This window comes from Hyperoodon ampullatus (assembly GCF_949752795.1).
Source record: "Hyperoodon ampullatus genome assembly, chromosome: 4".
NCBI lineage: Eukaryota > Metazoa > Chordata > Mammalia > Artiodactyla > Ziphiidae > Hyperoodon > Hyperoodon ampullatus.
In genome coordinates, this window is record NC_136917.1 from 85,676,133 (window position 1) to 85,820,311 (window position 144,179).

The following is a 144,179-nucleotide window of genomic DNA, read 5'->3' on the forward strand; positions in this document are numbered from 1 at the left end:
CCAATGTGTTTTCTAGCTACAAAGTCCAGATTTCAAGTCACATGACCATCTACAGATTCTCACTAAATTAAAGGTCTTCTGGGTTAACAAAGTGTGCCTCCTGGGGCTGATTCTACAGTCTGGCATTAACCTCAGTACTGACTGAGACAACCTGACCATCTCCAGATGAGTGATGCTTCAGAGGTTCCTGGGGAGGCTGGAGTGGGGTCTGAATCTGTAAAACAACATCCATAGCTCTCCAAACTTCCGTAAGTGCCTCAGAAACATCACTGATCTGGAGACAACTTAGAATCACCAAAATATAGAATTTGGTGCTTGGATTTCTGAGCACCAAAATGAACAGTTACTGAGCACCCAGAAGTATCTGGCACTAGTAGACACACATTTCTGGGAACAGACCAGAAATTTTCAGTGGTGAGACACAAAAAGGTCCAATTCTCCTCATTTTTTTCTTTCTCTCAGTTCTCAGCTTTTCATCTGGACACTAAGAGGGTTAGGATTTTGTGCAGAATTATATCAGTAGCTCAACTGAGACCCCCCTGAAGTGAGGAAGGACAGAGATAATGGGCAGGAGTTTGGAGATGGAAAGCCATACATGCTAAGAATCTGGCTGAAAACACCTCCAGGCCCTGAAGGAGCTGTTGCAGGGACAATGATCTGTCACCCACAATGGGCCAGCCTAATCTACTCTCATTGTGTGTAGCTGCTACCTCCTGTGACTATGCCCCTCCAAATCAAACTGAAAAAGACCTCATTTGGCTTCATCAAGGTGAGGAACTGGGAGAAATGCTGGCCCTCCTGACATTTTGGCTCCCAGTTCCTGTATCATTGGTCCTGAGTGAACTGAGCTGAGCAAAGAGATCTTTATCTTTGCTCAGTGAGCTGCTCTTTTCATGCTTGGGCAGGAAACAAACAACCTTTTTAAGGAAGAGTATACCGTTGGGCAGACCCAAAACAATGAACTATGCTTTGTTTAGAAATTCTAAGGATATACCCGTCACATAGAATTACGACCAGATGAACACTGATCTACTCTAATATTCAACAGAATCACAGTGTGTTATTTTCTCAGATAAGCAATGAACATATTTGAGCTATGCTTTTTGCTCTTGCCTTGAAACTTACACCCACAGAATTTGAAATATACTCTACACTTACTTCTTTTTTATTCTTTGGGCATGTATGTTTGTGTGTAAAAGTCTGCATGTATGTGATTGTTCTGATAAAAAAAATAATTATAGAAAATACAGAAAAGATTAAAGAAAAACTAATAAAAGTTACCCATGCTTTCTCCGTTTAGAGATAACCATTCTTAATGTTTTGTTATATCCATCACATCATTGAGATATTTCATATGTATCATGCATGCTGTTTGGTAGACTGATTTTTTTTTAATGTAAAAATATATCATGCATGAGATTGACAGACAGCAGGGACCATAACTCCCAAAACCTCAAAGCAGCTACTCTTGTTATTACTATTAGGCTTTAGCTTTATGCTTCTTTGTAGAATCCCATCTTCAGGTAATTTGTCATATCTGATAGGCAACAAGGGACTATGTCAGTCCCTCTGGTTTAGGATTAGACTAACAGTCTTGTTGTTCCCTTTCTCCTGGACCCCTACACTCACCATGTACTTTTTTTTTTTTCCTACCATGTACTTTTAAGAGAGAGAATCTAGAGAGACAAGAGTTCCAAGAGCAAGTGTGAAAATTCAAAGAAGCCTTCTATGTAGACACTAGAATTACTGCCTCTTTCTTTGGCCATACCCAAAACTTCAGCCTCCAGCAGAATGGTCAGTGGGCTAGTAGCGGCCTTGTCCTATGGTTAGAGAAGAATCTTTGTACACATACCCCCTTTCACCTCAAGAGCTGACACATGCCATTTTAGGTGAGCATTTTCTCAATTAATGAATGTTTGAAGGCTTGCTTTTTCATGGTACAGTGTCCCACTGTTTCGATGTACCACAATTTAATATATTGTGTTGGAGTATTCATTGTTTCCATTTTTTTTCTTTATATATAAGGCTATGATAAATGTCTATGTACATTAGTCCTTAAAAATGTTTCCCCCATCATTTCAGAAGACGATCTAACAATTTTGTTGCATTCTGACAACTGACAACAATTTTTTTTTTCTTATGTAAACTGTTAAAAATACAATGCATTGTTCTAAATGACCTAAAAAGAATTGTTTCTGGTGTTAAGAGTAGAGAAAATTTAAAATGGAAAGAGTACATAGAGAACTAATGTTTGGGAACCTCTTGGTACCAATCATAAACAAGCCTTTTACAGAGAAGATATTAACTACTAACTATTCAAAGTTGTTGGAAAAAAAGAAGCTTTTATGCTTTGGGCTTAAATATATATATATATACTCAAACCAGTAAATTGATTATCAGTTAAAATGAACATAAATAATGGATACCAAATGAGAATAGGTCAGTGACATTAGTAGGTCAGTAAGATACACTTTATTATCCATTCAAACTTTTTGTAATCATTAAATAATTTTAAGTACCTAGTTGCTTTGACTCCCTAAAAAGTACCAATGGTTAAAATAGAGAAACCTGTACTTTTCTCTTTTTGGTGATCTCCCTTTGCTCCTTTTCAGAGCTCAGCATCATTCTTCAGTGTCCTAAGGAAAGAGTTTAGAAACTCAAAGTCTTCACCCCTTTCCAAGTGGAAATAGATACTGATTACACCTGAGGGAAGGGGGAAGGAGACTATGTACCAATGATGAAACAGGAGTAAGAAAAGGCATATATAGCCTCAGAAGAATGTTCCAACCAATCAAAAGCTAGATTTATATACTTAATAATGTAGTAGGAATCCTAAGTTTTCTGTCTATCTATGGTTCATCTGTTTATCTATCCACCTGTCCATTCACCTACCCATCCAAGCATATATCCCTTGCCTATATCCCAAAGAATTTGAAGTGGTTCACTTGCCGGCTGTTACAGAAACTGTCTTGGTGAGAATTCATGAATACCAATCTTTCTACTAGAGCACTGATCCTGACCAATATTTTTGAATCAAGTTCGAGAATAACAATGACAGTTTCATGTAATCCTTCTATTTTTAAAATAAGTTATCTTTAAAAATACTGTTTGAAGAGAAGAGGGAGAAAGATAGTGAAGAATACCTACTACTTCCTCTCACACGATGAACATTTACTTTTGACTCCCATATCTCAGATTTTCTTTTTTTCAGCAGACGAGATGCTGAGTATTTTACTCCTCTCTAGTTCATCTTAAGGATCATGCATTAAGAAGTACTGGAAGGGTAGGGTCTAGTGTAAAGCACTGAATCATCAGCATTATTGCTTAAGGGCTTAAGGTGTTTGAGTCGTCGGACACATCACTCATTTCTTGTGCCTGTATTTTCCCATCTTTAGAATAAGATGAATATGTCTTACCTTCCTTTAGAGTGTACCCATCCTGAGTCACTTGCTAGCATCAGTAAACTGCCTCTCAAGAAAGGGGTGTTTAGAAGACTTATCCTAATTTTTAAAGGCCAAATGAAAAATGGATTGGATGAACTAAAATAAATTTTTATGGCATCAGGAATAGCAAAAGGGCAGCACAGGGGCAGAGAGTTTGGGGAGGATTCTAGAAAGTAGAAATGGTAGAACCTTGGAGAAGAAAGTTCTGGCTCTGAGACTTCTCCAAGGCAGCCTTTTCTCTGGACTCTTCTCCCCATCAGGGCAAGGCACACTACAGCTAGCCCCTCTTCTGATTTCGCTCCTCAGGCCTAGTTTCTACAGGAAACCAGTCAAAATATATTCAAGCTACAGTGTGAATGTCACCCTAAGGAGAAACGTTGGAAATAGACTTGCTTATTTCTTAAACAGGTGGGTAAATTACACTCTCAAGAGCATGTCAAACAACCTCTCAGGGTTATTGGGAGTGGGAGAGCAGAGCAGGAGGTGTTTTCATATATAGGTATATCTATAGTCAAACACTGGAAATAGAAAATACATATCCAAGTGGTTATTAGTATGGTTAAACCTCATCATAACAGACTCCACAGACATGAAATTTCCTTAAAATAAGCATTCCTTGCTAGCTCTTCCTTTCCTGCAGCTTTTCAATATTACACCCACAGTGCTATAGGGTCCTGTCTAAAAATACTGCAGCATATGTTTATGTAAAAATACTGCACCATGAAGATAATAAGGGAGGACTCCCTTGAAAAGCACCATGGGATAGTGAAAAGAGAGCTGGGCTCAAAACTGAGAGATTTTGGCTTCTACTTTTGATTCTACTTGTGAGTAAGTCTGAAGATGTGACCAAGTCAAATGACTTTCTAAGCCTTGATTTTTTTGTCAATAAGAATTTTTTGAACAGCATGCTATCTAAAGCTCTTCTAGCTCTACTGTCATATGAGTCTATGATATGTGATAGTGAAGGTTCTTTCTGGCACTATGATACATGAAGTCTTGCTTATATTTTCTATTTTATAAATTCCTTTCTTAAAATTATTAAATTAGAAAGTCACTTATTGGGGACATCCAAAAATAGCACTGGAGCAAATGCATAAAAATAAGCAAATACATCCATTTATATTTCTTGAAATATCAATTTAAATTTTAAATTGAAGAAAGCTTTTTTTCATTTAAATGGAAGACAAATCTCGGGCATGAAGATACATCCAACTATGAAAGGGCAGATAGAAGAACACTATTGAGACAAAGAAAGTTGCCTTAGGGAAATTTTTTTCTAAGTATCAAGTTATTAAAACCCAGTGGTCTCAAAAAGGTGCAATTTTATCCCAGGGAACATTTGGCAATGTTTGGAGACATTTTTGGTTGTCACAACTGGTGAGAACTATTGGCATCTAGTGGGTAGAGGCCAGGGATGATGCTAATCATCCTACAAGGCACAGAACAGCCCCCTATAACATAAAATTATCCAGGCTAAAATGTCAATACTGCCAAGGCTGACAAACCCTGATAGGATGCTCTCAAGACTACTAACCGTATTATATTGAGCTTGAAATACTCAAGCTGACATTGAGAGCAGTAGCTTCACCACAAAATGTTTATTTTAGTTTTGCCTAGAGAGAAACCACCCTCTCAGATGAAATTCTTTAAAGGAATTAGGCAAAAATATTACTTTTGTGAATACAGGCATTTATTCCTGTATTCTGAGTTATAATCCAGCAAACTCAGCTATTTTGAGTTTCCTGTATCACTATTTCATATCTTGATTTCTAAATATTCATCTTCAATCTCTAGCAAAAAAAGCACCAAATATTAGTTATAGTCATACTGAAAAATATTACAATCCAGGAACCTAGTCAGATTTTCAGGCACTCCTGAGCCCTATCAAATCAGAAGGTATTAATGGAGAGACAGGCTGTGGTTTCAAGTAACCCATCTTCAAACTAGTTGTGTTCTCTGTGTCTGATAGACTTGTGTGATGGACATCAGTCTTCTCTATCTTTCAAATAAACACTGGTAGCTGACATTTACAAAGGAGAAAATGACTAGTCAACAATTAAAAAGGGAGTTTCTAAAATCTCCTGAAATAAAGACAGGGGACTATTTAACCAGAAATCAAATGTCTGATGTTACTCATTCCTCCTTTCAAACCTATTGTCCTCTATTAATTACAGTGTGAGGGCTTGTATGCAAAGATGGTCACTATCAATTTATTAGTTTCTTATACATGCACACCACTTTCTTAACAGATGCTGTCTATTCCTTCACCCTCTTGAAATTTAGCTGGCCTGGGATTTCTTTGACTGGTAAAATACAGCAGAAATGATGCTGTGCCAGGCTGAGGCTGAATCTTTAGGAAGACTAGTGGTTTCTGCTTTCTCCCTCTTAGAACCCAGCCCCCATGCTCAGAGGATGCCCAAGCAGCTACACAGAGAAATTCATGTGAACAAGAATCAAGGCTTCTAACCAACAGCCCTAGCTGACCTACCAGCTGACAGCAAACAATTTGTTCACCATGTGAGTAGCCAGCTTATAAATGAACCTATCAGCCTCATTTGGGCCAACTGATATAGCACAGAATAGAAGCAAACTGACCACACCTAATCCTGTCCAGTTTTACTTTTTTTGAGCATTATTGAGGTAAAATTTCCAAAAATTACATATATTAAAGGATATTTTAATATAGGTATACATTGTGAAATAATTACCACAACCAAGATAATTAACATATCATCACCTTATATAGTTATCTGTTTCCCCCCTGCCCCTTTGGTGAAAACATTTAAGATCTACTCTCTTAGAGAAACTTAAAAAAAAAATCCCATTTAAAATTATATCAAAAAAAAAAAAAAATCCTAGGAATAAACTTAACCAAGGAGGTGAAAGACCTATATGCTGAAAACTATAAAACATTGATAAAGGAAAGTGAAGAGGATTTAAAGAGGTGGAAAGATATCCCATGCTCTTGGATGGGAAAAATTAATATTGTTAAAATGTTCATACTACCCAAAGCAATCTACAGATTTAATGCGATCCCTATCAAAATACCCATGACATTTTTCACAGAACTAGAACAAATAATCCTAAAATTTATATGGAACCACAAAAGACCTAGAACTGCCAAAGCAATCCTGAGGAAAAAGAACAAAGTTGGAGGAGTAACCCTTCCAGATTTCAAAGTATACTACAAAGCTACAGTAATCAAAACAGCATGGTATTGGCATAAAAACAGACATACAGATCAATGGAACAGAATACAGAGCCCAGATATAAACCCACACACCTACAGTAAATTAATCTATGACAAAGGAGGCAAGAATATACAGTGAGGAAAAACAGTCTCTTTAGCAAGTGGTGTTGAGAAAGCTTGGCAGCTACATGTAAATCAATTAAATTAGAACAGTCACTCACACCATATACAAAAATAAACTCAAAGTGGCTTAAAGACTTAAATGTAAGACATGACACCATAAAACTTCTAGAAGAGAATATAAGCAAAACATCGTCGGATGTAAATCATAGCAATATTTTCTTAGATCTATCTTCTGAAGCAAAAGAAATAAAAGCAAAAAATAAACAAATGGTATCTAATCACACTTAAAAGCTTCTACACAGCAAAGGAAACCATCAACAAAACGAAGAAACAACCTATGGAATGGGAGAAAATATTTGCAAATGATGCAACCAACAAGGGGTTAATATCCAAAATATACAAACAGTTCCTACAACTCAATATCCAAAAAACAAACAACATAATCAAAAAAAAAAAATGGGCAGAAGACCTAAATAGGCATTCCTCCAAAGAAGATATCCAGATGGCCAACAGGCACATGAAAGATACTCAACATTGCTAACTATTAGAGAAATGCAAATCAAAACCACAATGAGGTACCATCTCATACCAGTCAGAATGGCCATCATCAAAAAGTCTACAAATATTGATAATAAATACTGGAGAGGGTGTGGAGAAAAGGAAACCATCCTACACTGTTGGTGGGAATGTAAAGGTGCAGCCACTAGGGAAAACAGTATGGAGGTTCCTTAAAAAACTAAAAGTAGAGCTACCATATGATCCAGCAATACCACTCCAACTTTTTCATCTGAAAAAGATGAAAACACTAATTCAAATAGATACATGCACCCCCACGTTCATAGCAGCACTATTTACAATAGCCAAGACATAGAAACACCCAAATGTTCAACAACAGACGATTGGCTTAAGAAGAAGTTCATATACATATACAATGGTATATTACTCAGCCATAAAAAAGAACGAAAAACTGCCATTTGCAGCAACATGGATGGACCTAGACAATATTTGTTTTCTTGCTATTGAGTTACTTGAGAACCTTATATAGTTTGGATATTAACCCCTCATCAGCTACATGGTTAGCAAATATTTCCTCTTATCTGTTTTTCATTCTACATAACTAAGTTTTGGAATAGGTTTTATGCAGCAATCAAGTACCAAAACATACATCAAAGTCTGAATTTAAAAGAAAGATTCCTATTAATAGCCCTTGTTAACATCATGTAAAGTATAATTTTATTTCTATGAATAGCAGCTGTCCTATGATTTATTATCTTTCTTATAAACTGGGCTCTTTGGGAGCTTCGAGATGTTCAAATATATAAACAATGCCAATTTCATAATCTACTCATGAGATAAGTACATGGCTTCTGCTAGGAAGCACGTACATGTAGTTTTTGGTAGTATTCCAGGACCAAAATATTTCACACTCAGTTTTAGGTCCTTTCTGTGGTGGCATAGGCAAAACAAGGGCATGGCACTATGTGAATTTGGAAGGAATCCTTTACTTTAACAAAGGAATAAAGCTGAATGCACATCCTGTTGAAACACACAACTAGAAAAAAGTTGGTGTCGGGATGTAATGTAAAGCCACTTAAATTTCTCTTGGTAGTAGGTAGTCATCATTGCTATTTTCTGCTACTTTTAATTTCATGCTCACCACCCCTATGCCAGTAAGCATTTAATCAGATGTCTCCAAATATCAGTCAATGCTTTATATTTTAAATTTATTTATTTTATTTATTTATTTTTGGCTGCACTGGGCCTTTGCTGCTGCGGGCGGGTTCCCCCTAGTTGTAGCGAGTGGGGGCCACTCCCTGCCGCAGTGCTTGGGCTTCTCATTGTGGTGACTCCTCCCGTTGCGGAGCACAAGCTCTAAGCACAACTTCAGTAGTTGTGGCTCGTGGTCCCTAGAGCACAGGCTCAGCAGCCGTGGCGCACGCACTCAGCTGCTCCGTGGCATGTGGGATCTTCCCAGACCAGGGCTCAAACCCGTGTACCCTGCTTTGCCAGGCAGGTTCCCAACCACTGCGCCACCAGGGAAGCCCCAATGCTTTATATTTTAAACACAACTTAAGGAGCCTTTGTTAGAGTGAAAGCACCAAGAAATTTGGAAAGTGTTTCTTTTTTTTGCCTTGTAAGAACATTCAGAATATTAATAATTTTTACAAATTCGAGTTGGTTGTCCTGATGTCCTTTAAAGTAGGATTTAAACTGGTAAAGTCTTACTTTATCAGGAACTAGAGTCAAATCTGACTGCTACAGATCTTACTGCTCTAATTTTTATCAAATGCAAACCAAGTCTAGAGACCAGAGGTCTTAGACTATAGCAGCAGTCCCCAACCTTTCTGGCACCAGGGACCAGTTTAGTGGAAGACAATTTTTCCACGGCGAAGGAGGGGATGGTTCAGGCAGTAATGTGAGCGATGGGGAGCGGCAGATGAAGCTTTGCTTGCTCACTTGCCGCTCACCTCCTGCTCTACGGACCGGTTCCTAACAGGCTGCGGACCAGTACTGGTCCAAGGCCTGGTCCACGGCCCGGGGGTTGGGGACCCCTGGCCTAGAGTCCTCTTTATCTACATCTGAAACTCCTACACTTCAGAAAAGATAAAATATTCAATGAAAATATCTGGAGTAGACTTTTAATATAAACATGGAAATTGCATTTGTTTTTTGAATCACAGCTTCTTGAATATGGAAGGCACAGGGAAAATTACAAAGTAGGTGGCTTATGTCAGGGAAATGCATTCTACTTTCTAATGGCAATGGCTGGAGCCACTGAAGTGTTGAGCAGCAACTATTTCTGTTGATTCCTTTGTGGCCTCTGTGTGTGACCTGGTAGTTATTTGAACAGATGAAAACAGATAAGTTTCAATTCCACCCAGCTGAAGGAAGGCATTAGCAAGGAATGTAACCAGACTTTTATTTCAGGGACAAGAACTTGGTGTTACATAAAGCTTTGTGAAGTGTGGTTGCTACAATAGTTGGAGTTGTTTGAAGGGAAATGTAGTGACTTCCAAAGGCAACTGAGAAAGAAGTCAGCAGAATGGATCACTGGCGTAGTTTGGACAAGCGACAATTTCTGCTAAACCAGTCAGCTTGGAAGGGGGATTGCAATGAAATGGGTCATTTGAATGTATCTCATTCTACATGGACTAATCTCATTTTACATGCCTTCCATAGATTCGTTACGTGTACATCACTGGAATGTAATTAAACCACAAATAAGGTGGCCACTCAATGTCATTTTGGAAATAAAAATCATATACATTATAAATAACTGGAATAAATATTGTGCCTATTTGGTACTTAACAGAGCAGTTAGCCTATGACAATATGCACGTGTGCATTTGCATATCTGTGTATATTTTGTGAGAAAGCCAATTTCTCTTGTTTTTTGTTTTTATTGTAGTAAGAACATTTTATCATAGCAAGTAACATGAGATCTACTCTTTTACCAATTTTCTCAGTAACTATAAATACAGTATTGTTAACTATAAGCTGATTGCTCTTTTTTTGAACATTAACTGGATATTTAATATTAAGGAATAACTTCAAGTATCATGGAGTCATGATTATATTAAAATATATAGTACAGTATATATAACAATATTATATTATTGTTAAAGGGTCCTTATCTTTTAGAGATACTGAAATATTTATAGATAAAAAATGATATCTTGGATCTACTTGAAAATAATTAAGGGTAGGAAGGAAGTGGGCAATGTTATACAGCAGGGCCAGAAATGATGGCCCAGACCAAATCTGGCATACTACGTGGTTTTTTGGGTTTTTTAAAAAATATTTATTTGGCTGCATTGGGGTTTTTTTTTTTAACATCTTTATTGGAGTGTAATTGCTTTACATCATTGTGTTAGTTGCTGCTGTATAACAAAGTGAATCTATGCTGATTGTTCTTTTAATTGGTTTTTTCACATCATCATAACCAGCAGAATACAAAAGTTCCATAAAATCAGGAAAACCACCTCTTCTATGGCTAAATTTGGCATATTACCATCTGGGATGAGGCCATGAACACAACTGGTACTAACCAGGTATAGGAGGATCACGATGTTGGTGAGGAAAAGAGTTCAGTTCCCCACCTAGTGAGTGAGCGAATACTGCTGGGGACAGTGGAGTGTGAACTCTAGGAGCACGGACTCTATCCCGAGTTTAAGCCCCAGCCCTGCCACCTTAGGAGTTGTGTGCCCTTGTGCAACTTCACTTCTCTGAGCCATTGTCTCCTTCTCTATCAAACAGATATATGATTAAATGAGAAGACGCATGTGTGAAGAATATTAACATATAAATAATTAAAGCCCCTTCCCCTCCTTTACCCATCAAAGACAGTGTATGAGTCAAGACAGGTTAGGTTTTCTATGATACAAAACAACCTCCAACTCTCACGCAGCTCTTTCATAAGTTCTCTGCAGACATCTGCTCTGCAGACAAGTTCCTGAGGAGCTGTCCCCAAGGTGTTAGCCCAACATCAGCTCCTTTGATCTTATGACACCTTGATATCAACACATGCTTCCACGATACCCAGCAGCAGAACACAAGGCTAGAGAGTCAAGCACCAGTGGTGATGTGAGGACAGAGGCAGAGATTGGAGGGACATGTGTGCTACCCAAGCAATGCTGAAGATTGCCCAGAGCCACCAGGAGCTGAAATGGCAAGGAAGGATACCCCTTAAAACCTTTAGTGGCAACATGGCTCTGCTGACACATTAATTTCAGACTTGTGCCCTTTAGAACTGTGAGAGAATACATGTCTGCTGTTACAAGTCACACAGCTTGTGGTAAATGTGTTGCAGCAGCTTTAAGAAACTAATAGAGATTTGAAGGCCAGTATCTCTGGCTACCTCCCAATACTTCTCTCTTTCTGTCAAGATGGGTGTCACATCTCCAGATATCATGTCTATGTGCAAGAAAAAATAATAAAGAATGTCACAAATACCCTTTGTCCCTTTAATTAGGAAAGTTAAAATTCTCCATTAAGTGAATCTCTCTAGCAGGCTTCCCTTATTTCTTCCTTAGCTGGGTCAGTAATAATGAGATGTTCCGAGTTCAAACAAACTCTGAGAAAGTGAAGGAAACGATCCTTATGATTGGCTTAGATCTATCAGGCCTCATTGCTTGGGAAAAGCATATTGCTGTCCAAAACAACATCTGTCTTCTACGAAGCAGGAGAGAAGAGGATAATGAATAATGGATAGGAATAAAGTGTCATCCAAATCAGTGTTAGCTATTATTACGGATCTAAAAATGGTGGGTCTTAAGTAAGATATTAGAAGAAGAATTTGGGGTTCAGGACTTCCCAAGTAGCATATCAGAGTACATTAGTTTGCCACACATGGGGTATAGGCTGTCACTGCTCCCCCAGAGACCAGGGTTGGTTATCTCTAGCATCAAACACTTCATCTAATTACCCTAGTGGTACATTTAAATATAATCACGTTTTGTGTGTTGCATTGTGTAGAAAGGCTTGGGATCATTTTTAATTGCTAGAGGGTGGCAGGGACTTCATCTAAACTCTTGGGAAAATCATAACACAGTCTAGAGCATAAAGAAAGAAAAAAAAGGAATAGAAATACAAGAAGGAATAAAGTTCCCTGACCCTCCATGCCTTCTGTGGTATATTTTCATACTCATAACTCCAATGAATTACGCCTCCAAGTATCCTAAGCCCTGCACATCCTCTTTTCACCTTGACTCTATGCCTGATAATGTGATTTGCTTTGGTCTTTGGGGCATCAAGAAACAAAGGCTTGGAAAGTGCTTGGGAATTGGGGTTTATATTCTTGGAATACTGTCCTACCATGTTAAGAAACTTTGGCTGGGGACATATAACTCAGCCAAGGGCCAGCACCAACCTTCAGATATGTGAGTGAGACCATCTCAGACCAGCAGTCGCTGTTGAGTCACCAGGTGACTGTAGCCTAGACACAGGTAGCAGAAGAACCCCTCAGCTAAACCAGCCCAACTGCACAACTGTGATCAAACATTTGGCTGCTGTTTTAGGAGACTAAGTGTGTGTAATAGATAGTACGAGGTCATTGATATTTCTCTCCAAACTTATCTCCTTCCATTTTCCCTTCCCTCATTCCATGTCTGCCTAAGGTCTTCTTGCTCTTCCCTGAACATGACAGGCTTATTTCTGCCTCAGGTCCTTTGACTGGGTGTTGCCTCCACCTGGGAAGCTTCAATTCCTTCACGGTTCACTTCCTCATGGCATTCAAGACTCTGATCCACTACTATCTCCTCAGGGAGGCCCTTGTTCACCACCATTTCTGATATATAACATACCAGTCCCTGTATGTTCCCTCTCCATTTCCTTTTTCTACTTTTTTTTTTCTTGAGATCTTATTTTGAAAACATATGATGTATTTCTTGGATTACGAGGTTATTTTCTGTCTCCTCAACAAGAATGTAAACTCCAGGAAGACAAAACCATGTCTACCTTGTTAATAGTTCTATCAGCTGCAGCTAGACTAGTTCTGGTATATGGTGGACACCTTAATAACGTCTTTTGAATGAATTAATAAATTAATTAAATGAAATTTATTAAGTGTGAATTTGGGCACGACCAGAGGGAATGAGAAGGTGATATTCAGAGCAAGGACTCATAGATTCCTTAATTGGAAATGTATTCCTAATAATTTTCATATAAGTGCAATTTTTACCCTTTGATTTTTTCAATTGACATATTGAATTTTAACCTCTTGCTTAGTGCAGAGCTCTTACAGTATATTTATAATACTTTTATTTAATTCTAATTAAATATTTAGTTACATGTTTGCTATAATTTATACATAAAATTCTAAATAAAGGCTACTATTTTAAATGTACTTTTTTCTTCATGTGGTTATATATATTTCTTCATGTGGTTATAAAATTCTAAATAAAGGCTACTATTTTAAATGTACTTTTTTCTTCATGTGGTTATATATATTCTTCCTAACAAAATATCTCATTACCATTATTTTACAACTTCTTGAATGTAAAATTTCCAAGTAATTATGAAATTATACTTTACTTGTGTTGTAAAAGCTTCACAATTCTCCGCAGTCCTCTCAGGCTTGTTCAACAAACATATTTAATAATTATATATAATAATTCACTATTTCCATATATGAAAGTCACATACCTGAAAATCCTTACTATCCTGAAAGAACATGAAATGACAACCTGTGAGAACTCACTGTACATATCAAACCATCTGTGGGTCAAATCGCATGCACTTCTACAAACATAATCTCATTCACAGCTGTTTTATCTTTAATGTGAACAGCAGTCTAACAATTTTATTATCTAGGTCTCTAATCCCTAGCAGACTCTAAACAGAAAACTGTAGTTGAAGAGAATTTGGGGGGTCTTCTGGAAAAAGGCAGATTGGCAAATGCACCCTGCTCTGTCCTAGGTCCTTTAAATTGTTTGTGTCCATTCACACAAACTTATCTTTTGTTCTTAAATGACCAGCCAATGTCATCAACAGTCACTTACATTTAACCAGGCTGCCTCAGTTCACTGACTCTTGTATCTTTATTGGTTCTGTCCATCTCCAACAGGAGATGGGTCTCCTGTTGCCCTGGTGCCTCTAACAGTCTTATGGATTGACCATTACATCTCCCTCTCTCTCTCTCTCTCTCTCTCTTTCTCTTTCTCTCTCTCTGTCTTTTTCTCAAACACACACACCTACACACACACCATTTTGGTGCTTCCTTTCCTTGTACAGTCACTAGGACTGCAGATAAGAGAAAGCCCCATCTCTGGTTTTAGTTTCTGAGGACCCACTGCAGTCAGCATACTTTTTCCCTCCCTTTCCAGTAGGGGACAACAGATTACAACAGAGGGAAAGAGTTGATGGGCAAATAGGGAGAAAGGAGTTCATGAACACTTAAAAAACAACAACAGAAAAAAGTGAAGAAAACGTGTGTGATACACACACATATATATTTTTATATCTATCATGTATATGTGTATATACATACATAGATCCATATATAGTACATAAACAAACATGAGCTGGGTTTTATTTTACAGTTTTTTGTGTCTGCTCTCACCACCGACCTTGTCATACCTCACAGCAACCTGGAACCACTCAGTGTAGGGACAAACGAATCGGTATAACATTCATATTGACCAGCACTAATGGTGTGCATGTGTCACAGCAAGCATGTGGCTTTTTAAAAAAAAAACAAACAAACCAGAGCAATTGTTACAGGTCAACTCAAGTTAGTGTCATCCTTTACTGACTTAACTTGTCAAAGACAACATTCACTGAGTGGTTTGGTCCATATGAGACCTCCTCTGAAGACATGAAATGTTATTGTCCAACTTACCAGCATGCTCTGCAAGGGCAGAGACTAACTTATACCTGGCATCCAGCATAACATACAAATACTAGAAAGCATACCAGGGGAAAGACCACATGACATGAGCGCAGCCCAATTATTGGTTCGTGAACACTGTTCGCAAGTTGTAGCCTGTCATTCCACAAAAGTGAGATGGTTCCAAGCATCCGCTTGAGCAAATAAGAATGTTATGCTTTCACAGTACAATTTAAGGGTGTGACAGAATTGCTACGAGATCCATGTTTAAGGACACGGATCTTAAATTCAACAGGAAAAAAAGGGAACAGTTGCGGGAAGAAATAAGAAGAAACATTTGACATGTTATCAAGGTATGAAGTCACATTTCTCTCCTAAAGTATAAGTCAGTGAAAAGAATAAAAGAAGGTAATGAAATATGTAATCTCCATTAGAAAGGTTTCTACCATAAGCAGTCAAACATGAAAAATGTTTTGATGTTCAAAAATTCAATTATCTTAAGCTGACTAAATTAAACATCATTGTGACTTGTCATGGTTTTTTAAATGGGAAAAGGACAAAACGAAGCACACTATGGACCCTTCATTATAAGACGACAAATTTGGCTAAAAATCAGTTCAGGCACCTTTACACATTTAATTCACTTTCCTCCCTATGTTACCACCTATTCCCCTTACCCCTAATCCCAACATACACTCAGCTCTTTTCTGTTTTCCTAACTTTGTCTCATTTATTCCCTTCTTTCACCTTCCTCCAAGGCTCTGCACTTTGCAAACTCACTTTTCTTCTTCTTCTGAATTTCACCTCTTTTTTACAAATAATAATAACAATCATTTATTGAACACTTACTAGTTACTCAGATTTTTGCATTCAATGGCCCATTTGATGTTCATAACAACACCAAGAAGTGGACACTTTATTGTGTACATTTCACAGATGAGAAAATTAAGGCTTAGAAGGACAAAATAGTTCACTTAAAATAATACAGCTACTAAGCAGCAGAACCAAGATTTGAACCCAACACCATCAAATTCCAAAGCTCCTGGTCTTCACCACTCTGTTTTAAAGGCAAATTTCTTGCCATATTATGGCAGCGAATTAAATCAAACCAAGGCAAAACTACTGAGCATGTAAGTGCAAGACACCATTCTAAACAAGAAGGGCAAAGGTAGAGGATGCAGGAGAAATTCCCTTGTGCTTGTCAGTCTTCTGTCAGGAGACAGAAACCACATGGGTTACTTTATCAGAGAGAATATCATATAAGCAGTGTATAGAATAGTTAACTAGCTCTTGAAGAACCAATAAATCATAATAAAATAAATGTCTGAGTATCACAAATGTAGTAGTAAGACACATATTCTGCCCCTAGAACTGAAGGATCAGAGGAAAAAGTTTAGAATTTTTAAAACTTAGAATTTTGAAGATGGGGACCCACAGATTTGCCACTCAGACCTTGGAGGAGGGGTCAGCCAGCAGGTGCTAGTGTCTCAACTCAGAGAAAGGCTGTGTGAGGCTGGTGACCAGACTTCTGCAGAGGGAAGCTTGGCTGATGGGAGCTGGATCTCTGTGAGGACACAATGTCACTGGTTCTGGGAAAGTGCAAATGTCAATCAAGTGCTCCTGCTAGAATGACCCACCACAGCTAAGATGCAGAAGTGTTCCTGGGGTGACACTGACAAGAACATGAAGGAAGCAGTAAGGTAAGTGTGCCTTCGTCCTTTTCCAGCCTTCCATCTCCCTCCAGTTTCCTTACTGGCAGAGCCTAACAGAGAGGCGGTAGGGCAAAGCAGATCTTTGACTGTAGAGTCTCAGCACAAAGTAGAACATGAAAGGGTACATTTGAAGCTGAGATAGAGGCTTACTAATTAGTACACCCTTGCAGCTTACACTCTAGCAGAATGACTTAAGCAAACTATTATGTAAGATATCACATAATTGCTAGGACACATAAAAGATAAGAGGGTATGAATCTTATCCCATAACCTAGGGTGTAGGAGATATTAAATGTATGCTTTACGAGTACATTTAAATCCAATTCTGAGTTCCACTGCAGTCCTTATTGCAGCTCTCCCTTCCCCTAGGGTTTTGCAAGCGTCATCTGCCCTGCCACAGCACACACAAGGTTTGCACTGGTTTCTCCTGAGAGGCCCATTTTCTCCTTCTTCCCTCTGAGGCATAACCATCATTCCTTCAAAGAAATTATGCTGTTACAAAAGGGACGGAAACAACCTTTAGGTGGCTTCTGCTTTGGGATCTACAAAAACATCCTGAAGTGGGAAAATACTAAGAGGCTGCCTACCTGCTTGGAAAAAACTTCAGAAAATCAAACAAAAATTATTATTTAGCACACAGTCCTGTCACACAAATACAATGCCTATGGGTATAGAACAATTTAATAATATTCAAAGAAACGGAAGTGGAAAATGGCAAATGTGCCTGTTTTAAAGCACGTCCCACTTCGTACCTACTGTGAGCTGTCCTGAGTATATCAGTTCCTGAGAAATAGGCACTGAACCTAGAATATTCCTCCTGCTGTGCCAGGAAAAAAGAGCATATGAGAAAACTTCCTTCATGATCTAAGTTCCACTGACATGATTTACCTGTCCAGTTGTAAATATTACTGAAAAAAGAGTAACAGTTCATAAAAAGAAACAAAATTGAGTTATTTGTAGTGAGATGGATGGACCTAGAGTCTGTTATACAGAGTGAAGTAAGTCAGAAAGAGAAAAACAAATACTGTATGCTAACCCATATATATGGAATCTAAAAAACAACCAAAAAAAAATGGTCATGAAGAACCTAGGGGCAAGACGGGAATAAAGACGCAGACCTACTAGAGCATGGACTTGAGGATATGGGGAGGGGGAAGGGTAAGCTGTGACAAAGTGAGAGAGTGGCATGGACTTATATACACTACCAAACGTAAAATAGATAGCTAGTGGGAAGCAGCCGCATAACACAAGGAGATCAGCTCGGTGTTTTGTGACCACCTAGAGAGTGGGATAGGGAGGGTGGGAGGGAGGGAAACACAAGAGGGAGGAGATATGGGGATATATGTATATGTATAACTGATTCACTTTGTTATAAATCAGAAACTAACACACCATTGTAAAGCAATTATACTCCAATAAAGATGTTAAAAAGAAAACAGTAACAGTTTTTTTTTTTTTTTTGAGGTACGTGGGCCTCTCACTGTTGTGGCCTCTCCCGTTGCGGAGCACAGGCTCTGGATGCGCAGGCTCACTGGCCATGGCTCACGGGCCCAGCCGCTCCGCGGCATGTGGGATCTTCCCGGACCGGGGCACGAACCTGTGTCCCCTGCATCGGCAGGCGGAGCCCCCAACCACTGCGCCACCAGGGAAGCCCTATTTTTTGTTGTAATCATTATTATGATTTTTAAGATGTATAAATCACTAGTTTCACTAGGGTGAACATTCCCAAATGACAGTATTATTGGTGTCCATGAAAATATTTCCAATTCCCTGCTGTTTTCCTCAAAGCAGAACAGAGGCAGCCTGAAACTCAACTTAATTTCCAGTGCTAATTTCAAGGTCCTTGGAGATAATGAACATGTTATTTGATTTATATATTAAACGTTATTTGCCAACATGATTTGTGCTCTGAGATGCTGGGTGCATTCTAGAGTACACCAGTGTTAGAGTGTTACCTCAAGAGCCTCTCTTTAGGAAGGGCCTGTGAAAGCAGGCTTATGATCTGCAAAACAGTTCCAGCGACACCTATTAAGGGCAGGTGTGAGGACTTGTAGCAGTGCTGTGAACACTGAGAAATCACTTTCCAAGGAACTTCCTGTGGCTTCGAATGTCTGACGGTGCCGTCTCAAGTGCTGAATGAGATGTTAAAATGTCTGTGCTTTGGGTTTGGTCTCTGCCAGAGATGACTTACGTTGCACCCCATAGAAAACCGGACCTAATAATAATAAAATGGCTCTACCACAGTGCTAGGAAATGGGACCATACAGCACTATCAGAAATAAAACCACAGTCCATATGCCTCAGGACTTTTTTAGCACATAGCAAACGAGGGTGAGACCATAGTCTAAAGAGGTGGTATTTTCTACCTAGTTTTCAAATTTTGAAACATCTCCTCCCAGAATCATGACAAACCCCCAAGTAAAAAGGAGGGTACGTGACACATCTCTGCTTATTGTGTTGCTCACTAGATTCTCAAACCCATTTCATCTATTACACATATTACTTCAAGAAACTTCACAACAGCGGGTGCTTATAAAACAGTATACCCATGAAAATAATTTTCTTCAGTTTATCCTGACATAATAGAGAACTTAACCATTCAAAACACCAGCCTATTTCTTTGGTGTATTTGTGCAATCCAGAAGAAAATGAATGATGCTGCAAGACTTCTCAAACAATTATGCACAAAGATTTTATTTAGTCTTCTTGATAACAAGCAAATGCATGATGATAGCAACCTTTGAATCTTCTCTTCATTCATTTTTTTTTCTAATAGAGGAACAGTGCTCCTTGTAATAAGGTTTCTCCTTCCTACCATCCCTCAGTGGCACCCAGGAAAAATAGTAAATTAAAGTTTGTGCCCATGAATCACTATGATTTCTCCAACCTCACTGAGGCAGAGAGATTTATGTGATGGAAGCAATAGCTTTTTGCAACCTGTCTTACACTGTGCACTGTCTGCTCAATAAGATATGTCTTTCTTTCATCCTCCATGTTAGGTAGCCTCTAAAGGTCACAAAAGCTAAATCCAAATATAATGACATCCAGTAACATTTCTATTGCCAAGAGACTACTAGCTGACTTTAATGCAATGCATTCATTAATGCAGAGTAGCATTTCTCTTAGCATTTATGATACTCCTGTGCATAGACTCAAATCAGTTTATGTTTGCTCTAAAGAATAAGCTATTCTGAACTGAAAGAAAAATGAAGGTGTTAATGATCATCATCATCAACACAAGGCTGGGCTGGATTTTGCTGCTGTTTTAGTTTGGGCAAGAAATTTCAGAAGAAATTACTCAATAGATGACTTTATTTTAATCCTAAGAGCTAAACCCTATGTGTAGATAAAAAATATTTATTCCCATGGAAGTGGATATTACCTTACATAAAACTCTAAATTAAATTCTCAACAGAGCTATTAGTCTAGGTGGTCATTAACCTGTAGGAGCTCAGAAATCCCAAGAACTGAAAGTCTGTTTCAGTCATCCCACTGGCACTAGGAATAACTTAAGAACGGTGTTGGAATCCTCTCCCAAAGCATTAAGAAAAAAAAGGGAGAACTTGTCTTCCTTGATGTTGCTACTTTCCCGCCATTCTGAACCCAGTAATTTCTCTTGTTCTCTGTGTAATCCAACCTCTTTAGAGAGACTGGCCCTGGTAGCTGAGTTCTCACAAAGACTAAAATTAACTGTAATCACCTTTGTATAGTATATTATTTGAAATCTCGTAATGGCACATGGTAAATGGAAAACCTTCTTCTCTCCTTTCTTCATAAGGCCACAGACCAAATAAAAACTAAAAACAACCCATTTCCTTTTCCAACTCGTTTCCTTTTCTTTAATAGTAAAATGAAAAGATTCCAGCCTTCCTTTGCTGCAGCAGCTCCCACGCCTACCTAATTAATGACACTGTAAAGCTCTGGTAGTTGCACTCTGCAGATAACACATTAAAGTGTAGCTCTGGGTGAGAAATAAATTGACATCAAAGCCTCTCAAGAAAAACACATTCATTAGACATGAACACAACAAGAGAGGAAAGCTCAAGTTTGCCCTCGAAAGAAACATCAAGTGTCAAGATTCTGAGGTCACACTGAATCCTAGAAAGCCAAGGCAAACCTTCTATATTTGATAATGCTGCTTTGGTGTGAAGAGGCTGAGTATTTATGGAATTATGTCACATTTAACCTGAATCACAGGGTATGGTCCCTACTGAATACTCATGCTTAAGTTCCAACCCATCAAGTCCCCTGAGGAAAAATGAAAATGGTGATATCTGCTAATGATGCAACTTTTAGTCCTGCCAGGAAGGAAATAGGTAATCCAACAAACATTTCTCTGAGAAGAAAAAGAAGCCATATAAATAATTTTGAGCTTCTCAGGGATCTGTGAAATAAGACACAGTGAGATGAATGAATTTGCTATTTCCTCAACTTGGTATAAAAGAGGGAGGGGGACTCAGAGCCAAGAATCCTAGCTGTCATTTCTATTTATACCTCCTGGCTCATTAAAACATCCAACTCATTTTCCTTGTCTTGGTTTCCATTGATTAAATTCTAAAATGTGTCTTTTTGTGGTAGTTCCCAAGTCACTCAGTCCTTCCAAGAGGCCCATGTAGCCCTATTCTGACCACCATTAAGCCCCTAAATAGTAAGTAGAGAACTGAAATATAAAACAGGTGTTTTAGCTTAAGTAAGACCTATTGGGGTTGGTCAAATAGTTCATTTGGGTTTTTCAGTAACAGCTTATGGAAAAACCCAGATGAACTTTTTGGCCAACCCAATATGTTTCTCAGGTCTCCCTTCCTTGCATGGTTCATGTTAGTGTTGCCACAGAAGAATTTGCACGCGATGTGGAGGTGGGGTGTAGTAGCAGCCATTAAGCTCAAGCGAAGTCTCTAAAACTCATGCCTTCTGCTGCTGATTTGATGGTTCACCTCACTGCATCAGACAGCAGCAACTTAGGACTGTAGCCCTTCAACTGCTACATAACCTTTCATTTTTCTTCCAGGTACCTGTGCAACTCTGCAGCAAAGGGCCCTAGATCTTTCTGCAGATCATCCCCATCATCGAGGTTAGATATAGGGAGAGACTCATGTGAGTTCCAGTTTGTCTTTATGGATTCCATTCGTCCTGCAGATTCCAGTCTGTCCCTGCTTTACATCTAGCTTTTCCTTCCCACTGCTTGTCCTGGGGACCAACAGTGATTATACTCCCTCCCAGTTGCAGAAGCAAGAACCTTCCTTAGTGCTGTGGTTTCAATGTTTATGTCCCCCAACCCCACATCGATATGTTGAAATCCTAATGGCCAAAGTTGTTGGTATTAGGAGGCCAGGTCTTTGGGAAGTGATGAGGTCATGAGGGCTCCCATTAGGTCATTTAGTGCCATTGTAAAAGAAGCCCAGAGAGAAGCCTTGCCATATGAGGGCACAGTGAAAAGGCACTGGCTATGAACCAGGAAGAGGGCCCTCAGCAGAATAAAATCATGCTGGTGCCTTGATCTCAGACTTCCCAGCCTCCAGAACTATGAGAAATAAATATCTGTTTTTGTAAGCACCCATTCTGTGGGATTTTGTTATAGCAGTGTGAACAAACTAAGACTCTGACTTCTTTCCCTTCGTGCCCTCTAGTGACTTCTCTGATCCTTTAACCATCCCTGCCAGACTTACTTCCCCAACTTTTCTCACAGTATTGTAATGTCTAACTCTATAATAAATCACTTATTTTAGGTCTTTCATTCCCCGATCAAACCCATCTCACAATTGTGTGAGTCAGGAACTTGGGCAGAGCTCAGCTAGATGATTCTTATGTCCTCAAGTGCTGACTGGGTCACTGGGTGGTGTTCAGCTGATAGTTGGACTAGTCTTCAGGGTCCAAAACAGCTTCAATCACATGAATGGCACCTTGGCAGGGGCATCTGAAAAGCTGAACTACACTCACCCCCCTTACATCACCATGTAGTCTCTTCCACAGAATGTATGAACTTCTTACAAGGATGCTCAGGGCCTCAAGGGAGCAGGAAGCTGCCAGTCCTCTTAAAGCCTAACCTGAAGCTGGCATAACATCATATCCACTGTACCTCATTGGTCAAAGCAGTCACAAACCAGATGGTTGAAGGGGAAAAGAAAGAGACCTAATCTCTTGACAGGAGGGATGCCAAAGAGTTTTCAGTCATCTTAAATCCACCACAAGACCAAACTGGCCTTGTTTAAGCATTACATCTAGTTTGATTAGAATCAGGCCCTTCCCTCATATTTCTTCCTCACCCCTTTTTCTTCCTTCTCCCACATTTATTTACCTACCTACTCATTTATAGTTATTTCATGTGGTATTTTGAGATTGCCAAATCCTTTCAGGTGGCCATCTTCTTCTTCCCAAACAAGATGATAAGTTTGGGAACAGGATTGGTTTCTCTCCTATACCTATCTCCCATCCCCAAGTGTCCCCAAATCTGTGGCCTCTGGGAAGTTCAGAGATAGGAAACCTAGTCTATGGGAGGCCTGGCGGTCAAACATGGTAGAGTCTCAGTGGCCAAGGAACTGGAAGCAAAGTGTAGTGTTAGACAAGAAGTGAATGTCCTACCATGATAATCGACTGACACCGAGACAGTCAATGGCACCCTCTCACACATCAACCTACACCTCCTTTTATGTAGCTAAGAGTGTGGAAAAAGACTTCTCTCACTCTCGTTAAAAGCTCTGGATAATTTTTAAATTAATATTTACCATGAGTCTGAGTTTAAAGCAATAAGAAAAGAAGCTTTCTAAAAAAATCTTTTGATTCTGATATCATTTTAAACTTACATAGAATTTCCAAAAATAGTACAGAGCTCCTGTGTACCCTTTAACCCTTTAACCAGCTTCCTCAAATAACATTTTACATAACCATAATAAAATGATCAAAATCAGCAAGCTGTCTTTGGTGCAAATCTATTAACTAAACTACAGACCTTATTCGGATTTCACTTGTTTTTATATGTTCTTTTATGAAATAAAATAAAGGTTAGATTTATGAAACATCATCACATGTATAGATTCATGTAACTACGACCATAATCAGGATACAGGACTGTTTCATTTACCCAAAGAAACTTCCCCATGATACCCTTCTATGGTCACACTCTCCTTCACCCCTGTGGAAGACAAGCCACTCTACAGTGGAGCAGTGGGAAAAGGATAACAGCCAAATAAAGTTCCATTCAGAAAAGGGAAGCATGAGAAACACCACAGACACTAATCCATGAAGTAACTCTACAGGGTGAGTTTTCTGAGGTCCCTCCACCTAGCGGTGAAATAACTTCTTCAATTAGACCCTGATTCTGCTTTTGGAGAATGTCACAGAATGTTTTCTGCAGGAAGCGGACTCTAACAGAGATTGCACCAGGAGGTTTACTAGAACATGCTCTTGGGAACACCATCTGTGGAGAAAAGCTAAGGAATAGGACTGAGATGATGAAGAAGACCTCCATCTACAGTCTTATTGAAAGCTTCAGCCTCCCAGTGGGGGATCCAAAAGATGGGATGTTTCTTTAGCACTGAGATGGGTTGAGAGAACTGGGCCTTTTATTCCCACATAGAACTGTCACTAGACCTCAGAAGGTGTCATGACCTTGGGTAAGGCAACTGAGGGCTGTCATCCAATAGCACTCCCAACATCAGGGGTAACGAGTTTTATAATTTGGAATGGAGGGCAAAATGGATCATCCCTGCAATCCCCATATGAGAGAAATTGTCTTTTAGACCTGGGGTTGCTGGACCATGAGGACCCTGAAAATCTTATAAAGAGCACAGTGCACTCTCCAGGTAATTCTGGGCTTTGAGCAGGATGGGGTAACTATTTCAGACTTATGGAAAGGAAAGAGGATTATGTCCACATAGAAAAAGATTTAATAAAGTAAAGATGTCACTTTTCTTACAGTTCTACTAAAGATTAAATGAAAGTCCTAACAGTTGTCAGTGAGGTACTTCATGAAATTTGACAAGCTTCTTATAAATGGATATAGAATAAAAAATGGCCCCAAATAACCAAGACAATCCTGAATAAGACCAAGATAAAACAGCTCTCCTTTCTAAATATAATGATTTTTTAAAACTTATTAGGATTATAACATAGCATTAGTGCAGGGGCAGATAAAGACTAATGAACCAGAATATATAGCCGTGAATCAGACCCATGAATATACTGAAACATAATATATGATGGATCAGGGTGGAAAGAATAAACCCTTTGATAAATGGAACTGGGGAAAGAATTAGTCATCTAAAATTAGATTAGACTTAAAAGAGAAAAGCATAGCTTTAAGGACTTTCAGAAGAAATATAAAATAATATCTTTATAAACTAAGAGTCAAAAGAATTTCCTAAAGTATATAACCCGTAAAATAAATGACTGATTGAATACACTAAAATTATGAACTTCTGGTTATAAAAATATAAAATAATATCTTTATAAACTAAGAGTCAAAAGAATTTCCTAAAGTATATAACCCGTAAAATAAATGACTGATTGAATACACTAAAATTATGAACTTCTGGTTATCAAAATATACCACAAAGAAAATGAAAATGGAAGCTCAATAAAAACAATAAGAAAAAGAAAACCTGGTAGAAAAATGGTCAAAGCAAATGAGTGAGTGTGGATCAATAAGAATGCACATAGACTGCTGGTAGAAGTATTAATTAATAAAACAATATAAAAGATTATTTGGTATCATCTTACAAAGTTTAATTTTTGCTTCACTTGCATGAAAACTATAGAAAACTCATGTCATAATGTTCAAGTTTCTGATAGGCAAATGTTTTTAATAGTGACAAATTGGAAAAAAATCTACATGTGTGTAGGCAGAGGATGGATAAATTGAAGTGGACTCATACAATGGAATGTCACTCAGGAGTGAAAATAAGTGTGTTATAGCTACAGGCTTCAATTTGGATATACATCAGACCCAAAATGTTGAATTAAAAAAAGCAAGATTTAGAAGAATCCACATATATAATTTACATAAATTTTAAAACAATATATTCCTTAGATATATATTTAAATGAGTTACAACTATAACAAAAAGTGAGACAATGCTAAACATGAAAATCATAATAGCAGTTAGTCCATAAGGCATTTGTGGGAATATAAAGAAGGGATACCTGAACTCACTGTGGTAGGGTAAGGTGAAAACTCATCCAGGAAAGAATCCCTGAAGACAAAAACACTTGAGGTGATTTTTGAAGAAATAAGATGTGTAAATGATGGGTAAAGGGAGAAGAAAGGAAGGAACTAGGGGAAACAGCAAGGAAGTGAGAGGGAGATCAGGTAATAGTGGAAAAGTGCTGAGAATTTCAACCACTGTGATGGGAGGTGGGTGCAGTTATGCTGGTAAGTATCTAACAACAGGTCTCTAGGGGGAAAAATGTGTATATACACAATATATGGATATCTATATATACATATATTATATACATATATACATATGTAAGTTTATTGTAAAGTTTAATATGAATGATGTGTAGCCCACAATTTACAAATAACAATAATATTAAATACTCTTTATTGCTAATTGCTTACAGCCAAGAGATTCTCAAAAATTTTGCTGGGGGAAGGGGATCAAGATGGCTGAGTAGGAGGATGTGGAGCTCACCGCCCCCCCCAACAAACACATCAAAATATATTTATGTGTGGAACAATTCTCACAGAAAACCAACTGGAAATTGGCAGAAGATATCCTATGCAACCAACGCTGCAAGAACGATCTCCACATAAATGGGTAGGGCAGGAAAAGAAAGTGGGGGGGGCACCAGGACAGGACCGATGCCCCTGGGAGGAATCTGTAAGGGAGTGAGACCCTCACCCTGGGGAACCCCCTTGCCTGTGGGAAATCTTCTGGGACAGAGGGGCTGGAGAAGCCTAGAATCTCCTCAAGAGGAGTGCACGTGTGCTGGCTTGCTAACAATTAGGGCAGAAAGAGACCTTTGCTGGTGGCTGCAGCCTCATCACACTTCCCAACCCAGATGTTTGGTCTAGCTGTGCAGAGACAGACCAGGGCACCTGGGGTGTGATCCAGGCTAAACTATGATGACCATTGTCAGCACATGCACAGGGACGATGGGTCTAGCCAGGCAGATATTGTCAGCGCATGTACTGGGTGGCACCACAAGAGTGTGTAACAGTGAAGCACTTTATTTCAGGCAGACAGGCCCTGGAAGAGGACTTGATATAGCTAAGTATTAATATTTTTAAAATGTTAAAATTAAAGGAACAAATAATCCTAAATTTTATATGGAACCACAAAAGGCCCAAAATTGCCAAAACAGTCCTGAGGGAAAAGAACAAAGCTGGAGGCATAACCTTTCCAGACTCCAGACTATACTACAAGCCTACAGTAATCAAAACAGCATGGTATTGGCACAAAAACAGACATATAGATCAGTGGAATGGAATAGAGAGCCCAGATATAAACCCACACACCTAGAGTAAATTAATCTATGACAAAGGAGGCAAAAATATACAGTGGGGAAAGAGTCTCTTCAAGTGCTGCTGGGAAAGCTGGACAGCTACATGTAAATCAATGAAATTAGAACACTCACTCACACCATATCCAAAATTAACTCAACTTGGTTTAAAGACCTAAATATAAGGTCTTTTATGACCTTATAAAACTTCTAGAAGAGAACAGAGACAAAACATTCTTGGACATAAATTGTAGCAATATTTTCTTAGATTAGTCTCCCAAGTAGAAAGAAATAAAAGCAAATATAAATAAATGGGACTTAATCAAACTTAACAGCTTTTGGACAGCAAAGGAAACCATCAATAAAATGAACAAACAACCTATGGAATGGGAGAGAATATTTGCAAACAATGTGACTGACAAGGGGTTAAATATCCAAAATATACAAACAGCTCATGCAACTCAATATCAAAAAATCAAACAATTAAATCAAAAAATGGGCAGAAGATTTAAAAAGACATTTCTCCAAAGAAGACATACAGATGGCCAACATACACATGAAAAGATGCTCAACATTGCTGATTATTAGAGAAATGCAAATCAAAACCACAATGAGGTATGTCACACAGGCTAGAATGGCTACCAGCAAAAAGTCTACAAATAATAAAAGCTGGAGAGGGTGTGGAGAAAAGGGTACCTTCCTTCACTCTTGGTGGGACTGAAAATTGGAAGAGTCACTATGGAAAAGAGTATGGAGGTTCCATAAAAAACTAAAACTAGATCCAGCAATCCCACTCCTAGGCATATATCCAGAAAAGACAAAAACTCTAATTTGAATAGATATGTGCACCCCAATATTCATAGCGGCACTATTTACAATAGCCAAGACATGGGAACAATGCAAGTGCCCATCAACAGATGATTGGCTTAAGAAGATGTGTCATATACATATATATATATATATATATATATATACACACACACACACATACACACACATACATACACGTATATAGAACTATATTCAATATCTTATAATAACCTATAATGGTAATAATCTGCAAAAAATATGTATAACTGAATCAGTTTTTTGTACCCTGAAAATAATACAGTATTGTAAATCAACTATTTCAATAAAAAACCTTTTGCTGAATTCTTATATGCTCGAGCAACCTATAGTTTCAGTTTAACCATGATTTGACAATGAGAGTAGCATCCCAATCCACTAACTTTACCTAATATATTTATTGCCACTAAATTTGACGTGTGACTTACTTTTAAACTATTTTTCGTCCTTATACAAATTTGATTTATTAAATAGAAAACTCTTTTGGCTTCAGCACTACCATATCAAACTTCACTCTTTCATCAGTGAGGCAAACAACTTCTTTGCTGAATTAGATGATCGTGTTTAATACTGGAAGAATATTTCCTCAAATTAAGTTGCTATCCTATCCACTATGTAAAGGCTGTAAGCATAAGATACTTTTAAATTTAATCTGAATTATTAACATTTTCTTAAGTCCAGACAATCAACTGAACAATAAATCATCCCCTGATTTGTAGCATTGCCTATTGCCAGACTGAACATACTCCCATATTGGCTGATTTCAAGCTACCAATGTAAAGTCAATGAATGTGAATTTGGGGAAAGATACACAGTAGCACTCTGTTCTATGGTGCTTCCACCATGCAGATACTTTAGAGATTACTCACCTCAAGAATTGAGTTAAGAAACAAAGTGGTAGCATAATTTTAAAACGGATGGGTTTTCAGTATTTACCTTTAATCTTAAAGTAGTAGTTAACCTTTAAATAGTAGGTTTAAACATTTTAAAATAGTAGGTTTGTATAATTTAGTTTTTAATAATGGCTGTGTTTAACAACCAGCTTTCAAAATTCCTGAAAATTTGGCAATTGGTTCTTCTGGTCTAGAACTAGTCCTCTCCAGCCCACCAGTTGGAGGATAGTCTGAGTGACAGTGAACAGGTGGGAGCAGAAGCAGCCCAGCACCCTGTGGTAGAGCTTGCTGGTACCCCCGGGGAAAACAATGGTACTACAATTTTCTTGCAGCTTGGATACGGTCATGTGCACTGAGTTCTGGCTAATAGAATATGAGTGGGAGTGCACTGCATCACCTTCAGGCCTAACTGATGGCCCTCCCCACCCACCTCTCTCCCCAAATGAGATGTTAGCTCTCTTTTCTCATCTGCTCGCTTAATGGAGAAGACTCAGTGGTCCCAAAAGACAGAGACACAAGAAGCAAGGAACCTGGTTCCCTAATAGTCCTGTAGAACAGAATCACCTCTCACTTGATTCCTCCACCTACCCACTCATTCACGTGCTGACCAGAATAGCCCCGAGATGAGCAAGAAAAACATTTTACTTTGTTAAATTACAGAGATTTCAGGACTTGGCTGTCACAGCAACTAGTGTTTCTTACCTCAACAAACACAAAACCAACGCAGAGTTTCCTGTTGTTTCCTTTGTTTTGTTCTGCATTGAGTCTCAGCTGTGTTTTGTATCTATCTTCATTGCTTCTCTATCACATCTTTAGGCTTAGGCTCCAATTTGGAGACTGTATTGAAGATTGGGGGCCAGAGCAATGGATCTTACTAAACAGGCCCCCACAGAGTGAAAATTATATTGAAAAACAAATTATATGTCAAACCCACCTGAAGTTTGACAGCCTTTTTTAGGATAAACAGCTTCCAAGCCTGGGGATATGAAATTCCTTAGGGCCATGAGAGAGGAAGTGGGAAATCTTAATACCTCAGGAAGGAAAGCATGTCCTTCAACAATAACATGTCAAGTTTTTATACTTGAATAGTGACACTAAAGGAAGTAGCAAATAACACCAGGATAAAGAAATTAATTTTTAGAAAATCAGGCTTCCACAAAAAAACATTGACCAGTCTTCCAGGGGAGAGCTGTCCCTGCAGGAAAGCCTATGGGCACTAGTCCAAATTGAAATAATTTCTTCTCCTTCCTCTTTCACCTCTCCAAGTAGATGTAGCACAGCCATATGACCTTTGAGTTATGTGTGTGACATTATTCCTCTCTGCTTGGGGTGTCTTTATTTCTTGTTTTTTTTTTTTTCTTTTACTGGGACTGCTTCCACATACCTTGAACAATATTATCTTTCACAGTCTGGGGTCTCCCTTTTTTTATCTTTTAGTAGGATCCTTTTAAATGTTTCCTGGCTTGAGTTCTTTCTCTGTGTTTGCTGACCCTCTGCTTCATGGAAAGATAGGCACATCTCTCCCAAGCCTTACCTTGTTAGTGATCGCCAAACACAAACACACAGATGTGTCACTCTTTTATCTTCAATTATGATGTCAGGCCCTCCAGTATCAGAACTTTTCCTGTGTCCTCTGAGCTCGCATTTTTTTTCTTTTTTTTTTTTGAGAATAAGAGGTAGGTTCTTTGAAAATAATCTGAAATTGAAATTAGTTCAAAGATTATTTTATGATATATTTAGATCCCAATTATCGGAGAGATAAGAAATATTTAAAGTGCTTCTTTCAAAACATAAGCCTCCTTTCACAGATGCATAAAATACTAAATAAATATCCTTCCCTATAACAGATTGCTCAGCAAAAATTACTGTAATAATGTCATCTAATCAAGTCCTGCAGAGTATCTTCTTAAAACTTGCTATCAGGTTTCCTATTTTCAACATTTTTCTACCATCGATGCTGTGTATCTGTGCTTTTTCACCTGTATTATTTAAATACAATAAAAATCAAAAGCCCACCACTCCATATCATAGAAGAATAATATAAAGAAATTCCAATATATAAGACCCAGATGCCATTATTTTGGGACCCAACCTTCTATGGATTTTAAGGAAGAGGAACTATGAAGATGATCCATTATTTATAGCATCTATTACCTATTCATCACTTTTCTGGTAATTGTGCCTCAGTTCCTCTCTGAGCCATCACCCTTCCCCCACAGTTAGCTCCCACGCTTGGGAAAGGTTTGGCTGTTGACTCCAGAGTTATTATGTGCCTTAGGTCACATTCAATCAGAGGATTTCCCTGAGTGATTGCTACAGAGAACCGGCAAGTAACCTAATCAGAGGTGGTGAGAAATGAGATGGCTATTTCTGGAACTTGTATTAGTTTCTACATAGCTATTTCTTTAACTTAGGTCTCTCACTCAGGCTCCCTGGGATCATCTTCTATATACACTACATGCACATTCTTGCCTTAGTCCTTACTTTGGGGAGCATGGGGGAGCCTGGGGGCAGCAGGCTAACATACCTATCATAGTCCATCTTCCTCAGGGCAGCCACATTTAGCTTTTGAAGTCAATTCATCCCTGGCTAAAAACATTCCAGTGGCTTTATTTTACTACAAAATAAAAATTAAAACTCCTTTTTTTTTTTTTTTTTTTTTTTGCGGTACGCGGGCCTCTCACTGTTTTGGCCTCTCCCGTTGTGGAGCACAGGCTCCGGATGCGCAGGCTCAGCGGCCATGGCTCACAGGCCCAGCCGCTCCACGGCATGTGGGATCTTCCCGGACCGGGGCACGAACCCGTGTCCCCTGAATCGGCAGGCAGACTCTCAACCACTGCGCCACCAGGGAAGCCCTAAAACTCCTTTTTGTGATGGTCTGCAGGAATCCACAAAATGTGACCCTGCCACCTCTGACCTTATCTTCTTCCAAACCTCCTCATTTACAGTTAAAGCCACACCAGCTTTCTTTTTGCCCCTAGAATAGTTCAAGCCCATTTTTGTCTCAGGATGTTTGCGCGTGCTGTTTATTCTGCTTTGAACAATCTTTCTCAGGATGTTTTCATGGCTGTTTTCTCATTTAGGTCTGAATTCAAAAAACATCTTCCAAAAGTCCCTACCCCACCACCTTGCCTAGCTCACTTTATCACCAATTCTCTATCACACTTCTGTGCTTAATGCTGTTTGTAAATATCTAAACTTGTTTCACTAAGATTCTCTCTTTCCCTCTGGACTGCCAGCTGAGAATAAAGTGCAGAACTGTTGTAGTATCTTATGGAAATGAAGAGAGAACCTGGAGGAGAATGGCACCAACAGGAAGAGTATAGAGAATTGACACAGAGGAGAAACCAATCCTGGTGCTGTTGGTGGCTTAAACAGGACCCGAAGGCACCCTAGGTCTGCTCTTCTCAGTTAAATTATATATTAAATCTCTTAGTAGGTTTGAATTGTGTTTTCTATCACTTGAATTTAACAGATAGTATGAACTCCATGGAAAAATCAGTGGGGATATCATTTAAAGACCAAAAAAGCACAGGATGCTCCTTGGAGAAATTGTTTTAAGTGTCTTAAAAGAATCATACTAGAGCAAAGAGGAGCAAAGCTAATAAGACTTGAAGATATTTGTCAAACAAAAATTTTATTTGGTATTTTGACATAAATTACAAAGGGTGTTGTGCAGTGCCCTTCCCTGGAGGTACTCTAAAAGAGTGTCTTACCTGTTTGAGGTGACTGAATTGGCATCAGTCTGATGGTAGGGAGGATCTAAATGACCTCAGACTCCTTTTGACCCTGTGATACAAACAAAACAGGGAAAATGAAAGTTGTTGATAAAAAAGTAGGCATTTTTAGGGTAACACAATGTAATTAGCCTAAGCAAGGACATATACTTGGAGCATGAAGTAAAAAAAAAAAAAAAAAAAAAAAGAGTAATAAAGCAATACTATTAATTAGAGGGCAAACTAATGTCACATGATGGTGACTTGTCCAAGATGCCAGCAGGATATGCCATGAGGGCCTCAGTATCACTTAGGTATATTCAGAAAGTCCTATTCTGTCATAAATGATCTCAACATTTTTAACATCTGATATTTGGAACCAAATGTCATTTCAATAACAGATCTAATAATTATTACAACAATAATAATAACAATGTTTTGGAGCAGTCTCCATATGTCAAGCACTGTTCTAAATACTGAACATTTAGTATCTGTTTTAATCTATCAACAACCCAATGAAGTAAGTACTATTAATTTCTTCAGTTTATAAATGAAGTCACTTAAACAGAGAGGGCATTTATTCTTTTTTTTTTTTTTTTTTTTTTTTTTTTTTTTTGTGGTATGCGGGCCTCTCACTGTTGTGGCCTCTCCCGTTGCGGAGCACAGGCTCCGGATGCGCAGGCCCAGCAGCCACGGCTCACGGGCCCAGCCGCTCCGCGGCATATGGGATCCTCCCAGACCGGGGCACGAACCCGTATCCCCTGCATCGGCAGGCGGACTCTCAACCACTGCGCCACCAGGGAGGCCCAGGGCATTTATTCTTTTGCTGGATGGAATGTCAGAGACCCAAGAAAGGATAACTAAGATAAGATGCATAAACTACAAAATATAAAATCAACTGAAGAATTTAATAGCCAGCAAATTTGGTCTTTACCAGATTTAGCTCTGATCATTTTTTTGGACCTCAGCTGTTGAGAGTATGTTCTTGAAGTTTAATATTATGAGTAAATCAGATAAAATCTGAAACTCTCTAGTTTTTCATAGAACTGGAATGTGGTAATTTATATTCAGCATAAGACAAAAACTCTTAAAGTCAGAGAAGAGGCTGATGAAGCTGGGCTACTTGAGGAGACCAAATGGCAAGGAATACAATAAGGCCAGATTGTGTATGATGGAGGAAATGACAATATGCCAGTTAGGAAATAAAAATAGGGAAGTCCAAAGAACTTAATGCATGCAAAGGTTTTTTTCCCCTGCAAAAGAAGTCAATTTGAAAAGCTTCAGGGAAAATACAAGTTCTGTGTTGAGATGAGGTTTTAGATGAATGAAGAGCTTAAACTACTTTCAACTTGACATGGCTTGGCTTCAAGGTCTAGCAGTTCATTATGAAGTATAGAAGATGTAACTAAAAGCACAACTCTTACCATGAACCAAGAGAGACCTAAAATGGTGAGGAAAAAGGTTTGATTGCAAACGTGAATGCCATGCTTGCTAGCTTCCTCTGTTTTAAAGGGAAAACCCTTTTCCTCTTAAACTTTTACACTCCCTCATGCACATGACATCTTTTGTAACAATCGCATAATTCTTCAGGGATAACTCTGTACCCAAGGGAGCAGATCTCAAGGACAATACAGAAGAGGAACCCCAGGTGTGCACACCAGTGAGGCTCTGGCTGGAACGGTAACTCAGGGACACTCATTCCATCTACTTCTCTTAGCTTTTAGCCTATGTTGTCCTACATATGTCCCAGTGTTCAACAAGAGGTAGTGGGAAATAAGGTTTGACTAAAAAAAAATCTAATTTCCAAGAAACATTTTCAGAATAAAACAGTAAATAACTGTCTTTCTGGTTGGCTGGTTGCAACAGTGGTCTGGAAAAAAATGGTGTGAGACCACTTGAGATGTTCCTTACTTCTATTACTGAGATTCAAAACAGTGTGAACTTCCAGATCTCTCCGCTGAGTCATTCACTCATAGGCCTAAGGCTCTGGAAACTTGGGTTGGGTTCTTTCCTTCTTTAAGACAGATAAGGGTGTAGAGGTCTGCAGAAACTAGGGGACCTTACAAAAGCCTCAGTGGGAAGGACAGCCAGAAGCAGAGACCGTTAGAATCTTGAACTCGCCAGTTCTCAGCTTGGGGATCCCAGGAACACATGATCCATCATTTTCACTAGTGCCTTTTTATTCCTCTCTTCCTATATTTTCAGTTTATTGTGATGAACACTAATAACCACCTATGAAATACCATAGTACAAATACAGTAAATCCATTTGAAATACTGTGATATGATTCCAATCTGTCTGACGCCTTTTCTCGCAGTCTTCTGCTAACACACCTGGTGAAACTCTGAAGGTGCAGCTGGAGTCGTGCTTTTAGTCTTTTTTAAACATCAATTGGAAGCTGCAACTCAAAGCAATGCGACCCGAGGCTCTTCTGTGAATTAAATGGCCAGGTTTCAAAAACACGCACATGGCATTTGAATGAAGTTCAGGGCAGCTGGTCAGAAAAAGGAATTGAACAAAAGAAGGGCAAACTTAAACTCACTAAACAAGCAGGCATACCAACACAAAAGCAGGCAGACAATGGCACCGAGGTCAGGCAGAGCTTCCCAGGCCTCTGACAGAGCTAGGGCTCCCAAGAGTTTGGCAACAGTGTAACTAATTAGGGAGCTCAGGATACCAAGTGTCAAAGCACTATTTGGTCTCCCAGACATGACTTGGACAGTTTCATAGCTGTCGCCTTTTCTGGGGACACCTTGAAACTTTCTGGGTCAACTCGAAGCCAATCTCCTTCAGCAATTCAGTGGCACTTCTAGGGATGGCTCATGTGACCCTTTTCTTGAAAGGTGCCCTAGGGTTAGAACAGAAATTCTGCCCCACCGACCATTCCTTTCAATTAGTAATAAAGCAGCCTGGACCAACTTCTGTAGGGCTCCATGACATTGAAACCACCATTTTTTTTTCCCATGAGGGTCTATTTTGTACCCAGGACTGCACAAGTTGCTGTCACGAAAAATTTAGAAGTATTTCACAGCATCCCTGTAATTTACAATCGTTTTTTTGGACACAAGATTTACAAACCTGAAACAATGCTATAACAATACAATATTGTCCTGAAAACCAACTTAGCCTTAATTATACTCTGTGTTAAATAGAGTTGGTCTCATATATCCTCTTGGGATATGAAATCCTAGAGTGCAGGTCCATGTCATCTGTATCCCCTAGAGCATGTAGCATTGAAGCTGAGCACTGCAGGTCTGCAATGAATAATGGATGGTTTGTAGGATTAGTCAATTGGGAACCTAAAATGCCTGTGTTTCTTCGTGGGTTAGGTCCCCTGGTAGCCCTAGAGGTAGCACTAGGTGGAAAATGGCAGTAGCTTATACAAAGAACTTCATTCTGGGTTGCAAAAGGAAGTTTATCTTATTTTTGCCTTCCTGTTTTGAAATCTGCAGGATGGCTTCCCCTCATGCCTGGGTGCTATCTGGGAAGGAAGTGTTCCAGTAGGGAGTTGCTTGGCAATATTCCTGGCCTACTGTTATCAGCATCTGGCCCATGTCACAAGCATTCTCCTGCTGGATTCATCTGTCAGGAGGACAGATAGGAAAGCACCTTGTAGCACACAGAGTATGTTCAATGGCACCACACCTGTGTGTGCATGCATGGACACACACACACACATGGCACAGGAAAGTACAAGACAATTGTATCAAACAGAGCAATTAGCTCAAAAAGAGTTTATCATTTTTCCTCTGGCAGAATGGGGGGCAAGGGTGGAGGGAGTGCAATAGCCCCTCTCTCAGAACTCTTAGAAGAAAGTTGGTTGGCCACACGATATAACACACGTATTGGTCAGTTGGAGGAAAGAATCTCCCCACTTTCTGACCTTTACTGTAAAGGGAAATGCATACTAAAACTATGCCCACGTTTTGTCTAGTTGCATTTTACAGACTGTTTTTGCTAGTCCTATCCAAAGAAAATAATGGGACTCAATCATTCATCCATCTAACCAATAGTTAGTACCTACCCTCTGTATGCCAGGCACTAATTCTAGAAGCTGAGGATATAGTGTTGAACAAAAGACCCCAGTCCTCAAGGAGACTATAACTAGTTATAGTTTTAGTCATTAGTTATATACCATTAGTCATATCATTATAGCTAGTGGTGTAACTAGTATATGTCATTATAACTAGTGATTTCAGAGAACAAAAGCACTTTCTCTGAAGGAAATTAATACTGTGGGATGATATTGGAGGGAGATATTTAAGGAGGTTAAATCCTGGATGAGGAGGTAACGTTTGCACTGAGAGCTGAATTATAAGAATGGGAGAACATTCCTGGCAGAGAGAAGAGCAAACACAAAGGCCGTCACTTTTCTTTATTTACTTGTGAGTACGAGCAGCCTGATCCCTGACCCAGACAGTCTTCCACAGCGATAAAACTGTGTGTTAGCATGGCCTCCATTCAGAGGGGTTATCCTTTCAGCTGGCCCAAAGGCATGAGGGCCGAGGACAGGGACCCAGCAGAGAGACTATTTCTCAGCTTCCAAGGAAAAGGGAAAACATCAGAAGAGGAAGAATCACAACAGGCCAGGGCATATCTCTTACTCATCCTTGTAGTAATGGTCCCTGCAGTCCTGGGGTAATGAAAATTACCTTCAAGCATCCAGGAGGCAAAGGCCAATCAGTGACAGAGTATTAGATGCTTTTATTGGTCATAGAACACAGTCCACCATGGGAATCACAGCATGGCCTGGGCCAAGTTCAACACAAAGAGATGGCCTCTCATGTTCCAAGTTGAAATGAACTTTTCTTCCAGTTTTCTCCCTCACTGTAACCTCCCATATAGGTGTGACAGAAAGAAGAAGACAGAGAGGCAGCTTGCCCCTGGGGCTCTAACTCTCTGACCTGACAAGTTTCTGATCCTTCCACATACTTGTGAGCTCATATAAACTTCAGTGTCATGGCTAAAAACAAAGAATTCTGGGGCTTCCCTGGTGGCGCAGTGGTTGAGAGTCCACCTGCCGATGCAGGGGACATGGGTTCGTGCCGGGAGGATCCCACATGCCATGGAGCGGATGGACCCGTGAGCCATGGCCGCTGAGCCTGCACGTCCAGAGCCTGTGCTCCGCAACGGGAGAGGCCACAACAGTGAGAGGCCCACGTATCACAAAAAAAAACAAAAAAACCCAAAGAGTTCTGGAGTCAGGCTGCCTGGATCCAAACCCTGGCTACACTTCTGGCTGAGTGACCTAGAATAGGTTACATCATCTCTCCAAGCTTGGCTTTCCTCATCTGTAAAATAGTGGTTATATAACCTCATAGAGTGGCTGAGAGGATTAAAAGAGATCATTCATGTAAAGTCAGAACACATGTACTACCTAGCACACAATATGCACTTGATCAAAGCCAGCAGCCATAGCAGTAAGGAGAAGAGAAAGAGGGACAAGTCAGTATCATAGTAATACTCACAGGCTCGGTACTCAGTACCCATTCATAAGCATCAAGAACACCTGGCTTCAGACATGGAAGCAACTTAAGCATCCATTGACAGATAAGTAGATAAAGAAGGTGTGGTATATACATACAATGGGATATTAGTCAGCCATAAAATGAATGAAATAATGCCATTTGCAGCAACATGGATGGACCTAAAGTTTATCATAATGAGTGAAGTGAGTCAGACAGAGAAAGACAAATATTATGTGCTATCGCTTATGTGGAATCTAAAAAATAATAGAAACGAATCTATATACAAAACAGAAACAAACTCACAGACATAGAAAACAAACTTATGGTTACCAAAGGGGAAATGGACAGGGAGAGGGATAAATTAGGAGTATGGGATTAACAAATACACACCACTATGTAAAAAATAGATAAACAACAAGGATTTACTGTATAGCATGGGGAACTATATTCAATATCTTATAATAACCTATAATGGAAAATAATCTGAAAAAATATATATGTATAACTGAATGACTTTGCTGTACACCTGAAACTAACACAATATTGTAATAAACTATACTTCAATTATAAAAAAAAAGAATGCTTGTGTTTACTGGACATATTGGCCCCTAAAACCAATCTCAAAAACCCTAAATTAGAGAAAGTGAGAAAAAAGTGTAATTTTCCCTTTTTATACTTTCAGCCATATTTTTAGAATACTCTAATAGGGCTCAAGGACTGAAAGTACATTTGTTTCAAATAAATATTAAAACAATTACAAGAATTAGAGAAAAGAAAAGCTGTTTTGCAGATGTCTGGCCATTCATCGTCATCCTGCTTTTGGATTGTACCCAGCCAGTGAAGGGAAGATGGAGCCCAATCTGAAAGATGGGTTCCCTATGAGGTCACTGATGATTCTATTGCAATAGTAGACCTCCAAGAGATTATTAATTTTTCAACAATAAGCCTGAAAGGAAAAGAAGCACTAATCTAGCTCTCCCTGGCTGCTTGTAAACATTCATTATTTTATGCCCTTCTGTTCTCCCTTTCTATTAGGCTAAATTTTTTTCCAAAGCCAGAGACCAGGCCTACTCTTTTTATGATGCCAAAAGCAAGGCTGATTTGTATGGTAGTGATATTCATCTGATGTCACTCACCTGTACTTCTTTAGAATGGGGGATCTGGTGAATGTCTCACACCCATGAAATATTACATTGCTAATCTTTGTTTTCCAGCAGTCTGGCATAGTTTCTGGAACATTGGTTTCCACTGAAGTTTGTTTAAGGGAAAATTTAAAATAGAAGAAGATATGTAATGATGTTAGGAGCTACCATAGAAATTTAATAACAATAGGAGAAACCTGATAACAATAGGAGAAAAGTAAACCCAGTATGTTAGCACATGCTGACATACCGTAGTTAATATAAGATTAAAAATAACATTCCAACTGGAGGTGAAAGGGCTAATAAGAGTTTATTTCTCATACACATAAGAAAAAAAGCATGGAAGTTGCCAGGCCTGGGCTGAAATGATAGCTCCATGGTCACCAGAGACTCAGGCTCTTTTTGCTATTATTAGGATCCAGCCCTCATCATCATAGTCCAAAAAGGTTGCTGGAGTTCCAGCTATCACAGCCACATTTTTGCATCAGTATAAGAGTAGAAGGGGAGAAAGAGACTTCCCAGGATTTCTACACAACACATTTGCTTACCTTTCATTAGCAAGAACTTAATCACCTGAATCAGCTAAATGCAAAGAAGACTATTGCCCATTGCCCATTTACTGGCTTCATAACAGTAGGCACCAGTATGTTTGGCAATAGGATCATAAGGATAATAATTCTAAATATAAAAATGTTTAGGGCTTCCCTGGTGGCGCAGTGGTTGAGAGTCCGCCTGCCTATGCAGGGGACACGGGTTCGTGCCCCGGTCTGGGAGGATCCCACATGCCGCGGAGCGGCTGGGCCCGTGAGCCACGGCCACTGAGCCTGCGCATCCGGAGCCTGTGCTCCACAACGGGAGAGGCCACGGCAGTGAGAGGCCCGTGTACCGCAAAAAAAAAAAAAAAAAAAGTGTTTAGAAGCTTCCAGAGGATTTCACATGTGCCAGTGTTTTGAGAAGGGAGGAAGGAGGGCAGAAGAGGGAGCTGGCTCTTGGAAACCTACAGCTTAAAGTAGCAAGAGGAGCACCTAGCTCATCTGGGGCCTGTCCTGATGAAAACAGATGCACTTATGGACATAGTGAGGTAGACTTTATTAAAGGTAAATAGACAATCTTTAAATGGTCACTGTTGGTGTTTTCTAGTACAGTTTATCACAGAGAAACAGAAAGAGAATCAAGCAGAAAGCTCAGGTCCAAGTGAAGATTCAGTCGTTAGCCTGTGTTCTGAATCTCTTTGAACTTGAGTATGACTAAAAGGGTGAAAAGGCGAAGGACCCTAACCCTGGTGCAATGCCAAAGGGGGCAGGGAGAGCCCAGTGCTGCCTCTCTCCCTGCCTATATTTGGGGTCTGTCATGGATTGTCTTGGGCCCCTCATTCTGGATCAGTCCCTTCCCAGACCTTCTGTAGCCCTGAATATTGTGACACTGTCATTTTTACAATGATAATTTTCAGCCGATGCTTGCTGCTGAATGACTAAGAAATGGCCATCACTGTAAATACACTACCACCTGCCCCCATACTCCCACACGCTTCTTATCTCAGAGCAAACAGGTTTCTGGGAATTAATCTGTCAAATATTTTGAAAGAAGACTCCAAAGCCTGGTAACAAGACTTCTCTTTCCCCAGTGAATATTCATTCCACTGGCAGCTATAACTGGGAGACAAGTATCACCTAGATCCTCCTAATTTCTGGCAAGGAGAGGAGGGGAGTCTAAGACAACCAACAGCTGTGGAAGATGGCACCAGACTGAGGCTGTCCTAGAAATCTCTGTCCTTAGGGAAAATAACCCTGAGGCAGAGAGCAGCAGTGCTATTGTGAGGAAAATCATTTACTGAACGGCTGGACCCAGCTACAGGCCCAAATTAAGAATAGATGAAAATGGGAATGGCTGAGTTGGGGGGTATGTGTTTGGGTTTGTTTGGTTGGTTTGGGTATGACTATAGATTTTATCTCTAACCTCTCCTTTTCTACTCTAAAAACTGGGAATTATCCAAGGTATAAAGGGGTGTGGACCAATAGCCTTAAAGGAATTCTATAAAGCTGATCTATTCTCAGTGATTAAAAAAACCCTAGCCTGCATTCCCCCTGCCCTTCAGCAGGTTTCTGAGGGCTCTGCCCTCAGCAGGCACTTTGGCTCAGGAAGGGGGTAATTTTGGTGCTTTTAGTTTACTGCCCATCTCATGACTTATAATACATTGCCTGAGTTTTGGATAACTCAAAGTTTTGGATAAGACCCATCCCTTCTCTAACCCCCAGCTTTTCCTTTTGACAAAAATCAAGAATTCTCTGAACATTTTCTGTTCTAGGTATTGCTGGAAGGATTATAACAGTCATAGCAGGGATTCATGGCATGGCGGTATTTTCATGATTTTTTTAGAACTCAGTCTGAACTTATCTCCAATGAATCAAAGGGTGGGAGAGTTTTTAAGAGGTGGAATGGTGGGAAATCATAGGTTATCTGGATTCTATAAGGACCTGGGTGAGAGGGAGGTCAGGGGCCAAGGGGCAGAAAGAAGCCTGTCTAAACATGAGTCAAGCCGAGAAAAACATTAAGGTCATCTTGGTCAATCCTTACCATAACCTCATGGAGTCATGTATCAAGATGCCCATTTTAGGGCAGAAGACCTAAATAGAGGTTTTTCCAAAGAAGACATACAGATGGCCAACTCGGACATGAAAAGATGCTCAACATCGGTAATTATTAGAGAAATACAAATCAAAACCACAATGAGGTGTCACCTCACACAGGTTAGAATGGCCATCACCAAAAAGCCTACAAATAATTAACACTGGAGAGAGTGTAGAGAAAAGGGAACCCTCACTACACTATTGGTGGGAATGTAAATTGGTGCAGCCACTATGTAAAACAGTATGGAGATTCTTTGAAGAAACTAGAAATTGAGTTACCATATGATCCAGCAATACCACTCCTGGATATATATATATATATATGGAAAAGACAAAAACTCTAATTGGAAAAGATACATGCACCCCAATGTTCATAACAGCACTATTTATAATAGCCAAGATATGGAAGCAACCTAAATGTCCATCAACAGATGAATGGATAGAGAAGATGTGGTGTATATATATACAATGGAATATTATTCAGCCATAAAAAGAATGAAATATTGCCACTTTCAGCAAAATGGATGGACCTATAGAATATTAAATAAGTGAAGTAAGTCCAACAAAGACAAATATTATATGATATCATTTATACATATACATGGAATCTAAAAAATAATACAAATAAATCTGTATACAAAACAGAAAAAGACTGACAAACATAGAAAACAAACTACGGTTACCAAAGGGGAAAGGGAAGGTAAGTAGGGATAAATTAGAAGTATGGGATTAATGTATACAAAATACTATATATAAAATAAACAACAAGGATTTACTATAACACAGGGAACTATATTCAATATCTTATAATAACCTATCATGGAAAATAATCTGAAAAATATGTGTGTGTATATATACATATAATTGAATCACTTTGCTGTACACCTAAAACTAACACGATATCATAAATCAACCATACTTCAACTTAAAAAAAATTCTTTAAAAATGCCCATTTTACAGATTAGGAAACTGAGGCACAGAAAGGTTGAGACTTGCCCTATTTCACAAAGCCTCACAAGTCCCAAGCCATCCCCAAGTTCACCTCCCTCCCAATTTTTCACATATGTAAATTAATTTTTTCTTACTGTGGTTTGGAACCAGGTCAGCTGCATTATGTCCAAGTGCTGCCCTGATGAGAGCACCTTTGAAGGCTCAGCCCAAAGACAGTTTTGGGAAAATAGGGAGGAAAAAGGATGGGCAGAGTATAGGAAAGGGTAAGGGTAGTCAGCCATCATCCCCCCAACCTCATTTCACACATGTACACAGTCTTCAACACCATCTTCAGAACTGCGTTGGCAGTAATCTAGGCAAAAAGGAGTAAAATCCTGGATGAAGTCAGTGGGAATAGGAATAAAATGGATGGGACAAATTTAAAGGATACATCAAAAGAGTGGCAGGAACAGAAAACAGAGAGGCTAAAAGGGATATAAGGCAGGGACCTGTCTAACATGACCTTAGTCCTAGAAAGACGGGAACTAAAATAGTTGGGAGAGGGAACAAAATTTAAGGGGAAAGATGTGAATTAAGAATTATAACATGTTGTCTTTAAGGTAAACTGACGTTTATTACTTTGGAAATATTAGACCTATACTATAGCATAAAATTTATGCTGCTAATGTCCAATTTTGAAGTGCTCATCTTCACAGTGATGCTGCAGATACAAAATAAATGACCTTAATCAAAGAGGAACTTTCAAAGAGAGAAAAGCAAAGAGCAAGATCAGGAACCTTAAAGAGCCACCATCTTTGAGGATCAGGGAAGGAGAGGCAAGAAAGCCAAAACAATAAGGGGGAATAAGGAACAGAAGAAAAATAAGAGAAATAGAAGAGTTCAGAAAGTATCATGTCATAGGAACCAAGGAAACAAGAAGTTTATAGAAGAAACAGATTTCAAAGAGTCAAATAGTGCAGTTAAGGAGAATTGTATTTTATAAGACAGAGGTCTATACTGGTGACTTTCAAGAGAGAAGTCTCAATATAGTTAAGAGGATGAAAATCAGACTCCAGAGGTTAAAGTAAGTGGTAGATGGATAAGAAGCAAAGCACTGGGTCACAGCTAAGTAGTGAAAAGAAGAAAGTTTGGATGCTAGTTGGAAAAACAAAGATTTTTTTTTTTTTTTTTTTTTTTTTGTGGTACGCGGGCCTCTCACTGTTGTGGCCTCTCCCGTTGCAGAGCACAGGCTCTGGACGCGCAGGCTCAGTGGCCATGGCTCACAGGCCCAGCTGCTCTGTGGCATGTGGGATCTTTCTGGACCGGGGCATGAACCCGCGTCCCCTGCATCAGCAGGTGGACTCTCAACCACTGCACCACCAGGGAAGCCCCAAAGATCTTTTTGTTTTCCAATAATAAGGGAAAATATGTTGAGAACCTGACGCATTAACCCTCGAGCCAGTATATACAGGGGCTCCTATACAGATTACTAATGTGTACATAAAAAGTGTATGGTTCCGTAAGAATATTCTGTTTCTCTACCATACTTTGGTCCCATCTCTGATACACAGCATTCATAATGGGGGAGCTCTAGCCCAGGGATTTCCAGCCTTTTAATTAGTAGAGAAGGGTGTTGCTCTCAGCCTGCTTGCCAGTCCAAGGCCCTGTAGCTTGTTACTATCTGAAGAGATTTTATTGTGGGCCTAGAGACAACTATAGATGACTAGTTAATCTTGGTGTCTTAATCATTTCAGGCTGTTATAACAAGTTATCACAGACTGGGTGGCTTAAACAGCAATTTATTTCTCACAGTTCTGGAGGCTGGGAAGTCGAACGTCAAGGGGCCAGTAAATCTGGTGCCCTGACTGAAGACAGCCATCTTCTCACTGTATCCTCACTTGGCAGAGAGAGCAGAAAGGAAAGAAGCTTTCTTGCATCTCTTCTTATAAAAGCGCTAATCCCATTCATGAGGACCTACCCTCCTGACTTCACTACCTTTCAAAGGCCCTACTTCCTAATACCACCACACTGGAAGTTAGGATTTCAACATATCAGTTTTGGGGATGAGACAAACATTCAGTCCATAGCACTTAGCAAGATGAGTCAGAGTTTCTGGGGATTCAAGGAAGGATGCTGATGCTCTTAAAACGGTTCAGGATGTGGCAGTAGTTGTCACACTTGCAGGTGATGCAGAACATTATGTAAGAGATTTGTTGCTTTGTCTAATGGGTTTCCCTGTGATAGGTAGCCGTTTCCAAATGGTGATCATTTGCTAGCTCTTGACAACCCCCAGCTATTTGCTCTGAGGCTATCGGGCATATATCTTTGTCTTAATTAACCTTTTTGTGTACATACATCTTTTCTCCAGCTATGGCCAACAAATGCACTTGGAGGAAGGTAACATATCTTTCTATCCCTGCATTTCTGCACCCCTTAAAGCTATCTGCTTCTTTAAAGCAGGTCCACACCTGATCAACAGCTTAGTAGATTTATTCCAGTTCCTGCCTCTGATCATTTCCTGTTCTTAACTTCTGTGTCCATCTCTCCTCTGTAGTTGTCCTGAGAGCAGACTCCTCTCACCTCCACATCTCTCACCTGGCAACTGAACTCTTGGTTCTTCCATTTTATGTTTTCACTTCATCTCTCCCAGTAACCATCCTAAATCTGCTCTCCCTGGAAAAACTCTCAATGATATCTCTGTCTTCCAGGGCCCAGAGTAGTCTGAGGGGCAAGGAACAATTAAAAGCAGAGATCAAGTGTTTTCAATTACATGTTTGCTTTTGGCTATAATGGAAACAGCCAGCATATCAGTTCTGTGTGTGCATGTGCACATGGAGAATCTTTTAACCAAATGAGCAAAAACAGCAACTACACTCAAAACGCTATAAATTGGTATCAGAAATAAGTGAAAATAACTAAGTATAAAAAGTATTTCTGATCCAGTGTTAGATAAAACTCCACCTGAACCATGTGATCTCTTTAAACATGTTATATTTAATTTCACATCAGAGAGCAGATCGAGGAACCTATGGTATCAGTAGCAGAGATGATCTGCTAAATGTTCTGAGGATATTCAAAAAGTTAAAAGCTATTCAGATTCCTATTTCAAGTCGTGGCTTAGAACTGGGTAAGCTATGTTACTGCCCACTCTCAAACATTGCTTAGGATGTTAATTATCTCCCCAAATTGTCAATGTCATATAATGATGTGAGGCCCCAGTTTGTCTTGGGAGGGCAATGGGAAGTGGGGGGACTGCCCAGGACACTGCTGCCCTGACCACATGGCATTAGGGAAAGGCTGATACCCTTGGTGTGGCCAAAGAGAGAAATGCAGTTTTCATAGTTTTTTGTCTCTTTCACACATATACATTCTCAAAAGATCCGTTACTGTGCATGTGCTTCTCCTCTCCTTTTGAAAAGCTACATAATGAAAAGAGATTTATACATTTTAAAATGTCTGTGCACAGAGTGAGCCCTGTGTGCATCCTCTGGCTTTTGACGTTGCTCTTTCTCTGAAACTTGAAAAGCCTGCATGAGCCAAACCGCTTGCCGTTTGCCCTTAGACGCTCAGGCCCTGGCTGGTAGAGGCAGCTAGTGTGTGCAATTGGTTAATAGCTATTGCACAGCCCAATGAGGCTGAAGAATAAAGGTGTTCCATGTGAACTTTCTTCCCCACATCTGAGGCTCTGAGGAAGTGCTTTTCAGAGTCTAGGCAGTCCAAGGAGAGTGCTGTGTAGGCCTGCCATGTTCCTCTGGCTGCAGGAGTGACCTGAATGAAGTGATTCTGCCAAACGCTTGGCATCCCCTTGGACCAGTATGTAAGGTCTGTGCTTATCCCCAAGGCCAGACTCACCACAGCCAAAGTGACCTCTCCCAAAGCTTAATTCAGTCCATTATGGGGTGGGCCCTGTGAGCTGATACCCACTGAGAAAGAGAGACAAAGAGAAAGTGTGGTCTGAGAGAGGGGATACTTAAAGGAAAGGAGCCAGGGAGCAAGACAGACATGCCACTAAGGGTTGCTCTCCAGGACCTTCAAAGAAAGGGTTAGAACTAAGCTTGAAGATTCGTAGAGCTGTGCTGTGGGCAGCTGAGGTCTGAATGTGTGCAGACCAGCTAATGCAAAAGCAAAGGGTACAGCTGGACCTGGGAGCAGCACCCCATGGCTGTTACTGAAAAATCTGCAGGGAAATGTCAGCTGCACCTGCAAGCATAATTGAAAGGGTGGGCATGATAGTGGCATCTTATTTTTACTAACATAAATGAACACTAGGCTTTCAAATAGGGTGGAAATAGCAAGTATTAATCATATCTCTAATATGGTGGCTTGTGGCACTGGCGTGTGTGTGTGTTTTCCTGGGTGCAGCAAATAACAGTTGCTGCATTCTTTACGGAAGCATTAATAAATTAAAAGTTTGGAACAGAAAAATATTATCAGTGGGCAGGGAGTCCGGAAAAAATATTAAAATGAGGAAGGAGCTGGCGGCTGCATTGAGCCATGCTGGGAGCTATAAATATGGAGAGCAGAGGCAACCTCCTAAATGGCATCCTTCCCAAGCAGGCAGGCAGGCAGGCAGGCAGGCAGAGTGTGAACACGTGTCTGCTCCCAGCAGGCCTGCACAGTAACCTCTCTCTCCATGGCTGTGCACACTATCATAGAGCTGATCTCTCTAAGATGGAGATGTTCAAATTTGAGTGTTCAAAAGATCACATGGGAACTTACACAAATTCAGACTCTGAGTCCTGCCCACCCCCATCAGAGAACTGATTCAGTACCTGTGCGATGGGGCTCAGAAATGTGAATTTTTAAAGCTCCTCTAAACTTTAAGAAACACTCTTCTAGCCAATATCGAGGCCGATGCTGGATGAAATTAAATGATAAATGTTTCCTTCAGAGATCTTACTATCTTCTCTCTCGAGGGCAATCTATTTACTGTCAGCTCCCATGGACCAACATCCACATATAAAAAGTGGTTCAGGAAATTAGCAGCTGATAGACATTTACATCTTGGATTAAATTTAAGTCAACATACTATCTTAGGATCAATGTTGGGCATATAAATCACAATAAATGTTGATGCATAAAGTGAAATTGTTTAGAGAAAATAAACATACACCAAGGGATCCATAAAAGAAGATCAGATTCCTCTATATGGAATCATTAGTACATTTGCCTCCTTATTGGGCTGGGGACTGTCTTGGCCCATGGAGAAACTGGCCTCCATAAAACCCTACCACAGTGATTTTCCACCTACTCAGCTCTAGGCCACATTCGAAGCCTGCTTTTTTTCCAAATTAAAGCAGGTTTTTATGCCTGTAGCCACCAAAGGAAAACAATAAATATTAATTAACACCCTTTCCATTCTGTCTTCTTTTGTTAGAAATCTAACTAAATTTAAGTAGAAGGGGAGCCTTGCTATTGTGGTCAATGTCACTGTGCTTTAGAAGAGCCTGGTGGTTGGACTAGGTAAGGAGGCCAGCAAGATGAAATGACCTTTATCTAATTGAAAAAAAGAAAATATTTGTTGAGAAAGTAGTGCTTACTGGAGCCAAATAAAAATGTCCTCAATACTCCTAAGATGGCTTCTTTTGTTGTTTTCAAGAAAGTAAATGGGAATAATGATTATTATATAAGTTAATATTTACTGAGCACATAATATGTATGCACTGGCCACTGCATTAAAAAGTTATGTAAATTTTCTCTTTTAATTTTCATAATTATTCAATGAGTATGTTACTTTTAGTATTCTAACTTTACAGATGAGAAAGATAATTGGGTTTTTCTTTGGAGAGTGTCATTCCACTGATTTGTAGCAAGTTGTACGTAACAGAGTTCACCAGGGCCCAAATCTCCCTTATAAAATAAGCAAGGCAAAAAAAGTTTGAGAATCAGATAGCTTAGATTACAACTAATGCAAAGCAGAGCAAGGACTCAAACACTGGTATGGTGATGCCAAAACTCATGTTCTTAAGGAGTGCCCTATAACGTCTCTTATGTTGTTTCACTGTTTGGATAAATCAACAGTGGGGGATATTATAGTTCATATGTTAAGCACATACATGGATCATTTTTTTAAAAGTCTCTTACTGTATATTTGGGGCAACTACCATCAGATAAATAGATAATTGCTGTATTTCTTTGAAGTGGAAATCTTCTTAAAGTTGGGGCATATAAGGGAGTCAATAAACTATAGTTTGATTTGTCTTTAAAATCGTGAATCATGGGCTTAGGGAGTTAGAAGCCACATTAGCCATCTTCTTGTAGGACCCTGGATCCAACCAGGAGTTCCATCTGTAACATCCCCAGTGGAAAATCCTAGTAGCTCAGGCAACAGACACTCCTTTTCTTAGTAATGCTTCAAGATCCAAATCAAGAGGTAGTTCCTGCACGAGGATCTCCCTGATGGATGAGTCAGAATTTCTTTTAATGATTTTAATCAGACTGTAGCTTACCTGAGATGATCATATAATTTTTTTCTCTCTCTTATTTTCTTTCTAGGTTCACTGAGCTATAACTGACATATAACATTGTATAAGTTTAGGTGTACATTATGATGATTTGACAAGTGTATATTTTGTGGTGAGCACTTTTAAGATCTAATCTCTTAGCAACTTTCAAGTAAACAATACAGTATTGTTAGCTGTAGTCACCATCCTGCACATTAGATCCCCAGTTGGCTGGGCTCCACGTTCACGTGGGAACACTGGGTGGGCTCCCTGCTCAGGCAGGGTTGCTGACTATGTTCTGCTGTTAGGTGAGGCTAGCAGCTCACCTAACTGGGCTCTGTAATCACCTCTAGCCTGGTGGGGTTGCAGGCTATGTTCCGTAGCAGGGTGGTGGTTGTATTCCACGATTGGACAGGGCTGTAGGCTGTGCTCCACAATTGCTCCTGGTCTGGGAGGACCTCAGACTGTGCTCCCAGGTGATGGTGCTGCCAGCTATACTCTGCATTTAAGTGGGACCACAGGCTGTGGCTAAAGTTGGGGAGGGGGGAACAGCCTGGGCTTCACTCTCAGGAAGGCTGTTGGCTGTGCTCCACTTTTGGGCAAGGTCACCAGCCAGGCTCTCTGTTTGGATGGGGCCCCCAGCTGTGTCCCACATTTGAGTGGGGCTGAAGACTGTTACACAGTCATTCAGGGTCTCTGTCTGAGCTCTGTGGTCTGATGGGGCTGCAGGCTGTACTCTGTAATTGGGTGGCAAGGCTGCAAACGTTTTTCAGCATTAAAGAAAGGCTATATGCCTGACTTCACTGTTGTGTGGGCTTGAGTGAACAGAAGAATTCACTGGTGAAGCCATATGCATCATTGAAAAGTAATTTTTTTAAAATACCAGATTTCCATTCCATTAACAGAATAAGGTTATTCAGATTTTCTATTTCTATTTCTGTTAGCACTGTGATTGGAAATTTTTCACAGGTATTGTCCATTTTATTCAAATTTTTGAATATTTTGCCTAAAGTTTATAACATTTCCTTTGTAAAATAAAATCTGTAGCTCATTTTCTCTCTCTCTTTCTCTCTTTCCCATCCCTCCTTCCATCCTTAATCATGCTTGATGATTAAAAGTTTATCAATTTCAGTAATCTTGAAAACAAATTTGTCTTTGTTGATTTTCCCCTGTGTATTTTTTTCTCTATCAGTTATTTCTGCTCTTACTGTATTCTTTATTCTACTTTCCATAGTTTTGATTTGCTCTTCTTTCTCTCATTTCTTGAAAGGAAAAGTGAATATATTTATTTTTATCTTTCCTATTTTCTTTAAATATATTTAAGCTAAGAATTTTCCTGCAAACACTGATTTAGATTTATTCCAAAAGTTTTGATACTCTAATATACTTTGTCATTCCATATAAAATATTTTCTGATTTCCACTTTGATTGCTTTTTACCCATAGATGATTTAAAATTTTGTTAAGTTCAGTGAACATAGGGTTTCCCTCATTAGTTTTTGTTTTTGGTCCCTGGCTAAATCTCAATGTAGTCATAGAAGAAACTGAATAATTTTAATTTTTTTAAAGATTTTTTTTTATGTGGACCATTTTTAAAGTCTTTATTGAATTTGTTACAATATTGCTTCTGTTTTGTGTTTTTGGTTTTTTTGGCCCCGAGGCATGTGGGATCTTAGGTCTCCCACCAGGGACTGAACCCATACCCCCTGCTTTGGAAGGCAAAGTCATAACCCACCAGGGATCGAACACATACCCCCTTCTTTGGAAGGCAAAGTCTTAACCACTGGACTGCCAGGGAAGTCCCCTGAATACTTTTAATTATTTGAACTTTCTGAGGCTTTCTTTTTGGTTCGGAATATAATTAGTTTTGGCATGTGCACATGAAAACGATTTGAATTTTATTAGGGCTGATTTCAGTGTTCTATATATGTTGTTCAGATCTCCCATACCATTACTGAGATTTGTCTGTTTGTTAAATCAACTTTAATTAAATGAATTTTCTGCAGGTCATTTTAGTTCTGCTTTGTGTATTTGTTCACTTTTGCTTTATCTATTTTGTAACTGTGCTATTGAATACATATAAATTTAATATCGGGATATATTTCTGTTAGATTAACCTTCTTATTGTGATAAAATATCCTTGCTTCTTGCTATTTGTTATCTCTCAGTACAGCTATTTTCTTTTGGTTGGTGTCTGTAAGGTAAAATATTTTTCCAATCTTTGACTCTAAAATTTTCTATGTTATTATAAGTAATGTGTGTCTCTCGTCAGCAGCAAAAAGAGTTTTTAATTGTTACTCAGTCTATCTTAGATTTTTATTGGAGTATTTAGTCCATTTATATTTAAAGTAATCTCTAATAATATTTGGGTTCATATCTACCATCTTATTATTCATTTTCCATTTTTCCCATTTGTTCACTTTTCCCCCATTATTGACTTCTTTGGGGTTAGTCATATATATTGAATATAAATATATATCTATATACATATATAAGTATATATAAATATATATATACTTCTACACTTTCTTAACTTTAGTCATATATTCTTATACTCTTCTGTTAGCAGTAACCATAGATGCTACAAAAATACTCTTGAGTTATATCGTTCAATTCAGTTTATTACATTTACCACTTTGTAGTATTGTTATTTCCTCAAGACTTTTAAACACCTAATTTTTATTGTTGTTATACATTTTAGTTCTACATATAAATGCAACTTCACAATCAATATTCATACATAATGAATATGCATATATTAATATATCTATCAATATATTTAACATATATTTATCTTTTATCCTTTCTGCTATTTTTTATTCACTCCTACATTTCTCTGTTTCTGTTTGTGATAATCATTCTGCCTTATAAATTCTAAGTCTTTTTATTTTTAACTGCAGGCTTATTGAAGAAAAGTTCTCTCAGTCTTTGTCTAAAAACATTGTGCTATTCTGAAGTATATTCTTTCAGCATACATAATTCTAGTTTGGCAGTTATTTTCATTTAGAACTTTAAACATATTATTCCACTGCTTTTGGCTTCCATTGTGTTTGTAAAGATGTCAGTTAACAATCTAACTTTATTTTCTTCGAAAGTAATGGGACTTTCTTCTCTGAATGCTTGTAAGATTATTTTCCTTCTTTTTAGTTTTTTGTTTTGTTTTGTTTTACCAGATTAATTGTATATGCACATAGTTATTTTTCCTACTTTGGATTTGCTAAATTCTTGAATATTTGGGTTGATGACTTTAATTCTGAAAATTTTTAATCATTATCCTATTAAATATTACTGCTGTACTATTCTGTGTTCTCCTTTTAGGACTCCTTTTACACATATGGTATATACTATATATTTTAAGTAAATTCCATATGTCTTTTGCCCTCTATTCTGTTCTTTCCATTTCTTTTCCTCTGTGTGTCAATTTGGATGTTTTCTATTGACCTGCTTTAAACTAACTAATTCTGTGTTCTATTGTATCCAAAGAGTTTCAGGTTTGTTTTTGTTGTTTAGTTCTAGGATAATTATTTGATTTTTTAAGATACACTTTATGCATTGGGTCCTTTCCTCTAATTTCTTTAATATATTGTTTGTATTGGGTTGGCCAAAAAGTTCATTTGGGTTTTTCCATAACATCTTCTGGAAAACCCCAAATGAACTTTTTGGCCAAATCAACAGTTATTTAAAATACTTTGTGTGCTAACTCTATTACCTTGATCACCAGAGGACTGACATGTATTTTCTGGCTCTTCTCTTAATCATTGGTCATATTACCTTGCCTCTTCATGGGGCTATTAATTTTTTTTTTTTTTTTTTGCAGTACGCAGGCCTCTCACTGTTGTGGCCTCTCCCATTGCAGAGCACAGGCTCCGGACGCGCAGGCTCAGCAGCCATGGCTCACGGGCCCAGCCGCTCCGCGACATGTGGGATCCCCCCGGACCAGGACACAAACCCATGTCTCCTGCATCGGCAGGCGGACTCTCAACCACTGCGCCACCAGGGAAGCCCCCTGCTATTAATTTTTAATTGTATGCCAGATATAATGAATAGACTTATCATAGATTGTTCAACATACACAAATCAATGAATGTTACATACCACATTAACAAAAGAAAAGATAAAACCATTGGATCATCTCAATAAATGGAAAAAAAGAATTTGATAAAATTGAATATCCATTCATGATAAAAACTCTCACCAAGGACTTCCCTGGCAGTCCAGTGGTTAAGACTCTGCACTTCCAATGCAGGGGGTGCAGGTTTAATCCCTGGTTGGGGAACTAAGATCCCACATGATGTGAAGTGTGGCCAAAAATTTTTTTTAAAAAACTCTCACCAATGTGGGTACAGAGGGAATACACCTCAAAGTAATAAAAGCCATTTATGACAAACCCACAGCCAACATAATACTCAATGGTAAAAAACTGAGAGCCTTCTTGCTAAGTTCAAGAAGAAGACAAGGATGCTCACTTTCATCACTTCTATTCAACATAGTATAGCCACAGCAATCAGACAAGAAAAAGAAATAAAATGTATCCAAATTGGAAGGGAAGAGGTAAAATTATCATCAATTGCAAATGACATGATACTCTCTATAGAGACCTCTAAAGACTCCACACAAAATCTGTTATAACTAATTAGTGAATTCAGCAAGGCAGCAGGATACAAGATTAATATACAGAAATATGTTGCATTTCTTTACACTAACAATGAAATATCAGAAAGTAAAATAAATAAATAAAATAACACTCCCATTTAAAATCACATCAAAAAAAAAATACCTAGGAATAAACTTAACCAAGGAGGTAAAAGACCTATACGAAAACTGTAAAACATTGATAAAGGAAACTGAAGATGAGTCAAAGAAATGGAAAGATATCCCATGCTCTTGGATTAGAAGAATTAATATTGCTAAAATGGCTGTACTACCCACAAGCAATCCACAGATTTAACGTGATCCCTATCAAAATACTTGGATATTTTTCACAGAACTAGAAGAAATAATCCTAAAATTTATATGGAAACACAAAGACCCAGAATTGCCAAAGCAATCTTGAGGGAACAGAGCAAAGCTGGAGGCATAACCCTTCCAGACTTCAGACAATATTACAAAGCTACAGTAATCAAAACAGCATGGTATTGGCACAAAAACAGATATACAGATCAGTGGAACAGAACAGAGAGCCCAGAAATAAACCCACATACCTATGGTCAATTAATTTATGACAAAGGAGACAAGGATATACAATGGAGAAAAGACAATCTCTTCAACAAGTAGTGTTGGGAAAGCTGGACAGCTACATGTAAATTGATGAAATTAGAACACTCCCTCACACCATATACAAAAATAAACTCAGAATGGTTCAAACACCTAAATATAAAACATGATACCATAAAACTCCTAGAAAAGAACATAGGCAAAACATTCTTGGACATAAATCACAGCTATATTTTCTTAGGTCAGACTTTCAAGGCAAAAGAAATAAAAGCAAAAATAAATAAATGGAACCTAATCACACTTAAAAGCTTCTGCACAGCATAGGAAATCATCAATAAAATGAAAAAATAGCCTATGGAATAGAAGAAAATATTTGCAAATACTGTGACTGACAAGGGGTTAATATCCAAAATATACAAACAGCTCATGCAACTCAATATCCAAAAAACAAACAACTCAATTAAAACAATGGGCAGAAGACCTAAATAGACATTTCTCCAAAAAAGATATCCAGATGGCCAACAGGCACATGAAAAGATGATCAACATATCTAAGTATTAGAGAAATGCAAATCAAAACCACAATGAGGTATCATCTCATACTGGTCAGAATGGCCATCATCAAAAAGTTTACAAACAATAAATGCTGGAGAGGGTGTGGAGAAAAGGGAACCCTCTTGCACTGTTGATGGGAATGTAAATTGGTGCCAACCACTATGGAAAATAGTATGGAAGTTCCTTTAAAAACTAAAAATAGAGCTACCATATGAACCAGCAATTCCACTCCTGGGTACATATCTGGAAAAGATGAAAACTCTAATTGGAAAAGATACATGTACCCCAATGTTCATAACAGCACTATTTATGATACCCAAGGCATGGAAACAATCCAACTGCCCATCAACAGATGATTGGTTTAAGAAGTTATATATAAGGGAATATTACTCAGCCATAAAAAAGAATGAAATATTGCCATTTGCAGCAACATGGATGGACTTAGAGAATATCATACTAAGTGAAGTAAGTCAGAGAAAGACAAATATTATATGATATTGCTTATATGTGGAATCTAAATAAAATACAAATGAATCTATATATCAATACAGAAGAGAAATAGACTCACAGATATAGAAAACAAATTTATGGCTACCTAAGGGGAATAGGGAGGAGGGGTAAATTAGGACTAGGGGATTAACAGATACAAATTACTATACATAAAATAGATGAGCAACAAGGATTTACTGTGTAGCACAGGGAACTATATTCAATATCTTGTAATAACTTATAGTGGAAAATAATCTGAATATATATACCTGAATGACTTTGCTGTACACCTGAAACTAAAACAATATTTTAAATCAACTATATTTCAATAAAAAAAGAATCATAGAGGGTCCAGATCATTTTATCTTTTACCGTAGAGTGTTCTCTCCACAATTAAGTAAATATAGTGAAATATGATCATCTTAACCCATTTAGAAATTTATTAGGGACAAAACTAGATTTCAATATTTATAATATTCAGTCCATTTCTGATTTTCACTGCTCCAAGGGCATAAACCGCTCAGATTTTTTAATAGAACCCTGACAGGATTCTGCCTGAGCCCCAGAACAGTAAATGGTTTCCATCTCTGCTCTTTATAAGTTTCAGTCAATATATCCAGTTCCTGACAGATGTTGTTCTTGATGAAAGCTCTCTCACTGGCAGATCTTAGTTCCTAAGCACCAAGAAACTCTAGATACTTTCCTCTGTATTTTAGAAGCTTTTAGCTTAGCTCCCCTTCAGCTCCAGAACTTGTCTGGGAAAAACAAATGTCTGAGTCCTTTCAAGTTTCCAAATTGCCACATCAGCCCCATTAAACTGCTAAAAGCTTAAGTGGTTACTCTTACCCCCAGCAGAGCCCTGCTGCATCAGCAAGACTAGTCCTTGAGTCATGCCCCAAATTGGCAGATGACTCAGGTTGAAAAATGACTGGAGTAGTCAGCTTACTTCTCCCCTCTCAGAAGTTACGGTTTACCTCATCTCTGTTCCTTCTACAGCTCTCTGATGCAATCAGAAATTATGAATTTCACAACTTATCTATTTATTTCAAGTTGTTGCAGTGGGAACATTACCCTGTTAGCATCTACTGTATCTTACTTAGAAGCAGACGTCTACTATACTCTATGTAGAAGCAGAAAAACCCAAGTTAGGAATCTTTTGGTTGCAAGTAGCAAGCAACCCAATGCAAGCTGGTTTAAGAAAAAGGAAATTATTTTTTCACCTAACTGAAAAGTTCATGTATTAGGCTGGCTTCAGCTACCGGCAATCTAGGAATTTTTTTAAAATCTCATTGGCTATAGTCAGTTATGCGCCCATTCCCGTCTCAGTCATCACCCAAACTAAATGGCCTAGACTGGGGGATGCATGATTCCTCAGAGCAAAATCTGCATCGTTGTTAGAAAAAAAAATAAGTAGATTGTGGGCAGTGAGAGCAACTGCCCACTATGCCTGACCAGTCCAGCTGTCATTCATCTGTCTTCTCAATTGCCATAGTTTCTACAAGCTATTTAAGCACTGAAATACATTGTTTTGACGTGTGTATTGCTCAGATTAAGCTAAAACCTTGTTCTCAGTACTCTTTTGATATCCAAAGCACAAAAATTCATACTGGGCTGCTAACAGATGTTTAATAAATACTTGTGCCTTGGTTAGTCCTGGGGTAGGTTACCTGACTGCATCTCATAATGCAGATCAGCAACTGAAGAAGGATTATTTTCTGTTTTCAACTCTAATCATGTGCTAATAAGCACTGTCAGAAGAAAGCACTTTAAACTAAGATGTGTGTTATTGTTTTATATTTTATACACTATCCTTTTGAAGAAAAACTAAATGTGAAAATGGGTTGAGGATGCCTAGCTAATCCCTGAGCCATTTCACTGATGTGGTATATTGGCTTCAGCATGCCCGCATTTGCTGTGACATCACACATTCCAATTTTCCACCTTCCAGGCAGGCAATTATGGGAAAGACTTCAGTGCTGCTCTCTAAGAGACTACACTATGGGCTGAATGGAACTATGTCAGAAAGGCAGCCCCATTTCCTCCCAACTACTTGATGTGTTTCTCCCAACAAAGGACATGGTTTTGAATTCTTCCTTTCACCTGCTTGCTGTCGGAAATCGCATAAAAGAGTCTATGCTTTGAGCCTGAGCTTGAAACGAGAAACTGACTTAGTCAGTGGAGGGTTGGGATTAGCAGCTCATGCTATTTCCAGTATGTGTGCAGATCTCACAGTGGCTGTGTTAACTAAAGCCATCTGAAAGAGGAAAACCTAAGGGAATTAATAAATTAGAGCAAATGCATAGTGTGATGATAAAGAGCATAGTCACCGGAGTCAGAATCTTGGCTCTGCCGCTGGGTGGCCCCGGGCCTCAGACTCCTAATTTGCATCATAGAGCTATTATGATTAATTGGAATAATGCATGTGAAGTGCTTAGCATGATGTCAGACATAAACAATAACAAATAGTCATTACTGGTATTTTTATTGAATTACACAGGAAACTTTATGGATAGCACCACCAACTATCACCATGGTAATGAGCTAGCATGGCAACAGCTACAGATAAGTGCTACAGATAAGCAGAAAAGGCTTAAGGATTAGGCTTTTTGAAATGAGTCCATATTTACTTTTTCTGCACATTAAAATGCCGAAACAAATTATTTTGAATGCCTGCAGACCCAAGGCAGAGGTTAACATTAAAAGTTAACACCATTAAGACAGGGGAAAAATTAGGAGTACATTCCTCTGAGTACCTGTGCTGCTCAGGACTAATACAGATGCCAAAATCTCCTTAAACTGCAGCATACAAACTCTTATATTAAATGCTATTTTTTCCCAAAAAAAAAAAAATAGGAAGAAGCTATGTGGAAGGACTTATATTTTATTTACTTATATACCCTGCATCTATTGTTAATCCATAATTCATCCTAGACTGAAAGCAGTTAGTATCCAAGCTCAATCTATTTTCTCTGTTCCAAGTTTTGACTTCTTTCCTCTTTCCCTGTCATGAATCTCATCCATAAAAGCATTCTGTTCACCTAGTTATCACAGATACATATTCATTTGTGACTGATTTGTGACATATATAGTATATGCCAGGCCCTATGCCACAGACATAAGAATACAGGTCCTGCTCACAATCCACTTGAGGTGAAGGTAAGGAAATAATGCTTTAACACAATGAGAGAAATGTGCACTGACTGTGAGAAACTAATGGATTCTGAGTCTTAAATGATGGATGAGAGTCAGGCAGACAGGTCAAGAAGTGAGGATCTTGGCATGCCCAAATGTACAGAGGCAAGAAAGAGCTCAGCATGGAAAGAAACTAAAAACCATTTGATGTTACTCAAATAGGAAGTTCAAAGTAGTCAGTGGCAAAGGAATTCTGGAGAAGTACACAAAGGCAAAATAGTGAGGCGCCTCTCTTTCGCCTTAATAACTTTGAGCTCTTTTCATTACATAGTGGGGAGTCACTGAAGGTCTTAAAGCAAGAAGTGGTCAGATTTCACATATTAGATAGATTACAGAGTGGAGGAGGTCATCCAAGTCTCTGGCCAGAGGCAACAAGATCAGCTATGAACCTGTTCCAATAATCCAGGCTAGAAACCTGAGGACCTGAATGCAGGCAGTGGTAGTAGACAGAGAGGAGACTAGGCAAAGATATGTTTAGGGAAGATGAAATTTGAAGTCTTTCCAAAAGAATCTTTTTTTGGGGGAAAAAATGAGGAAAATACTTAAAAGCGAAAGAAAGATAAAGTATAAAAATATAGAAACCAATAAGTCTACATACTATGTATCCTAAGGTAGTTAAGTTATGCCAGCCTCATATTTTACCAGATACTTAAGCCTCAGAAAATTTCCTGGCCTCTATCCTATCTCCCTTTGATCCTGGGACAGACTTGGGATGGCACTGCAGCTAGAAATGGAGGCTCCTCCATTTTTCTCCTCTAAGAATCATGGATCAGGTCTTTAGGCCTTAAATCATGAAGCCATTGCTATGCATCTTCCCTGTCTCCTACAACTGACAGTCAGGATCCTAGGCCCTGAGCCCTCAAAAGAGAAAGTTGCTTCCTTATCTGCTTCCCAATACCTTTTCTTGGACTTTAGGCTATCCTTCTTCATTTTTATATTTACTTCCAGCACCTGGCCTGATACCTTTCTTCAAAGTAGAACTTCTTGGAATTCCAGTCAGAGAAGTTCTTCTTTGAACCCTGACCAATCTTTTTACTCAGCACTGTTTAAGAGAAGCACAGTAAATGGTAGGGAGACAAGTTATACTCTTCAGTGGCAAGTGTTTTGTTCACCTATGGTCCTAAACCAAGGTCCCACAGACTATGGCCCACAGCCAAATCTGGTCCACTATCTGTTTTAATAAAGTATTATTGGAACACAGCCACACTCATTCATTCAAGCATTTTCTCAGTTGCATGTGTGCTACTGTGGCAGAGTTAAGTAGTTGTCCCCACGAGTTGAGAACATGTGTCCCAGAACCTTAAAATATTTACCACATCGCACTTTACAGAGAAAGTTGGTTGACCCGTTTTCTAAACCATTATTAAGACTGATTTTTCTCGGTAGTTACATTTATTCTATAGTAAATGCCCATCTGCTTAGAGTCTTTGGAACTCTCCCCAACTCCCTACTACAGCTGCTATGTCCCAACTCAGTGCCTGTTTCCCATGTGAGGACAGTCTTCAGCTTCACCACCTCCTCACCCCATAATCCACCCTAGTGACCATCCAGAATTCAATTAATAAATTCTACAAATTTTCACACAAAATTGTTTTTTATATATGGTATCAATTTTTAAAATTTGCCTGGCAGCAGGACATGGAGGAGTACTGAGAGGTTAGGCCTCTATGAAATGGTGCAATTAGTTTTTCTCCTTTGTTTCCTTTCTTATAAGTCATATCAGCAGAGCAAAAGACATGGGAGAGGAAGCAAAGCTGAAATACTTCAATTATCCATATTCCAGAAAATCAACTCATAGTAACTAAAATTTAGCTGAACCATTTTTCAAGGCATATAAAATGTCCTTGATTTCCTGTAATGTAGTAAGATAATTTACATCTGCTTTTACTTAAAGAAGTATTTTGTTAAGAGACAATATCATTTGATAATTCAGGACAAGGACTCTTTTGTTCTACCTTTGTTAAATCCTACCTTCATCACTCATTTGCTTACATCACTTCTTTGTACTTAAGTCTTTTCACCTGTAAAATAGGAATAATACTACTGTTTATCTAATAGTGTTTTATGAGGTAATATTTGCAAAATATTTAGAACAGTATTGTACGATAAATGCTGTTTGTTATTGTATTTATTTTTCTTTCCTGCATTTTGTTTGTTGCTGTTCTCAAAATGATGAGTATTTCCATTTAGAAGACAGCTTAGCTAGATTCTGGCTGAATTTCTCCTTATTTTCTCCTTGCTAGGCAGGCCTCTCTCACACTGCTTCCCTCTGATTTTGCTTGCTACACCAGCCACAGCAGACCCTCTCCTAACCTCTTCATACTTAGAGATCACAACCAAATTTCGTATTCTTAGCAATTGATCTCACCAAGAGTGGAATCAGAAGAGTGGAGGTGGAGAAGCCAAGACCTCAAAACAGTGGCTACTTGTGCACTTTTCCAATGCCCACTCCCCCCACCCCATGAGGTAGGGAACTGTGTCTTTCTCGTTCTAACCTCTGTACCAAACCCATAGAATGATGTCTCATAGAAGGTGTCCATGAATATTCATGGAAGGATGAAATAAACTGCACAGAGAAGCAGAGGCCAGTGAGGGAGAGAAGGATGAGGACTGAGTGCTGAGCCTTCACCAGTAGCTGTTCTTCTGGCCTCATGGTCAATGATCAATATGGAAAATGACTACACCAGAGGGACATGGATTGCTGAAAGCATCAGCAAAAGTTGAAGGTAGTAATTAAGCAAAAGTCAGGGGAATGCATTCTGGGAAGAATGGCTCAAGGCCAATTTTGGGTACTAACTCCAGATATATACATTTGTATATATGTGTGTGTGTGTGTGTGTGTATATATATATACACACGCACACACACGTATATATGTATATATGTGTGTGTATATATATATATACATATGTATATGTATAAATATGCACACATATATATAAAGTAATTAGAAGTAATTAGATGAGAAACACAGGTATTACCTTTAAGTTTAAGTAAATAAGTACCATTTATTTCTAATTTGTCTGGTAATGTTCCCACTCTTCTAGTGTTTGGTAATCCGTTTGTGTTGCTAACCATTTATTTGCTATTATTAACTCACCATAAGCTTATCAAGTACATATTTGATACCAAACATTCTGCCACAGATGGGGCATATTTTAAAAAATGAGTAGCACATTGTTCTTGCTCCTGTTCTGAAGGAATGCCACTTGAAAGGTAGAGATATTCAAAATGAAAAATAATTCAACATGGTAAGTGCTAATCAGGGCAAGGAAGAAAGGCATTGGAGAACAGAGGAGAGAATAATTCTATTCTCCTGCAAAGAAGACATTTATGACCACTTTAGAAATAGGAGATATTTCAGTTGAACTTTGAAGTTGAAACTTGCCAGGCAGTGAAAGAGTGAAGGAGTATGTCAGATGGATGTGGATAGGGTGGGACAAAACAAATTTTGGAAATGGCACATCATCTGAGTTCCTAGAATAGAGTGTACTGTGTAGTAATAGGGGATGAGACAGAGAAGATGGTTGAAACCAGATTGGTAAAGATTTAGTTGACACATGTATTGGAAGTCATCAGAGAGATTTCTAAGGAAAAGAGTGTTGTGCTGCATCCCAGAAATTTCAGGACTTTGACTTGGGAAGATTCCTTGAGTTCTATCTCTATGAGTTAGTTTCCTCATCTGTAGGCGATCATAACAGTGGCTCTGCTCTCTCTTATGGTTGTTGTGAGGACTAAATGAGTAAATATATGCAAAGTATTTAAAACAGTGCCAGATTCATATTAAGCAGTCTTTTAAAATATCTCCTATTACTGTCTTCAAGAATGAACTTCTCATTTGCGACCAACTGTTAAGGCATTTTGGAAGATCTACCATTGCCCTACTCCTAGGTCACCCAGAGCGGCGCACCAATAGAATATATGCTCTGTCTTGAGTACTGTTCCTGTCAAGATCCAGTGCCAAAGTAAGAGCTGTGTTGGCTGCACATACATCAGTGTGCCCAGAGCCCAACGTGTGAGATGACAAATTATGGGCCGAACCAGCTATTAATCACTCATGCCAAACAAAAGAGAAGGCTGTCTACAAGTTTCTGCAAGGTGAACCCTAACTTCATTACCTAAACCAACATTATTTTATGCTGTGTTTTGCTTCCTTCTGGAACATGTTTTTTTGTTGTTGTTTTTTTGTTTTTCCTTCTGGAACATTTTTTTTAAAGAAATCTTGCTTATCAGATTAGTTGTAACTTTCAAGAAGCTTCTCCCTCTTATGTTTTTCATCACGCAGCTATCTTTCAACATCCTGAGCGCTGAAGTTCTAGGGATTGTCAGCAGAACAAATTGATTTCCTTTATTATATGAAATTTGACCTTTATTTTCTGCCATATTAGATTGGTAGTTGATGTGGTTTTCCATTTTTAAAAGCACCAATATGGTAAAAAGAAACTATCAGTATCTGATATGCTAAATGCCAATTCTGGGAATTGACTGCCCAGAGGCTAACTTGGAAATAGCTATCTTTGTTTACCCACTGCAACTCCCTCAATTGAGAAATTATCTCATTCTATTGCTCATCTAGGTTATAGTCCAGAGAGCAGGCCCCTAAAGTGATTAAGTCGCAAAGTAATTCCATTTTAGCCCAGAACATTTGCATTTGCCCACATCAACACACCATGGTGCTGACCTTCCTGCTTTTCCGGCAGGCAATCTGTTCTACTCAGGCAGACCACAAGGCCCAAGTGCCACCTACTTGTCTTTCTAGGGCCCTCAGTATCTACCCTAGTCTGGATTTCACTGAGCTTAAGTGATTTGTTCTTAAATTAAAATGAGTGGTGAGACAACGTCCTTGACTGGATTCGTTATTTGATAGTGCTAATATGTACTAGACTTTGATCAACTTTTTTGTGCAAGAGAAGCTTCAAAATCAATAGTAGATTCAGGATAGAGTAAAACTAATTGTCTAGGTATAAATGACACATGTTAATATAAAGCACATTTCTAAATACAGCATTCAACTATTTTATTTATGGGCCATACATGAAAGGGATTTGCAACAGGACTGTTTGGCTCATTCATTGAATCATTTATTTATTTACTATTTACTAAATCAATATCTGAGGAAAGCCACCCTACCAAAGAATTCTTTGCTTTCTCCTCTGCACTCTCATAGCTCTCTGCAAGTCACTTATAATACTATTTATTTTTAATAGACATATTTTAATAGATATATTTTAATAGATAACCCCTAAATATCTCTAATCTTAAGGAAATAATATGCTGAGGATTTTTTTGTGATGCTAAGAAGATTTTTGTGCAATTATTTTTACTACAATATTATTTATAGTTAAAAATGTAGAAACATCCTAAATATTCAGCAATAGAGGATTCGTTAAATAAATGATGGCACGTGTACAATAAAGTGCTATAAAACCATCTCAATGCTTATGTGAAGTTTTTTTTTTTTTTTTTTTTTTTTTTGCTGTACGCGGGCCTCTCACTGCTGTGGCCTCTCCCGTTGCGGAGCACAGGCTCCGGACACACAGGCTCCGCGGCCATGGCTCGCGGGCCCAGCCGCCTCACGGCACGTGGGATCTTCCGGGATCGGGGCACGAACCCGTGTCCCCTGCATCGGCAGGCGGACTCTCAACCACTGCGCCACCAGGGAAGCCCCTGTGAAGTTTTTAATAATGGTAAAATATTTGTTTTATGATGTTAGTAGAAAAAAATGAAATACAAAACTTTATTGCTATTCCTAATTCAAGTTATACTTAAATGTTCATGAATAAATTGATTGTTATTAACTGATATGTTAATAGTGATCCTTTCTGAATTAGAAAATTAAGAATATTATCTGTTACTTTCTTATATATGTGTATCATAAGTATATATAACTTTCACGATTAGAAAACAAAACCACAAAGGGTTTTTTTTCTTTTTCTCTTTCTTTTTTTTTAGTATTATAATTACATTATATATGTCATACTGTGTTATCTCTGTAAAGGAATCAAAAGAAAAAAAGTTTTAAATAGACTGGTTCTCTTGGAGCTTACAATTTAAAGAGGGATGCTAAAGAGACAAATGTGATAAAGAAAAAGGAGCAATACAAAAGAGGAATAAAATTGAAACTGAGAAATTGTTCTCTGCAGGCTACTACCACTGGAAGAATTAAGAAATATGGATTTAGTGGGGACTCAGAAGCAGGACATGTTGCATGGAGACAGACTTAGATGGATTTGAATGGGTAGAAAAAAGGGAGAGGCAAGATAGTCCACCGTCATGTGGAGTAAGTCCATGTTTTACCTTTGGTTTTAGACATCTTCATTAAAGGAGGGTTTATATTACATAGTCAGGGTTCAGTTAGAAAAAGAGAAGCCGTTCTATGTATTTAAAACAGAAAAGAATACAGTACTACAGGAAATTAAGAGCTTACAAATTATGGAATGGATTGGACAGAGTCAGAAACTCACATCCAGAGGCTAAGAACCTGCAGAAAACCAGCAGCACTTCATAGTTCCTCCACACGCCTGTGGCAGGTGAATAGCAAACAAAAACAGAGATCATTAAAAAATTCATCTTTGTAAAACCCATAGTCTAGTGTCAAAGTAAGAATAAAATAGCTTCTGCCTCTCTTCTTCTTTCTAAATCTTGCATTGTGTGACTACTAGGCAAAAGGTCACTCTATCTAAAACACAGGCGTCAAAGTGGTCTAGAAAATGTCGTTCCAAGGCTTGTAGCCTCTGCCACACAGGAAAAAGCAGAAAAGGCATAAGAATGAGTGCTGAGTCCCTAACTCCCTCCCCAGACATTTATCATAGATAGTTCCATAAATCATTGAAAGCCAGGGTAAGAGGCTTAGCCTTAAAAACAATAGGGTTCTTTAAGCAGATGAGAAAAAAATACCATGCTGGAAAAGTAAATTGGTTAAGGAAAACTATCTTACTGTGGCAAATATGTTTCAAGTTGCTTCATCAATACAGAGTATCATGAAAAACACAAACAACCTCAAAGAACTAAAGGGAAATCAAAAGTGCGGTCAAAGTTACGTAGGGTCGAGTTAAGGGCCATGTGCCCAAACCTCATTATGGTTCTGGTCTGGAGGTGTTTTCTGTGCATCACGCAACCACCCTGACCCTTTTAACCCATCTATTTGCTTAAAAAATGAACTCAGTTAAAAAAAAAAAAAAGCATCAAATCCAACTAGTTTTTAAACTGTTGTTCTGGTTGCACCATGTAAACCCAATTTAACAGCTTCTACAGTCAACTCTGGTCAAATGAGAAATGTCATACTCATGCACACCAGTCTCCCATGGTGATGCTTTCACTCAAATACTATTTTCTTTTTTTTTTTTTTTTTTTTTTTTTTTTTTTTTTTTTTGTGGTACGCGGGCCTCTCACTGTTGTGGCCTCTCCCGTTGCGGAGCACAGGCTCCGGATGCGCAGGCTCAGCAGCCATGGCTCACGGGCCCAGCCGCTCCGCGGCATATGGGATCCTCCCAGACCGGGGCACGAACCCGTATCCCCTGCATCGGCAGGCGGACTCTCAACCACTGCGCCACCAGGGAGGCCCTCAAATACTATTTTCATACCATCCCATGTCTGGTTTTCAATATTTCTCCCAATGGTTTAGGAAAATTATATTTTAGATTTCTAATGCATTATGAATAGAATGAATTTAATATAAACTCCTACTTGCTGAAAGATAATTTCTGTTTAGAAACAAATTTCAAACAGACAGAAAGAAATGAAACACTTTAACTCTCCTCCCTTTTGGTTATGGGTGGAGTGAGGTAACTTTTTTAAATTTAATTTTATTTATTTTTATTTTATTTTTGGCTGCGTTGGGTCTTCATTGCTGCACATGCACTTTTCTCTGGTTGCAGTGAGCAGGGGCTACTCTTCGTTGCGTTGCATGGGCTTCTCATTGCGGTGGCTTCTCTTGTGCAGAGCAGGGGCTCTAGGCGCGCGGGCTTCAGTAGTTGTGGCACATGGGCTCAGTAGTTATGGTGCACGGACTCTAGAGCACAGGCTCAGTAGTTGTGGCGCATGGGCTTAGTTGCTTCGCGGCATGTGGGATCTTTCCGCATCAGGGCTCGAACCCGTGTCCCCTGCATCGGCAGATGGATTCTTAACAACTGTGCCACCAGGGAAGCCCGAGGTAACTTTATAAGGGAGAAAGTCGTGTAGGATTTTGAACAATGTACCCTACTCTCCTACTATCCTGTCTTTACAACATACTTGCCTGTAAATTCTTTGGATGCAGATGGTGTGCTTTAGGCTTCCCAACACTACTGACCTCAGACACCTGCCTACAAGCTCTAGTCTGATGCATAAATGTACTCTAATAGCCTCCATATCACTGCTGCTATGTCAGCAGTACCTTTTAAAAGGTACTCAACAGCAGCGTTTAAAAGAGTACCTTTTAAAAGGTACTCAACAGCAGCGTTAAATGCAGTGGATGAGGAAAAGGAGGAGTAGGAAGAGATCAAAGAAGGAAAGAAGAAGGATGATGAAAGGAAATTAAGTATGATATAAAACTTTTACCAAGAGCTTGAACAGTATCTTACCCAAAGGAATTATAATAAGAGCTGAGATGAAACATGGAATTGGGCAAAATGAAGTCATACACAGTTCTGACTAGACTCCATTAAAAAAGATCTGTGTTTGGGCTTCCCTGGTGGCACAGTGGTTAAGAATCTGCCTGCCAGTGCAGGGGACACAGGTTCGAGCCCTGGTCCGGGAAGATCCCCCATGCCTTGGAGCAACTAAACCCATGCACCACAACTACTGAGCCTGTGCTTTACAGCCCGCGAGTCACAACTACTGAAGCCTGTGCGCCTAGAGCCCATGCTCCACAACAAGAGAAGCCACTGCAATGAGGAGCCTGTGCCCTGGGGTGAAGAGTAGCCCCCACTCACCACAACTAGAGAAAGCCCGCACGCAACAACAAAGACCCAATGCAGCCAAAAATAAATAAATAAAAATTTAAAAATTTTTTTAATTTAAGAAATTGAAAAAAAAGATCTGTGTTTCACATGCCCATACTCAGAAAGCAAGGCTGAGACTATGGAAAATTTATAGGCCATCTCCTAAAGTTGTTTTTGAAGACATTTTGAATCATGACAAATCTCGAGTGGAAGTAAACAGAAAATTCTATACGAAAAGTCATGATAAATAGATAGTGTTCTCTGTGATCTATAATTTCCTGATTTTTAATAAAAGTGTCCATATTATTGTCATTAATATATGTCTTATGACCTGATCTACTCAGCTCATCTATCAGAAACTACAATTAAAGTGGCACATCTGCTACTTTTGGAGAAATCCTTTCAAGTCAATTTTCCTTGGATCAGCCTTCAACATAAATTTTGACTCTTGTGGAGAAATTCAGTACAATGTATGCAGGCCCATAAAATAGGAAAGCCTATCTTTATCAAGGAAGTGGGGCGCTGCATATTTATGCACAATGCCCTATGTAAATCAGGAAACCACAAAACTAAAGGCATTAAACACTCCAGGTCTTTCTACAGAATACTGTGGTTGGTGCATTTTTATGTGAAAAAAAGTGAAAGCTGAGACTCAAATTCTTCTGTATTGCAGCAATGCTTTTGCCTTAATAAAGATCTGGGGCCAGAAAGAACTGCCATCAATTCACAACATATTTTTCTTTCCAAAATTACATTTCTCTTACAAATATCCCTGGAAAACAACCTTAAGAATCCAATAAACCCTGAATCACTTTGCCCGTGACCTTATTTCTGGTTGAATGTTCTCGTCAGCATCCTGGAGGAAAAACTGAAATTTGTGATATTTTGATGAGCCATGCAGATGAAACCTGTGATTTAGAACTGAGGGTTTTGAGAGACTTTCTAAACAGAGAACAGAGCTTCTGTACCCAGGATCCTCTAAAATGTCCACCTGTGCGCTCTTGTCACTCTGTTCCTTTTTGGTCACCAACACGGACTGGAAAGAACTTTGTGGTAACACTATAATTAAACATCAGGCTTAGGTTTCAATGCACCAGGATGGTTTTTATCCCCCTTTCTGTGACCCTCCCCCGACTACTTTTCCACCCCACGGGGCAGCAGCTTTGCAAAGCCCGCCTTTATTGTCCACTTGGGTTGTATTTTTATCTGATTGGGAAAGACATACCCACAGAGGCTTTGCTTTTTATCCTCTCCTATATTTCAAAGATTGTTTCTCCCTCAGTCCCGACACCAGCAATCCTTTGTGGTTTTTCTTGGACCTCAAAGGCTTAATGGTCTGGCACAGAACTTGAATCTTTGGAAATATACCCCAACTACCTCTAACAGCAGCTTCAGATAAGTTCAGGGAGCAGCCACTCAGAAAAGCAAAAGTGGTGCCCGTGGTTAAATGTTCCAGGGAGGTTTTTGTCTTTAAAATCAAGTGAATATATTAGAAGATGGCTTTAAAGCCTGCAGCACTCACCCAGATAGCATAGAGATGTTTCTAGATTCGCTGTGGGTAAGAAGATGAAACCAAGTTTAAAAGTTAATTAGTTAGCTCTCTTCCTGAATGTTTGGTGGTCCCTTCCCTGGGGAAAAGGGGGCGGGAACAGCATGACTGGGGAGGGGAACTCGTATGAAGCTAGTTACTTGGAAGTCGGGTAATATTAAAAGACTAGTTACCTCACAGGGGCACAGATATAACTACAATCAAGGCACTTAAGCAGTTACGATGAAAGGAGGCCTCCTATTATTCTAATTAAGGCTCTCATTTGATACTTTTTTTAAACTCCAACTGAATTAAGCTACCATCTAAAATCCTTGCAGGTTAGTATTTTGCTCATTTCTTTGTCATGGATTATCTCTTAGGGAAGGCCTGACATGAGAGGGAGGGAGGGAAAGAGAGAGAGAGGGAGAAAACTAACATTTATATGTTATCTGTGTGTCAAAAACTGTCTTTAACACTTTACAAATATTAACTTATTTAATCCTCATAGCACTGTGCAGAATATTATTATTCTTCCCAGTTAAGTATTCTTTATTTTGCTCCCAAATAAGGAAACTCAGGTACAGAAAGGCAATTAACTTGCCCAAGACTGCATAGCTGGTCAGTGGCAGAGCTGGGATTCCAACCCAGGAACTCTAACCTCAGAGTGTCTGAGCACTCCATCAGCTAGACTTCTGATAGCAACTTAAGGCTCTATATTTTTTTTAAGGCTCTATTTTTAAGGCCTGCTGAAATCTAACACACACACACACACACACACACACACACACACACACACACACACACACACACACACACACCTCCCAAACCTCAACTGCTCAACACAACAGATGTCAGCTTCTCAATCATTCTGTGTCCCACGCAGGTTGTTAGGGAAGCTCTGTTCCTGTACTCACTCAGGGACTCAGGCTGATGGAGGCTTCATCTTAAGGTATGCTCCCACAAAAACCACTCCAGTGGGAAGGGAAGGTGGCAAGTCACACCGTGGCTCTTAAAGTTACACATATCACTCCCACTCCCACTGCAGTTGTCAGTGTAAGTCATACGGCCACGTGCAATTTGAAGAGGACTGAGAAATGCAATCCTACTGTATTTCCTCGAGTAGGGGCGATATATTGGATGGAATTAGAGACTGGATATAATGGGATACCTGGGATGAACAGCTCTAGTGACTACCAGAACACCTCTTTGGGACCCACCCAGATCTCTTGTCTCAACAGTTCCCCTCTAGTTCTTTCTTTCCTTTAACTGGGAATTTATTTTTAAATCTCCAGGAGAAGACCCATTTTCCTTAAACTTTTGGCTCTCTAGTACAGATTTATTGAGAATATTTTTGTCCATGTTACCTTAAAGCCCAAGGATTTTTAAACCTACAATTCAGAGAGAAACTTAAAATTGATGGGCTTTCTGCTCTGCATTTCTTCCCTGTGGCAATGTGTGTAGGCTATTATCTGCTTGAAAGGGAGGAGGAATGTCAGTTAACATTTTGAAAATATTACTCTATCATAATGTTACTAGATGATACTAAAATCTTAGAGTTCAGAGGTTGGTGCAAATTTTTCTTTACTTTTTCAGTCAAATCATCTTTCAGCTCATTAAATTCAATCTCAGCTGGAAATTTATGAATCTCTGCTCCTTCTTAGTCTCTCTCCCTCTCCAGAATTTATGTGTACTTTCTGCTCCCCACCTTCCACTGGCATCACTGTCAGGATCCAAGCTCTTAACATTCGGTTCTGAGGGGCAAGGGTAGGCCCTTCAGAGCCTATACATCACTGATGGAGTCTTTAGCAACTTCGAAGTGAAATTTTCTATGGCAGAAAATGAGCATTTCCCATGTTAGTAGTGATGGTCTTCTTCAAAATGTCCTAATCCTGTTTTCTAGCGGGATTTTTATCCCTTTCCTCCATATGGCCAAGAGACCCCCTCCCAGGAGGAATGAGGTAACAAAAAGCCTGCAGCCTACCACTGTGTCAAAGGACTTGGCATGTCCCAGGTACACGATCAACTGTTCTCCACACCCACTGCTGGTCTCATCTCTCTAACACTAACACCTTTCTGACCCATGAATTAAGTAACTGAATCGTGGGCACTAACTCTAATATCTAAGTAGTATTACCTAGCTTAGTCATTTTAAATATGCCTAGGTCAGTAGCTTTAAAATACAAGGATGCTTTTCAAGATAAAAATATAGTTGAAAAAAGATATACAGATGGCAAACAAGCATATGAAAGATTCTCCATATCCTATGTCATCAGGGAAATGAAAATTAAAACAATGAGATATAACTATATACCTACTAGAATGGCCAAAATCCAGAACACTGGACAAGCCCAAATTCTAGTGACGATGTAGAGCAACAGAACTCTCGTTCATCGCTGATGAGAATGGAAAATGGTACAGCCATTCTGGAAGACAGTTTGGTGGTTTCTAACAAAACTAAATATACTCTTCCCATAAGATCCTGCAGTTATGCTTTTTGGTATTTATCCAAAGGAACTGAAAATTCACGTTCACAAAAACCTGCACACAGACGTTTACAGCAGATTATTCATAATTGCCAAAACTTGGAAGCAACCAAGATGTTTTCAGTAGGTGGAGAGATAAATAAACTGTGTTGCATCCAGACAATGGAATATTATTCAGTGCTAAAAAGAAATGAGCTATCAAGACATAGAAAGAGATGGAAGAAACTTAAATGCATATTACTAAATGAAAGAAGCCAATATAGAAAGGATCTCATGACTTACATCATGTCCAAATGCAGATCTTTGCAACTACTCTTAATCTGGAGATCTATGTACTAAACAATATAGGATAGCTGACCCCTACACACCTAAACATAAAGTGAATACAGTCTTCATATGACATTAACAATGTTCCAACTCCCAGAGTCCAATTCATTCAAAGTTAAGAATGTTTTTTTGTCATCATTTGTGCAATAGTACCTAAATAAAATAAACAAGCTGAGCTCCATAAAACTCTATTAGTTTCTTTTATACTACTTTTGTTTACATCTGAATTTGTCCTGGTTGTATTGTTCATTGCTATATGACTTAATAGAACTAAGTGTATTTGATAATGTCTGACCATTTTTACTAGAAGGGCAATGGGCTATAAACTAGAGAAGTAGCATTACCAGTTACCACTTGCTCTGAGGCCCCCAAAACAGAGACTTCCTTGGAAGACTAATAAAGGTCGTGAGAGCCGGTATAGAGGATGCTTTTGGTACTAAGCTACAGAACAAAAACTAAAACTTCAAAAATTGACATGGATTCTAAATTTCTGGAGAGCAGTTGTGTTTATAAGGACTTTGTTAGACTTCTAAAACTCTGTTTTAACATAAATTTCTTTTAAGAGGAAAGAAAGTGTATAGCACAATAGCTCCATGGTATAGTTATGTTTAATAGAGGTGCTGTTTTTTATGTTAGTTGTGGTTTATTTATTCTTTTTGTTCACTGTGGTAGCTCTCTGTAAGAATTTTAGAGTTATTTCCCAGTTACCCAATGAAGCTTTGTTCATCCTTTGGTTTTTTTCTTATTGCTTCCTAATATATTTTCTAGCAGTGAGAATGGAAAAATCTCTTGGAAAAAGAAGACAAGAGCAAGCAGAACTAATTTATCTTCAATAATTATTGGCAAGGAATTGGATAAGAGAGCCAATAACTTCTGTTAATTTTTCTGGGCCTCAATCTGGAATTATTTTTTTGAAAAGCTGAAATTCACACGAATTTTCCTGAACCCCGGCACCGCAATACTGCATGGTAGAGAAAACACGTCATTCTTCCGTATCAGTCATTCATTTTCTGATGCATGTCTTAGATTGGAATAAAGTGAGTCTCTTTTGTTCCAGAATTACAAGGAGCTCTGCTAATGAGAATGAAACATTCTAGAGTTACATGAAGAGTTGATGACTTTAGAACACTGACAATTAAGGTAATGGTCAAAAAAAAACACAAAAAAACCCACCAACCTCTGGACTTTAAAAAAATCTAGGCTAATCAACAAAAATATATCTCAAAAACATGTTGAATAAAAAATATATTACAGAGAAAAATATATACCATGTGATATAATTTAATTTTCAAAACACATAAAGCTACATACTATTTGTGAAAACATGTGTATGGAGATATATATACCAGTTTCAGCAGGGTAGTTGTCTCTGAGGGGAGCACACAGTGGTTCGGAGAAGCATTTAGAAATGGCTTCAACTGAATCTGCAACATTTTATTTGGTGGGTATAATGGATGTTTGCAATATTATTCTTTATACTTCTCTATATGCCTGATGTATTTTATAAGTTAAAAAATTTACAAAGATTCAGAATGCTTTCCAAATAATCTGTCAACCCTGATCTAAGGAGCTGGCACTGGATGCAGACTAGCATAGACTCTAAAAGAAAAGTTCACAAAAAGGAACAAAAGAAGAATGATGGAGGGGAAATGGATAAGAATGAAGAGAAAGTGAATCCCATTAGCCTCACCCTCTATAGGTTTCATCAATTCCTAAGAGTCTTAGCCCATACTCACCCCAAAATCAGAGCACAAAACAAGAGGATATGTGCAATCATTTAACTTAACTATTTCATTATTTATTCTGGATTGTCTTACCCTTAATTAGCACTGGATTTGATCAGCAGTTGATCTAATTTGCTTGCCTGGCAAGGTGACCCAGACCTTCAATCCTGAGGCTTCAGAGTCCTCAGGTGCTTTACCTTGGGACTACTGCTGCTACAATTTTCAATGTGTGATTATCATTGAGTTTAAAGGTATCAAAAGATGACTTGGTGAGTTTCCTGGATTTTAGACCTACTTCTTTCTGTCCTCATTTGTGTAGTGGTAACCCTAGATCCTCACTGGGACATAATGATAAAGCTCATCGAAATTACCAGTAGGGTAATTCCTTTTTTACTGGTTCAATAGCACAAGGATCCCAAAATGTTCAAGTGGGAGTCATAGCTTCAGGCTTAATGGATCCACTACTATATACCTTTGTCAAAGCATGACTTCACCAGCCCTGAGAATGAGGACTTTTAATCTAGCAGATCGTAAGTTTGCATAGATGAGCAACAAATTTCCCAAGCGAGTCACTGGAAGAGACAGTGAGAGAGCCAATCCTACTTCCACACATAGTTCCCAAATCCATGTAGTTTAGCTATTGCGTACATAGTAAAAAATATTCAGTGTACAAACTGCATCCTTGAGGATAGGTCCTGTACCTTTCAGGATGTGATACTCAAGCTGGTTCCTTAACTGAGCTCTTAATAAGCCATTCTATCATCCTACTTGGCAAGTTTTTTCCACATGATGTAGACAAGGCAGTAACAGGGGACCCCATGGGTGGTCATGCAGCCATAGTCATACCTCCTTTATGAGAAAAAGTATCCTGTGGTCTGAGGCAAAGTTATGCAGATAAGATGTTGGTAACTCAGGCATTCAAAGCCCTCAAAGAATACTGTTGGCAAAGGCACTGCAGATAGAGAAAGCAAACCCATATATGAGATATGGGATGTGGATCGACAATTCCAGGGTTGAATGGGTCTGGTATAATCATCCTTCCCCTAAGTAGATACCTGGTGTTTCTGAGGGCTGATATTAAATCAAGGGCTTAGTGTCGATCTCTGCTGGCAGGAGGGCAGTCAGATATCATCAGCTTTAGTGATAGGCAGCCATTATCACTACTCTGTTCACAGGCCCATTGTCTAAGTACTAGGATAACCAAGGAAAAAGACTGGCTAATATCCACAAAATGAGTCATCTTATGCAGCTGATATTTAGTGACTCCTCTGAGGTACCTGCTAGTAGGACATGAGGCACAAATATTTTCAGTATTTCTGCCCATTCCACATGGGCAGAAAGTCTATCCACGTATCTCTTCCTTAAACTTGTTTCTGGGTGTCTAATCTTGCTCTTACAATATTCCTGAATAACCAAACTATTTACCATGGCACAGAAGTCCATGTATAAACATAGCTTAGCCCAGTTCTTTATTTATACAGCATGAACATCCAAGTACCTGGCTTGCAGCTCTGCCCACTGGGAAGATTTATTAACTTTTCTTCATGACCACCTGTGAGAAGGTTTAATGCAGTGATGATTCACTCTTGCCTAGTAGTTACATATTGAACTCTGTTGGTTGTTGAAGGAAACCACACAGAAACCATAAATGTTTTTTGAGACGGGTGATGTGGAAATTTGAACCACCTGTTCATGCAATTAATAGTGCCTCCTGACTCTGCTTGAACATTTCTATCACTCAACAGGGATTCTTTTTCACATGGTATACTGGGGAATTCTCTCAGGAAAAGGAGAGTGGTGGTAAAAGATATGTTTAGCTTTTTAACTCCAGTGCATCAGAACATGACCTTATTTGGAAATAAGGTCTTTGTAAATATTGTCAAGTTAAGATGAGACCATTAGGCTCTTATGCAATATGACCCATGTCCTTATAAAACAGGGAAACTAGGACACAGAGACATACAGGCACACAGAGAGAATGCCATGTGAAGATTAAGGCAGAGATCAGGTGATTCATCAACAAACCAAAAAACACCAAAGATTGCCAGTAAGCCAACAGAAGCTAGGACAGAGACAAGGAATGAATTCTTCCTCACAACCCTTAGAAGGAGCCAACCCTTCCACCACCTTATCTCAGACTTCTAGCCACCAAAACTGTGAAACAATACATCTGTTGTTTAAGCCACCCAGCTGGTAATGCTTTGTTATGGCAATCCTAGCAAATTAATACAGAGCATGAGAGAAATTTGGGGTGTGGTAAAAATATTCCTTTTAATTAGTATGGGGATCCAGTGAGTTAAAAACTCACTGAACTCCATACTTAAAATAGGTTCATTTTGTTGAATATAAATATTATTCTTCAATAAAGTTGATTTTAACAGGTAAAATTAATGGATTAGTTAATATTTCAAAGATATGATGGCTGTTAGTCATTTTTTGCTTTTCAGGCCTGTAGGCTACTTCATGCCAGTTACTACTCTGATGACTAATTAAAAATTAACTCTGTTACTGTAAGAACGTAGGATGACGACTGCATAATGAAGTCAGGGAAGTCTGTCTGGAACTCAGTGATGCCTGTTGGTGTTTCCATGTAAAGTAAGAATTCAAGCAAAGCAGATACAAAAATACCTCCCTCTATTCCCCATCAGTTCTTCGTACACAAACACTGCAAATACACAGCATTCTGGTTAACTACATTTAATTTTTTAAAAATCTGCAGGAGCCAGATTGCTGTTCATGAAGTTTGGGATGAGGTTTGAGGGAGGTAATAAGAGAAAGCTAGGACAAAGAAGGAACTAGAAAAGACAGTCCTTAATTAAAGGCTGGGGTTTTATATCTATCCAAAGTCAGGAGTTGTAGGGCTTCTTTGAATATAGTAGGAAATGAGATCTAGTCTTCTTATATAAAACTGGGAATGCAGATAACACTGTCCTGCCCCTGAACCTGGACCAAAAACGTGTCGTTCTACCACTCAGATATGATAGCAATTGCTAAATTATTCTTTATAAATTTTGGTACTTATGAATTTGTAAAAAAAATGCTGGGGGAATAGTGATTCTAAATTCTAGTTGGAGGGATTAATAAGTTTAGTTTGGGACATATTGAGTTTATGGAGTGTGTGGGACATCTAAATGTCCAGCAAGCTTACCTAGAGCAACTTAAAGAAAACCATAGCCTAAAGATATGCACTGGGAGCCATGGAGGAAAGGGCTGGAGCTAGATGATACCACTAAAGGAGAATATGTAAAATTAGAAGGACATTGGGCAAAAGTCAGAAGCCTGGGCTTCACCAACACTTGAAAAATTGGGAGGAGCATAAATAGTCACAGGCAGAGGAAGGCAACTGGGAGTACAACACCAAGCCCACAGAGCAGGCAAGCATGCACAAGAGAAGCCTGGAAGCTGCAAATTGGAAAATGTTCACTGGAATTGGCAATTAGATGTTAGTTCATAATCTTCAAAAGCAGTTTTCAAAGAGTGTGGGAGGCTAAAAGCAAATCACAGCAAATTTAGGAGTAAAAGGTAAATAATACAGTTAATATTATAGGAAGAGAGGAATAAAGACAGAGTAAGAAATTACGTGAGATGAGAGTTTATACAGTGTCAGGTAGGAAACAGTGTCAAGATAGGTAGTTTGAGAATGGGATACATTTGAGTCTCCTAAAAGAGGAGGAAAATGAGCCAGTACAGAAGATAATTTCATGATGTGGGAGAGAGAAATGTTTGTAAATGTAATGTCTTGTATGGATGAGGAAGGAGATGGATTTAAGGGAACTGATGAAGAAATAAGCTGGGATAAGAAGAGAGGTCCTTATTTTTAAGAACTGGATGAAAATCTGTCAGATGGATGTAAGTACAAGTAAGCATCTTGGTAGGGAGATGAAAGGTTATCTAAAAGAGAATGTGTATCGAGTCCTTGCAATAATTAAGGATACTTGAAAGTCATCGATCCCAAAGGAATGCTTTGCATGACAAAAGTCTATTTCTTTGATAAGATAGTCATATTACCTCAGCCATGCTAAATCCAGTACATTTAGAAAATGATTGTACATAAAAACATATTCACAAAATAAGTCTCATGGGTAAAATTAACTTTGTCACTAAAAAGTCCACATAGGAATATAAAACATGATTTTCTAAGTTATATCTTTCTGAAAGGGACCTACTTTGATAGAAGATAAAGTGTTGGATCATGGTGAGTCATGTAGCCTCTATATTACAAAAGTTGCTCTTACAAAATAATATCCTTTCTCTGGTTAAGTATATTAGATAAGGGGGATGTTGTCTATGCCAAAAAGCATTGTAGTTGCATGTTAGTGGGTGTGTGCATGTATGGAAGAAAGACAGTGGTTGGAAGAAAGCCCCATCCTGCTGCATTTCTATGTTTCTTACTGCTTGGATCACAGCAAAGAGACCTAGCTACAATCTCAGCCACTGCCACAGAAATGGATTCTCCATTAACTCTTCAAAGGCCTAACTGAACCTTTTTCTTCAGGTCAGGTACCTAGTTACACCCCCTTTGTTAGACCATTCCTCTAATCCCTCCTATAGAGAATGGAGGCTTCCTTATTTGCCCACAAACAGTTAAATATTTTTGCCTATTAATGCAGAAATCATGCAGATTAAACTATATGCCATAAAGGGCAATGAAAAGCAAGTTATAATGGTTGTTTCTTTGTATTGGCAAATAGCATTTTTAGTTAGTAAAAACATGTTTCCTGACCCCCGCCTTTACCTAGTATGTGACAATTTGACAAGTAGTGTCAGTAAATCAGGCAGTTTACTGACCTGATTACAATGTTGAGGCCATCAATTATACTGTTATGTCCTTTATGCAGATGGATTGTATCAACATATCATGGGGAAAAGTGTTAGCAGCTAATGTAAAATAAATGTGTTGGCAGGTTAAATATTTGGTTCTTCAGTGAAACTCCCTCTCCTGTTGTTATGATGGTCTGTAACAATCAACAATTTAGTTGGGGATTTTGGGAGGCTCTCGTAACCTAATAAGAATGATACATTGCTGTAGGTCTGGAGTTTGCTTTCTTTTTCTTTTTCTTTTTTTTTTTTTTTTACATCTTTATTGGAGTATAATTGCTTTACAATGGTGTGTTAGTTTCTGCTTTATAACAAAGTGAATCAGCTATACATATACATATAACCCCATATCTCTTCCCTCTTGCATCTCCCTCCCACCCTCCCTATCCCACCACTCTAGGTGGTCACAAAGCACCGAGCTGATCTCCCTGTGCTATGCGGCTGCTTCCCACTAGCTATCTACTTTACATTTGGTAGTGTATATATGTCAATGCCACTCTCTCACTTCCTCCCAGTTTACCCCTCCCCCTCCCCTTGTCCTCACAATTTCATACCACTTTCTGTACCTCCATACACCCCAAAGTAGGAGTTAATTCATCCTGGACACAGTTTCCTATAACCCACTGTTTTGAAGGAATCACGTATGAAGCAAGTCTCCTGTCCAAGAGTTAATGCCTTACTGCCCCACCTGCCACGGAGGGCTGTGAGTCTGAGATATGGTGCCCAGACCAAAAGGGATTATATGAGCAGACATTCTTCAGAAATAATGACTTATGAGTGCCTGTCTCATTTCCCTTTCCCTGGTGATATCCCCACAAAGACCAGTTAGAAAGCATTCAGCAACTTGCAGGAAACAGAATTTGAGTTCTGAAACGTCCAAAGATGAGTGAATGCCCCTTTTTGCTTCTCTGGAGCATTTCTAATCACAATTTTCTTACCACAGCCTAGATGATGAGTGAGATGAACTCTAAAAATAGCATCTTCTGAGCCACTTCTCTGTCTTGTGAGGTCCCCAAAGCAAAGCTACTGAATGACTTGCAGCTCATTGTAACCAGAATCTTCACAGATGTGGAACTATTGTTTTTTTTTTTTTAATCCTGGAAGGTGCCAGATGGATGATGTTTATGGCTGGGGTCTTGATTTGGGATCACGGTAAGAAGGAGGCTAAAATGGTGATGAGTCCGTCAGCCTCTGCCTTCCAAAAAAGCGTTGGAAAGCAGTTTTCTCAGTTTGAGCTGAGCAATGTCTGCATTCTATATTATCTGGCCAGCTTCCTGGGGGCCAAACAGACTTACCAGTTGAGATAATTAGGGCAAAGCCAACATCTCTGCCTCCTGGGCAGCGAAGCTTCCAATGTTTTAACCAAAACTTAGAAGGAAGTCACCAGTTCTATCATGCTTCCTACATATCATCATTTATAAAATTGAACCATTTTATTACCCTATTTCCTGGCCTAATATTTATGGGGTATTTATTTCAGAAATAAAATGTGGGGGCATCAAAGGAGGGGAGAAGGATCTTGTTTCCTTCCCTGTCCTAACTATCAAATTAAGTCTTGGCTTTACCATTCCTGAAACAAATGAGTGTGATATTTACATCCATGTTCACTGTTCCTTCTTTCCACCACTGGCAGGAGCTAGCAAACTGTTAATTGCCTGGTAAGTTCCAAACAAGAATGACATGAAACAGAATTTCTAGAAAGTGAGGGAACGTTCTAGCAGTTTCTGGTGAGGTGGCTAATTATTTTTTAGGGATAGTTTTAAGAATAGACCTGCTACTAACAACATTAAGACTGGATGGGACATCAACTTCAACTAGAAGAAAACAGTACTCGTGAAACTTTTAATTAATTGAGAAATCTCCTCGCATCAAGACAGTTAAAAAAAAACTAATATTCTCCTACTGATAGAAATGCAACTTCTCCCTCTTGCGCAAGAGGGAGGAGATATGGGGATATATGTGTATGTATAGCTGATTCATTTTGTTATAAAGCAGAAACTAACACACCATTGTAAAGCAATTATACTCCAATAAAGATGTTAAAAAAAAAAAAAAGAAGGAAATGCAACTCCTCAGAGCATATGAATGTTTCCTATAGAACATCTTGTACTAGCTTAGCAAGGCTATATATAGCTTTACACTCTGCTGGGTGTGCTGAGCTGTCTTCGGTCACCGTGGATAGGGTACCTTCTCCCCTCTCCTCCTCACCCCACTAGTTTAAAAACAAACAAGGAAAGTAAACAAACAAAAACAATGCTTTCCTCACCCACTTTACTGGTGATTAAATTTTCCTTCATAGGACATCAACATTTCATTTCCCAATTAAAAAGATACCCAATCCAATACCTTTGCAAGGTAGACAACAGGACCTTACCTGAGATCTGGTTTTCATAGGCCAGGAGGCATAAGGGTAACTGTTTTGGAAGGATGGATGCCAGACTGTGGTGAAAATAAGAAAGAAACAGGAAGTTAAAGAATATTTAAGACAGAGTTTGGGCATCCCTCAAAGTAACCCAGGGCCAGATTTCACACTGAGAGTGGCTTGTTAGAGAAGTTCTTGGAGCCTAGGCATTGTGGTCAAACACACTTTGGTCGAAATCCCATCTTTGTTGTACTGATCTATAAAACTTTAGGCAAATCATCTAATGTCTCTAAACCTCATTTTCCTCTTCTATAGAGCACATGTCAGCTACCTGGCCATTAATGGGTATTTCAGTAAATGATACCCACTATAGATACATCACTGTGTCAGAGATGCATAGAGACCCAGAGAAATATTCAGGTGAGAGACATTGACTATTCATTAGAAAATAGCATAGAATCTCATACTGAGTGAAGTAAGACAGAGAAAGACAAGTATATGATCTTTCTTATATGAGTAATCTAAAAAAAAGCTACCAATGAACTTATCTACAAAACAGAAATAGAGTTACAGTTGTAGAAAATAAACTTATGGTTACTGGAGTGGGAAGCAGAAAGAGGGATAAATTGGAAGACTGGGATTGACACATACACATTACTATATATAGAATAGATAACTAATAAGGACCTACTGTATAGCACAGGGAACTCGACTCAATACTCTGTAATGGCCTATATGGGAAAATAATCTAAAAAAGAGTGGATATATGTATTTGTATAACAGATTCACTTTGCTGTATACCTGAAAATAACTCAACATTATAAATCAGTTATACCCCAATAAAAAATTTAAAAAAAGAAAAGGAAATGAATTATACATAGAAACAGAGATTTTTTTTCCCCTAAGAATCCTTAAAAACTTTTTGAACAGTTATTAAAATATTAAACTGGTTAAAATATTCTCCTCTCTGACAGTGATTATGTGAAGAAGATGTTTCGCTCAGGCAACCCTGTGCAGAGGTATAAAACAGGGTATTTTGCTTCTTCACAGCTTAATCAAGATTATCTTAACCATCCCCTCAGCCTGATTAAACAGGGCTTCTTCCTGACACTAGGTCCCTGACTTCCCTTTTCTTAGAGCATTTATTTTAGAAAACTTGTCATTGTAAATCCTTTCTCTGCCCCCTTTGAATTGTATGTAAATCTTCTCCCATACTCTTGTCAGTCTTACAACCCAGGAAATGTTTTTCTCAAGGACCTAGGAATCATTTTGAAAAGTAAACAGTGAAAGATAAAGTGTCCCACTCTCCCAGTTTCTGTGGAGGGTAGGTTGAACTTCCATGGGTGCCAATTAGCAAACACAGGTTGACTAATCACAGAAAAAAAAATTTGCAAACTCAGGAACAACTAAATGCGCTCACAAACCCTGGTGATCAACCTGTTCTCTCACATCATCCAGTACTTTTCCACTAGCTCACCCTCAGGGTTTAAAACCCTCTGCCGTGGGCTTCCCTGGTGGCGCAGTGGCTGAGAGTCCGCCTGCCGATGCAGGGGACGCAGGTTCGTGCCCAGGTCCAGGAAGATCCCACATGCCGCGGAGCGGCTGGGCCCATGAGCCATGGCTGCTGAGCCTGCGCATCCAGAGCCTGTGCTCCGCAACAGGAGAGGCCACAACAGTGAGAGGCCCGCGTACCGCAAAAAAAAAACAAAAAAAAAAACCCTCTGCCGTTTGTTCCAGTGAGGCTAAGGATCCAGACTTGCTCTGGGCTCTCTAACTCATTGCTGGGAATAGTGTCAGAATAAAATCAACTTCTGTCCGCTCATCTTATCCTGTGCCCTTTTTTTTTTTTTTTCTGTAATAAGCTCCACTCTGGCTTTGGAGCCTCCCTCTTGGCCATGAGTGTTCCTGTCAACATCTAGTCTAGTACAGTTTCTAAAACCTTCAAGGGGTAATGAACTGCAGGCTGATGAAACTTGCAATGGAAGGGAATTCCATCTACACTTGGAGCCCTTTAAGGTACAAGAATGTCTATCCCCTAATATCTTCCTCTTGTGAGTCTACCTCCTGCTGGCCTCCAGGGGTGAATTGGAGTAGCAAAGTGTAGTGGTAATGGTCTCATATTTGTTCCTAGTATGCATGGCCTTTTGCAGTGTGACTTTGCCACCTCTCCTGTCAAGAGATGCAGTCTTCTTCTCCAACTCTTGAATCTGAGTATGGTCTTATGCCTTGCTTCAGTTAATTGGACACTAGCCAATATGCCAGAAGCAGAATCTTCAAAAGTGTGCAGTGGGGCTTGTCCTTTCTCGCATGCTATGGGACCCATACCGCCTCCAAATAATGAGAAGCCATGGGAAGAGATCCCAGCCATCACAGCTTCTCTGGCTGAGTTCCCAAGCATCTTAGTGAGGCCATTCTAGTGTGATCTATTACATCCCAAAACATCTAGCCAGCCTACAGAATCATGATACATGATACATATCTGAGTTGCACTTTTCAAAAAATATAGTAAAAGCTGATAACATCAGGATGTTACATTTACTAAGAAACCATGAATGAGTTCCCAACCATGAGAAATGATGAGAAGTTAGCTGGAGAAGGACATTCCTTCATATGGTGAGCTTCAAACCTGAAACGTTAGCCAGAATTTAAAAGAATTTTTTTAAGTTAATTCAGAATCTCACAGAAAATCAATCTCTCTGTAAGACTAAAAATATCTCAGCTTTGAACACTTTTTTCATTCTTATTAGACTTGAGAGCATGCCCATTGATCTAGCAAGAGCAATTTGCTAATAATTAGGCTGGCAAGGCAGGCTTGAGATTATTACCAAAAGGGTGGGTGAGGGGCCCCTTTAGTTCATAAAAGTCACAGGCCTAGAGAGAGGAAAGATGAAGAAACAGCAGCAATCAAAAATGCCTCTGTTCCCTAAAATTCAGGTGAGATTAAACTCTATCACAGAAAAAATCATCCCACGCAGTATTCAGTGCCATCTGCAGAGAAGAAACGGTCTTTAAGTTCCCCTCCCAAGAGATCCTACAAACTCTTACATTCCTTTCACACTACACTTACCTCTCCTCCTCCTCCTCTTCCTTTTTCTTCTTCTTCTTCTTCTCCTTCTTTGCTTCCATGAATATAAACAATATGCACTTGTCCATATCTCCCATTAGACCTGAAGTTCATTGAGTGCAGGGTCTGTGCTTAATTCATGTTTTTATCTCCTTCAATACAAGGTACAGAGAAGGTGCTCAATAAGTGTGTGCTACATAAATGAACGGAAGAGGACAAGTTCTATGTAATACAGGGAGTAATATCCAGATAACTCTGTTCCTGTTCCTAAGGCCTGAACAGGGAGCTTGGCAAACAGCGGCCACCTTTCTTCATATGAATTAAAGTTTATATTACAGAAAGCTGCGATAATGCATGAAAATGTGTCATATTTTTTCATGAGGGCACCTGAAATTCCTCCAGAAATCATGACATGATACATCTATAACATGTCTGTTTGAATGAATTCCTTTGAGTAAATTCCAGATAGTATTTGTTACTTGTATCCCTTCTTTTCGTTTGGGAGAACAAAAGCCTTAGCAGAGGACAGACTTCATGATGTTCCAAGACAAAACTTTCTGAGACAGCACATGCCTAACAAGCTACAACCCGAGGTAAATATTTTTTGGAAGCTCAAACTTATTAAAAACAGTATTGTTTGCTTTCAACTGGTTAATAGGGTGAGATTATTTTTACTGTTTCAGTTTGCTTATACCCCAAAAAAGAAAAAAAAAACTACCCTTTCCTTATAAAGTATTTATTGTTTTATATTTTAAAAGAAAGAACCAAATCAACTCTATTTTGAAAGGCACATTAAAAATGTAAGCACAGGGCACATTTCACAGAAGATAGGAACAGCTACAGTTTTTTTCCATCTACCAGAAGAAATCAAATGAAGCCACTTTGCCTCTGGGGTTTTAAACATCATTACAATTCATCTTAATAATGAAGTTAAAATGAACTGAAAAAATAGAATATGGGTAAAACAAAATCTCTCACATCACTTACATGGGTTTACTCATGGGAAATGGATAAAAATAATATCCTTTGGGTATGGTTAAGAAAAAAATCAAAATAACCAGTATATAGGTGACCCATGAGTGAACCGCACCTTAGGCATTTTCTGTTTATGGAAACATAAACTAATGCATAACACACACACTTTATACCCATATGTAAACATATGTTCAGAATACACACATATACACCCAACAAAAAATAAATGCAACCAAGAGATCTTTAAATTATATTCAAAAATACTACACTCAAGATGATTGACTTACCATGGAATTCTGTTTCTGGTATCGCATATAACTAACCACAGGAACTCAGTTCTGCTTCATGTAAGCTTCCCAGTTGTCATTGTGGAATCTTTCTGTTGAGGAATGAAAAGACAGATGAAAAGGTCAAAAAGGTGCATCTCCACTCTACAGGGCCCTCAAATGTCTCCATGAGCACTCCTGCTTTGACTTCCATCCTCCCCCTCTGAGAGAAAGAACAAAACAGGTGCTTGCTCCTTGGAAATGGATAGGGGATTTGTTTTTTAACCAATTAAATCCTTTTCAGAAAACTAAAGCTGTCACATTGAGGATATAATGATGGCAGCAATAATGAATTACAGAGCCAGGTTACACACTAGAAGATGCAGTGTTCGCTTGGCTATCAGATGGGAACTCGGCTTACTGATTCATACTCTTCTGTGGTACAGTTCAGAATTCAATCATTTCTCTTCTTCAAACCAGCAAATTACAATATTTTGGTTTTCATTGAAAAAAAAAAACCTGTAAGTTTCCTGAGGAGGTATGCAAAGTTACAAATTACAGGAATGAACCTATTGATTTTTTGTGTATGTCTTGCTTTTTTTTTTTTTTTTTTTTTGGTTGTTTGCTGTTATTGTTGAAAGTGAGAGAGATAATTGACTTAATATTTCTTAATATTTAGCTTAGTATTTCTTCAGTGTTTTGGAGAAACCAAACATAAAGAGCAAAGTGTATTAGGAAAGAGAGAAAGCCCAAAGTCTCATGGAGTTTTTGCCTTTTCAAGTAAACAATTCCAGAAAGGTTGAGGATGAAATCAAGACTATTTGTTCCTAACACGGAGGGATCATTCTCTGTCTGTCTCTCTCTCTCTCTCAATAACCATCATCTCTAATTAATCTGAGTTTTCACCCTGTCATTCTGATTCCTTTAAATATTTAGCCTTTATTTCATACTACAAATGCAGAATAATAATGTGTCAAAAAGTCACAATTAACACATTATTTGTTCCAAGATTTTACCACTGATGACCTAGTTATATGGTTAATTGTAAGTATGGTTTGAGGAAACACTCCAAAATTTACATGCTACCTGTATAACTGAGTGATATATGTACAGAAAATAATACATGCACAGAAAATTTTCCCACAAAGTATTTATTTACATAATGAAAACAGAGATGACAACAGGTGGAGAAATTAACATGAATGGGGGGCTTGATATCTAAGTAAAGATTTTAAATGATTTAATACTACTTCTCCATTGAAAAGATAAGGAATCAAAGCAAGTTCAGAATATATGTGATGGAAATCTATGGAATCATAGAGTTCTAACATACATATGTAATGGCTTAGATGTCACCCCCAAGCTAAGAATTAAAAAGGTGCTTTGTATCACTCAACTGGTTATTTCATAGAACACAGTATATTCATTATATTTTCCTGTACAAGGCAGTTTAGCACAGTGGTATATGCATAGGCTCTGAATTCATACCGCTTGTATCCAGATCCAGTTATTCACTTGCTACCTGTCTGATTTTGCACAAATTTATATTGCTTTCTGACATCAGTTTCATTTGTAAAATGGAGATAATTCTATCCAGTAGTGTCCAATCAGGAGATAGGAATTACATAGTAATGTGAAGGGGAAAAGTTTAAAATAAAGGATGGACCATAGCAGGGTGTTGGAGTTAGGAAGGAATGGGGAGCAAGCATGAGGACTCTAAAGAACACAGGAATAGCAGATATAAGGAACAGACTTCAGGGTGAGATTGAACACCCAAGGAAGCAGCTGCGCCATGGCTGAGATCCAGACCTCAATAGAGAGGACACATCCATGGCTTGCTGGATGACAGAGAAGTCACTGTGGTTTCTTACTAGTATAACTTGCTGAAAATCCAGCTGGATGACAGAGAAGTCACTGTGGTTTCTTACTAGTATAACTTGCTGAAAATCCAGCAACTGCAATTTACCAAAAACTTACTTTCTAGGGTTCCAAGGAAAGCTGTTCATGAGGAGGTGTCTCAAGAAAACACTCCACTATAAAGGTGCACAAGGGGAGAGCCAGGGGAACCTGAGGGCCATCAGTTGCTAGAGAAGCTGGACATGCTTCAGCAACCTACCTACTGAACACACTGAAATCAGAAATCACCTCCTAAAGCCTCATAAAGGCTGTACCTCCTAATACTATCATACTGAGCACTAGGATGTCAACATCTAAATTTGGCGGGGGGGACACATTCAGATCATAGCAGGCACCAATTTGTTTTCACTACTTTTTAAAACTCTGAAATAATAGTCCTAAAGATCACCTCACCTCCGTGAATGGAATGAATAAGACTGTCACCTCCTTGAGGACAAGAATGATGTCTTCGTTTAATTGGGTGCAATAAATCCTTGCTGTACTGTTGCAGAATGCAAGAGTTGGTGCAAAAAAGAAAATTCAGCTAATACAATCTTCAATCCAAAAGAGCCTTCAAAATCCATGCATTGAATTACTCTGTCCCACATCTCCAGTAATGAATGCATGATACTAAAGAGAGTGTACAGGTATTTAGCAATAACTAATAATGTCCCAGAGAACTCAGTACTTGGAGAACTCTTGTGTAGTACATAAGTCTCTTCACTTACAGGTAACTTTTCCTCTCCTCCAATAGGTAACCATCCCTCCTCACTCTTTGCTCTTGACTTCCCTTCTTATTTATCTGAACGAAAGGGCACAATCAGAAGAAAAAGACTTATTTTCCCAGCATTACATCTAAGAACCCACAGACTCTGTACCCACAGACTCTGTTTACCTACTATTTCAACTTTTGTCCTGTCCATGCCCATTTTCAAAGGTCAGTTCCTCAAAATGCGCACTGGACCACACTCTCTCACCTATTCAAGGAATGTATCTCCTCTTCCTCCCACATCATAATTCCTACTCTCTTTACAGTTCTAATAACATACAGACATGCTATAATATTTCCTATTTTTAAAGTCTCTCTGATGCCCTCATACTTTTTATCAGCCACTCCCCTTTATAGCAAGAATCCCTGAAAGAGTTGTAGGTATGCTCCAATTTTCTCTTTAACATTTTGATCCCACCACTACTTTGAAATTCCTTTAGTTGTAGTCACAATGACTGCATCTTGCTAAATCCAATGATCACTTCTGCCTTGATTTGTCTGATCCTCCAGTACAATAATATTTGACAAAGTGAACATATTTTCCTTCTTGAAAAACTTTCTTCACTCAGCTTTAAAAATATCAAATTCAGGACTTCCCTGGTGGTGCAGTGGTTGAGAGTCCGCCTGCCGATGCAGGGGACACGGGTTCGTGCCCCGGTCCGGGAGGATCTCACATGCCGCAGAGCGGCTGGGCCCGTGAGCCATGGCCGCTGAGCCTGCGCGTCTGGAGCCCGTGCTCCACAACGGGAGAGGCCACAACACTGAGAGGCCCGCGTACCACAAAAAAAAATCAAATTCGTATGGAAATTTCCCCATTCACTGATTATATTTGCTGACTCCTCTTTCTCTTAATGTTACAGTGCCCTAACCCTTACTCTTAAAATGGTTATTTCCTATCAAAATAATCTTATCCAATTTGACTGTATATACTGATGATGTCCACGTGTGTAATAACATCACTTACTTCTTCTCTTAGTTTCAGACTCATTTATACAGCTACCTTCTTGGTATTTAAATATTTGGTAGGAAGTTCAAAAAGGGAATTCTTGATTTCTCACACCTAAAAAACAAATCTGCCCATCCCCATGTCTCTCTCATCTCAAAAATTGGCACTACCCTTTAACCACTTTCTAATGCCAACAGGATAACCTTTGATTTTTCTCTTTTCTTATCATCCCATATCTAGTCCATCAGCAAGATAGGGTCATCTTGACTCTATCTTCAAAGCATATCCTGAGCCCAACAGCTTCTCACCACCTCTACTTTTATCTCTCTAGTCCCAGGAGCCATCATTTTCTGGCTGTACTACTTTAATAGTCATCTAACTGGACTACCAGCTCCTGCTTTTTCCTTCCATAGTTTCTTGTCCCCATGAAGGCTAACATGAACTTTTCGAAGTTACCTCGTGCTCCATAGCAAAGAATAGCTAGTTTGAAAATCTAGTTTTTCTTCTTCTTGCCTTCACAACTGGAGTACATGTTACAGTTTCCCCTGCAGTTAGGTTTAGTTGTTAATGCCTTTTTAGCCAATGAAATATAAAGAGAAGTGATATTTACCACTGCCAAGTCTAAACCCCAAACCCGTCTATATATGCTTCCCATGCTCTTTTTCCTTCTTCTAGCTTGATACAGTAAGCATGCAACTTGCCTCCATATGAATTTTGTAGGGAACAGGTAAGAGTAAATTTGTATGTCCTAACCATTCTCATAGTCATCCTGGATGCAGGGTATGGCACCATCAGGACTGGAACAGTACTATATTTTCCCTTTATCCACAGAGCTGTGACATCTAGGAACACAAGCATTAAGGCTCTCCCTCTGAGAAATTGTCATGTATTGGATGATTGGCTCCACCTCTTTCTTCCTTCTTAAAAATAATATAAAGAAAACATAGAAAGTCAGAGTTACTTTGCTCTTGATGCTTATATCCTTACCAGATTTTTAAGGAAACTTTAGGGGGAGACGTAGTATGGAAAACTCAGCTTTTGTTTCAGATATATTGATAAGGTTTGGTCTGGTTGTGCACTTCCAAAACACTTTGTACCACTAAATAATATTTGAGAGCTACAAGTAAAAACTCTTGATTCAAAATGTTTTAGTCTTTCTATGTTAGAATATTCCAAAGATGAAAATCAATCTCTACTCTAGAAACAGAGAATGATATCAAAAATTGAATTAAATAGGAAAGTAGTGACAAATTTTCACTTTGAAATAAACGTGTGAGACTAGCTGACAACAGGAGAGCAAGTTCAGATTCTCACTCCTCTAGTGGTATAGTCTAACAGGCATTTAGCTAGCTGAATAGGGCCGGAAAAGAGGGTTTTCAGCCTACACCTGAGAATGCACTGAAGTCACTAAAATTATCATCGAAGACTTGAGGTTTCCTATCAAATCTGGGGATTTTTTTTCTTCAAGGTGATCAGTCTAGGCAAATAAAAAACTTTGTCTCAAATGGCCCAAAGGCTAAGTGCTGGAAACTAAAAATAATCTCTGATAACATGAATATAAACTATCAAAATTGCTATGTCTGCACAAAACTTGGAGGTTCTCATTTCTCACAATCAAGTGTCCATTGGAGATTTTAAATCATTTTCATTTTCATTTTGCTGTTACCAAGAAGAACAAAGTCTAACTCCTGTGTCTTCAAGTAAACCACCAGACAGCTACTTAGGTTTAGAAAACATAATGTTACATCACCACAGTGCAGGAGTAATACCTACGCTTCAGTGCCTAGAGGAAAAAGAGTACTACAGCAAAAAAAAAAAAGTAAATTACTTTTGATTTTTCGTTTGGTATTGGGATTTTTACTCTTTACACAATTCATTGCACATGTAACCAAAGGGGGAGAAAGCATCAACTAAATGGGCGTTTTAGATGTGCTGTAGAATTTATGCAGCTGCAATGGACTTAGTAAATTAGACAGTAAAAGTTAAACTTTTTCCTCAGGAAAACTATGAACATCAATCTTAATCCAGATCCATGAAAATGAAAGGAAAGAAAGTTAGGCATTAAGGTCTATTTGAATACATTCTATCTGCAGGGTGAAAAGCAAGGATAGAAAGAATATTTTATCTAATAAAAGATTAATGTGAGAACACTTCTCTGAGTGATAACTGCATTGCTTCCTCTCAGAGCTAATTATGACTTTGAATCACATTCAAACAGAAAGATACAAAGTTACCTTCAGCAAATACTTATTTTAATTGTTTAATAGTGAATACTTTTTTTGAGATGATTATTTCTCTGAGAGATGTACAATCCATCTGTCATCAGTGGAATATTGAAGATGAACAATGTTATTCCTTCAGAAGAAAGATTTGGAATATTGTAACTACTGACATCAGACTGTTTTTGTCAAGAGAGAATTTTAAATTAAACTTATTTTGGCCATTAAATTATTCTATGGAGTTTTTGAATGGACGAAACTCAGGAATTAATCCACAGCTGTGGTCCGTATCTTCACATAGAAAGATATGAGGTCTTCTGTAACCTAATTTCTATATACCCATACAGAGCACTGAAAAGCTAGGGCTGAGATTGTCTTATCATCCAATCTCACTTGGAACTCCAAGAAAATACATATACGTATTAGTATCTCTTATAAGAGAGACTGATATCTTCTAACTGCTCAGTGGTAGAAGTGGCAGAAATGATGGCAGGGGGTTATCTGGCAGGGTGGAGTACTTTGTTACTGAAATTGTCTAGAATTTATGGTACACAGTGATAATAAATTATAACCCAATTTTTAGTAGGTATTATTATTTTAAAATTCTCCTCAGGCACTGCACCCCTCACAGGTTCGTATAGGGCAGACCACTCCACCACCACTACCTGGGTATATCATTTAGTGTAACTACTTGATGCTCAGTATCATATCAAATTCTCTCAGCCAGGGAAAGGAAACTCAGAGGGCAAGTAAACTACCTCACACAGTTACTCAACTAGTTAAGCAAACTACTACAGTTACCAACTATTTAAACAAGTTACTGAACTTATTCGACTAGAAACTGGAAGAGCCAGGATTAACACCAATTAAAACCAAGAGCTTCCTGATGCCAAAGCCTGTATATTAACCATTAGTTAGGCTGTTCAAATGAGCCACTTGAATCTCCCAACTATCATCTCCTTCTTCATTCCTTAAACGTCACTTTCCCAGTATGGAAGTAACCAGTCTGACACAAAACTAACCAAAATGACATTTGCACCCTAACTTTCCTAGCGATGCGGGAAATGTTTTCTTATATGAGTCCTGCTGTAGGAAAGAGCCATGCATGTGAGACAGGGAGTATATTGGCTTTTCCTCCTCTGCCAAGGACAGAGCAGAGAGAGGAGAGTGAGTCTGCAGGAATAGTGTACATATCATCAAACTGCTACCCTATGTGAAGCGTGCATCCTCCCTTAATTTGAGGAAGGTGTAGACCCCTCATCACCTATCTCAGACTCAGTTTACTCTCCCTGAAGTCAAAAAAACTTTATAGGAAGTAACATATCAGATAAAAGTGTACAGTGGATTTTCTACTTCCCTTATTGTCTACTGATTTCAAAATTAAATTCATTAAAACATTTTCATACCACAACAATGATGATATTAAATAACCCGCGTTTTAAGAAACGTACTTATGAAGACTTCTATAATTTCTTCATCAGGCTGTAAACTAACCAGAGCACTCCCAGTGGGTAGTTTACCTAAAAGGGAACGGATGTGTCCTCACAGCCAATACTGTGGGAAGGATATGAGGAACAAAGTCTTAGACCGAGGTGGAGAGAAACCTGCTTCTTTCTCAGGGAATGGGGTTATCTGGACTCCTAGATGTGAAAGTACGCGGTGCACTTACGGTGATGGTTAGCGAACTGCTGCAGTCACAGAGAGCCATGCAGCGATGAGACAGGAAATTAGCTCCCTGAGGTCCCTAGCTCAGGCCTGGGCCTAAGTCTGTGCAATAGTTGGACTCAGTTAATATACCACGCAGTTAATTAGGCCAAGACGCTGAACACAGGCAATCCTCTCTGTAGCTTGCGTCATTATCACTGATATGAGAGTCAGGATGCCGCGCCCTCGTGTCTTCAGTTAGATTTTCCTAGTGTTTCTCAGTTGAGACCTTCCCCCACAGTACTTCCTATCTGATAACTGGCTTTAACACATGTGTTTCTGATCCTGAGTACCCGAGAGACAGTCAACAAGTCTTACTGTGCAGCCTTTATTTGGATCTCCGTTTTCTACACTATAAGCTGCAGAAGATTCCCTTTCAAAAATTGGAGACCTATACAACCCCTCTGGAAAGATAGTTGACAGTCTCTATCAAAATAAATAAATAAACACAACCTATGATACCATAATCCCACTCCTAGCAACACAGCCAAAAGAAATGTGCACTTATGTTCACCAAAAGACCTTCACACCAATGCTCATAGCAACACTATTTGTAATAGCCAAAAGCTATTGGAAACAATCCAAATAGAATGGATATATAAAAGGTGTTATATAAAAATAATGGATTACTATACAGAAATAAGAATGAACAAACTACAGCGTGCAATAACATGGGTGAATCCCACGAATATACGAAGAAAAAATAAATAAATAAAGGCAGACACAAAATAGTACATTGCATGATTTCATTCTTATAACATATAAATACAGCAAAAGTAATTTATGATGTTAGAAATTATGACAGTGGTTACCGTGATGGAGAGGGATAAATAATGACGAGGAGGGAGCATAAAAAGGATTTCCTGATGTGCTGGTAATACTCTCTTTATTGAGAGATAAGTCTTTTTACATGAGTTTGTTCAGTTTGTGAACATTCATGGAACTAAATGTTTAAGAGATGTACACTTTTCTTAATATTACTGTATAGTGCTACAATACATGAATTTTAAAAGTATACTTCAAACTAACACAACATTATAAATCAACTATACCCCAATAAAAATTTAAAATAAATAAATAAATAAAAAGTATACTTAAAAGTGATAAAACAATTGAGTCCTTAAAAACCCGGAACTCTGCCTTGCTCTTGCCAATATCCTTCTCCCCATCCCAGGCCTCATCACCTTTTGCTTTTGGAGTCATGAAAAGACCAATGGACGAATCCTCTGGAGTGAGTCTTGCTAGCCTCCCTGAACTGATAAATACTGCCCTTTGCCAAACTCAAATCAACAGCTGGAATCAGGATTGTCTCACTTTTATTACTATAAAATATCAAATTCCATGGAGACCATATCTTGCTTTCTCAGCTGAAAGTCTAACGTCAGGTCAACCTCCCTCCATCCTTCTTCTTTCCATTTATTCACACAGTTCTTATTAAATTATCCTTTAATAATTTCACCTATGTTGGGCATTATGCTCAACTATGGGGATAAATGAATTCATGGTCCATATAACCTTCCTCTGCCTCACTTCATTCCTGTAGCTTCATAAGCTTCCCCTCAAACTAATCCACCTGATATGGCAAGGCATCTCTGTCCACCATAGTTCATGACAGGTGATCACAGAGATGCAGATGGACCATGGCTGTCATAGTGACTGAATCATTCAGTCAATCTATTCTGAAAGAGGTAAAAAGGTATGTGAATTAAATGAGTCCATTACATGATTCTAGTGTATGTAAATAAAATTTTCTTAAAAAAGAGTTAGAACCAGAAATGTACTTTTATTGTCTGCTTGTAATTTACTTTTTCTTGTTTGGGAACCTAAATGCCTAAGCAGTTTTTAAATGCTTTTTCCTCTCATTCCCATGAATTAGGGAGTCCAGTTAAGTGGAATGTGGACTCCAGGAAGCATGTTTTTAAGGCCTAAAAAAAAGGAGTCCATAACATTTTTCTGTGAATTTATCAGCTTCATCAATTAACAACTTATTGAGTTTAATAATGTCAAGTAATAATACAGCCCACTAACTATGATTTCAGTTTTTCAGAATAACACACATAGCTATAAATATACCAACCTTTTGGGTAAAACTTATGAAAATTGTATAATATTACCATATTGCCAGTTTCAGTTTCATTCCCAACAAACCTAACAACTGAAAACTTTATATTTGTTGGAATATAGATTTGGAAAATATTTGACATATCAACACCTAATGGGAACTGTAAATATCCTTCTGAACTTATCACTTTTCAGGCCAGTCTCAGTGATGACTCCCACTTATATTATAAATAATTTTAGCACAAAAGAATAACCAGACTCTTAAGGTTACAGATTATCTACACTTGTTCTCAAAGAAGCTTTGACATTTCCAGTTACATAGGCATTCACTGATACACTTCTGCCCTTTGCTCAGAAAAGATACATTTCCAGACATATAACCCACAGATGACAAAGATTTTACTTTACCTCCAATCTGATCTTTATTTTAAATTCCTTTTAATTAGTTTCAGGAATTTTTAGGCAACCTTACAGACAAATGGTCCCCTCCCCTTCCCTCCCTTTCCCTTTCCTTTCCACAAACATTTACTGAGTGCTTCCTATTTTTCAAACATAGCTGATACAAAGACAAATAAGACTCTCTGATCTCTACCACTATAAAATTTCCACCAATCTACCAACTTCAAAACACAAGTTCCCTTAGCATTCTGGAACTTGACTGACTTTAGTTTCTAATGAGTAATCTAAGCTTCTTTTAAAATCCAGCTTTGCAACAGATTTTGCCTGTTCTTACATGCTGCAAGTGAAACAAAGGGTAAGCATTCCTCCATCATCTCCTTTCTTAACAATATCTCTTTGACCACTATCCTCTCATCCACTCACCCATGGACTTTCATGGCCAGGTTGGTGAGGTGATTTCACTAGGAATCCCAAACTATTGGAAAAAGTTATACATCCTCCCAGAATCCCCAGAGTAATTTTTGTGCTGAGATTCTTTGGACAATTATATCTCACAGATGAGGATTTGGGATAAAAAGCAAGGCACAGAAAACTAACATTGACAATGTGATGAACCATACTACCTGCATCCTACTTTGGTTCTCCTCTACTTAGTCCTAGAACATCTATGGGTATCTGTTGTTTTAGAGATATAGTGATGAGAGAAACAGCCTCTAATTTCTTAGTAACTATAAAATCATGAATAAATATGTTATAACTATCCCATCTGATTCTTCCCAATCAATTTTCAACTTGATTTCATTTCAGGGTTAATACTCAGGGTCATTTTATATGCAGAAAATGTCCCTGAACTGAATTTGTTGCCTCTCAGTCTCTCAACAGGCTTACTACTCCTGGATCAGAATTTTAATTGCGCTAACATCAAGGGCTACATTTTTTTTCTGCTTAGGGGGCTGGCAATTAACACTAATAATATGTGAGTTGTGGCACAGCCTTAAATTCTTTCAGTAGATTGAGAGTTGCTTAAAGGAAAACACAGTGGTGATATATTTTTTTCTCTTTTTGCTTAAACAACAGACATTTATTTTGTCACAGTTCTGCAGGATGGAAATCTAAGATCAAGGTGTCAGCAGGAATGGTTCCTCCTAAGGCCTACACCCTTGGCTTGTAGATGACCATCTCCTCCCTATACCTTTACATGGTCTTCCCTCTGTGCAGGTCGGTGTCCTAATCTCTTCTTTTTTTTTCAAATTGAGGGATAATTAACATGTAACATTATATTAGTTTTAGGTGTACAACATGATTCAATATTGGTATATACTGCAAAATGATCACCACAATAAATCTAGCTAACATTCGTCACCATATATAGCTACACATTTTTTTCTTGTGATGAGAACTTTTAAGATATCCTCTCTTAGCAACTTTCAAATATGCAATACAATATCATTAACTGTCAACGCCATGCTGTACATTATACCTATAGGACTTATTTTTTAACTGGATGTTTGTATCTGGTGATCACCTTCATCCATTTCACCAACTCCCTCCATCCTCCATTCCATACTTCTGGCAACCACCAATCTGTTTTTTGTTTTTAAGTTCATTTTTGTTTGTATTTTTGTTTCAGATTCCACATATAAGTAAGATCATACAGTATCTTTGTCTGACTTGTTTCACTTAGAATAATACCCTCAATGTCCATCCATGTTGTCACAAATGGCAAGATTTCATTCTTTTTTTTATAGCTGAATAATATTCCATTGTGTATAAATACCACATCTTCTTTATCCACTCTTCCATCAACGGACACTCAAGTTGTTTCTATATCTTGGCTATTTTAAATAACGCTGCAATGAACGTGGGGATGCAGATATCTTTTTGAGTTGGTGTTTTCTTTTTTTTCAGATAAATACCTAGAGTGGAACTGCCAGATCATATGGTAGTTCTATTTTTAATTTTTTGAGGAACCTCCATATTGTTTTCCACAGTGGCTACACCAGTTTACATTCCCAGCATCACTGCACAAAAGTTCCCTTTTCTCCACATCCTCACCAGTACTTGTTATTCCTTGTCGTTTTGATAACAGCCATTTAACAGATGTGAGTTGATAGCTCATTGTGGTCTTGATATACATTTCCCTGATGATTAGTGATGCTGAACACCTTTTTATATACCTGTTGGCCATTTGTGTTTCTTCTTTGGAAAAATGTCCATTCAGGTCCGTTGCCCATTTTTTAACCAGACTATTTTTTTTGTTTTTTGATATTAAGTTGTATAAGTTCCTTGTGTATTTTGGATATTAACCCTTTGTCAGATACATGGTTTGCAATGGATGGGTTAACTAACCTTACTGTGGTAATCATTTCTCAATATACACATATATCAAATCATAATGTTGTACAACTTAAACTTACATAATATTATATGTCAATTATATCTCAATAAAGCTGGAGAAAAAGAGAAAGGAAATAGGAATATAGAACAAGCAGGACAAATTGAATGCACTTAAAAAATGGTAGATTTCAATATAAATAGCAATTATATTACATATAAATAGAATAAGTGCTTCAATTATAAGAAAAATATGATCAGACTACATAAAGAAAATTATAACCCTATACTATTACAAGAGACGTCTAAAATAAAAAGATACAGAAACCTCGAAAAGAAAAAAAAAGACCCTATAAATGCTAATCAAAGGAAAACTGATATAGCTAGATTAATATCAGAGTAACTAGACTATTAAGAAAAAGCATTATCAGTGATACAGAGAAAGATTTCAAAATAATAAATTCAATTCACCAGGAAACTATTTATATCTATCTAAAATTATGTTTTCAAAATATGCAAGGCAAGAAATAACAGAACTAATAAAATATGATCTAAATAAATGAGAAAGAAAATATCTCATAGATTGACGTACTCAGTATTGTAAAGCTGATGATTTTTCCAAACTGATTTTAAGAATTAATGCACTCATAATCAAAATCCCAACAAGTATTTTCTGGAACTTCAAAAGTGGATTTTAAATTTTATGTAGAAATGCAACCATTATCTGTAAATACTTTTTTTTCAATCCCATATTTTATTTATACATCCATGTTTTAATTTACTGATTTTAATCTTCAGAATGATATTGAATAGAAGGAGCTCTGCTGGACCTCCTTGTCTTGATACTGATCCCAGAGGAATCAATATCATTAAACTGATGCTTTAAAAAACTTTTTTTAAAATCAGAGTTACGGGAGTTCTCTTATAGTCATTGTTTTCTACATTTTTCTATAATGAATATACAATATACGTTTTTCAAAAGTGTTTTCTACATCTGTTTAGATTATATACGGGTTTTCTTTTTTATTCCGTTACTGCAATGAATTACACTGACTGGCTTTCATATATATGTATCAACCTTGTTTTCCTAAAATAAAGCCACACAGTCATGGCATATTATCATTTTTATGTATTGCTTGATGTGATTTGATAACATGTCATTTTAAAAGTCTTACATCCATGTTTATGGGTAAGATTGACCTATAATTTTTCTTTTAATGTCCCTGTCAGGTGTTAATATTAAGATCTGCTAACTTTATAAACTGAGTTGGCAAGTATTTCCTCCTCCTTCCCCCTTTATTTTTGGTCTCAGAGTTTTGTTTATTTTTCCTTTTTTTTTTTTTGAGATTGTTGTTGTTTCTTAAATATATAGTAGAAGAAAGGTATGGTAAAATATCCCACTGTGAATATGATTTGTCTAGTTTTCCTTTTAATTTTGTCAATATTTGTTTTATGCAACATATACGTTTAGAATTATTACCCCTTACTAATAAAATTAATATATATCATTATAAAATAACCTGACTTGTCTTTAATAATGTTCCTTGCCTTTGTCTGATATTAATCTAGCAAGATAAGCTTTCTTGTTAGCATTTGTATTATATATATTTCTACCCTCTTTGCATTCAAATGTTCCATGTCTTATATTTTATGTGCATCACTTGTAAGCAGCATATAGCTGTTGTCTCTTAATATAGTCTCACAATCTTTATTTTCTGGTAGCATCAGGTAATTCATTTACATTTAATACCATGACTGATATATTTACAATTAAATCTACATCTTACTAACTTTTATCTATTTGTCTTGCCTATACTCTGTTCCTTTTTCTCTCCTTCCTTGTCTAATTTTGGATCGATTATCTTTTAGTATTCCATTTTCCTCTCCATTAACTCAGTAGTTGACCATCATTTACTCTTCTGTCAGTGATTTCACTAGATTAAAACATTCCTCCTATCTTTACCAAGTCTAATGTTCCTTGCTACTCTCCCTCTTTTTCCATGTCAACTCAGGAACCATACAACAACTACCGTATTTCTTCTGTCTCTTGACCTACATGCTATTCTTGTTATGTATTTTAATTCTGTATCTATTGTGAATGACAGTTGACTTGATTTCACTGCTTTATATAGAAATATTAATGGATTTACCCCCATAGCTACAAGAAAAAAGGCCATATATGATAAACCCACAGCTCACTTAATACTCAACAGTGAAAAGTTGAAAACACTTCCTCTAAGATCAGCAAAACAGATTGGTTCAAGATGGTGGAATGGAAGGACATGCGCCCAATCCCTCTTGCAAGAGCAAGATTCACAACAAACTGCTGAAAAATCATCGAAAGGAAGACACTAGAACTCACCAAAAAAGATACTGCACATCCAAATACAAAGGAGAAACCACAGTGAGACAGTAGGAGGGGGGCAATTACAATAAAATCAAATGCCATAACTGCTGGTGGGTGATGCATAAACTGGAGAACACATACCACAGAAGTCCACCCACTGGAGTGAAGGTTCTGAGCCTCACATCAGGCTTCCCAACCTGGGGGTCAGGCAACATGAGGAAGAATTCCTAGAGAATCAGATTTTGAAGGCTAGCAGGATTTGATTGCAGGACTTTGACAGGATGGGGGACACAGACACTCCACTCTTGAAGAGTGCACACAAAGTAGTGTGCGCATCAGGGCCCAGGGGAAGGAGCAGTGACCCCACAGGACACTGAACCAGACCCACCTGCTAGTGTTGGAGGGTCTCCTGCAGAGGCGGGGGTGGCTGTGGCTCACTGTGGGGACAAGGACACTGGCAGCAGAAGTTCTGGGATGTACTCCTTGACTTGAGCACTCCCAGAGTCTGCCATTAACCTCACCAAAGAGCAGGGTAGGCTCCAGTGTTGGGTCGCCTCAGGCCAAACAACCAACAGGGAGGGAACCCAGTCACACCCATCAGCAGAAAAGCAGATTAAAGTTTTACTGAGCTCTGCTCACCAGAGCAACACCCAGCTCTACCCACTACCAGTCCCTCCCATCAGGAAACTTGTACAAGACTCTTAGATAGGCTCATCCACCGGAGGGCAGACAGTAGAAGCAAGAAGAACTACAATCCTGCAGCCTGTGGAACAAAAACCACATTCACAGAAAGACAGACAAGATGAAAAAGCAGAGGGCTATGTCCCACATGAAGGAACAAGATAAAATCCCAGAAAAACAACTCATTGAAGGGGAGATAGGCATCCTTCCAGAATAAGGATGAAGAATAATGATAGTCAAGATGATCCAGGACCTTGGAAAAAGAATGGAGGCAAAGATCGAGAAGATGCAAGAAATGTTTAAAAAAGACCTAGAAGAATTAAAGAACAAACAAACAGAGATGAACAATACAATAATAGAAATGAAATATACACTAGAAGGACTCAATAGCAGAATAACTGAAGCAGAAGAACGGAGAAGTGACCTGGAAGAGAAAATGGTGGAATTCACTGCCGCAGAACAGAATAAAGAAAAAAGAATGAAAAGAAATGAAGACAGCCTAAGAGACCTCTGGGACAATATTAAACGCAAGAACATTAGCATTATAGGGGTCCCAGAAGGAGAAGGGAGGGAGGAAGGATCCGAGAAAATATTTGAAGAGATTATAGTCGAAAACCTCCCTAACATGGGAAAGGAAACAGCCACCCAAGTCCAGGAAGCACAGAGAGTCCAAGGCAGGATAAATCCAAGGAGAAACATGCTGAGACACATAGTAATCAAACTGACAAAAATTAAAGACACAGAAAAATTATTCAAAGCAACAAGGGAAAAATGACAACATACAAGGGAACTCCCACAGGTTAACAGCTGATTTCTGAGAAGAAACTCTACAAGCCAGAAGGGAATGGCATGATGTACTTAAAGTGATGAAAGGGAAGAACCTACAACCAAGGTTACTCTACCCGGCAAGGATCTCATTCGATGGAGAAATCAAAAGCTTTACAGACAAGCAAAAGCTAAGAGAATTCAGCACCACCAAACCAGCTCTACAACAAATGCTAAAGGAACTTCTTTAAGTGGGAAACACAAGAGGAGAAAAGGACCTACAAAAACAAACACAAAACAATTAAGGAAATGGTCATAGGAACATATATATCGATAATTACCTTAAATGTGAATGGATTAAATGCTCCAACCAAAAGACACAGGCTTGCTGAATGGATACAAAAACAAGACCCATATATATGCTGTCTACAAGACACCCACTTCAGACCTAGGGACACTTACAGACTGACGGTGAGGGGATGGAAAAAGATATTCCATGCAAATGGAAATCAAAAGAAAGCTGGAGTAGCAATACTCATATCAGCTAAGATAGACTTTAAAATAAAGAATGTTACAAGAGACAAAGAAGGACACTACATAATGATAAAGGGACCAAACCAAGAAGAATATATAACAATTATAAATATATATGCACCCAACATAGGAGCACCTCAATACATAAGGCAACTGCTAACAGCTATAAAAGAGGAAATTGACAGTAACACAGTGATAGTGGGGAATATTAACACCTGACTTACACCAATGGACAGACCATTCAAACAGAAAGTTAATAAGGAAACACAAGCGTTAAATGACACAACAGACCAGACAGAATGAATTGATATTTATAGGACATTCCACCCAAAAAGAGCAGATGACACTTCTTCTCAAGTGCACAGGAAAATTCTCCAGGATAGATAACATTTGAGTCACATACTAAGGCTTGGTACATTTAAGAAAATAGAAATAATATCAAACATCTTTTCCGACCCCAACACTATGAGATTAAAAATCAACTATAGAGAAAAAAACTTTAAAAACACAAACACATGCAGGCTAAACAATATGTTAGTAAATAACCAAGAGATCACTGAGAAAATCAAAGAAGAAATTAAACAACATCTAGAGACATATGACAATGAAAACACGATGATCTAAAACCTATGGTATGCAGCAAAAGCAGCTCTAAGAGGGAAGTATATAGCAATTCAATCCTACTTCAAGAAACACGAAAAATCTCAAGTAAACAATCTAACATTATACCTAAGGAACTAGAGAAAGAAGATCTAACAAAATCCAAACTTAGTAGAAGGAAAGAAATCATAAAGATCAGAGCAGAAATAAATGAAATAGAAACAAAGAAAACAATAGCAAATATCAATAAGACTAAAAGCTGCTTCATTGAGAAGATAAACAAAACTGATAAACCATTAGTCAGACTCATCAAGAAAAAGAGGGAGAGGACTCGAATCAATAAAACTAGAAATGAAAAAGGAGAAGTTACCACAGACACTGCAGAAATACAAAGCATCCTAAGACACTACTACAAGCAAATCTATGCCAATAAAATGGACAACCTGGAAGAAATGCACAAATTCTTAGAAAGGCATAACCTTCCAAGACTGAACCAGGGAGAAATAGAAAATACGAACAGACCAGTCATAAGTAATGAAATTGAAACTGTGATTAAAAATCTTCCAAAAGGCAAAAGTACAGGACCAGATGGCTTCACAGGTGAATTCTATCAAACATTTAGAGAAGAGCTAACACCCATCCTTCTCAAACTCTTCCAAAAACTGCAGAGGAAGGAAGACTCCCAACCTCATTCTATGAGGCCACCATCAGCCTGATACAAAAACAGACAAAGATACTAAAAAAAAGAAAATTACACATCAATATCACTGATGAACATAGATGCAAAAATCCTCAACAGAATACTAGCAAACAGAATCCAACAACACATTAAAAGGATCATACGCCACGATCAAGTGGGATTTATCCCAGGGATGCAAGGATTCTTCAATATATGCAAATCAATCAATGTGATATACCATATTAACAAATTGAAGAATAAAAACCATATGATCACCTCAATAGATGCAGAAAAAGCTTCTGACAAAATTCAACACCTATTTATGATAAAAAACTCTCCAGAAAGTGGGCACAGAGGGAACCTATCTCAATGTAATAAAGGCCATATACGACAAATCCACAGCAAACATCATTCTCAATGGTGAAAAACTGAAAGCAGTTCCTCTAAGATCAGGAACCACATAAGCATATCCACTCTCAGCACTATTATTCAACATAGTTTTGGAAGTCCTAGCCATGGCAATCAGAGAAGAAAAAGAAATAAAAGGAATACAAATTGGAAAAGAAGAAGTAAAACTGTCACTGTTTGCAGATGACATGATACTATATATAGAGAATCCTAAAAATGCCACCAGAAAACTAGAAGAGCTAATCAATGAATTTGGTAAAGTTGCAGGATACAAAATTAATGCACAGAAATCTCTTGCATTCCTATACAACTATGTGAAAAATCTGAAAGAGATATTATGGAAACACTCCCATTTACCACTGCAACAAAAAGAATAAAATACCTAGGAATAAACCTACCTAGGGAGACAAAAGTCCTGTATGCAGAAAACTATAAGACACTTATGAAAGAAATTAAAGATGATATCAACTGATGGAGAGATATAGAATGTTCTTGGATTGGAAGAATCAATATTGTGAAAATGACTATACTACCCAAAGCAATCTACAGATTCAATGCAATCCCTATCAAATTACCAATGGTATTTTTTACAGAACTAAAACAAATCATCTTAAAATTTGTATGGAGACACAAAAGATCCCGAATAGCCAAAGCAGTCTTGAGGGAAAAAAACAGAGCTGGAGGAAGTAGACTCCCTGACTTCTGACTATACTACAAAGCTACAGTAATCAAGACAATATGGTACTGGCACAAAAACAGAAACATAGATCAATGGAACAAGATAGAAAGCCCAGAGATAAACCCCTGCACCTATGGTCAACTAATCTATGACAAAGGATGCAAAGACATACAATGGAGAAAAGACAGTCTCTTCAATAAGTGGTGCTGGGAAAATTGGACAGCTACATGTAAAAGAAGGAAATTAGAACACTGCCTAACACCATACACAAAAATAAAGTGAAATGTAATAGAGACATAAATGTAAGACCAGACACTATAAAACTCTTAGAGGAAAACATAGGAAGAACACTTTTTGACATAAATCACAGCAAGATCTTTTTTGATCCACCTCCTAGAGTAATGGAAATAAAAACAAAAATAAACAAATGGGACCTAATGAAACTTCAAAGCTTCTGCACAGCAAAGGAAACCATAAACAAGATGAAAAGACAACCCTCAGAATGGGAGAAAACATTTGTAAACAAATGAACAAAGGATTAAACTCCAAAATATATAAACAGCTCATGCACCTCAATATTAAAGAAACAAACAACCCAATCAAAAATGGGCAGAAGACCTAAATAGACATTTCTCCAAAGAAGACATACAGATGGCCAAGAAGTACATGAAAAGCTGCTCAACATCACTAATTATTAGAGAAATGCAAATCAAAACTACAATGAAGTATCACCTCACACCAGTTAGAATGGGCATCATCAGAAAATCTACACACAACAAATGCTGCAGAGGGTGTGGAGAAAAGGGAACCCTCTTGCACTGTTGGTGCGAATGTAAATTGATACAGCCACTATGGAGAACAATACGGAAGTTCCTTAAAAAACTAAAAATAGGATTACCATATTATCCAGCAATCCCACTACTGGGCATATACCCAGAGAAAACCATAATTCAAAAAGACACATGCACCCCAATGTTCATTGCAGAACTATTTACAATAGCAAGGTCATGGAAGCAACCTAAATGCCCATCGACAGATGAACGGATAAAGAAGATGTGGTACATATATACAATGGAATATTACTCAGCCATAAAAAGGAACGAAATTGAGTCATTTGTTGAGACGTGGATGGATCTAGAGACTGTCATACAGAGTGAAGTAAGACAGAAAGATAAAAACAAATATCGTATATTAGTGCATATATGTGGAACCTAGAAAAATGGTACACATGAACTGGTTTGCAGGGCAGAAGTTGAGACACAGATGTAGAGAACAAACGTATGGACACCAAGGGGGGAAAACTGCAGTGGGGTGGGGATGGTGGTGTGCTGAATTGGGCGATTGGGATTGACATGTATACACTGATGTGTATAAAACTGATGACTAATAAGAACCTGCAGTATAAAACACAAAGAAACAAACAAACAAAACAACTAATACTAAACTTTCTTTGGTCTATTTGTATGGAAATATGTTAATATAAATGTTTCAGACATTACATGAAATTTCTAAAAATCTTATATGTTCTGGTATAATGTTATAAGTCATAATTCTAGTTATTACTTTAAAATGTATATCTCAGAAATAACTAAATTTCCTTGTCAATTGCATTATTATGAACTTTCATCAAATCTTTAACCATGGTCATTTTTAAGTCTGTGGTCATTTACAGACAGTTCTGGGTGTACTCTGATGCTTTTTCAAAAATATTCCTACAAAAGGGTTTGATGTTCAAGGAATTCATGGAAAAGACTCTGACAAGTACAGATTTCTGGTGACTGACTATACTGCTGAACTGAATGAATAAGCATGTTCAGAACTCTAATGGAAAACTAATGAATTCATAAAAGTGCTAACAAAAGATCAAGATTTTTTAAAAAATTAATTACATGGGACTGAGTGAACTGATGAGGATGATTATAATTTTTGGGACTTTGTGTTTGAATAAAAAATAAATAAATAAATAAATAAATAAATAGAAATAAATAAAAAATAAAATTACAACAAATGGGCTTCCCTGGTGGTGCAATGGTTAAGAATCTGACTGCCAATGCAGGGGACACAGGTTCGAGCCCTGGTCCAGGAAGATCCCACATTCAGTGGAGCAACTAAGCCCATTCACCACAACTACTGAGCCTGCGCTCTAGAGTCTGTGAGCCACAACTACTGAGCTCAAGTACTACAACTACTGAAGCCTCGCACCAAGAGCCTGTGCCCCACAACAAGAGAAGCCACTGCAATGAGAGGCCTGTGCACCACAACAAAGAGTAGTCCCCGCTCGCCGCAACTAGAGAATGCCTGCACACAGCAACGAAGACCCAGCACAGCCATAAAAAAAATTAAATAAATAAATAAATAAATTTTTAATTACAACAACAACAACAAAAATATGTAGTAATACATCTAATAAAGATGTAAAACACTTGCAATCTGAAAAGTATGAGATATTGATGAAAGAAGTTAAAAATGACACAAACAAATAGAAAGCTACATCATGATGGTGGATTGAAAAAAATTAATAGTGTGAAAATGACCATACTACTCAAGGCAATCTACAGATTCAATGCAATCCCAATGGCATTTTTTCACAGAACTAGAACAAATAATTCTAAAATTTGTATGAAAACACAAAAGACTTGAAACAACCAAAGGAATCTTGAGAAAAAAGAACACAGCTAGAGGTATCACATTCCCTTATTTCAAGCTAAACTACAAAGCTACAGTAATCAACCAGTATGGTACTGTCACAAAAACATAGAACAACAGAACTGAGTAGAGAGTCCAGAAATAAAACTACATTTACATGGTCAACTTATCTATGACAAAGGAAGTAAGAATACACAATAGGGAAAAGACAACCTCTTCGGTAAATGGTTCTGGGAAAACTGGACAACTACATGCAAAATAATCAATCTAGACTACTTTCTCACACCATATACAAAAATAAACTCAAAATGGAAAAAATTTAAAACCTGAAACTTTAAAGCTCCTAGAAGAAAACATGGGTTGTATGTTCTTTGACGTCAGTTTTAGCAATATTTTTTTGAATCTGTCTCCTTAAGCAAGGGAAACAAAAGCAAAAATATGCAAATAGGACTACGTCAAACTAAAAAGTTTTTGCACAGTGATGGAAACTCTCAACAAAATGTAAATGCCACCTACTTAATAGGAGAAGATATTTGCAAATGATATATCTGATAAGGAGTTAATGTCAAAAATATACAAAGAACGCATATGACCCAACATCAAAAGAACAAACAACCTGATTAAAAAATGGGCAGGGGACCTAAATAGACATTTTTCCAAAGAAGATATCCAGATGACCAAGAGACACAAGAAGAAATGCTCAACATCCCTAATTAGAAGAGAAATGCAGATCAAAACCACAATGATATTACCTCACACCTGTCAGAATGGCTATTATCAAGAAGACAACAAATAACTAGTGTTAGCAAAGATGTAGAGAAAAGGGAATTCTCATGCACTGTTGGTGGGATTATAAATTTGTGATGCTACTATGGAAAACAGTATGGAGGTTCCTCAAAAAATTAAAAATAGAACTGCCACACAATCCAACAATTTCACTGCTGGATATTTACTGAAAGAAAAGAAAAACACTAATTAAAAAAATGCACCCCCATGTTCATTGCAGCATTATTTGAAATAGCCAAGACATGAAAGCAATCTAAATGTCCATCAATAGATGAATGGATAAAGATGATATGATACACACACAGACACACACCTCCCCACACACACAGGAATAGTACTCAGCCATAAAAAAAAGAAGATGAAATCTTGCCTTTTGCAACATGAATGGATCTAGAGGGTATTATGTTAAGTAAAATAAGTCAGACAGAGAAAGATAAATATTGTATGATTTCACTTATATGTGGAATCTAAAAAATAAAATGAACAAAGAAAACAAAATGAAAATGGAGTCATAGATACAGAGTGCAAATGGGTGGTTGCCAGAGGAAAGCAGGAGGAGGTGCCAAATAGTTGAAGGGGATTAAGAGGTACAAACTTCCAGTTATAAAAAAAATAAAATAAAATAAAATAAAGAAAAAGCCATGGGGATGTAATATACAGCATAAAAAATATGGTTGATTATACTGTAATAACTTTGTATGGGGACATATTGTTACTAAACTTATTGTGGTGATCATTTTGTAATGTATGCAAATAACAAATCAGTATGTAGTACACCTGAAACTAACATAATATTGCACATCAACTGTATTTCAATTTTTAAAAAAGCAAAAAAAAAAAAACAAAACATCCTGTGGCACTCAGCATTGGGAATATGTGATTATGCAAGAAAAAGTTTAAAAAACCCAAAAAACAAAAGGGAAAGAAAGAGAGAAGAAAAGAATTAAGAAAAAAAGAGAGAAAGGAAAAAAGAAAGAGACTGAAATGTACAAAGCCAATAGTAGTAGGTGGGAAATTCTCTGATTCATCAGACATGTAAAATCATAAATGGAAGATTAGATTCTAAATGATGCTTAATAAAAACAAAAAGTTTCTCTTATCAGGAATACATTTAATAATGGAGCATTATAAATAAACAGTATATCCATTTTTCTTTATGGGAATTGTGTGAAATAAAATGTATCAGAATTTTTGTGCGTGTAAAGTATAAACATGCAGTAGTTCTATAAACATCAATTTTATTTGTGTGTGATGTTTTATGCATCTCAGTAGAAAAGATATTTTAGAGTATTTGATGCATGTTTTCCTGATAATATCTAGTGGTCTAAATGAAACAGTTGGTAAAAATTGGCCCAAAAAAGCAACTCAGAAATAGTTAAAGAAGGATTAGAGATTTGCTTAATAGTTATTTAACTAAAATATATAATTTGGATTTGGGGATATTTGTGGGGATTTTGGGCTTTCTTAGAAGGATTTTCTTGTGGTTTTTTTTTTGTTTTGTTTTTTGTTTTTGCGGTACCTGGGCCTCTCACTGTTGTGGCCTCTCCCATTGCGGAGCACAGGCTCTGGACATGCAGGCTCAGCGGCCATGGCTCACGGGCCCAGCTGCTCTGCGGCATGTGGGATCTTCCCGGACCGGGGCACGAACCCGTGTCCCCTGCATCGGCAGGCGGACTCTCAACCACTGCGCCATCAGGGAGGCCCCTTCTTGTTATTTTTTAATTCTAATAAATATTTACTTTTAAACCTAACTTTGTATACAAAATTTGAATTCCTTCTTTTAAAAGAAGGACCAAAGTTAATGAGTTCCAAGTTCCACACACCCTGAACACAAACCCTCCTTTTACTGGTTTATTCAGTGTTAATAAATACTCTGCTTTTGTTTGAACATAAATGTCTTTAACTCTGCATTTTTGAAAAAGATGTATTGGGTTTGAATTCTATGTTTTGAATTATTTTAACCCTTTGAAGATATTTCTCTTTTTTTTCTGGTTTCCTTTCTTTTTTTTTTTTTTTTTTTTGTTGCGCAGCACATGGGATCCTAGTTCCCCAACCAGGGATCAAACCTATGTCCCCTGCTTTGGAAGCGCAGCATCTTAACCACTGGACCACCAGGGAATTCCCTTGTCTCCATTCTTTCTGTTGAAGTCAGCTGAAATTCCAATTGTTACATCTTTTTAGATAAACTTTTTTTTTTTCTGGCTGCTTTAAGGCTTTTACTTTTTTGTCAGATTTAGCAGTTTTACTATGCTATGACATGTCCTATTTATTGTTCATAGCATCTTGAATCTGTGGCTTGGTGTCTTTCATCTTTTATAGAAAATTCCTAACAGTTTTTTCTTTCCTATTTTTCCTGCCTCCATTCTCTTCTCTCCCTGGAACCTTAGAAGTATAAACCTATATTAGAATTTCTTTCATAATATTTTCTGTATTTTCCCTCTTTCTGCCTCTGCATGCTTCATTCTGGACACTTCCTTCTGAAATGCCTTCCAATTCATCATTGCCCATTCAACTCTGAATATTTTTAACTCATCTCTTAAATTCCTAAATTTAGATGTTATAGTTTTTCAGTTACAGAAGTTTTGTAATTTGTTGCCTTTTATGTCTCCAGCCCTCTTTCAAAATTACCACACTTTACTTATTTCCTTAAACATGTTGAACAGAGTTATTTTAAAATCTGTATCTGATTTTTCTATTATTTGTATCACTTATGATTCTATGCACCACCTAGGTTATACTATGTTTTTACTCTTGGGTTTTGGCCACATTTTCTTCTCCTCTTTTATGTTAGGGTATTTTCTGTAGAATGTCACCCACTATATATACAAAAATAGTAGAGACAATTTGAGGCTTAGGGTTATGTTATATTTTTCATGAAGAAATTAATTTTTCCCATGGCACAATGCTAGTGGCACTAGCAAGTCAAAAAAGAAAAAAAAATTAATTCTTTCAAAGAATAGAAGGATTCAAAACAAGTCTCCATCCCTGAGAGGACAGGGATGTTTACAACTTAATTTTACCCTCAAGGTATAAATGTTCAGAGTTCTAACCTATGGAGTTGACCAAGGTCTCACCATCTTGGAAGGCCCTGAAGTCCAATTTTATAATACAAGCCTCATGAGCCTGTCAAAAACTCTGCTTAAATGAAAATGAAATAAGAGGGATACAAAGAAGAATGGAAGAAATAAAAATGTCCCTACTCAAGGACTACAAGCTGTGTAGAAAAGCCCAAAGAATCCATAAGAAACTCTTAACAAAATCATAAGATAAAAGGTCAGCATACAAAAATCAATCGTATATACTAGATGTACAACTGGAAAGAAATGAAAAGCAACACTATGTATAGTTGTAACAAAAATTAAATATTATTACTATAAACCTAACAAAACATGTACAGGAGCTCTATATTGAAATATTTAAAATGCTGATAAAAGAAGTAAAAGACAACCTAGATAAATAAAGAGACATACCATAATCATGGATGAGAAGATTCAACATAATAAAGAGGTAAAAAAATCCCCAAATTCATCTATAGATTTAATGGAATACCAATAAAAATCTTAGAATAATGTTTTATAGATATGAACAAACTGATTCTAAAAGTTATATGAAAGGGCAAAGAAAATGGAATAGCTAAAACAATTTTGAAAAAGAAAACAGTGGGAGGAAGTGAATTTAACACTTACCAAAGACAGTGTAGTATTGATAAAGGAATAGCACACAAATCAATGGAAAGGAAGAGAAAGTCCAGAAATATTTCCACAAAAATATGGCAATTTGATTTTTCACAAAGATACAAAAAATTTAATGATTAATTATAGTGTTTTCAATAAATGGTATTGGAGCAATTGTATATCAATGTGCATGAAAGAGTGTGAACTTTGACCTGAACATCTCATTTTATACAAAAACTAATTCAAAATAGATTACAGATCTAAATATAAACATAAAATTATAAAACTTTTAGAAGAAAACAGGAAATATATTTATGACCTAGAGTTGGTTAAGAGCCCATAGACATACTAAAAGCAAGACCCATAAAGGGAGAAAAATTTTTTAATTAGACTTCATCAAAGTTAAAAATTTTGCTATGACAGGCACTGCTAAGAGAATGGAAAGACAAACCACAGACTGAGAGAAAACATACACAAATCATGTATAAGATAAAGGACTTGTTACTAAAATATATAAAGAACTCTTCCTTCCCTACCATGAGGTGGAATGAGCAAAGGAGAAAGAATACGAATAATACAATTTGGGTCTCCTCCTCAAGGAAGAAGTGTTTGCTGCCAACATTCTCTAGTTTTTTCTTCTCTTAATCATTGAGTTTAATCATTAAGCCTGTGGCCAGCTGGGGCTGGGACTTTTGCTTTCAGGGGAGAAGAGCAAGCTATCAGGGCAGAGACCTGCTCCCACCTTCACAAGACCACTCTCCTAAGATGACCACCACCACTGCTCTTTTGTGTATTATCCTAGGACACCTTGTAGACAGTTTAGACTTGGCTCTGGCATATTCTGAAATTGATCAGAAAGGAGCATTAATTAAATCAATTCCACTCTGTACTCAAGAATGAAAATAAAACTCATTCTCTTCTCTATTGTGATTCTCAAGTTACATCCAGCAACATTACCTAAAACAGCACATCATAAATCCTGCAATGAAATTAAATGACAACATGAAGATGCTCCAATAATAAAGTGCCAACATAGAGATGCACCAAAATTGAATATAAACCCCTGCCTATTATCAAATTCCCAGACAGAAAAGATCAGAGATTAAATACCCTGGCAAATATAAGTCCCAAAACATTCAAGTCCAAAGGAATTGAACTTCAAAATGAAATTTTCTTGCTCTTGAAAGTTAAAAGCTCAAAAAGTCCTAAGAGCTTCCTCCCTACTTTTCATTCTGCTCAGTCTCAGTCAGAGGCATTCTCAGTGCCTGGGTGCAATTACATATCACCTTGCATATTCCAGGCAAGATTATGTGCTCAAAACAGCACTTAGTTTACCAGACCATACAGAGATACAAGATTATCTGAATAAAGAAGATGGGTGGAGAAAGATGTTGGTCACTTGTGAACAAACTGAATTGAGAAAAATCTTGCATCAAACAGTTAATTTTGTCACTATGCCTTTACCATTATCTGGAGGAGGGGAAGGCATCTATCTACGCATATTGCCTCATTTCCCAAAGAGTGGCATTTGAGATATACTTGCCTTCTAACGATTTTAGAATTTGCAGTGGTGGCCTGAGGTATGTATGTTTGGTAAAGCCCAAGCACCTTTACTGTAGCACAGAGTGGAAAATTCTCACAGGCACTCTCCATGGAGCATCAGAGTTCCAGAAACATCATGCTTGTGTTACTTAGGCTAGGTTGCTTCCATCAAGAGACAATCAAGTCAGTGGGAGATACAGTGAGGTTTACAGGTACACAGAAGTTCCTAAGCATGTGGGCTGAGAACAGTCTTATTTAAAACAAAACCTTCTCTTTTGTATCAGATCCCTTTAAGCTGCACAAACGTTCCTAAACTTTTCTCCAAACCACCTTCTCCAAGATGAAGCTCCTATAGGACAAGTTGATTTTCTCTTTATTAATATCTATTTTGTTTCCCTGAGTCTTGCTGTTATTTTAGAATCAGTTACATTGGGAAGGGGCCTGCAGTGAAAGCAGCAGGAGCTAGGCCTGCAGAGTGCAGTCCTCGTGCCTCCCTAAGTACATTTAACCAAACTCCATCTGGGGTCACAGATGCATATATTTTGCAGTCTGAAGTCTCACCTTCCTTAATTGCTCTGCTTTACCACTGTCTTAGAATTTATGCTGCCCTTTTTGTTTTGCTAGCTTAATATGTTCAATTTCTCCTAATGAAAAATAATATTTATTTTTCCTCCATCATAATGCATTTTCATTCTGATCAAAACTATATAATATTACCAAGTGAAAAGAAATAAGGATTTAAAAACTTGTAGAAGCCATCCATTTTAATAACTATCACAAATGTTTAACTATATTATATACATGTAACTATGTTATATATACACACATATATATATATATTTAGTATTTTTCTTCTAATTAAAAAAAATTGGTGACTAATTTGTTTTTCAAAATTGTATTCACTTCTGTGTTAAACTGTAATAAGCCAGTTAAAGAAATCCATAGAATCTGGTTGTAAATATCTTGACTTGTTATAAGTCCTACAATGTATTATCCTAATATAATTTTATCAAAATAGAATTCCAGTTTTCTTAATAATAAAAATATATTTTGGCTCTGTATGCCTCTTTACAAAGATGTCTTATGTATACAAATTCTCTTAAGCCTTAGAACGACTATATGAGCTAGTTTACTACTGTTCCCATTTTATAAATGAGTAAACTGGGATTCAGGGGTAGATTTTCCACACTCTGAATATTTAATATGTGGCCAATTTTGGACTTGAAAACAAGTCTGATGACTCTTAGTTCTCTTCTTTTCCTGCAACAGTAGTAAGACTTGGAGAATTTTAGGGAATCATCATTATCAGTGAATTATTTAGCAAAGCCTTAATAATGCTGTATAAAAAATCACCAGCTGAGGGCTTCTCAATCTCCACAATATTGACATGTGTGTTAGATAATCTTTGTTGTGGTGCCCATTCTCTTTACGGTAAGATGTTTAGCAGCATTAAAGGCTTCTATGCCCTAGAGCCATCTGTGGTAGACAGAATAATAGCTGCCCATGTATGTCCACATCTTAATCCCCAGAACCTATAAATATGTTACCTTTGCAAGATATGATGAAAGTGATGGGATGTTACTCTCAGGATCATCTTTCATTTTATAATATTCATCTTAACAGACTGGGTGGGGGGAGAGATTCTTCTACTGGCCTTGAAAAGTAAGTAGCCAAATGTTGAACTGCCCATAGACTGGGTCACAAAGTAAGGAACCTCATATGACCTCTAGGACCTGAAATCATTCTCCAGGTGACAGCCAACAATAAGCCAAATAAGTTTGGAAGCAGATTCTTCCCTAACTGAGCGTCCAGATGAGAATACATCCTGACAATACTTTCTAGCCTTGTTGAGATGGCAGAGAACCAACATAAGCAACGCCTACAATCTTGACCCATTGAAACTGAGATAATAAGTGTGTTGTTTTAGTTCATGAAGTTTGTGGTAATTTGTTATGCAACATTGAAAACTAATGCACCACGACCATGAATGAGACAGGCCTTAAAGCTATCAATGGTAGTTCTGGCAGGGAAAGCAACTCAGTATCCAGAGTAAGTATCTATTCCAATGAGAACAATGTACTGCCTTTTCCATGATATAAATAGTCCTGTACAACCAGCTGACTGGCTCTCCTGGACAACAGTGTCCTAACAGGGGCTCAGTGTTGGTCTGCTGTTGACAGCCACTCAGCAGTGGCTGAAGCCCAATCAACCTTGGTGAGTGGAAACCCATATTGCTGAGTCTAAGGATAACCTCTAACCCTAACAATATGGACACTGTGTGAGCCCACTGGGCAAGGATGGGTGGTTGAGGAAAGGGGCCTGACTGATATCCTTAGGACAGACCACGTGGCTTTGCACAATAACAGTGATTTTATTATCTCTTACTGTTGCTTTTTGTCAAGAATCTGGTAAGAACTTTGCTTCTTATTTGGGGTCTCTCATGGGGTTTCAGTCAATGTCAGGGCTCTATTCATCTGAAGGTTTGACTGGGTCTGTAGTGCCCACTTCAAAGATGGCTCACTCACATAGCTGGCAAATTTGAGTCCTGACTCTGACCCTTAATACCCATATTATTTGGAGATAGTTGCTCAAATTCTGTGAGCTCCAGTCTGCTTGGCTATCAAATAGAGATAGTAATATTTAATTTGTAAGGTTGATTTGAGAATCAATGATCACATGTCAAAGCACCTGGCAAAACTTATACTAAACAAAGGACACTGTTCTATCATAGAGGAGAGAAATGGGAGCTCATATTGGGAGTATGACTAGGAGTCTGTTCTGAGGGAAGAAAATGATTTAAAAGGCCAAATTTAAACAATTATCTGAAGGGGCCTCAAACATAAGAACCCAGACTGTCCCAGGAAGCATTCTCTATCCCCCACCTTATCTCCTCAGTGTGCTTCCAGCCCCATTTCCTTTCTAATGAAATACAGCATAATGGTCTAGCAGGAAGGGCTCAGCACAAAGGTCTGTCCATGCTTCCCAAGGGGTCAGTCTCCTTCTTTCCCAAAGATATACCAGAAATTTCTACATAGCTTTTTGCTCTACCTCACTCACTACTAGTGAAGTCCATGGTAAGGCATGCCTACCCCATGTAGAACTTATTTTTTCCAGTTAAACTGTTATACCTGTTGCCCCTTGTGCTCCCCTATCTCTGTCCCTTTGCTCATGCTGTTTCTTCCATCTTGAAACCCTCCCATTCTTTTCTTGCTAGAAAATCTATACTTGTTTCAGGGTCCATATCAAACATCACTTCATCTTTAGAGTTTTCCTTGACAGATTTCTCTTTCTTTGGATACCTCTTAGCATACTGTGCCTATATCAAAGTCTTATCAATGAAAAAAATGTTGCCTGCCATATCAGTAAACAAAGGATGTTGCCACCATCAAGCCATCACATTACACCCACCCCTGACAGTGAGCCCTAAAGGAACTCAGGATAGAAACAGGATGCCCATCATCTAGCAGTCAGCTGCTGCAGCCACCCCTAATGACAGTGCATCCTGAGAAGACTCAGGATGAGAAAGCACAGAATACTGGCCCCAGATAGCTCAGGTGCATATCAAAGGAATGACTTCAGTGAGCCCAGACTCTTGCATCTTCCCATACATAGAAAAGTGCTAAATTCCTTAACCTGAGATATCTGGTTTTCTTTACTTTTTTTCTTTATTTTTTTAACATCTTTATTGGAGTATATAATTAACAGTAATCTTTTGAAGTTCCGACTACCTGGTCTTTGTTGCAAAAACTCCTATTTCTCCTGGCTCCTCCCTTACCTCTTCTGAGCAGTCTCTCAGAGCTATCTGAGACGCTATGTCCTGGGCTTAAGTCCTCAGTTTTGTCTGCCAAATAAAACATGAAAAGATGCTCTCTAATTATTAGAGAAATGCAAATCAAAAGTACAGTGAGGTACCACCTCACACCAATTAGAATGGGCATCATCAGAAAATCTACAAACAACAAATGCTGGAGAGGGTGTGGAGAAAAGGGAACCCTATTGCACTGTTGGTGGGAATGTAAATCGATACAGCCACTGTGGAGAACAGTATGGAGGTTCCTTAAAAAACTAAAAATAGAATTACCGTATGACCCAGCAACCCCACTAGTGGGCATATACCCTGAGAAAACCATAATTCAAAAGGACACATGTACCCCAATGTTCACTGTAGCACTATTTACAATAGCCAGGTCATGGAAACAACCTAAATGTCCATCGACAGATGAATGGATAAAGAAGATGTAGTACATATACTGAATGGAATATTACTCAGCCATACAAAGAAATGAAACTGGGTCATTTCTAGAGATGTGGATGGACCTAGAGTCTGTCATACAGAGTGAAGTAAGTCAGAACGAGAAAAACAAATATCGTATATTAACACATACATGTGGAATCTGGAAAAATGGTACAGATGAACCTATCTGTAGGGCAGGAATAGAAAGGCAGATGTAGAGAACGGACATGTGGACATGGGGGGGGAAGGGGAGGGTGGGATGAATTGGGAGACTAGGTTTGACGTATATACACTACCATATGTCAAATAAATAGCTAGTGGGAACCTGCTGTATAGCACAGGGAGCTCAGCTCAGTGCTCTGTGAAGATCTAGATAGCTGAGATGGGGTAGGGGGAGGTCCAAGAGGGAGGGGATATATGTATACGTATAGCTGATTCACTTCATTGTACAGCAGAAACTAACACAACATTGCAAAGCAATTATACTCCAATAAAAAAATAAAAACATAATCCTCAGCTTTCAGGTTGCGTGTTTTCTTTTCAGTTGACAATCTTATCTCCCATTAGTCTAGAAGCCCCCTGAGGTGGTGACTATGTCTTTCATATTCTCCACAATGCCCTGCACAGCATGTTCTTCCTAATATATGTTTGAAATTCTATTTTGCATATTAGACTTTATTTCAAGAATTAATTCACATCTTTGCAGTAAACTGACATTCATCTTCAGTGTGAAAATCACAATGCTAAATATTTGCATTCCCATGAAAGTAAACATTGAATGGGAAAAACTTTCTTTTTTTCTCTTTTTCTCGTCTTTGAAACATTTTTTTTTTCTTTTTGTGTTAGAATCAAGAATGCATATTTAGTTTTCTGACTCTATTTAATGCCTTAAGCATTTTAGTAGAATCACAATAGTCCTGGAAGGAACTTTAAAGGGTGAAGTAAGGTACTCTCTTATTTCTAAATAAGACTATAATTAACTCTCCCTAGAAAAGTGAATACATTTAGTTTCTTAAGAATTTGTTTTAGAAAAGAACTGGATTAGAAGGTAAGGTAGAGTAGGAAAACTCAATCTTTCATCCCTGATTACCCCTCTCCTGTTCCAACAGTTCCTGTCTTTATAGTGATCATCTCTGTGAGGCCTTTTGTTGTTCTCAAGAAGAATATGCTTGAGGAGAATACAATTTTTTTTCTGATAATTTTGGTTGCTATTTCCCCCCTTCAAATTCAGAGAATGGCATTCCCTTTACAGTCTTTAAAATAGTCCCCATGGACCAGCACATTTGTCTCTAATAAGCATCAACTATTAGGCTGCAGCAGTTTTTCATTTGGGGTAAAGTCACTGCATAGAACAACCATTGAGGCAAAGCAAAATATTAGTGTGAGGACCTTAAGGCTTTAAGAGGTCTTCTAATTCATTCCTCTGACTTCATGTATGAACACACAATCCATCACAAGGGAGACTCCTATGTTTCAAGATTTCAGGGGAAAAATCAAATCTCCATTGTTAACTGATTTCTAACTTCATTGGGTTATATGCCACAAGTCACTATGCTGTTTTCTGGTGGTAATGGTGGTGGTATGGTTTAATTTGGCTTACTTAAGTTAGATTTGTTTTGTTCCTTGCCAATCTCTTGTTTAAATTATTTAATTATTCTTCAGCATTTATTTCCTAATTCAAGTCCATGATATCAATACTTCCTCAGAAATCATGCTTGTCCACTCTTTAACTATCTGGTTAATGCCTTCTGATCTGCCTCTATATTGTCCTCACCCTCTTGGGGTACTACCAGAAGGCATAGTAAGTCAATATATAAGTGTGGGTGAATTTGCTACTGTACTTTTCTCCTTGTAAGTAATTCCAGCTTCATACTTTTACTGCATGTGTCCTACCTGTTAATGTTCGCACCACAGATTTGTCAAAGTCTGGTCAAGCTTCAAACTAGATTCAGATGTTACGATCTCAAGTGAATTAATTGCTCCCCCTCCTGTGTTCCAGTTGCTCTTCATACTTACCTCTATTAGATTACATATATTTTATTCTTATTTTTAGATACATATCTGTTTCTTATACCTACTAAAATACCAACAGTCAAGATAGCAACTGGGAAAATACCTGTTTAGGTTAAATGCTTAATTAATGTGAAAAAAAACAAAGGATGCAAGAAAGAAAATTCATTTAGAACTGGAAGAGATCACAAAGATTATCAAGTTTAACCATATTTTACAAACAGGAAAAGTCAGACAATAAGAAATTAGGTGAGCCAAAGCCAGATGCCTAGTGAGAGCTTGTTGCAGACATTTTGAATCTGGGGGCACCAAGTACTTATTTCCCAGTTTATTTGGTAAGAGCACTCTGACTTTAGATCCTTGCCCTTACAGAACTTTTACTTGAACTCTTAAGGGAAGAGGAGATTTTCTATCTGTGAATCTTGAGCCTGGGAATATTCAGGACAGGAGCTGTTGGCAGCCAATGTGTCACCATTTGGAGTGTGAGAATAAAGTCAACACAGAGCAGACAAAAGCTTGAAGAAAGACTGGGTGCACTGATGCTTCTCCAATCCCTGCATCAAGACAGTCCTGCAGAACAAATACTTTTCCTTTTTTACTTAAGTTTGACTTGGTTTTCTGACTTGGGTCCTAACTAAAGTCATGCAGGGCTTGAACTAAAGTACAAGTCTTCTAACTCTTAACGTGTACTCTTTTCACTACCTCAGTATTGCCTGCTCCCCTCCCCAATATCTCTTTCCTTTTCCTTTATCAATCAAACAACAAATCTTCTCTAGCAATTATGCCCTCAGGTAGGAAGCTTCCAGCTTTTAAAGACAACCTTGGTATCTTTGCATGGCCCTGCACCTGACAGATGGAAGGATTACCTCACCATCCCTATGTAGCTAGATCCCTATTTATCCATCCCCAAAACGTGTTTACTATTTAAGAAATAAAAGTACAACCTCCAATATTCCCAGAGCCTTCAATCTCATTTCATATGAGTTCCAGTTTCTATTTATTCAGAGTTGAAAACTAGAGCCCTAGGGAACTCTGAGTTCTGGTACATACATATGTATGATCTTATCAATGCAGAGGCAGAAATTCTATGCATCTAGAAAGCCCTGAGTCAGAGGTGGTTCCTAGATATTGTTGGAATTGATTTCCTCAGGTTAAGGTGACTTTTGTGACCTTACCACTGTAGCAGAAAGGGTCACATTCGCTCAATGACTGATCTAGTGGCCATATGGAAATACAGATAAAACTTTTGTCTTCCCTGTCTAGGTTGGTAACAGCTAAACTAAACCAGAGAGAAATCCCACATCCAGAAATCAGCACTGTACTCTGACATATAGTTAATATTTTAAAAATAAAATACAATTAAGTCTGCTAAAGTTTTCTGCTGAGCCTGGGAGAAACTTGCAACCACTGAAGAGGAGAGATGTGAGAAGCAATTTACAACATGTCAGTTTAAGATTCAAAAATATTTTACATCATAAGGTATATGTAGAATATTCATTCCAACATTGTAGGAGCAAGTGAATCAAAAGAGCCTAAGTTCCCACCAGTAGGAAGCTGGTTAAGTAAATTATGATACATACCTCCGTGCACTTCTGTAGAGATATTAAAATGAAGAAGACTGGTCTCTATGTCCTAATATGAAACTGTCTCTAAAACATCTTTTTTTTTTTTTTCTGGGGTAGGAGGCTTTATTCTTTTGGAAGATCCTGTCAGTCATTATAGATATTGCTGCACTGTTAATAAAAAATATATGCTTCTCTGTAAAGCATTAAAAAAAAAAAAATCCAAGGATGAGATAGCTGAGGTCTCAGCTCAAGTATCTCCAAATACATTGTTGTCCATTCCCTGACCTTTCTGTGTGTTATTTCTTGGTTGTTTTCTGGATCAATGCCATTCTCTGTTTGTGAGCTTCTGTGGTACAAGCCTTTTTGTAGGGTCGGATTTCTTCAGAGCCAAACCCTGGGATCCACATGTTCCACTGGCATTCTAGATGCAGCTGGACATCTTTCACCTCCAGGGTGCTGGACTTGCGATGCCGAGCAAGCTGGTAGGCTGCTGTCACCACGCTCTCAATAAAATCATCAGCAATCTGCAGTAGCATCTCCTCTACATCTTCATCCAGTTGCTCATTAGGATCCACTTCTCTTACTAAGTCTTGTAATTTCTTCTTGGTCAATACCTGATTGTTTTCAGGGCTGAGACACTCTCCCGTCCCAGTAGCGCCTGGGATCTTTACCACTGTAGTGCTATTGGCCATGGAGCCTTGTGGAAGGGTGCTAGCTGGTTCCGGTTTTATTGATGAGAAACTGGACAGGTTGACTGGGACTGAGGGGCCAAACTGGTTCATAATCTAATGCGCTTTGGACTTCAGCTCATAAAGCTTATCGAGATCTTGTTTCTTTTTGGAGCTATGAGGACCAAGCCCAATCAAAGGCAGCAGCATCTATCTCCCCATGATATGCAGAGACAGCCCCAGTGAAGCGCTCATCTCAGCAGCCAGTCCGACTGCTCGGCCCTCCCCGAGTAAGACATCTTTTTAAGTGAAGAAAAGCAAGGAGCAGGAGAGTGTGAATAGGAAGCAACTATTCATGTTAAAAGAAGGAAGTCAGAGCTCTGTAAAGGTGCCTATGCATAAATACATCAACACACACACACACACACACTTTGATATGCAGAGAATGTCATCTCTGGAAGGATCCACAAGAAACTGCCATCAGAGATAGCCTCAGGGAAGGGGAACTGGAGTGCTGGTGGGCAGGGTTGGAAGGGAGAATAACTTTTCAATATATTTCCTGTTGTGCCATTTGAATTTGTGTTACCACGTCTTCACATTGCCTAGTAAAAAGATAAATAAAGAGTATTCCAAGGTCTGACTTTGGTTTCGAGTTCAAAAATGAAAACATTAAGATTTTATATTCCTTTTTTCCCTTTAGGCAAAAGCAGGGCCCTTCCATCTTTGTTACCTTTTGAACAAATAGGCTATAGTATTTTTAGACTTTCTCCCTGGAGTCCAAAGCTCACAGTGTTAAAGTAACCAGGGAAATAGAGAAGAGATGGAGTCCAGGTTCTGTGTCCTAAATGTTTTTCAGTCATGGAGAAACAAGCTTTTTTCCTAATACTGCTATTTATACCAGTAGGAGCATGCACTGAGGTAATTCCTTCTTTTCTGCTAGATTAAAGAAAGGGGGCTTTTTTTCTTTCTTTCTCTCTCTTGCAGAAGGATCTGTTGTTCTTTTGCTCAAAGTGAACATACCGCGAGCGGGGGCTACTCTTCGTTGCAGTGCGCGTGCCTCTCACTACTGTGGCTTCTCTCGTGACGGAGCACAGCATCCAGGTGCGTGGGCTTCAGTAGTTGTGGCACATGGGCTCAGTAGTTGTGGCACATGGGCTCAGTAGTTGTGGCTCGTGGGCTCTAGAGAGCAGGCTCAGCAGTTAAGGTGCATGGGCCCAGTTGCTCGGCGGCATGTGGGATCTTCCTGGACCAGGGTTCGAACCCGTGTCCCCTGCACTGGCAGGTGGACTCCCAACCACTGCGCCACAAGGGAAGTCCCTGGATAGTGGTATTTTTTTTTCTCCCTATCCCTCCACCTCCTCTGAGGTTCTTAATGGTGCCAGCCTGGGACTGTGGCTCTGAAACATCTAGCCTGAGTTCACTCCCAGGCATGTGGAACTAGATCAGAAGAGTGAAATGAAGGACTAAGCCTAAGACTTTGTGGCTTGTGAATCCATTTGCTTAAGCTCCAGATTCTCATCCCAAAGCTGTTCCTTAGGCACAGAACTTAACTAACTGGTGTCAGTTCCAAACAGACTCTAGCAGGTAACAAAACGGTCTAAGTAGAAATGGATTTGCGTGGCTCCTCTCTATTTCCTCTCCTCCTTTTTCTATCATCTCCTAATACTGTAGTGCTCCAAATGACGACAATGGATGAAGTTCCACTGTGACCTAGTTAGTGCTTTAAAGAGGGCTTAGAGAGGGTAAATACAGTTCAAGTTGAACACTTTCCCAAAAGATATGTAGTTTGGGGGAAGTTCATTTCCAACAGTTGTGTCAGAGATGATTTCCACTTAATATATGGGGAAGGAAACCAAGATTCAAGACTAGAAGGTATATCTGTCAAGCTTAATAAGAAAGTGACAGCAGGACAGCCCCTTACACACTCTATCCTTGTCGGCACCACACCTCAGGCATCAGATGTGAGAAGAGACATTATACACAATGAATATTAGGATTTCAGATCAAGAGTGGTAAGATTTCCTTGTCTTCAGATCACTAGTTCTCAAATCAGCCTTCAGGTCCATTTCATATGCCTGATCCTTTCCCCTAGAAACTCTGCTTGGGTGGTATTGAGGGTAGCCTGGGAATCATATCTCTATAGGATTCTGCAATGCAGCTGTGGCTAACTGCGGATACTCAGGGACTGGGACCAGCTTGATGCCACCTCCCTGACTAAAAGGACAGATCAGAAAAACCTGGTAATTTATCAGCCTCTGTACTGATTAGCACTTTTCTGAGTGCAATACATTCTCATCACAGCCCTGCAGGGTTAGCAAGACAGGATATTCATCTCCATTTTTCAGATGTGGAAACTGAAAATCCAAGAGATTTGCCAAAGGTAAGGTGCACGTTAAGTTAAAGGCAGATGTGGAATTCCAAACAAACCCTCTGAGGCCACTACAGTTTTCACTATAGCATTGCAGCTCCAGGCTTCAGGTCCCTAATGAACAGCCTGGGAGCTGGCAACTGTTTTACTTCCTAGAACCAAAGGAAAAAGGGTGAAACCCAGGCTAGAGCTAAAAGGTACATCCACTTAATTGTATAGATAAGGAAACTGAAGCACAGTGATTTGCCCAAAGTTACATAGCCAGTCAGTGGCAAGAAAAATAAGCAACAGTGGGATTACAGTTAACACAGACCAAAAACAGAGCAAGATGTACGGGAACTGTATATCTTCTGCTTGGGGTTTCAATGATGTCAAGTGATTACTGCATAGAGAGCTGCTGTGTATTTGGAAGACTGCCCAATGCATTGAGAAATGGACCATGGCAAGGGGTAGACATACACATCACTGAGGTCACCTTGCATGTTCTTTATGAGTGTGCCAGCCAGTCTGTGCCCCTGCGTGTGTATGTGTGTGTGTGTGTGTTGGTTAGCTGCCAAGGGGATGCTCAAGCAAGCAGTAGCCTATATACATTTGGCAAAGATAAAGAACAAAAAAATCTCCCCAGAAAGTGTTAGCCTAATTATATAGCCAGTCTGTTTCTTACCTGGAGGTAAATGCAGTCTCCACAATCCCTGGCAATTGTGATAATCATTCATGATACAGGAGTGTGGGGGGGAGAGCCCCCCCCCTTCTATCTAATTTCTCTAACCCTCTAGCATAGCTAGAGATTAACCCAACTCATATAAAACAGAAACAAACTTCAAATCCACATCAGAGCCTGCGGGAGAGAATGATTTACAAACTGCCAGCAGAACATTGGTGTAAACAAGATAATGCACGTAAATTCCCAGCAAGTCAATTAACATTCAGTTATTCTGAACAGGACCTGACCTTGACGCTTGAGGATCTGAACAGAAGGCAACCTGCGGCTTAAAGGAAAATGGCACCTCTTCCACTCAAACTGGCAGGTCTCTAGGGTTCAAAGGCTCAAGAAGAACTCTTCCTCAAAAGGACGCACAAAAGTACAAAAACTGCCTCAGCACAACTCTTGTATTTCAGAACTGATGTCTCTTTGCCTTTGAGCCCACAAACACTTTGATGGGCTTTGATCTAAATATCTGAAGGATCTAAGTGTAATGCTGCATTCCAGAGGCATCTCTCCTTTCAAGACCTTTGAGGGTTAAAAAGTCTCAAAATGAAGAATTGCACACGTTTCTTTGTATATTTCTTCAGTTGCTAATTCAAAGAAGAGGGTTTACTTGTAATTGCTATGCTTATTAGCATTATCTGTACTTTCTGGGGATGCTTTTCCTTGAACTTTGGGAAATGATCAACAGGAGTCTTTCACAGTGCTTTGCAACTCCAGGCACCCAGAAAAGGTGCGTGACCCATTTGAGTCCATGGGAACAGAGCTGTTCAAACTCTGATGCACACCTGAGTCTCCTGGGACCTTGTAAAGGGAGATTCTGATTCAGCAGGTCTGGAAGGAAACCTGAGATTCTGCCTGTCTTATGAGCTTCCAGGTGGCACTGATGCTGTGGCCCACGGACCACACTGTGTGGCGCTGCCCCACAGCACATGTCTGAGGAGTTCCTTCCACAGAACAAGCAGTTCTTTAAAAAGGGGTCCTTCTCTCATTACAAGACTCAGCCATTTGTAACAAGAGATGTTACAATATAGTATTACAGTTCGGGGGCCTCAGACTTGTCCGAATCAGGTACCCTAGACATACAGGTTAGAGGAATTCCCCCAACATCAATTCTTTGGTGCCCATGGTCCCCTTTTGGAGACAGGTGTTCTGAGGTTTCTTGTGTGTTGTTTGCAGACTTCATAGTTGTCCACACTAGGTAAATTTGATGGAGATAAACCAAATTCTTGTGGCATTAATGGCCCATACTTCTGTTAGACTACCAATTGATAAAGAAAACACATATAAAAACAGCAGATGTGTACTATTCCTCCTCTCAGTGGTTGCAGAATCAACTGGCTGGATCCTGGGTGTACGCAAAGTAGATTCTTCATTAGACACAGACAAGGCAGCTGGCTGCTGGGGAGAAATCTGATTGTTTGGTACCAAAACAATGTTCTGCATAGAGTCCTTCTCTAGTGTACTCAACAGACACTGTCCAGGCAGCACTTTGTCTCATTTCCGGGCTCTCTTTCCCCAACAGACAGACAGACAGACACAGACACACACACACACACACACACACACACAATTTCCTAGGCAATTACCCTGGAATCATTTAGAAGACTCTGTGGTCCCATCTGTCTATACCGTCTACTTCCCATCCCTTCCCAGGATTCCAGGACAATATTGACAATAAATAAAAATAACAACAATAATAATAACCACTGTTTTAATCTTCATTACAACCATTTGAGATAGGTGCTATTATTATTCTCATCTTATGGATGAGGCCTCCTGGGCACAGAGAAGATAAGTTTAAGCAATTTGCCCAAGGTCACACATCTAATACCAGGGGTACAAACACAAATAGCCTGGCACCAGCATCCATGATCTTAACTACTACATGATACTTGTCCATAGCCTTTAAATCACTTTACCAAAAAAAGAGAGAAAAAGTCTTATTATCCTCTTTATCTTTTACAGTGGATGGCTCATTAAAACCAGAGCCATAATAATTAGCAACCAAATAAATTGGTTTCCTTTCCAAGAGAGTGTTTTCAAATACTCCCCTGAGGTGAGGGAAAATATTTGCATTCTGTCCCTGTTGGCGGGGTGTGTGCAGTGAAGAGCATTCTTTTAGAATGGGTGGATCCTTTTAAGGAAGCACATAAGAAGAAAAACAAGACAATTGTTGCCACAGTAAAATATATTGATTCTTCTTATCCCCTTATATTTGAATAAGTTTTATCCTCTCACAGGGTCTTCAGGTTGTACTGTCTGTGAAACTTCATTGATACCAACCCCTGTCCTTTCTCATTTTCTTAAAAACTGTGGCCAATATTATTAGACTCTCTCTGCATGTCGTTTGAGTATACGCATCATATGTTTTTCTTTGTTTTACATATATTATGATCTCTTCCACTTGATTCTAAGAATTCTGGTTTAAACACTTATTCCTAGAATACCATATAACAATTTTGGCTCTTATATTGAATAATGGATATGTTCATGCTTTATTGGGCAAATATTGCCACTGTCCTTCTGTAACACAGGGTAACATAGCTATAGTGATTAGCTTAGGTGGTTAGTGCATCAGTTTAGCTGTACTCTCCTCTATGCAGCTTAGATATCTGTACCATGACAGAGTTACCCTTGACAACTCGAAGCCCAGCTAAACATCTCATACCAATGCATGATGGTCATAAGGATACTGGGCAAGTGATATAGGCTAGAACAGAGCAAATTTAGGAATTGTAGTGCTGAGAAAACAAACTCAGAGTTCAGGCTCCATGGATAAAGGCTCAGGAGGGTCATCTCCGTATATGAAGGGCAACATTTATTGGTAAAATTTTGATTTAGGCAGTGAAGAAATCTTGCCCTTGAGGCAGAATCAGAAGCCCAAGAGGACACAATTAGCAAGTGGCAGAGCCAGGATTGAAACCCAAGCAGCCCGACTCCACAGCCATCTCTTTCAACCACCATGTTCTACTGCCCACTTGGTAAAAAAAAAAAACATTTTAATGAATCCTCCCATCCATAAAACAAAGTCCAGTCTTCAGTGTAATTTCTTCCAGCTGTGATCTCAATCTACATTCTAAATTTTTTTCACTTAGTTTTATACACTCTAGAATGGTGGTTTCCTACCTTGGTTGCATATTAGATTTATCTGGGGAACTTGGGAAAATCCTGATGCCCAGGCTATGCTTCAGAACAAGTTCACCAGAATCTCAGGGGTGCGGCACTACAAGCAGTATTTTCAAAAAATTCTTATAATTCCACATGCAGCTGAGCTTAATAACCTGTGCTTTATAATTTAACCAAAATGACTACATATAATTTTCTACCTCCACCTCTTTGTTCATGTTCCCCACTATTTAGAGTATTCCATCCCCATTCACATTTTAGGATTATTTTTCTACTTCTGTGGAAAATGTCACTGGAATTTTAATAGGAATTGCATTGAATCTGCAGGTAGTTTTGTCCTATGGACATTTTAATAATATTAATTCTTCCAAGCCATGAACATGGGATATCATTCCATTTATTTGTGTCAGTGGGAAAAGGATAGTCTCTTCAGTAAATGGTGTTGGGAAACCTGAATATCCACATACAAAAGAATGAAACTGAACTCTTATCATACAACATACACAAAAATTAATTCAAAATGAATTAAAAACTTAAACATAAGAATTAAAACTGACAAACTCCTAGAAAAAAACATAGAGGAAAATCTTCCTGACATATGTCTTGGCAATGGTTTTTTGGCTATGACACTGAAAGTACAGGTAACAAAAGCAAAAATAAACAAGTGAGACTACATCACACTAAAGTTTCTGCACAGCAAAGGAAACCATCAACAAAATGAAAAGGCAACCTATGGAATGGGAGAAAATATTTGCAAACCATATATTCAATAGAGGGCTAATATCCAAAATATATAAGAAACTCATAAAACTCAAGAACAAAAATGACAAATAACCTGATTTTAAAATGGGCAAAGAAATTGAATAAACATTTTTCCAAAGAAGGCATACAACATGGAATCTAAAAAAATGTCACAAATGAATTTATTTAGAAAACATAAATAGACTCACAGACACAGAAAATAAACTTATGCTTACCAAAGGGGAAGGGGGGTGGGGAAGGGAGGGATAAGTTACGAGTTCGGGATTAACAGATACACACTACTATATATAAGACAGATAAACAACAAGGACCTAGTGTATAGCACAGGGAGCTATATTCAATGTTTTGTAATAACCTGTAATGGAAAAGAATCTGAAGAAGAGTGTATATATATGACTGAATCACTTTGCTGCACATGTGAAACTAACACAACATGGTAAATCAACTATACTTCAATTTAAAAAATGAATGAATGAATAAATAAATAAAAGAAGGCATACAAATGTCCAAGATGAAAAGGTGCTCAACATCACTAATAATCAGGGAAATGGAAATCAAAAGCACAATGAGATATCTCCTTATAACTGTTAGGATGGCTATTATCAAAAAGTCAAAAATTAGCAAGTGTTGGTCAGGATGTGGAGAAATTGTAACTCTGTTGGTGAGACTGTAAATTGGTATAGCGACTATGAAAAAAACAGAGCTTCCTCAAAAAATTAAGAATATAACTACCGGGACCCCGGAGGAAGATGGCGGAAGAGTAAGACGGGGAGATCACCTTCCTCCCCACAGATACATCAGAAATTCATCTACACGTGGAACAACTCCTACAGAACACCTACTGAACGCTGACAGAAGACCTCAGACCCCCCAAAAGGCAAGAAACTCTCCACATACCTGGATAGGGCAAAAGAAAAAGAATAAACAGAGACAAAAGGATAGGGACGGGACCTGCACCAGTGGGAGGGAGCCGTGAAGGAGGAAAGGTTTCCACACACTACAGGCCCCTTCGCCGGCGGAGACTGCAGGTGGCGGAGGGGGAAAGCTTCGGAGTAGACGAGGAGAGCACAGCAACAGGGGTGTGGAGGGCAAAGCGGAGAGATTCCGGCACAGAGGATCGGTGCCCTCAGGCACACACCAGCCTGAGAGGCTTGTCTGCTCGGCCGCTGGGGCGGGCGGGGCTGGGAGCTGAGGCTCGGGTATCGGGTTTCAGTCAGAGCGCAGGGAGAGGACTGGGGCTGGCGGCAGGAAGAGAGCCTGAAGGGGTTAGTGCACCATGGCTAGCCCGGAGGGAGTCCGGGGAAAAAGTTTGGAGCTGCCAAAGAGGCAAGAGACTTTTTCTTCCCTTTTGTTTCCTGGTGCGCGAGGAGAGGGCATTAAGAGGGCTGCTTGGGGAAGCGCCGGAGACGGGCGCGAGCCGCGGCTAAAGGCGCGGACCCCGGGGACGGGCGTGGGACGCTGGGGCTGCTGCTGCCGCCGCCGCGGGGCCTGTGTGCGAGCGCGGGTCACTGTCCGCCCCGCCTTCCAGGGGGCCTGTGCACCCCGCCACTGCCGGGGTCCCGGGACCCGGGGACGGCTTTCCCGGGAAAGCGCACGGAGCGCCTCGGATTGGTGCAACGTCACGCCAGCCTCTGCCGCCGCAGACCCGCCCCACACTGCGCGCCCCTCCCTCCCCTCTGCCTGAGTGAGCCAGAGTCCCCGCATCAGCGGCTCCTTTAAACCCGTCCTGTCTGAGCGAAGAACTGACGCCCTCCGGCGACCTACGTGCAGAGGCGGGGCCAGGTCCAAGGCTGAGACCCCGGAGCTGTGAGAGCAGAGAAGAGACAGGGAAATCTCTCTGTGCAGCCTCGGAGGCAGCGGATTAAAGCTCCACGGTCCACTTGATGTGCCCTCCGTCTGTGGAGTGCATGAATGGACAGCGAATCATCCCAAATTGAGGAAGTGGACTTTGAGGACAAGATTTAAGACTTTCCCCCCTTTTCCTCTTTTTACAACGAATTATCCCAAATTAAGGAGGTGGACTTAGAGAGCAAGATTTCAGACTTCTCGCCCTTTTCCTCTTTTTACAACGAATTATCCCAAATTGAGGAGGTGGACTTGGAGAGCAAGATTTTTGATTTTTCCCCCTGCTCTCTTTTTGTGAATGTGTATGTGTAATCTTCTGTGTAAGATTCTCTCTGTATAGCTTTGCTTCCACCATATGTCCCAGGGTTCTATCTGTCCGGTTTTTTTTCAATAATTACTTTTTAATTTTAATAACGCTACTATATTTCATAGTTTATTCTATTTTACTTTACCTGCTCTTTTTTTCCTACCTTCCCTTCCTCTCTCCCTCCGCTCCTCCTTTCCTTCTTCCTCTCTTTCTTTCCTTCCTCCCTCCCTTCTTCCTTTCACTGTTTCTTTTTCTTTCCTCCCTCCATCCTGTCTTTCTTTCCTTCCTCCCTCCCTCCCACCCTTCTTCCTTTCACTCTTTCTTTTTCTTTCCTTCCTCCATCCCTCCCTCCTGTCTTTCTTTCTTTCTTTCCTTCCTCCCTCCCTCCCTTCTTCCATTCACTCTTCCTTTTTCTTTCATTCCTCCCTCCCTCCCTCCTTTCTTTCTTTCTTTCCATCCTTCCTCCCTCCCTCCCTCCTTTCTTTCTTTCTTCCTTCCTTCCTTTCTTCCCTTCTTCCTTTCTTTCTCTCTTTCTTTCTTTCTTCCTTCCTTCCTTTCTTCCCTTCTTCCTTTCTTTCTCTCTTTATTACTTCTACTAATTCTTTCTTTCTACTTTTTCTCCCTTTTATTCTGAACCGGGTAGATGAAAGGCTCTTGGTGCTGCAGCCAGGAGTCAGTGCTGTGCCTCTGAAGTGGGAGAGCCAACTTCAGGACACGGGTCCACAAGAGACCTCCCAGCTCCACATAATATCAAGCAGCGAAAATCTCCCAGAGCTCTCCATCTCAACACCAGCACCCAGCTTCAGTCAACGACCAGCAAGCTACAGTGCTGGTCACCCTATGCCAAGCAACTAGCAAGGCAGGAACACAACCCCACCCATTAGCAGAGAGGCTACCTAAAAACATAATAAGGCCACAGGCACCCCAAACCACACCACCAGACGTGGACCTGTCCACCAGAAAGACAAGATCGAGCCTCAACCACCAGAACACAGGCATTAGTCCCCCCCACCAGGAAGCCTACACAACCTACTGAAACAACCTTAGCCACTGGGGACAGACACCAAAAACAACAGGAACTACGAATCTGCAGCCTGCAAAAAGGAGACCCCAAACACAGTAACATAAGCAAAATGAGAAGACAGAAAAACACACAGCAGGTGAAGGAGCAAGATAAAAACCTACCAGACCTAACAAATGAAGAGGTAATAGGCAGTCTACCTGAAAAAGAATTCAGAATAATGATAGTAAAGATGATCCAAGATTCTATTTCCAAGATCCAAAATCTTGGAAATAGAATAGACAAAATGCAAGAAACAGTTAACAAGGACCTAGAAGAACTAAAGATGAATCAAGCATCGATTAAAAACACAATAAATGAAATGAAAGATACTCTAGATGGGATCAATAGCAGAATAACTGAGGCAGAAGAACGGATAAGTGAGGTGGAAGATAAAATAGTGGAAATAAATGATGCAGAGCAAAATAAAGAAAAAAGAATGAAAAGAACAGAGGACAGTCTCAGAGACCTCTGGGACAACATTAAACGCACCAACATTTGAATTATAGGGGTTCCAGAAGAAGAAGACAAAAAGAAAGGGACTGAGAAAATATTTGAAGAGATTATAGTTGAAAACTTCCCTAATATGGGAAAGGAAACAGTTAATCAAGTCCAGGAGGCACAGAGAGTCCCATACAGAATAAATCCAAGGAGAAATACGCCAAGACACATATTAATCAAACTGTCAAAAATTAAACACAAAGAAATCATACTAAAAGCAGCAAGGGAAAAGCAACAAATAACACACAAGGGAATCCCCATCAGGTTAACAGCTGATCTCTCAGCAGAAACTCTACAAGCCAGAAGGGAGTGGCAGGACATAATTAAAGTGATAAAGGAGAGAAACCTGCAACCAAGATTACTCTACCCAGCAAGGATCTCATTCAGATTTGATGGAGAAATTAAAACCTTTACAGACAAGCAAAAGCTGAGAGAGTTCAGCACCACCAAACCAGCTTTACAACAAATGCTAAAGGAACTTCTCTAGGCAAGAAACACAACAGAAGGGTTTTACCTACAATAACGAACCCAAAGCAATTAAGGAAATGGGAATAGGAACATACATATCAATAATTACCTTAAATGTAAATGGACTAAATGCTCCCACCAAAAGACATAGATTGGCTGAATGGATACAAAAACAAGACCCATATATATGCTGTCTACAAGAGACCCACTTCAGACCTAGAGACACATACAGATGGAAAGTAAGGGGATGGAAAAAGATATTCCATGCAAATGGAAATCAAAAGAAAGCTGGAGTAGCAATTCTTATATCAGACAAAATAGACTTTAAAATAAAGACTATTAGAAGAGACAAAGAAGGACACTACATAATGATCAAGGGATCGATCCAAGAAGAAGATATAACAATTGTAAATATTTATGCACCCAACATAGGAGCACCTCAATACATAAGGCAAATACTAACAGCCATAAAAGGGGAAATCGACAGTAACACACTCATAGTAGGGGACTTTAACACCCCACTTTCACCAATGGACAGATCATCCAAAATGAAAATAAATAAGGAAACACAAGCTTTAAATGATACATTAAACAAGATGGACTTAATTGATATTTATAGGACATTCCATCCAAAAACAACAGAATACACATTTTTCTCAAGTGCTCATGGAACATTCTCCAGGATAGATCATATCTTGGGTCACAAATCAAGCCTTGGTAAATTTAAGAAAATTGAAATTGTATCAAGTATCTTTTCCGACCACAATGCTATGAGACTAGACATCAACTACAGGAAAAGATCTGTAAAAAATACAAACACATGGAGGCTAAACAATACAATACTCAATAACGAAGTGATCACTGAAGAAATCAAAGAGGAAATTGAAAAATACCTAGGAACAAATGACAATGGAGACACGACGACCCAAAACCTATGGGATGCAGCAAAAGCAGTTCTAAGGGGGAAGTTTATAGCAATACAATCCCACCTTAAGAAACAGGAAACATCTCGAGTAAACAACCTGACCCTGCACCTAAAGCAATTAGAGAAAGAAGAACAAAAACCCCCCAAAGTTAGCAGAAGGAAAGAAATGATAAAGATCAGATCAGAAATAAATGAAAAAGAAATGAAGGAAACGATAGCAAAGATCAATCAAACTAAAAGCTGGTTCTTTGAGAAGATAAACAAAATTGACAAACCATTAGCCAGACTCATCAAGAAAAAAAGGGAGAAGACTCAAATCAATAGAATTAGAAATGAAAAAGGAGAAGTAACAACTGACACTGCAGAAATACAAAAGAACATGAGAGATTACTACAAGCAACTCTATGCCAATAAAATGGACAACCTGGAAGAAATGGACAAATTCTTAGAAATGCACAACCTGCCAAGACTGAATCAGGAAGAAATAGAAAATATGAATAGACCAATCACAAGCACTGAAATTGAAACTGTGATTAAAAATCTTCCATCAAACAAAAGCCCAGGACCAGATGGCTTCACAGGCGAATTCTATCAAACATTTAGAGAAGAGCTAACACCCATCCTTCTCAAACTCTTCCAAACAATATCAGAGGAAGGAACACTCCCAAACTCATTCTACGAGGCCACCATCACCTTGATACCAAAACCAGGCAAGGATGTCACAAAGAAAGAAAACTACAGGCCAATATCACTGATGAACATAGATGCAAAAATCCTCAACAAAATACTAGCAAACAGAATCCAACAGCACATTAAAAGGATCATACACCATGATCAAGTGGGGTTTATCCCAGGAATGCAAGGATTCTTCAATATACGCAAATCAATCAATGTGATACACCATATTAACAAGTTGAAGGAGAAAAACCGTATGATCATCTCAATAGATGCAGAGAAAGCTTTCGACAAAATTCAACACCATTTATGATAAAAACCCTGCAGAAAGTAGGCATAGAGGGAACTTTCCTCAACGTAATAAAGGCCATATATGAGAAACCCACAGCCAACATTGTCCTCAATGGTGAAAAACTGAAACCATTTCCACTAAGATCAGGAACAAGACAAGGCTGCCCACTCTCACCACTCTTATTCAACCTAGTTTTGGAAGTTTTAGCCACAGCAATCAGAGAAGAAAAGGAAATAAAAGGAATCCAAATTGGAAAAGAAGAAGTAAAGCTGTCACTGTTTGCAGATGACATGATACTATACATAGAGAATCCTAAAGATGCTACCAGAAAACTACTAGAGCTAATCAATGAATTTGGTAAAGTAGCAGGATACAAAATTAATGCACAGAAATCTCTGGCATTCCTGCACACTAATGATGAAAAATCTGAAAGTGAAATCAAGAAAACACTCCCATTTACCACTGCAACAAAAAGAATAAAATATCTAGGAATAAACCTACCTAAGGAGACAAAAGACCTGTATGCAGAAAATTATAAGACACTGATGAAAGAAATTAAAGATGATACAAATAGATGGAGAGATATACCATGCTCCTGGATTGGAAGAATCAATATTGTGAAAATGACACTACTACCCAAAGCAATCTACAGATTCAATGCAATCCCTATCAAACTACCACTGGCATTTTTCACAGAAGTAGAACAAAAAATTTCAAAATTTGTTTGGAAAAACAAAAGACCCTGAATAGCCAAAGCAATCTTAAGAACGAAAAACGGAGCTGGAGGAATCAGGCTCCCTGACTTCAGACTATACTACAAAGCTACAGTAATCAAGACAGTGTGGTACTGGCACAAAAACAGAAAGATAGATCAATGGAACAGGATAGAAAGCCCAGAGATAAACCCACGCACATATGGTCACCTTATCTTTGATAAAGGAGGCAGGAATGTACAGTGGAGAAAGGACAGCCTCTTCAATAAGTGGTGCTGGGAAAACTGGACAGGGACATGTAAAAGTATGAGATTAGATCATTCCCTAACACCATACACAAAAATAAGCTCAAAATGGATTAAAGACCTAAATGTAAGGCCAGAAACTATCAAACTCTTAGAGGAAAACATAGGCAGAACACTATATGACATAAATCACAGCAAGACCCTTTTGGACCCACCTCCTAGAGAAATAGAAATAAAAACAAAGATAAACAAATGGGACCTAATGAAACTTCAAAGCTTTTGCACAGCAAAGGAAACCGTAAAGAAGACCAAAAGACAACCCTCAGAATGGGAGAAAATATTTGCAAATGAAGCAACTGACAAAGGATTAATCTCCAACATTTATAAACAGCTCATGCAGCTCAATAGCAAAAAAACAAACAACCCAATCCAAAAATGGGCAGAAGACTTAAATAGGCATTTCTCCAAAGAAGATATACAGACTGCCAACAAACACATGAAAGAATGCTCAACATCATTAATCATTAGAGAAATGCAAATCAAAACTACAATGAGATATCATCTCACACCAGTCAGAATGGCCATCATCAAGAAATCTAGAAACAATAAATGCTGGAGAGGGTGTGGAGAAAAGGGAACACTCTTGCACTGCTGGTGGGAATGTGAATTGCTACAGCCACTATGGAGAACAGTATGGAGGTTCCTTCAAAAACTAAAAATAGAACTATCATATGACCCAGCAATCCCACTACTAGGCATATACCCTGAGAAAACCATAATTCAAAAAGAGACATGTACCAAAATGTTCATTGCAGCTCTATTCACAATAGCCCGGAGCTGGAAACAACCTAAGTGCCCATCATCAGATGAATGGATAAAGAAGATGTGGCACATATATACAATGGAATATTACTCAGCCATAAAAAGAAACGAAACTGAGCTATTTGTAATGAGGTGGATAGACCTAGAGTCTGTCATACAGAGTGAAGTAAGTCAGAAAGAGAAAGACAAATACCGTATGCTAACACATATATATGGAATTAAAAAAAAATGTCATGAAGAACCTAGGGGTAAAACGGGAATAAAGACACAGACCTACTTGAGAATGGACTTGAGGATATGGGGAGGGGGAAGGGTAAGCTGTGACAAAGCGAAAGAGAGGCATGGACATATATACACTACCAAATGTAAGGTAGATAGATAGTGGGAAGCAGCCTCATAGCACAGGGAGATCAGCTCGGTGCTTTGTGACCGCCTGGAGGGGTGGGATGGGGAGGGTAGGAGGGAGGGAGATGCATGAGGGAAGGGATGTGGGAACAGATGTATATGTATGACTGATTCACTTTGTTATAAAGCAGAAACTAATAAAACAAAGAAAAGAAAAGAAAAAAAAAAGAATATAACTACCATATGATTCAGCAGTCTTACTTCTGTGTACATATCCAAGGAAAATGAAATCAGTATCTTGAAGAAATATCTGTACTCCCATGTTCTTACAGTATTATTCACAATAACCAAGATATGGAAACAACCTAAACGTCCATCGGTGGATAACGAAAATGTGGTATACATATACAATGCAACAATTCAACCATAAAAGGAAAATCCTGCCATTTGCAACAACATGAACGAAGCTAGAGGACATTACGCTAAGTGAAATAAACCAGACAAAGAAAGACAAATACTGTATGATCTCATCTGCGTGTGAAATCTAAAAAAGCCAGACTCATAGAAGTATACAACAGTGATCACCAGGGGCTAGAGACTGGAGGAAATGGGAGGACATTGGTCAAAGGGTACAAACTTTCAGTTATAAGATGAATAAGTTCTGGAGATCTAATGTACATCATGGAGACCAAATGTACAGCATGGAGACCACAGTTTATACTGTACTGTACACTTGAAATTTGCTAAGAGAGTAGATCTTAGGTGTTCTCACCACAAAAAAAGAAGGTAAATAGGATAGGTTAATTAGCTTGATTGGGGAATCATTTCACAATGTATACATATATTAAACATCAAATTGAACACCTTAAATATATATAACATTTATTTTTCAATCATACATCATTAACACTGGAGGAAAAAAAAAACCTGTGGGCTTTATCCTTAGAACAATGGAACCCCTTAGAGGGTTTTAAGCAGTGGTGTGATGTGGATTAGAATTGCATTTTGTTATGATGATGAGGCTGGGGTATGGGAAAAGAATTTGAGAACAAGTTAGGATAGAAGCAGAAGACCAAATGGGAGGCTACGACAGAGTGTAGTGAAGAGGTGATGACGACACAGATCCCCAAAGCAGCCATGGGATAAAAAGAAGATGTTAACATTGACAAGTTTTTATGAGGATGAATCAGCAAAGGATTATTGAAGGGTATTTGACCAAGTTTAATGTGAAATTGCCAAGAGACATAATGTGATGCACGTTTATCCTTGTTTCACAATTCTTGGAGTAAGGTAGCCCCAACAAATGAGTCATCAATTGCAGTTCACCTTTGTAAACAAAGAGTTTGAAGATATTTAGACTGAATATGAACATACCTTGCCCATTTTATCAATAAAAACAGTCCATGCTTCTAAAATTCAAGATGATGAAGTAAAAAAGAAAAGTATTACTCTCCCTCAAGTGCAAAACCAAATCTCACTTAAATAGGGATTTATGACTTTTTTTTTTCTCCCATTGGAAAGGAGTAGCTTTTGAAAATTTGATTTTGGTCAGCTAAAAATGACATTGCCAAAGACTTCCAAACATGTTTCTCCTTGGGGAAAAAAAATTAAAAAAAAAACAAATAAGTGACTTACTGAAGAGATGTAAAATGTATTTTACAACCCATTCTCTCACCCAGTGTCAACACTGTTGATTTGGGGGGACAAAGTAGACCCTAAATGTGCCATAGAGAGAGCAGAATTTATAATGCCCTAAGTCTTTGATACCTAAAGGAGTTTGAAAATGAGAATGCACTGCACTTTTAAAAGCAAAGGCAGAGTACTTAAATGCCACATTTTCAATAGCACCCAGAGGTTCTGAGAATTAACCACTTCCAAAAATATATTATGTGTTTTCTGAAGGAAAATTAAAACACAAATCAGAATTGTTGGGGAAAACATTAGTGCCCTCCAGCTGCTGAGGGGGTTGTACATATGTGCTGTGTTCACAGTCCCTGCAGGCCTAAGGCCAGTAACCCAGAAACATTTCAGCACAAGCCAGCATACAAGGGGAAGGCCAGAGGGTCATCTCCCTGGAGGGGTATCAAAATCTCCTCCCTTCAAGCCCTCTCTCTCTAGCAGCTCCCTCACTCCCTGCCTACACAGAGAGGTTAGAGATTTTTCTGTTTCTCTGAAAGCTCAGTTCTCCCTTTCCTCTCATACTTACCAACATGGCAGCTTTGTTGTTAGTTACCAGGCTGCCTGTCATACACCAAAGACTGTGTTGGGAGTGAGTGTGATTTAGTTCAAAGGTACAGTAAGTAAACACATGGCCTTTTGTAAATAATTTAAATTCCAAAGTTGACTAGAGAAAGAGCCAGGTATATACCCTCTTTGGAGTTGTATAATACACAGTAATATAATTGCTGTGTAATACACATTACAATAAATTATCATCAGAGTATAATGCTGATGTAAGCAACTTCTGATTCTCTCTACCCTTTGCCATCACTATTATATAATTTTACCCTCAAATTTAATATTTACAGATCCATCCATTCAGCTAACATATACTGGAGCCATACTATGTACAACACACTGTACTGGATTCAGTGAGAAAATTCAAGATGAATAAGACCCAAACTTTTAATAAAGGAGCTTACAGTATAGTGTAGAGGCTAAATCCCTTGACTTCTGGAGGGAAAACAATCTGAGTTTAAATATCAAGTCTGGTTGTTAAGCTTCGGCAAGCTTAGTAATCTATCTGAACTCTGGTTTCCTTGTCTGTAAAATGAAGATAATAATAAAATATGTCATGTAGGGTAGGCATGACGAGGAAGAGACTTGGCACCACAGAGCCCAGCACAGAGAATGGACAAGTCAAATCGATCTGCCAACAGGACCACCAGTTCAGTAAGAGCCAAGAGTAGTCTGGAAATGTTGTTTGGGATAAGAGTATGTATGGCCTTGAATGTCAGGCAAAGAAATGTGGACTTCTAGGGTATCCCTAGAAGTTTTTTTTGTGTGGGAATAGAGACGTGGATAAACCTATACTTCAAATGTATAACTTCATATGCACTGTGACAAAGGAACTGGAAAGAGGCCAGAAGCAAAGAAGTCAGTTAAAGGGCAAGTAAAGGGCAAAAGCACAGGCCAGACCACAATGGATACCCTCAATGTAATCATGAAAAAAGTGAGATAAACCCAAATGAAGAGACAGTCTACAAAATAATTGGCTTATACTCTTCAAAAGTGTCAAGGTAATAAAAGATAAGGCAAGATTCAGGAAGTGTCACAGATTATTGAGAATCAAGGATTCATGACAACTAAATGCAATGTGGATCCTGGAACAGATCAAGGACATTCATGGGAAAACTAGTGAAATTCAAATAGAGACTACAGTTCAGTTAATAATGTACTGATGTTAATTTTGATAAATGTGTCATGGTTAGGCAAGATGTCAATGTTAGGGAAGCTGAGTGAAGGGATAAGAACTTTCTGTATTATTTACGTAACTTTTTTCAAATAAAAAAGTGGGGTTTTTTTTTGTTTTTTGTTTTTTTTTAAAGCCTAGGCAAGAGAAGATAAGGATCTGAACCCAGGTAGGGGTTCTGAGAACTGGGAGAAGAGGAAGCAGAACTGCTAAGAGTTGGATACTGACTAGGGTTGGTAGGGTGATGGAGGAATCACTGAAAATCTGATTCAAGCCTCAGTGACTGAGAAATTAGCAGAGTTATTACCTTAAGGAAGTCCTGGGAAGAAACAGGTTTTAAAGGAGGGGTAATGAGTTCTATCTTGCACATGTTGAGTTGTAGATGTTGAGAGGTTTATTGTAGATGTTGATAGGAAATGATATGAAAGACAAGGTGGAAAGGTGGGGTTAGAGTTATAGACTTTGTCTATATACATCCAATACACAGGTAATAGTTGGAAATATGAGAGTGAATACACTTACCAAAGGAGCAGGGAAAAGGATGAAGACTGACACTTTTTATTTTTAGGAAATATCCACATTTAAGAGGAAGAGGAAAAAGAGAGGAACCACATTAGAGCTCCATTTCTTTCATTAGGAGAAAGCTAATTTCTAAAAATGTAATAGATTTGGAGTAAAATGAGGTTTTGGAAGACATCAGTTTGTACCTCCATAATGGAGGTAATTAGTGATAGGAATTAAACAAGAAGAAAAGAGAAAAGCAAGGATCATATGCAAGTGCTTTCAAATAAACAGACAAACTTAAAGACATATGTTAACGAATTGATCCAGCTTGGGATTTGAAATCTCAGTAGCATGTATTTTTTTTTTGTTATGGATTTTTTTTTTATTAGTTTTTGCTTTATAACAAAGTGAATCAGTCATACATATACATCTGTTCCCACATCCCTTCCCTCTTGCGTCTCCCTCCCTCCCACCCTCCTTATCCCACCCCTCCAGGCCGTCACAAAGCACCAAGCTGATCTCCCTGTGCTATGCGGCTGCTTCCCACTATCTATCTACCTTACGTTTGGTAGTGTATATATGTCCATGCCTCTCTTTCGCTTTGTCACAGCTTACCCTTCCCCCTCCCCATATCCTCAAGTCCATTCTCAGTAGGTCTGTGTCTTTATTCCTGTTTTACCCCTAGGTTCTTCATGACATTTTTTTTTCTTAATGTTTTAAAAGAATTTATCTGTGCTTTTTACCTTTAACCTTAAAAGGTAAAGCCCTATCTCCCCAAACATCCTCGTTTCCTGTAGAATTCCACTAACCATTTAGAAGAATAAGAGACTGCAAAATGAGATGAGCTCAGATAGTCTGATAGTCATGCATTTTAGGAAAATCTGCTCAAGAATAGTAAGATGTTTTAAGTTTTCCTAAGAGTTCCCCCCACACATATTTTAAACATGTTTGCCCACATTTAAGCCTCACAAATCATAAGTTTATACTTCAGTGAGCCTGTTTTGCAAACAAATGGCCTCCAATTTTCCAGCTTCCTGAGGTAGCTGGAGAGTAGCCTCTCTATAAACCCTTCCTTTTTAGAGAGTTGCTCCTCCTCCAATTTTAAGTGGTTCTTAAGGCTCTTGTCATGTTCCCTTAGCCCTTGACCCCTGGGCCTCAGTGTGGTCAGCCAGAGCTCTTCTTTGGGATTTAAAACGGCAACTGAGTAAGTTACTTAGACTCTGTGGCGATGAAAGCTGAGAGCTGCAAGGCGTGAAACTTGGAAACTTTTAGCAGCCATGTTCTCTGCAAGTCTGTACTTAAAAATAATAATAAAGCCAAAATACAGATTAAAGCTGGCATGTGAAATGACCCAAAGGCGTTCTGATGTCATGTGATTACCCAGTTCCAGCTGTTGCTGAAGCACAAAAGTATCACTGCCCTCTCTCAACTCTACACGTGAGCACATTATCTACTCCAAGAACCTTCCAACAAACTCCCCTTTTTTGCCCAAGGTAGTTAGAAGTGGATTTCTGTCAGTTGCAACTGTTAAGAGTCGAGACTAATACTAAGGATTATGCCTGGCTAAGAGGACTCTGGCTCTGGGTTATTCTTTTTAAACCATTTCTAATGAGTCCTTGTATCCTAGGATAGGATTTGTTTGTTAAATTTGAACTCTTAAAGGCAGGGGCTTCCCTCCTTCCTTCCTTCTTTCCTTTCTTTCTTGGTTGGTACTGGGGTCAAATACATCCTCTGATATCTAATCTAGATATGGAATTCTGGACCTATGAAAGCATCTCTCTATCTCCAACATGACTCTGCATGTGGGATTTGGTTTTCAGAAGAAACAGTCTTATTTTTAAAGACAAAGGAAAAACATATGATTTGTGGTACAGCAAAAAAAAAAAAGAGTTTTTGAGCCAACCAAAATTGGATGTGAATCTCTCCTCTGCCACACACTAACTTTGTGACCTTGACTAAATTGCTTAAACTGTCTGAACTTCTAATAAAAACTTGCAATGAACAGTTTCCAATGTGCCAGGCATTGTGCTAAGCAATTCACAGGCTATCCTTACAAGGCAACTACTGTTATCCCCATTTTATAGATGAGGAAACTGAGGTTTAAAAAAGTTGTCACTTGCCAACAGACACTGCACAGCAGACTCAATGTTATACTTAACCACCAGGTGACATTATATGACAATGTCTGTCTCATGAGAATGTTGTAAAAATTAAGAAGATATTGTAGGTACTGTGCCTGGCATTCCAAATGTGGCAGTAGCAATTATGATTTATTCCCAAGAACCAAGTCTATGTTTTTCTCTTTTCCTTTTTCCTATGTTCAACTCTGTAGGAATCAAATATTGATTCTTTTGAAAAACGTGCAACAGAATCAGGTGTTACTTGGGCAGGGTATTTTTGCTGTTGTGTTGTTTTAACATTCACATCAAGAAACAATAGTCAAATTAACCCTTCTATAGACAGTTATCTACCCACTAAAAGTGGGTTAACGAGCAGGGTCACTAGCTAACTACTGTACAGCCCATGGGTTGGGTACTGACCTTCTCTATTCAGAAAGACCACAGGAGCCAGAAAAGCGAGGTGGACGAGGCCCAACTGGCTGCTCAAGGAACTTATTCCCAGCTTCCCCGAGTTATTCTCACACTGCCTCCTATCTTACCTCTTCATGCCTTTGGGTTTGTCACTCCAGGCCCTGTTCACTTGAGCCCAGAGAATCCAGGGCTTGCAATGGAAACAGACTTCTTTCCACAGCTAACCAAATGAGTAAAGGAAGATATGGTATGTGCTCACGTAATCAGGCAGTTTGTCTCTTTGAAGACATGAACAAATTAAATGACCAAATTTGCTTGTCCGTTATAGACTAAATTGTACCTTCTTCTTTCCTATCTTGCTCAGGATTTTTTCCCTCAGCTGTGCCCCTGGTATATGTGAAAATTTAAAACTTTCTTTCCAACACTCAATATCAAATACTTTCTCTCTGTGCTCAGATCTTTGGGACAAAGTTTCACTCTGTTACCTGATTTCACACACAAAAGTTGTCCACATTTCCCTTTCTAAAGAAATAAAGGGAAAATGTAATTATAGGTTCTGTCATATCATCTGCAGTACAACATTAGCTCACTATAACTGTCACATAGGCACCATTACATTTCAGTGGTGACCATAGAGATGACAGGGCAAAAATGTCCCTCATTCTTCTTGCCCTTTAAAAAATGACTTGTCATGAAGAGGTTATTTTTTTAGCAAAATAATTCATCTCTTTTTCAACTTTTCTATGTCAAATGAATCACTGCCATTTGACAATGACATTTTTTGGCCAATCCACTATGGACTCAGACAAAATAATTAAATAAAAATTAATTGAAGAAACAGAAATTATTTTTATTATATAGTACTACTGCTTATTCTACAGGCAATTCTAATGAAAGCCTGAAACATAAATTCAGATTTCTGACCCCACCTGACATTATCAATAGTTGTGTTTACATGAGTGTATCTGTGTTTGTATCATAAGACAATATATTCAGTGTCTGAGACAGAACAGTCAACCAAAATACTGTTATTAGGTTTAGGGAATGAGACTCAGTTTCTTCCTTTATGAAATTGGGTGATAATGTCTTTATAGATTTAATATCAAGATTAGATTTAGTATCATAGATACATCCCAAGGCATTCAGTATTTAGCGAACGTTAGCTCTTGTTATATGGCATATGTCTATGTTTAATACTACCTAGACACA

General features: G+C 38.5%; 1 protein-coding gene and 1 long non-coding RNA gene across 2 annotated transcripts; both read right to left on the reverse strand.

Moving 5' to 3' along the window:
* Positions 1-30,452: 30,452 nt before the first annotated feature.
* LOC307051375 lies at positions 30,453-89,649 on the reverse strand. Its single transcript, XR_013810823.1, has 6 exons — positions 89,579-89,649; positions 85,236-85,327; positions 83,977-84,125; positions 80,922-80,986; positions 32,689-32,761; positions 30,453-30,668 (listed from the first exon to the last, which is right to left on the reverse strand). It is a non-coding gene; the product is annotated as an uncharacterized lncRNA (long non-coding RNA).
* A 31,339-nt stretch (positions 89,650-120,988) lies between these two features.
* On the reverse strand, positions 120,989-121,552 carry LOC307051972 (transcription initiation factor TFIID subunit 12-like; the record flags this gene model as incomplete). Its single annotated transcript, XM_079702630.1, has 1 exon — positions 120,989-121,552. The coding sequence occupies exon 1, from the start codon at positions 121,472-121,474 to the stop codon at positions 120,989-120,991; it is 486 nt and encodes a 161-aa protein (XP_079558756.1). The 5' UTR covers positions 121,475-121,552.
* Between the last annotated feature and the right edge of the window lie 22,627 nt (positions 121,553-144,179).